The following is a 143,385-nucleotide window of genomic DNA, read 5'->3' on the forward strand; positions in this document are numbered from 1 at the left end:
TAATGAGGGAGTTCGATAGCCTGGTTAAAACCAGACCATTCTCAGTTGTAGCTGAGTTATGGTCTGGCAAAGCGTCATAGAAAAATCATTTCCAGAGGGGCGTCACCAAACGGACGTCGCGGATAGACCTACAACCAATCAAAGTGATGAAGGAGATGACGTATGCAGAGCAGTGGAAAAACATCTCCGAGTGTTGTTTCATTGCTCGGTTTTTAACAAAAAAGAAATGTTCAAAATGCTTAAAATAGACACGATAGCTGATTTGAACGAGTGATGTTCGATGGCGACATCCATTGTAATGTAGGCTACAAAATCTGCTTCAAAATCCCACCGCTGTCGTCATCATGTAAAGCCCGTCCCATCGTTTCTGATTGGTGCCTCGATTTCGACGGATTGGAAATGGGCTTGAATGAGCTCTTTGTCCGACTGAATTTCAGAGCAAAAGAAGTTGTATGGGTTTTCCCAGGCTAGGAGTTCGAGGCTGTTTCTTGATTACCTTTGAATGACTAATTAAAAAGAACAGATTCCTAACAGTCATTTGCTTGCGGCTAATTTCATTATCCCTAGGTTTCACAGAATCCTAGTCCCAGACTAAAATGCATGTTTGAGTGGTTTTAACTGAAAGCTTCTTGCACTGACATATTTTAAAATGTGCCATTGTTTTGTCTCAAGATGCACACCAGTTGTGTTTTTATTATTTCTATAGGCACATTTATAAAAGCTACTTGAATATCCTAATTGAATTTAGGCCTAATCCTGGCAAAAGTCATGTCTGTGAAACCAAGCCTATACTTTTTTATTTTTGTCGGATTATTAGAGCATAGATATTAAACAAATACATAATACTTAAGACAAAGAGACAAAGAGATCCTATATTATATATCTTTATCTTGAGTACCACTTTGCCCTTAAAAATGGTCAGTTGGTTTCATTTAATATGGAAGGGACCATAAAATGTTTGTATCTTTCTTTTCTTTTTTTTTTCTTATGGATACAAATACATTCTGTCATGTTGAAATGGATTTAAGTCTTAATCTTGTTTACGTTCAGCTATAGAGGCATGCTCCGGAAAGACTCTGGGAGGGATTTGAGACTTATTGAACAGTGGCATGAATCCCAAATAAACAATTAATAACAACAGATCAGGAGCAGAGCCATGAAGTTGAGCAGAATCTGCCAACTTAACTCCGAGTTAACTCTAGTCAGGAAACCAAAAATTACATTGTTGTGCGAGAAGAGATTAATGAGCCTTCATTTAGCAAATGCTCATTAGAGAGAAGGCAGTTCTGCCCCAGAAACTCTTGCAACCAAATTTGCAAGACTCCATCAGAAGATATCAGACATTTGGCACGCTCCGCTTTTGCATTCACGCGGTGTTCTGCGCTCGAATCCGCTTAAAGTCTGAACTATGACCAGTGTCAAGCATATTCTATTGTTTCTCACCAGCCGAGTGTATTCGGTCTATCTAAATCCCAGACTGGCTGCTGAGAGGAGACAGGCGATGTGCCCTTTCTATGATGAATTCTCTGCTTCAGTAGCTTTACCCTGAGCACATGTTGTGTCAGACTTCTTTTGAATTGATAAACAGCATTGTGTGCATGGACAACCATTTTTTAACCTGCGAAGACTTTGCTCACTACGGATCTGGAATATAAGATCCCCATAAACAATAGTTTGACTGTCAGGCTATGGGCATCTCACAGAACAGTTTGTCCCCATTATTGCCCCTTAATTACATTCAAACAGCAGTATGAGCATGCAAATCATTGCCCTGATGAGAACTCTATTTGTCTCTTTTCAAGGCTGACGGCCCAGAAGGCATAATGCATTTATGTGCCTTTTTGTTTGCAAGTCATTTCACCGGCACTAGAGTGCTCACATCCAAAGAGAGATAATCCAAAATCCCTTTTGTGAACATCTACATGTTCATACATTCTCTGCTGGAGTCTGTAGCTATATCAATCTCTTAAACACATAACACAGTATACTTCCAAGACAGCCAAATCTTAAAGGGGTCATATAATTGTACATGCAGCTGTCATACAAGTTGATTATACTGAAATGTGTGTTGGTAGTGCCTGTACGCAACCATCATATAATGATAAAAATCCATCCAGTGTTTTTTTTTTAATCTCTTTATATGATTTTCACTGTCTCAAATCAAGCCGTTCGACCATGTGACGTCACACGGTCAGACGCCCCTCCCACAATTGATTGACCGCAGCGTTTCAACACATCTCATTTTTGATACGCTGGAGCAGAATGCCGTCTAAGCGATTGTGGTGTTCTGTTCTTGGGATTTTAAAAGGCAATATTTCCCAAGATCAATGTCAATGCGTTCAAGTTTGCGCGAATCATTTCTCACCAGACTGCTTTATAAACGAGTGTCAATATAAAGCTGGTTTTGCTAAGAAGCTGCTTCTGGAAAAAAGAATTGGTAGCAACTATTTGTGTCCCTGCTGCACCTCCAGAAGAAGTAAGTGTAAAGTTTTATTTTTTTTAATTATAAAGTGTAACCTTTATATTAATCTTTGCAAATCGCAAAAGAAAAAGGTTTTAATGATCATTAGTTGTAACGTCAATCTGTCAATGAATTAACGTATCAGTAAACACATGGTGTTCATATCTCACTACTCTACTCTGCCAGTGCATAGAGTGCTTTGCTTAATAGAGTGCCGAAGTTATGACGTCACTTTGTAGGACAACTCGGAAGTTAGCAGTGCATGGGTTCCCTTGATTGAAAAGCTATGCATTTTCCCCATACACTTTTGGAAAATATCATATGTGTTCAAGACCTGTGTTCAAGAGTTAGGAGCCTTACCCCATTTTTTCTATCAAAATAATATTTACAAGTTAATCCAAAATGTATACATTTTCAAGATTATAAATCTCACTGCCATTCTTTCTCAAAATATACCCTCAACTGTTGTCAAGGCATGTGCGTTGTATCAAAAAACACGCGCAGAACAGAGGGGCGGAGTGAGCGAAACTCATTATGTATTTAAAGGCATATGCACTGAAACGGTGTGCTGAAAACAGAGCTGTTTGACCAGGTAAAATTGGTGTTTTCTTATAATACTACTTAGAATTTTTAATAAAAGTATGTTGCAAAGTTTTCATTTAGACCCTAAACATTCATATTAACTTGTACAAAAATGGTATTATAGGACCCCTTTAAAACAGTGTAACTCCTGAAGGAAGAAACGCCTGCGTGCAGTCTGCTTGTTTTAAGCTTCTGTATCCACCCTCACACCCATGTGAATCAACACGGTAAAGCACATTAAAAACGGTTTTAGAGCATCATTTAAACTTAAAGCCGTGTGCTTTTCTATGGCGAAAAGAAACTCTTTGAATGGGGCCAAGCTGAAGCTCTCATAACACCCACAATGTTCTAGTATTCTCTCTAATTCGTTTTTTGACGTGTTTTTAAATGCTCTCCATGCTTCTGGCACAGATGTAATAAGCAAACATTTTATCTGATGAGTCTGTCTGAATAATACTGTTAGCTGAGCTGTTGCTGAACGGAATTTGGCTTCTTGGATTGTCTCTCCTTTTCATCCTTTTTTGTCTTTCATGAACAGATTTTGGCTTCTGACAACATAAGCAAGCTGATGAGGATTGGAGCATCCGGTATGATCACAGTGTTTTTGAAGTTACAAACATCTCCATGTTTACTGTTACATCATTCCCTGTTTACTCTGTGCATTTCAAAGTGCTTTAATTAAAGCAGAAATATCAGAACTACGTCCTCTGATTTTACAGCTTTTTCCTGCTATATGGTCTGGATAACCTTGCTTTAAATCGTGCACTACCCTTTTATCAATGATCCCATGTTGAACAAATGATCATTGAAAAGGAACACAGTAATGAGGACGAGTCTAAAAACATCTGTGTGCCTGTAAGCACCAAAGGAGAGATGGAAGGAGGCTCTGAGTTTAATTTAATAATGAAATGTCTCTAGGCAAGACACTTTACCAAGTAATCGCTCTTTTCCTTTATTTTTATACTTTGATTTCTTTATGATTAGCCGCACTTCAAGCCATGCCTCTGGTTAGACTGTCACATCTTGGCTAATCATAACAACAGTTATTCTGTTAGAATGCCACAGTACAGTCTTTGTAATCTAAAAAAAAAAAAAAATGCAGTGTGACCCCCTGCAGCCAAAAAAAATAACTTCTTCCTCAAAAACTGTACAGCCTCTGTGTATATCAGCTCAGCTCATATCAAATTGGATGCGCTGATTTTAGATATATTCTATGTATAATTTATACAACTAAAGGCATTATATGTGCATTTTATCAACATGGTGATGTATTATATATATATATATATATATATATATATATATATATACTCACCTAAAGGATTCTGTTCAATTTCACATTAATGCAATTATCTAATCAACCAATCACATGGCAGTTGCTTCAATGCATTTAGGGGTGTGGTCCTGGTCAAGGCAATTTCCTGAACTCCAAACTGAATGTCAGAATGGGAAAGAAAGGTGATTTAAGCAATTTTGAGCGTGGCATGGTTGTTAGTGCCAAATGGGCTAATTACTGGGATTTTCACACACAACCATTTTTAGGGTTAACAAAGAATGGTGTGAAAAGGGCAAAACATTCAGTATGTGGCAGTCCTGTGGGCGAAAATGCCTTGTTGATGCTAGAGGTCAGAGGAGAATGGGCCGACTGATTCAAGCTGATAGAAGAGCAACTTTGACTGAAATAACCACTCGTTACAACCGAGGTATGCAGCAAAGCATTTGTGAAGCCACAACACGCACAACCTTGAGGTGGATGGGCTACAACAGCAGAAGACCCCACCGGGTACCACTCATCTCCACTACAAATAGGAAAAAGAGGCTACAATTTGCAAGAGCTCGCCAAAATTGTACAGTAGGAGACTGTAAAAATGTTGCCTGGTCTGATGAGTCTCGATTTCTGTTGAGACATTCAGGTGGTAAAGTCAGAATTTGGCGTAAACAGAATGAGAACATGGATCCATCATGCCTTGTTACCACTGTGCAGGCTGGTGGTGGTGGTGGTGTAATGGTGTGGGGGATGTTTTCTTGGCACACTTTAGGCCCCTTAGTGCCAATTGGGCATCGTTTACATGCCACGGTCTACCTGAGCATTGTTTCTGACCATGTCCATCCCTTTATGGCCACCATATAACCATCCTCTGATGGATACTTCCAGCAGGATAATGCACCATGTCAGAAAGCTGGAATCATTTCAAATTGGTTTCTTAAACATGACAATGAGTTCACTGTACTAAAATGGCCCCCACAAGATGCTGTCCTATCAATATGGGCCAGCATTTCTAAAGAATACTTTCAGCACCTTGTTGAACAAAGTATTAGTATGGTGTTCCTAATAATCCTTATATATATATCACATATTTATGTAGATGTAGATAAATCAATATTTATGTAGATAAAATCAATATTTTTTATTATTTTCCATTTTATTTCAAATATAAATTGTGTGTGTGTTTTAATAATTTATAGTTGTCGCCATGTTGAGAAACCAACATATTTGTTGATCCTGGAGCAACATTTCAATCATAAATTGTTGTTTTTTGTGACATTCTACTATATTTAGTTTACATTTGTCATGTTCTACTATCAGCATGAACCATGCGAATATGCTTTGCCCAGCATCCCAACATCCTCCTCTGTCAATGTCCCATTGCGTTTACGCGTCTCGTGGGCATTTCCTTCACATGTCACCGTATTTCCACACTAACTCATTAGCTATAGCCAGCTACTTGTTAGTGATCTTGCCTTCTCTCCATGCTATGAAAGGCAGGCCACTAATTGAAAGTGTGTTGTGTGGAAATGAGCACTGCGCGCTGTGCCGCAACTCTGTGACAGGGATAAACAAGAGTGGCTCCCCTATCCCACCTAGAGACAGCACCAATTAGAAGTGAATGAAAGTGTCTCTCTGATAGAAGCTTTCTTCACATTCCAGAGGACTGCTGTGTCATGCTAATGTTGCTGAATGTGGGGGAGGAAAGCACATGCTAGCTGTTTGTTAGCTTGTTGGGTTGCATGTATATCTTTTTGCCCTTGGGCAGACTTGAGTATTGCAATGAACATCAGATCAAACAAATGAACAATAGAAAGTATGGGCCTATCTCTGTCTGAGATGACCTTAGTGGGTACTGAGATAAACAGGTTTAGATACAGTAACAGAACAACTACACAGTGCCACCTAGTGTGAAGAGAAAACCCAAAATTCACAGTGCAGGGATAGTTCACCCAAAAATGAAAATTCTGTCATCATTTACTCACTCTTATGTTGCTCTAAATGTTGCTCGGTTTTGCAAAAACCCAGCGCTCCTGGATCATCGGGTGCAATCAGCGCAGGGGGGTGTGAGATCTGATTGTCAAAATAAAACTGTTTTATAGCCAAAAGTAATAGCCTAATATAAAATTCTGAAAGTAAATGTAAAAAAAATAAATAAATAAAAACACATTTTCTGGTTTGTTTTTGAAAATGCCTTTTTCCTAAGTATTTAAATTCTTGTTTGACTGACGGTTTAACTGTTGAAAGCTGTGCTAACTAAGCAAGACAAACAGATTACACATCATCATCATCAGCCACAGCGGTTCTTAATTTGTTAGAAACCTATTATCCTCCAATGACAGGATCTTTAATTAGATCCACTCTGTTTCGTAGAAACAACTGCCACCTACATGGACGGCACAACACAGCAGCCTAGAGTAACAGAGGTTTCCTAGCTACTCTGAAGCCAATCAGCACTTCACAAACGCCACCAGATGTTTAAATTTCCTGAGGCATAAATATTCTGGAGATTTAGTTCATTGTGCACTTGGCCTGTATGTTACCTAGCAACCCAACAACATGCAGTGTCCATAACCTGAGAGCTATCTTTTCTTCTTATAATCACATATGCAACACATCAGTGATGTCAATTGAGAACAACCAGTCCAGCAATTAACTTCTGTGTAAGCATGACATTTATTGCCTACTCATATAACACCACTTCTGTGAAGACCAGAGAGCATTGCATATTATGCATAACCCAAGGTCTGCAGACACAGGCACTGTGTATGTTTTATCCAGTCACGTGTTACGAGAACGCAGGCAGATTTTGATGGGGTTCTTGCAACGCCTATAGGCTAATTGTTGTAGGTCTAATTACAAGCAGTGCAACATGACAAGTCGTGATCCCAGCTTAATACACAAGTGGTATTGTTTCAATACTATTAGAGGTAATTAGTGACAATCGTACACCATAAGAGCCTCATTAAAGCAGTCGTTCTGATGAAGTGCAGCTTGGGCCACGGATGCATTTTCACTGACTTTGCAATCCTGCCATCTTGTGGTCAAGCTCTGTAATCAGTATTAGACATTTTGTAAGCAATTAGACTTATTAAAACATACATTAATAATTAAGACATAATAACAGGTCAAGTAAAAATAAAATGAATTTATATTACATTTATTTCATTAAGCACTATGCTTGTTTCTAATTTTTTTTTTTTTTTTTTTTTCAGACTCTCCGGTAAATGTAGGCAACTATAATGTCAGATCAGGTGACAAGGTCAAAACCTGATTTATTGGCATCTTTATGTGAAAACTATTACTGGGTAATTACCATAGACAGGTCTCTCATTGTTTGTCAGAGATAGCAACAGTAACTAAGGAGGGCAGGGCTTACCGATAGGTCAATTAAATATAAATTTCATATCCGAAAGAATGAGTCATTGTTATCACACACAATCAAAGACACAATCAATGTGTTTGTTTTCTGTGCTACGTACTGCAGGCAGGGGCGAAATTCAGGGGTAGGCTACATACTTGTTCGGACCTTATGTGCATTTTAAGGTGTTTGAAGACCAACAAATTTGGTAATAGCTTCAAAAGCATGTTAGTGGGCAACAGTATCATAGCGATTTGTCAAACAGATAACAGATTCTTTAACCATGAGAATGAAGATAATGTTGCAATCCATACAACAAAATGTTAATGTGTATTGTCAACATTCAAAACTATTTAAACTCCAAAAATTGTTAACTCACAAAAACACAAAAAGATTAGCCCACATATATAATGCAATAAAAAACAGAAATTCAAGGGGGTAAAACAAAACTCACACAGCGTGGCATGTAGAGAGGTTTGTCTACAGAAGCCAATAATGAATAAAAATAAGATTAAGATTATTGTTTTATTACTGCGTTGCAAATCATTTCTATTACCCTATAATAATATAATTTCTATTAAATACACTGACAAATAAAATAAATTGTTAAACTCAAACTTCAGATTTACTGGGGTACGTGCCCCAGTGAAAGGGGTCTAGCAACGCCCCAAGTGTGCTTTTTTGTGCAATAGTCAAGAGGAAGAGATGATTGGTTCACAATGCCTTCGTGGGTCAGACAAGCCATATGTTGATTACCAAAAAACAGGACACTCGGCCCGGCAAGCAGAAACTAAAATACTCAAAATTTACTCAAAGATGCCTTATTAATTTCAATACATTTAAAGTAGGCTATGCCTCCTATGGATAGAAATGTGTTGTAAGACACGAATTCAGATAGGCTTCCTCAACATGTTTTATTATGACAGGTTTCAAAAATAATAAATGAATTAATGATAGAAATAGAGTCTCTTCTGTATTAGAAAAATAAATATATAAATAATAAATAACTAAAATAAAAATTGAGAAAAAATATAGCTCTCACAAACTTACAAAAACGAACTAACAAAATATATTTATATTAGGGCTGAGAAACGATTCATCGCGATTAATCACATCCAAATAAAAAGTTTGTGTTTATACAATATATGTGTTTGAACTGTGTATAATTATTTTGTATATATAAATACACACACATACATGTACATATTTAAGAAAAAAGTATTATTTATATATAAAATATTTATGTATATTAAAAATTATATACAGCAATATATAAGCAAATATTTCTTAAATATATACATATACATATTATATAGAAAATGCATTTAAATACACACAAATAAAAATCTTATTTTTTGAATTTAGTACTGCCCTGAATAAGCTATTTCACCTAAAAGTATAAAAACGAATCGTATTTGCAAAGATATACTTTGAATCAAAAACCAATGAATCATTAAAACAATCTGTTTGCTGTTAACACAAATTCACATTCCTATTAGTCACTCATGGTCATGTGGCAATATTTTGTATATCTTTTTAAGTAATGAAAGATACTCACCAGGCAGGCAGTATTAAAAAATTGTTTTTAGTTTTTAGGCAGTATTTTTAAAGTTTTAAAAAGTGCAGATGGGTACAAAACAACATAAAAATTTTATTTTTTTTAATGCACTGTTATTATTTTAACCTTTTATGAGTTTGTATGCATGTTTGAAGTCATAGAACCTCTAATGAGGTACTGAATCAAATTAGATGGGTTAAATAGGAGATCAGTATTGTATGCAGTATTCTAAGTTCAGGTCCAAAATCATTCTAATCAGCCAGTGTATACTTGACATACATTGGCATTTTGCTTCAAAAAAATATTCAGTTAATGTTCTTTATATAATAGCATAAATATAAAGTCTATCTATTGGTAACTTTGGCACATGATGGTCATAACAAGTTACCTGCTGATTTGTTGAGATGATCTTTCATTTCTGTTCTTAAACTGTATTTCTCCTGTCATCTCCTCCTATTTTCATGTTGAAAAAAAAAGTTACACGTTGCACCTTCCAGAAATCCATGAACTTGATCCAGTTTGCAAATTTATTTTGCAATCCACAAACAAAAGCATTCAACTTCTGTCTGTGAAATTTAGAATTAAATGAATGTGCAAAGATTTGTACAAATATTCTCTTTTGTTTTAATGTATCACAATTTGTGGTTCAAATTCAATCAAATTCATTACAGACACAAGTTGAAATGCGTGTTTGTGGATAACAAAATACATTGCAAATATGATCAAATTCATTGATTTTTCTGCATGTGTTAATAATAAAATCTAAATCAACTCCATAACTTACTTTAAATGAGACGTTGCAGTCTTGTCAGCTTGGAAGGGCACAGAAAAAATTGATCTAAAACGTGAGAAAAAGTCTGAAACGTGAAATTCAAATGTTAGGCCACTGTAAAGCGTGTGTTTATTTAAATTTAAGATAAAGAGTCGACTTCTAAAATATGTATTTGGTGTATTGCAAAGATTGCCAAATTAAATAGGCTAGTACATTTATTAGTGCATTATTGTCAAAGTTTAAAATAATAAGTGGCGATTTAGAACTTGTTCCTAACTTACCACGACTTCTAAACATTTTACATGAATGCTAAAGTTGGGAGACAGCCTGATCGTGAAAAAATTAATAGCCATGCAGGGCTTTGCGATCTCTTACAAACGACTTCAATATATATACATATACTTATTACTTACATAAAACGATGACTTTCGCGGTGTAAATAAGCTGAAGAAAGAAGAAACACGTTGGCTGTGCGTAGGTCCGTAGTCTACATCTCGAACTCGCCGCCTTCACACTGGCAGTTGAAATCAGCTCCGATGCGGCTGCGAAACGACCGGAAGTCATTCATTTCCTATGGAGATTCGGTTCCTATCCGACAATTCCAGTGGAAGTTGACCGTTGCTATGGTAGCCTACTGATAAACAAACCTGAATTGTTAACTTTTAATAAAATAAATATTGATTTTATAACGATAAGTTGTGATGTCATTTTTTATTTTCATGACTTTCTAACGTTTATAAGGGCAGTTAATACAATTAAATTGAAGGTAGACATTGAACTATTGACCACTATATCACATTTTTTAGCCGACCTGACATGTCAACGTCCTGGGCAACTTTCCTCACGCAGCATAACCCTAATCAGAGAGATCATACAGAACTGACAGAATCAAACTTTAATCTCTCCGCCATTTTTGTTTTACCCGCGTCCGACGCTTTTCACTGTGTAGTACGACGTCCGTTGGGAACGTATTGCGTATTACGGAGCTGATTTCAACTGATGCTCAAAATGGCTCCTTCTTCTTCGTCAGTCTGTTCGTAGTTGGCGCGTGCTTCATTGCACATGCGTCAACTTCGTGGTCGTTACAATCGGTTACAATGCGCATGCTCCAACCTTTAACCCAACTTGTATGCTTGTTAAGATATTTACAAATCGAATTAACAATTAATACTAGGTTAGTCCAACGATTGTTGAACCAACTTCTTTTCACTGGTTAAGTCAACGTTTTTGCATTTAATTGTCCAGTTAACTAAAAGTTGTTCATTAGTTTAACGTTTTGTAAGGTGGATTTTTTTTACAGTGTGTGTGTATTTATATAGGCCTATACAAAATAATTATACACAGTTCACACACATGTATTATGTAAACACAAACTTTTATTTTGGATGTTTCACAGCCCTAATTTATATCTTTAGTTTTCTTCCTCTTTATCCTGTTTTTCCTCCTCATCCTCCTTGTTTGCCTATCTATATTTTGCTGTAGCTGATCTTTCCCAGCAGTTTTTTTTTTGTTTTTTGTTTTTTGTTTTTTTTTAAACCAGGACATTTTTCATTATTTTATAAAAAAAAAAAAAACAGCTAGGACGCCCACATGAAAACAAGACTGTTGGTCACCCTAAGTGATCTGTCATATCACATTAAATTGTGCCAATAAGACATTTATTGTTTGAATTCCACGTTAAGAATGACGTAATTTGAAAACTGATATTAGCTTAAGGTTTTAGTTTTGTCTCCACAAACGTCTCAAACTACCTCTCAAGATGATAGAGTGAGTTGCAAATTGTCACATATATCACTGTATGGCCACATTGATTCCCTTGTCATACCCTTTCACCAAAAGACATGGGCTAGATATGGGTTATTGACAAATAAAGCTTAAAAAGGGGGATTATATATTTTGATGACTGATGAAATGCATTTTTGTGAGTCATGAAGAATGTGTTTAAACAATTAAGTCTCAGTTGTTAAATAACATTTCTAAGTGTTTAAATATATATATATATATATATATATTTATTGTTTTTATGTCAGGTGGTACAACCAAATACTGTACATGGAATTTCAGGTATATATAAGCCTATATCTCTCGGTGAGTGGCTATGACAAGTGATTGAATAAAATTGTAAGACTGTTTGTATTGCCTGCAGCTGCAGGCATTATTCAGAGAGAGAAAATGTGAGTTAATAACTGTCGGTTGGGTGTAAAGACCATGGATTACTTTTAGTGTACTGAGTGCCTGCTGACAGAGTTTGCTTTAGGGTGTACCTGAACTCAGTGAAACAGACAGATTTGATTATGAATTCATTTGCATGTTTTCTAGGCCGACCCCTTCTTACATTTCAGTGGGGGGAAATATGGGGGACCACAAGGGAATCCGGCATTTCTCTGTGTCAGTGGACTATGAAAACCACAGGGCTACTTGTTCCAAAATGGAGATCCCATCTAACATTAGGCTGTGTGTCTGGGCAGTGTCCCATCCGAAATGAAGCATAGCGGCTGATGAATAAAGAAACGGGTCATGTTTATTTTATATATCAAGTATAACTGCAAAAATAAATAAAACAGAAAATAGGCCCGTTTTTACATCTGTTTTACATACAATTGAGCCTCAAGACTACAAAGCGAGTAACTCAGTGAAGATTCTTGGCCAACTGTTTTCGTTTCTTGCCACAGAGCTCATAAAGTATCTGATTTCTAATACAGTTTTTTTTTCTCTCCCCCAGTCATTTGTATATGTGAGTTTTCATACTGAATATATATCACCACCAGCTCCGAAGTCCATTCGCCACACCTCCTCTCTCTGTTTATTTAAATACGTTTTTATGAGAGCTCAGTCCTTCTGTGTCTCCCAAAGACCATGACCCTTTGACCTGCATCTGTGCATTGAACTGCCATTTTTAATATCCTGACTGCTGATCAGAGCTGAAGGCCGGCCTGCCCGTGTGACGTGTGCTGGTTCATGTCATAATTTATTACACGCTATTTTTCTTACACAGCCAAGTTTACTGCAGCTGCCAGAGTGGTAACTGGCAAAGCTTAAGAGTACTATCTAGAGGATTGTTTTGCATATATTACAGGGTTAAGTGCAAACCAATCTGGTTTATACAAACACAGCAATCCAAACAACGAATACATTGAGGCTGATGAGTACCACACCACTCAGGCTGTCTCCCTCTCTCGCAGATTGTTTGAGGCTGATTAGTTGTATAAAACACAGCGCTGACTTTGATTACATTACATATCGTTATGTGTGGACGATTCGTGCGCTGCAGATAGACGGAAAGTGTCCCGGGAAAATGCTTTGGGACACGAGGTCAATTCAACAATATGCATTTGATTGCATTTATCCTGAAAAAAAAAAAAAAAATGAGTGTGTACATTATACGTTTTTCCTTTTCGTTAGGTTCCTGTAATGAATATTCCCTATATGTGCAACAGAATAGTTAGTGTCCATCCTAACACCGGATAATGCAAGTTCTTCCATGTCACATGTTTGGAATTTGTTATGGGTAAAGTAGTTCAGAAGGGTTCAAAATACAATCTCAGAGGTCGGAATGAAATTGTCTTGGCATTTTAAATGGAACACCTCCGTATGTCACTGAACATAATCTTCCATGTGCTTCTATATCCTCCAGTGGACAATGAAAGGGGAAGTATTTGTGGTTAAAGGCCCGCTCAAAGTGATAGCCTTTCGATGCAGAGCTCCACGGTCTGCGCTGATTTCCCACAAACCCGTCAGCTAAAGTTACAGATGCAAAAGACAGAATCCACCTTATATCATGTGTGTTTTCACTCAGGTTCCACATTCGGCCGAAGTATCCGTTAATCCCACAAGCAATACACTCTCTTATTACTGACTGTTGTAGTGAAACATGTGCACTCGCTCCTTCAACAGGGTACAGCGGGGCTATAAGGCCCCTGGGGTAAAAGGCCTTTTACGTTTTTAAATTCGCACACAACTCTGAATAACAACAAACACCCAGTGCTGTGCTGGTCTTTGCTGTTAGTGTTAAGAAAATGAAATCTTAACCACTTTCGCCTTTTGGTATACTACACAATGCAAAATTGTTGTTAGAAAGTCCAGTTAGAAAAAAAATAAGTTGAGGTAAGTTTGTGAAATGTATTAATTTTTCAAATATTGTCAATTTGAGAATCTCTGAAATTATCCAACCCAATCTCATGAGAAAATGTAATTATTCCAGCAAATTCATACAGTTTGATTGTGACAAACAAGTAAAGAAGAGTCAAGAAGTTATTGTATGTTTTAAGACAACAAGCTTTTCTATTATCAGTTTTGATGAATGTAATTAAATCAACAGTTTTTGATAAAGGCCTGCACTTTAAAAAAAATTATATTGTTGGTTTAACTTAACTTAAAAATGCTGTAATTTGGTTGCCTTAAAATTTCATTGAAATTGAAAAATTGAGTTAATACAATGAAGGATATTGAATTATCATCAGAAACTCAAAATAGTATGTTACCTGAACTACATAAATTATTTAAATTGATTTGACAAAAGAAAAAAAAATGTTGTGATTGCAAATCATGAAAATATTTTTTTTTTACAGTGTGAAAACACTGCACAAAACACTGGGTTGTCAGAGGGTGTAAATACAGAACTTTATTAATTATATTCTTTCTAAGTTTTCCATTACCATTAGAGGAGATTATTTGTTAAGGATGTGCAAAATTGGGCTCATATACACAGCTTTAATCACAGCGAAGATTAATATGTGAAATAAACCTGTAATATAGGCTAACCGTTTAGCTCCAATATGTCGACTGTTAATTTACTAAAATCAGAATACAGGTTCTTATTTAGTGAAGATGTTATAAGTTCCTCAACTTGATTAAATTAGATTTTTTTTTTTTTTTACATTTTTAGTATACTGAAATGTTTGTTAAAAATATTTTTGTTTTTGGTCCATACTGTATATTTTACCATTTTTACTCGTTTTACACCAATTATATTGCTCCATCAATATTCAATAAAAACAGGCTATACATAGACTCAAAAAAAGTTTTTGATTTATTAAGTAAATTTCATGTATGGAATTAAGTAAACTTAACTAAGTTGAGTAAAATGAACAAAGAAAATAAGCCACTTTAATGGAATTAAGTAAACTTAACAAAGAAAATGAGTCTAACTTGGCCAGTAAAGGTTTGTGTAGGCTGGAAAATAGTGAAAAATCAACCATAGGCCCACTAATTATTCATGCCCCCAGTGCATGATGGGAACACCAGTAGGCCTGTCAGAAAAGCTGAGTAGGTTTTACTTAATTTTATAACATTGATAATTACAGCTTAATTTCAACAAGCTTGAATTCAGTAGGCTAAGCTACTTTTTTATTATTCTTGCCTGAACTAGCCTAATGTTCCATGTAGACAAGAAATTGTTGTTTTTGTTTTTTTCCTGTAGTATGTATATACTTCACCAGAGAATCATTTTATCATGACATTTTATAATTGACATTTGGTTGGCTATGTTTGGGACCAGAGAAAGCGCTGTTGTGCCTTGGGGGCCACCTAACAAACCCCACTATTCCTGACTCTACACGTGCTCCACTCAGACAGGAATGAAGACAAACTATTAATTTGTGTCGCGAGAAAAATACTGCACGCTGACATTGATTCCGTGACAACGGTCCACTTTTTGCCAGGGAACAGACGGGTCTCTCACGGCCGACATCTGCGCGGCTGGCCGCTTTGTCATGTTGGCGCGGCGCTGTCACTCTGAGAGAAACAGCGTGACCATGTTGATTAGAGTAACCTTTTGGGCAGAGAGTGGAAATATGCTGTCAGCTCATTAAAAAAATACATAAGCTCTCACATTCAATTACTCACTTAGCAACGGAAGATTAGTTTGCGGGAGCTGCCAACACCGTTGCCTTCGGGGTCACGAGAGTGAGACTGTAATCAGAGCAGTTTGAGAACCGCTGGTGTATCGCTTTCTTTTTCACTCCCTCTCTCTCTCTTATCCTCGGGTTCATCCCTTCAGCCCGCTTTCCTGACCCTCCCGCTCGAGTCAATCCATAAAACTGATAAATATTTACTATAGTGCAGTTCTTTTTCCCTCTGAGGTCTTAAGTGAATTTCATAGTTCATAAAACATAACACGGGTTCTTTAATGAGAGCTTCCCGCTTCTGCCCTCGCGAGCCTCAGATTATGTGTGTTAAATTCAGCGAAGAGAAGTGTAAAGCCATCCGCACCGAATCCCACCCACAGACTCGGTTAAACACCAAAAGTGAATGCGCGCACACATTCGGTTCTGCATAGCTTACTAAGTGGATAACCGCCTGCCTTTTATCTGTAGATTTGATATTTTTAATGTGTGCGTAATGCATAAATAATGTGTGTGTATTTGCAGCATAATGTTTATTGATGCTACAGAGAAAGAGAAAGAAATACAGCGAGCGCGCTTGTGCTTGTGGGTGTGAGAGTGAAATCACGCATAGGCCCTGGCGTGAGACGCCCGCCACCCGCCACCCGCCACCCACCACTCCTCGGCGGCTCCCAGGCCTCCTTTTTCGAATACGGATCAAATCTGTTAATGCCTGACATTGGCTGTAAACCAGCTGTCCATCAGCGGCCACGGGGCAGATTTGTTATGACTGAAGGGATTCTGGGTAAGGCTGCCAAGAGAGGTCTATCCTTCTCTCGTGGCGCTGGTGCTTTGATTGCATGTTTAACCTAAGATATGTTTTGTGGAAACTGGAAAGTAGGCTACGGTGCATGGTGGATATCGTCTGTCAGGGAATTAATTGGGGAAAATAGCACGTGGGGGAAGAGAGGGAGAGCGGACACTATCTCTGCCTCTTGGTGTTTTGTTTCATTGCAATCGTTCAATGTAATATCACTTTTTGTAATTGGCCTCAGATGATAATCATCACCGGGCTTCTTTAATCATAGCATAATTACGGTGCGCAGAATACCTGGGCAGTTTGTATTTCAAAAAACAAATGATTTTTTATTAGGTAAAGCTGCTGTTGTGCAGCTAACATATCACAGTTTGATTATAGGGGACTGAGAGCTGGGGCTTGGGAAGTGGGAACCCCCCAGACAGCCGCAAGGGGGTGTGTGGAAAATTTAAGAGAATTCATATTTAAGGTTGTCATAAGTTGACGTGTTAACTGTACAATATGTCAATTTAATGCAATAATTTTGAACACATTTAAAGTTTGTACTTTTTATTGTCTAATTCAGCTGGTTGGAAGTCATGACATTCATTTTAGTTATTTTATAACTTGGTATTATTAAATATGCCATGTATCTACATCCTTTGTGTCCACTAGAGGGCAGATTGGGACCCCTAATCATTTTAAATCTGAAAAGTCCAGTTTAAATGTGTTCATAATTATGCTAGGCCTTTGAGATGTGTTGACTGAATGTTTTGAATCGTACCCCACTGAACTTTAAATCAATGCTTTCTTTCCTTGAAATGGTGATACATGATCTGCAAAATTAGCTATTATTTTAATGACACATTTTATTTGTTTTGCAGATCTTGTGGAACTAATCTTCTGGGTTTAATACCGCATGCATAAGATAAGATAAATTGCTTTTGATAGATAACATATTGCTTTTCTTGGTTTTATTATAGGAGAGTGTCTGGGAAAAAGCACCGAAAAAGTTAGCATACGCTTACAGAGCAGTTCATTTGTCACGGTAATGTAAATCTGTCATTGTGATTTATTGATAATTCATTTGTTGTGAAAATGCTTTGCTTTAAGTCTTTGTTTGCGCTTCATCTATCAGAGTGTCGTACATCATTGTGCCTTTGGGTTTTCTGCTAAATTCATGTTTCCTCATGTTATTTCAAACAGTTCTTGATATACTTGTTTAAATTCCTTGCGGCTTGAAAACTATAAAGTTAGAAAATTATATATCCCTTGTATTCAAGGCGCATATTCTTATGTTTTATTATATACAGGAATTGTCCTCTGAAACATGCCATTCTTTTCAGATGTAAAATGATATGCGCTATGTAATTTTCTGTCCGGAAAGAACAACGCAAGGAAATCATTTCTTCAATCAATTGTCTTTTCAATATGTTTATACTGTACTATATAGGACATACCTCTTTAATAATATAATACCGCGAACATATTCACTTTTGCCTTATTCTTATTTTTTTTTTCACATCACTGAAAATTACATTTTAAACCTAAGCTTAGTTTTTCATTTTCATATGATCTATCATTCAGGATCCAAGCTGCCTGTGTTGTTGATACAAATAATTTTGATTTATCTCCCGTAAACGCCTGTGATTTCGCCTGCCACGGACGAGTAAAGCGCTTGAAACATTCCGCCATTAATCCCCACATTGTTTTATTTACTTTCAGCTCTCACCAAGTGGAAGGAAAAGGGCGCATTATGAGGTCACAAAACAACGACTTCCCTGTTGGGTCTCAGCAACAGCCTGTCATTTGTGGCATGCTTTTGAGGGAGTGAATTGCCCTGAAGGTTGCGGAATAACACACGCTCTAATCTGAGCGTCCTTGCGAGTACATTAAAGGTCTTAAACTATCTGGAGAGTGTCATAAGCCGTGTTCCCGGTGTGCTGCATGCGAACTTGCCCTGTGCCTGTTCCTGCGATTCCCCGGGGGCCGTTCTGAAAGCAGGGCCAAGCGTTTCACAGCGGGTCAAAAGTGTGCACTCCTCCTCCCGCTTACCCACAGGCGGGTGTCCTGCTCACCCCCACACCAGAGGCAAACCCTACTGGAGGGCTGAGGCTAGCCCACACCGCTAATCAGCACTGAAGCCAGGGCAGTGCCGTAAGATGGGCCCTTCCTGATTTCCCAGCACTTGTTCCACACCCTTATGAATGTACACACACTCATGCATGCATTCTCCATAGATACAGCTCATTCATATTGCTCGTGTTTGTTTGCTTTGGCAGGACGCTTGAGAGGGAAACGGTTATGCCTTCTCTAAAGAGCTGGACCTTGAGGGCCCAGAGAACATAAAGATGTGATCTGAGCCTTGTAAATGAAAGAAAAATTGGCTTTAGTATATGATTACCTGATTTACTTCGGAGAGATGTGTTTGCCGCTAGCTGGCGGTCCTGACCTGGGGTCCCACTTGCTTTTCAGCGGCCGTGGTTTTGGTGGGAGGGACGCTAACAGAAGGCAGTTGGTAGCTAGCGTGCTGGAATGAATGTGGTGACAAGCCTAGTAATTACACACAGAATGAAAGGCCACAATTGCTAAAACCTATAAAGGTGCTAAGCTCACTACATAACAATGTAAAAAGCGATTAGTTGACCTAACTTTCAAAAAAAAAAAAATGAGTAAACCCATTGCCTTAAAATTATTAGTAAATAAACGTCATGCTTATTATCAAGTTAAGTTTATTTACTTAATTGAAGGCAACGGGTAAACTACATTTTTTTTAAAGTATGTGAACTGAACACTTTTTACAGTATACTTGTTTCTTGAACTTATAATTTTAAAAACATGATGTCGCATTGTAGGGCATTCTAGGGTTTTGCAGAGTACCAAACCACATGCCATCCCACTGAAATACGGTAATGATATAGGAAAATGTTTATGGTGGTAAAAATATGTATTATTTGTCTTTCTTTCGTTCAGAGTCCGTCCTGCGCCATTTTATATGTTTCTCGAAACGCACCACAGAGGATGGCCAACACCCGTTACTATATTTAGATGGGGGAATCCACCCAAAAGCTGTCAATCATGTGGCCACATCTCTCAGAAGAAAAGGTAAATCAGAGCACACAATCTAATTCAATTAATACATGTTAGCAGTAATAGAAATTGAGAACATCTGCCATTTTCTCAATGAAAGCATCACCATTTATTAGACCAGCGTTATGATTTTAATTATGTAAGCGAGATGTAGAGAAAAAATGCAGCTTGTACACAACCGAGAATATGGAGCAAAATGCAGCATTTCTTTGAAAACAAGCACACGGCTAAAGATTTATCTGTTTCTGGACTTGACTTGCTGCTTAATTTTTCTTGGACTCCACCTATGTTTTTCCAAGTCTCGGGAACTATGCGTAAAAAGGTCAAAGAAATAATGGTTTGAAAAAAACTAAACAAAGTGTGTATTAAATTTTTGAAATACTGAATTACAGCTAGTGCTGGGGGGACTCGGTCCTGTGCTTTCAACAAAAAAGACTCAGTCCTGTGCTTTGTATATCTCACTGGCACTCAGTGAAGAAACACTTTATAAATCACACTAGACATGTGAAGGATTATTATTAGTGCAACATGCTTTGTTTCTTGGTTTGTGTTATTGCCAAATCTTTAAGTACCTGCATTTAATCTGTTTTTAAAAAGCCACCGAAGACGTTTAAGGTATTATTCTTTCGGTGTGGTTTTAGAATAGTGTGCTGTTTAAAAAAAAAAAAAAAAAAAAAAAAAGGAGACTGCAGGTATAGATTAGCAGACTGTCATTTAAATCACTCAACTAACTATTTACTGTGAAGGAATAACAAATTGTTAAGAAAGTACCAATGTCTTCGATTGCTGGAGTGTTTAGTAAAAACATCACACTTAATCAGCTTCATGTCTGGAAAAACATGCTGCCCTAAGTCAAAGACTGGGTATGGATGTTTATTTCTGATGATAAATAGCTCAAATGCATAAGCACATAAACACAAATAAATATTCGGCTCACACTGTTGCCCTTCAAAACTCAAGATCTGCGTTTCATCAGGAGAAAATTGTCAATGTAATTCAAAAAGAGTGTTCTTACAGGCAAGACTGGCATGTTGCCAGCGTCACAAATCATATTTAATTAGCTTATATACCTTCAAAACAGACTAAGCTGTAATTATTCTTTTAAATATGTAGGCAGTATCCCTGTCCATTCCTTACGCACACAGGCAAACACGCACATCTGTATTTGCAGTTTCCATATAATTTCTCTTGCACACCCTTGTGTGGATAGATGTTATGGTCCATTAGCAGGAGATAACACAGAAACTGAAATATCTGGGTTAATGTACTGTATTTGGACTAGGCTATTTCATGGAAATTGTTAGCTTGTTTTAGGGGCAGGCTAATTCATTTTAATAGTGTCAAATATAATATAAGGTTAGGGTTTAATTATTGTTATTATAAAAGTTACCAGGAATTTACAATGTCAAGTGTCATTGGACAGTGTGAGAGACGTTTAATAAACCATATGTAAAAATCTTTCATGTGCTAAAATGTAAAAAAGAATAATAATCTGTTCAGGCATAGGCAGACATTTTATGAGCTTGTTTAAGAAACACAACACCATTATCACACTGCCACAGTTCTAATTCCGGGTTAAAATGGTGACTTAAATTGATTTCGATTTGTTAAAGTTACTAGAGGGGAAAATATATCTAGGCCTATTGAGTGCAGTGTGAGCATAAAGTGACATCACAACATTGAATAAACGCATGCCAGCGTCAAAACACTAGAGGCGATATAATACTTTGAATGTTGTCGTTTGAGGTTCTTTTCACCGTTAGATTTTTTTTTCCGGCACAGCTTAGGCTATATTTAGGCCTATATGTAGCCGAGGGAAGTTCGCTTAAAATGAATAATAATAATCATCATCATCATCGTCATTAAACAGTATGATATGTGTTTTTGTTTGCTTTGCTGTTTGAATACATTCTGGCAAACTGGTTAATAAAAAGAACAGGTGGTTTTCGTGCTTTTTACACCATTCAATAGGCTACTTCATGTCATTCCTCTGAGATTATTAGGTCATCAGCGAGCTGGGAGATATATGACAATCCATTCAGGCCGTTTATCGGCTCTAATTATTTGACTTTTGGACTTATTAAAAGAGATACAAATGAGACATCCGACATTTTCATGTCAAGTTCTCTAATATATAAGCTTGTTCACAACCAGTGTGCTCAAATATATATATTTTCATTACCCCTAGGCATAAAGATAAGTTACAGTGATAGCCTATAATAAGGTCTCTCGAGCCTACACTTTATGAAAATGTTATTAGCTATAGCATAAAGATCTAAATTAGAAAAACCCTCGTTTAACAAATGCTGATAATCAACAAATCCGAAGAGGACTCGGTGAATTGAAATGCTTGAGAATATTTGCAACATTTTAAATAAATGAGAAAAGTCAAACTTCTTTTTTAGATATTACTTTAATAGTTGTTTATGTTCTTTTTTTGTTGTTGTTTTCAGGCGGTTAAACGCTGATTTAATCAATTTCAAACTTGATCGTCCTGCCATAGCTACATGTCAGTTACAGCCCATTCAAGAACATTTTATTTAGTTATCTACGACAAGAATTCAAAAACGATTTCAGTATATCAGGCAGGCAATATATGGCCACAATCCACGTTATTTTGTCTGTGTAAATTTAAATTAATATAAATAACAATATCATTGTTAAAGGTAACATTTACTATACATCTGTGCAACAGCATGACAACACATTTTACTCCTACTCACATGGTAGCCTACTTTACAATATGTACATAAAGTCCGAATCGTATTTTGTGCAAGATTTCCCGGTTTGATATTCTATTTATCAGCTGTCAGAATCCACGTCACTTTTGCCTTCCTCGATTTTCTCCGTGGTTGTTTTCGTGGATTTGTTCCATTTCTGTGAGTTTTCTGATTCCTCTGATGAAGACCTTTTCTGTCTTCTCCATTTTGCTCGTCTGTTTTTGAACCAAACCTAAGCGAAGAAAATGGATAAAATGCTTAAAAAGCGAAGAAAATGGGTAAAATTTCAAGAATATATATATATATATATATATATATATATATATATATATATATATATATATATATATATATATACACACATGTCATTTAAAATCTCGAGTTTGTTTATGCAGTGTGCGAATTAGGCTATTCACTGACTTGCAGGGGGTCGAGAAATTTCTGCCAGTACTTTTCATTGATAAAAAAAACAAATAGACTTTTGCGCCCATGACGCCGCGAACTAGAATAAATAGCCTAATCTTTCTTCAGTTATAGACAAAACACTAAACGGTTTTGTGACATGTTCATCTATAAAGCGATAAATGACAGTGGTTGAAACGCGAGCACTTCTTCTAAACGCATTCTGACTAAACTCAAATGTAGCCTAACTTTTGTGGTTCCTAAAAAACTTTGAGTTTTTTATGTTTTATATATTTATAGAACTTGTCACAATTTCACTGATTTCTACTACGTAGCCTATTAGTCTACGACACGTTTTTAAAAAGAAAGAAAGAACGAAATGGAATATCATTTTAGTGGATTAATGCGTTTTTAACTGTGCATTTGTCTTCCTAAAATCCTATTTGTATTAACTAGGCCTATTGTAAGGCTTTTTTTATGGAATGCTGTAGAAAATTACAGGCAGCTCCACAAAATAATTATACATTAAATAGGTTATACACACTCTCTTGTCAGTATAAGCACTGTGAAAAAAATATTTTTGGTTAACTTAATTTTTTTAGGTTTGACATTTAAATTTTAATTGATACAATGAAGGAGATTGTTTCGTTCAACAGAAACTCATAATACTAGGCCTACATAATCTGAACCACATACATTTTCTAAGATTGTTTGACCAAAAAAAAAAAAAAAAAAAAGATAAATCATGAACATTTTTTAACAGTGTTAGAACCTCGGCCATATTGTATATTTTGTAAATAGACTGCAAACCAACGTTAACTTTCATTTTAAATATTAACTATTTAAAATAATAAAAAATAATACATGTCACTCACCTCTACTTTCTCTTCACGTAGGTGCACTTTTCGTGCCAGTTGCTCTCGTGTGCCAACATCAGGGTATTTGGTTTCTTGAAAAAGGTTCTCCAGTGCCTCGAGCTGCTCGTCGGTGAATATGGTTCGGTGTCTTCTCTTGCGCCGACAGTGTAACTGGTTGAGTAGCTGTAGCTCGGTTCTGGACAAGGTGCCCACGTTCATGTACGACATCATCTGATGTGGGACTGGAGAAATAAGCACTGAACCGGCGCTATCGTAACCTGAAAATAAGATCAATTTTTTTTTTTTTTGGATTAAAAAGCATAAATACACAATTTCAAAGTCCTCTGACTTGTGTAAAACGTAAACAAATGGCTAAGTTCTGCAACAACAACAACAACAAAAAAAGTCCTTCTGATCAAGAAATATAATTTTCTGCGTTCCTTTTTTAGACTAAAAGTGTTTGATGTTACAATTAGGTTCGTGTTGGTTTGATGCTTTTGTAATAAAAAAAAGAACAAATCACACCGGACTATAAAACTTAACTTGGCTGTAATAGCAGCCATTTATTTAAAATGTGCTGCAAAAATGAAGAGGAGCAAAATCCACCATGCATTTTATTAAGAGAATTCTGATGCACTGAAATAAATATATAGGCTATATAAAAATACATATATGCTACAAACCGATAGAAAGCAATAAAAGTAACACTGCCTACCTGTGGGAATACACGGGCACTGTTGCGAGCCAAGGGTTGGTATTGCGCCGCAGCAAGCTGGCCCAGTCGGCCCCTGGACATGAAGTTGTCCATAGTAGTAGTTGTTGTAGCCTATCCTGGTTCCATTTATCGATTGTAAGTTAGGAGCTGGGGGTCCTGTGTGTGAATACAGTCCATTAAATTCGCTAGCTGCTGTGTACAAGGATTCCGTCAAGTTGGAGAACACAACCGGAGCATTCCGATGGAGCAGAACCGAGTCCTTGCAGCTGGGTCTCCCTGCCAAGATGCTGTCGATACTAAACATCCCAGCGGGCATCACAAGCGAAAAGTTGTTTGAGACTTGGTGCCAACCGTACTAAAATGTTCTCGTAGTCCTTTTAAAAATCACAGGTTTTCCTCATAGTAGCAAAAAGAGCGAATTCTTCGAGTTTTTTCCCTTTGGAAAGAGTGACCAAGCACAAGAGATTCAGTGACTCGTTTGTGGCTGAGCTCAACCTCCTGCTCAGTTTTATACCCCGCTGACGTCATTGAAGGATTTGTGAATGACTTCTCCAATAAGAGATTGGCTGGGTTTAAGGTTAGCACACAATGGCGTGAAAACCACCGATCTGTGTATTGAGAATTAATTCGATTAAAGTTATTTGCTGACTTTTGAAACAAATAATTTAGTTCCAGTCAGCATTTTTAAAGAGACAGTCAGATGGATTCTGTCAACACTTGTACTTAAAGTTGTAAATTGTTGTCTAGTTGTATTTCCTCCTTTTAAATTAAAATAAAAAAAATACAATATAGCTGTAAAGTTCTTTATGCGTAAAATGCATCTGTTTGTTCCTGTGTTGATGAGAAGAAGCGACTTCACTTCAGCAAACAGATTCTGAGTCCTATAGCAGGTGAGATTATTTTTTTATTTAGATTTTTTTTTAAAATGTATAACATCTCGCTCTCATATCAACAGACACTCCTTTCAAATAATTTATTTTTCAATTTCTAAAACCGGCAAGTGTTTTAACAGAGGTGGACAGAAGATGTTTTAAGTCGCTATAAAATATAAATGATTTGCAGGATTATTTTGACATAAGAGAGTAGCTATAATTTCATGTTTTATTAATTGATTTGCGATGTTAGGCTATGGCAGAAATCATATGAATCAGCAGGTTCTGGTAACATCCACCCAAATATAAAAAATATAAAAAATATAAAAATAAATGAAAGAGCAGACGTGGCTTGTAACATTACTTTCTATAATGGACCTGAAAATGCACAAAATAGCTATATCTGACAGAACTGTGAGACTTTCGGTTTTATGTATAGGCAATTTCTCGTTTACAATTTAATGTTTCCTGTTTAAATAAAAAATACAATATGATGGCATAAAATAATCTATTTGTTTACCACAATAAAATACACATTATCAAATTACATGTAGCCTATGTTTTAAACAGTGCTAAATCTGTATAGCCTAGCTACTTGACATCACTTTACACAGTTTAGGGAAACCGTTTCAAAACGAGTCTACATTTGTAGCAGGTATAGCTTATAACAGTAGGCTTTTATATCAAAGTTTTGAAACAAAATCACTGAGTTACGTTGAAAAAAAAAACGTTATAGCACTCCCGCTTCGTATACCAATCTTTTTATTTATTTCTCTTTGTTACCCCTGAACTGATGTCCACGGATTCCGCTGCATTACCAAGGACTATATCTTAAATTGCTTAATAGTACATGTTATTTGCAGAAGGCTCGGTCTGACACGACTGTCGCGCTCTGTCCACGGGAGATAATGCTGAGCAGATTAGCGTGTTTACTCCATCACGAGCGGATTCCCGGTAGGGAGGAAATCGCGCGTGTTAACTTATAACACCTCCAATAAGCACGCGCTCAATGAACATATGACCCTCGCTGTGATAAGATAACGACCATTAGCGGCTCTATTCTCCAGCTCTAAAACATACTTATTGCAATTACATTGCTTGATCAAATGGAATTTGCATGAGGGAAGATGCTGCTTGCTTACCTTGGCTATTCAATTTGTCTCCAATATCGCGCAATTGTAGCCTAATGTCTAAATGTTTATTGGAAAACCAGAGGAGATCCAGGAAGCTTATCCGTGGGCATGGCACGGTTGATTAGCCTAAACTAAATCTAAACTATGAATAACACATTCATATAGTGTTTATGGACTGTATTCACCGAGTATAAAATTGATTTAAATTTACGGAATCACACAAATCTACTAATTATGCACAGGCATAATAACTGCATAACAAAATGTCGCTAGATGCGGGAAAAAAAAAAAAACTCTCTCATGAACCTGCCACACGTTAATCAGTGGTTAGTCAGGGGGGACTCAGCACACTAACTTTTGACATCATTATTTAGTATTATATTAGCCTATTACAATTTTAATTTAGCCTATATATTAGCCTATTTAATTATGTAAGCGAAACACCAAAATCAAGATGTGCAACATTCAAACTGACATTTCTCATTTAACTCTCACCTCATTTGTCCCCTTTTAGTTAGTATTTAATATAGTTTTTTAAAAGAAATCACGGAATTAGTCTACTGACTGTTTTTCCGTAGCCTATAGCCTATAAAAACGTTTGTACAAGCAGATTCGTCAGTAGGCTACAGTAGAAGGACGAGGAGAAGTCCACATGAATAAGGCTTTGAATATTGTAATGGGGACCTGGGAGTCAAAAAGGCTGAAACCCACCGCATTAGACTGTTTAAAACGTAAGACACGCAAATGAAACAATGAGGGTCTATTAAAATATCGGCCAAACAATGGTCACAAGTTATCACAGGAATAAATGCAAAAGGCCATTTACGCGTGGAAGTTTGCCTTATACGAGCGGCAATTACTTTTCAATGGGTGCCTTTTGTTGTAATAATTGCATGTTTATCGCATGATTAAAAACGGGAACAAGGTGCTTAACTATGCGGAAATTATTTAACTCTTCACTGAAATTGACTTTGCGGTTCTAATATATATATATACCTACCCTATCTCAACCAAAGTCAATTTGGTATATGTGTGTGTTTACAAATTCACACACAATATATGTGAGCGGTTTTACTTTATTTGTAATACTAAAAAATACATTACACCACCATTTAACTTGATTTTGACACATTGATTAGCCCTTATGTAAACACTTTAGCCTATTATGACTGAATGAAAGGATACTTGCATTTTCAGCTCTGCTCTCTGTAATTCAAAAAGGCAACTATAGCATTATTATTTCCTCTTTTTGTACATGTATCTCAACTTTCAAGAGGCACTGAAAGGAGGTAGTAAAAAGGATTGAAAAAAAATGAGATGGCCATTTGAAATTAAAAGCCGCGAAAGAGGTGTGAAGCCACCACTTAGATGCTGAATAGCTGACATCAATCACAGAGAGTAAATGGTGGATCTGCAGACAGGCCTAGACAGGCCTGTACAATAGAGGGTCCGTACACCGGCATCTTCACGGCACAACATATATTTCAAAGCCTTGATCTGTAAAATCTATCGTAATGCAGCAAATCAAAGGGGACTTTGTAATATAACCACATTTTAACTAGCAAAAACAAACCTCGGAGTGAGACAGGCTGTCAGAGCCTCCTGATCGCCTGAAGTGCACAATTCTCCATTTCGTTTTTTTTTACATGTCATCATGTCTCAGAGAGAAAATATGTGCGTGGATGAATGAATGTCAGGATAGACAGATAGATAGATAGCCTACATTCCTCCTGTGTGTGTTGCATTTAGAGTGCTAGACAGAGGCAGAGCCATGAACAGTGCCAGACAGCAGTGTTTATTTCCTGTGTATTTCAGCAGGGACAGAAAGGGAACCTGGCACTGGATTAAAAGGGCTTCTTTGCATTTAATCTTTCATTCCATGCTGGTGCCGACGAGAAATCCATATTTATTGTTCATGTCATGGCTGTCATATGGCGGGTGCCTGTTTTACAGTATGTCTTTTGTAGGACCCCCTGAGCTGAATTCTACAGTGCTGAAACACGGGCATTCACTGGTGCAACAGTTCAACAGACGCCTTGAGAGCTTGAGACCAGAGCACATACAGTGACTTACAAAGATTAGAAAACATTCACTCGAAATATTTTGGAATGACTACTTATGCTGTTTTTTATATATATATATAATTAAATGTGAATATTTTGTGAGTGAAACAAGTGTTTAGTGTTATGTCTGAAGATAACAGCTCACTATTTCTACTTTTCATAGATTTTTGAAATTTCCAGTATGTTCACATAACAGAAACAACAGCAGTGCTTTCAAAAAGAGTTTTATAGGGCCGTCAAATCGATTCATCGTGATTAATCGCATCTAACATAAAAGTTTTTGTTTACACAATATATATATATATATATATATATATATATATATATATATATTATGTGTGTGTGTGTATAAATGTGTGTATAGCCTACAGTATACACACACATACATAGATATACTATATTATGTAAACAAAAACTTTGTTAAATGCGATTAATCGATTTGACAGCACTAGTTTTTATGAATTTTTACTTTAAACAAATACTAAAACCTCAAATCTCAATTGAATCAGTGTTTGTTAGTAAAATATAGTGTGTGTTTACCTTTTTAGGCCTGCATGGAATTTTTAATTAAATGAAATATATTTTCCATTGTGCATTATAAAAAAAATTCTATCTGTTGTTTTAATTTAGTGCTTTTAGTAATTAAATAGGTGGCAAACACAGACAACTAATTTTAAATAAATTAAAAAAAAAGTTATTTTTATACAACATGTAAAATCTATAACAAATTTGTTATCCATAGAAAACCTTTTTTTTTTTCATCAAAGAGAAAGATTTGAATAATCAGTAGCATGTGGCAAAGTCAAAATGTTTAATTTGTTTAATTCAGTTTTTGATACATTGCTACTGCCCATTCTGACCCTTCCCTGTTCATTTCTTACATTTGACACAATTTCCGAAAGAATTTACGCTGAGAACCTGTCATTGTGCATAAAAGAAGCTCTCTCTATATGAGGCCTTATATTAATCATTATTTCTAGTGTGAAACTATCAGCCAGTCTCAGTAATTACTGATTAAAAGCAGCTGGTCCTCTGGCTGTGCGGCTCTGAGACAGAAGCGTATGCAGTGGCTTGTTATCTAACCGAGCGTTAAGATGAGAATCAGAGACACATTTACACATCTTAGAATCAAACATCCCTCTCTGCACTCTCTCTCCTGTCAGAGAGCCTTTGTAAAGCGCTAATTTGCCCATGCAGGAATCACAAGAATTTCAAATGGGTGCTGAAGGACGTGACAGAATCATAATGGAACCTAGAATCAGTCCATCAAAACGTCAGAACAGCGCATGTCACAAATGAATTGAATGCAGAATATTAGTGCGTTAACTCAGGCTTCTTAATGTCCTGTGACACTTCAATTTCTTTTAATTTTTCCTTCTTTTCTTGACTCAAAGACACGTTAAGGCCTCTAAGTGGTATTTACGTTTGCGCTACAGGTTGGTACTCGCAGTTTGAGTTTGTTCTTTATATAAAGTATGACATTTGTTTTATAATTCCTAATAAGTGTTGTTGACATTAACATGACTAAAAGGCTGGACAATACCATGGACAGCAACAATGAGGCGTCTGTGACATGCTTACCATTAGAGGGCACAGGTGTGCAAAGAACACTGCAACCACAGATGCCTATCTTTATCTTAACCACAACATCATGCTACATTAACAAACTGAGATGATTGTCAGCTCATTTAAAAATATTACAAGGGAAAGGCGTTGCAAAATTGCTAAATTACAAATACACAGTCAAAGCAAATTAATTGCATAATTGGCTTTTTAAAGAAAAGCAAAAACTAATCATGGCGTTTTTTACTTCCGGATGATGCGGGAATAGAAGAAAGGCAGTAAAACAGAAACATATTGTCTGGATCTGGGAGGTATTACGGGAGAGCACCTGGACCGACGACGGCAACTTAAAGTAGAAACTCAATCTCTGAGCTTTACCTCAGCCTACTGCTACTGGTGGTGGTCTCCATTAATCCACCACAGGTGCCAAAGACCCTGGCCTGATACTATACCAGAGATTTGTTTGTCAGTCCTCCCTTTTGTCCCACTTAAATTTGAATTCTTTTTTTTTTTTTTTGTAAATCAAGTTTATATATCCAAATGACTTCTCCAAATCCTCTTTCCATTCGTCATTAGCCTTTGATTTGAGTATTGTCACAAAAAAGACATTTTTCTTTCTTTCAGAAATATCTTAATGTAAATCTATATCTCAACAGCCTTGTAAAATGTTAAGATAACGATAACCATTTGTGAGGCTATAGTGAATTACTCGAACACTGCATTGCACAAGAGTGGCTCTGTTTCACTTGGCTTTTCAAATTACACAGTGCTGCCATTGTGATTTACAAATACGTGAACGTGCCAGCTAATAATCTTTAATATCCACCGATGACAGAATGGAATTAGCCGCATATTTTCTCCCAAACATTCAATTTTCTTCCTCCTCGTTGTGTAAGCTAGGCCCTAATCCCGTCTTTATGCGGTGGGGTATTAACCCCATTGAGGCATCAGTGTGTTGGCCTCTGGACCCGGGGGCGCAAAGCGCGCGCTCACCGGGGCTCAACGCGCCTTTTGTTAGCGCGCGAGACGCACCGTGCCAGCGCGCGGGGTTATTCAGGAGCCTGAGAATCAAATACAGTATTACATTTAAGCTATGCAATAATTACCCTCATTAGCCGTAACTGGAGCGCGCAGCGAACGGATTTACCAATAAAGCTTCACTAATGCTATGTTGACTCAGGAAACATATCATAAACATAATTCAATAATCATTGGAAATACATATTAATGCGGCCCTCCGACCCTCAAACTGTCAGCGTTTTGCCCCGGAGGAACGTTGTTAAATTTATTTCCTCCTTCCTTGCTGCGGTCATTTCCCACATTTTCATTCAATGAATTGAATGTTTATTCTCTGTGCAGCTTCAGGGTAAGTTGCAATGCCTCAGTAACAACAAATAAAAAGTTTTGTTGCTCTGCCCGTTTGTTCAAAAGGTCGTAGGATTCGCCCAGTCACTGAAATAGAGATTTAAACCAGTCAGTATTCAATTGCATCGTGCGGGTTAAAAACACAGGCCAGTGTCGGGGACCTTTAAACAACCCCGATGCATCATATTACATTATGGGTTGCTTCAGAATGTTGTTACTGGCTCTGCGATGATTTTGATTTTATCGTGAGCTGATTCAATCAGAACAATATGTATTTGTGTTCTTTGTGGTAGACAGCAATGCTTTAAGCACTATTTGAGCCGATGCGGTCTAAGCATTTAGCATTGAATCAGACAATTGTGTAGCCATAGTTTTTTGGTTATCTAAATATTTAATCTACAAAAATATGAAATGTCATCAACCATTAAGAAAAAGTATTTGTATTTAATCTTTATTCAGAGAATCTGGAATATTTATCAGTGCTTTGGGTAGAAGTGTTTACCTGAATCGACCCTTCGAGAAGCCCCGCCTTAAAAAAAAACGTTATTGACCAATCAGTAACTGTTGTTTTTCCGAATCCCGGTTAATTGACACTAAATTAAAATATAATAGCTTGGGCAACCATTAATCGAGATTAATTGCACACAAAATAAAAGTTTGTGTAGGCTAGAGTGTAGCCTATAATCATTTTGTAGCCTATATATAAATACACACATCATGTATATATTTATGAAATATTTGCATGTATATACTGTATATATTTATACATAATTTATATTATATTATAAATATAAATATTTTATATAGAAAAACCCCATTTGTCTTTAATATATTTATATACAAAATAATTATACAAAGTACACACTTATGTAAACAAACTTATTTTGGATGCGATTAATTGTTGCTCAGCACTAAATTTTACATTTCAATTTACCTTCTGATTAAGGTAAGTGTTAACAGTAACAAACGTTTTCACACGATGAATGCATTTTAGAAAATGCAATTCTGCAAAGCTAATTGCCAGGCTATTTTTAAGCTGTTTGTATCAGTGTATTACTGCTAAGACAGTGTTACACTTTTGCACCTGCACATATGCTGGGTTCAGAAACCTCACCCAGTGCAGTGAAATGGGGATCAGGAAGGAATTTGTGTAGCGAATTGAGACGTACCTTGCCGAAGGGAGAATGGACATTGGCAGCCTTGAGCACAATGGTGGAGTTGAGATTTGAACTCCATTTGGTTTAATTTCCTCTCAAGTGAAAGGCAAGAAAGATTAATGTAATATCCCCAAATCCATCCTGTTTTATTTCTATTAAATCAACAGTGAAATGCAACCACTAGGCCTGTTTGTGGATGGAGAATTTGGATAGTGTTTCTCCATCTAGCTAAAGAGACCTCGTGTACTTTCAAGGCAATGAATGATGCTAGTTAAAAAAAAAAAATCAGTTGTTACTGAAGTCAGCCTCTCCGATTGCACGCCGTCCTTCAGAGAAGAAATGACTTGCAGTTATTAAATTTAGTATTAGTTACTGTCATGATACAAAATAATCAGTTATTTCACTTTTCCATGGATAACCTCAGGCTATACCTGCTATTCATTTACCCCATTATATCTTTTTTTTTGTTTTATCAGAGATATTTTGTTCTCCAACATCGAGTAGACAGCACTTAAACAAGTAAAACTAAAAACACACCAGAAGCACAATCACAAATCTCTTGCAGTGGGTGGGCGGTTGGAAAGAACAATACTTTTATGGTGATCTCCAGACTCACTGTCCTTTCAGAAATGTTGGTTTGCACAATAGGCCACTGTCCTGAATGAAACCCATCTGACCCCACTAATCCGCAGCTTTTCTAGTCATCCTTACAATAGAGCGATTGGGAAGACAAACATGTTAAACTGTTAAGCTAATTCGGACTCTTTTATTATTTTTTTCCTCTGCATTCTGCAGGATTACAAATGCAGAGCTCAGTTGTTAGCATGCAGACGTACTCACTCTGTCAGCATTGGTTTAAGTGCTTGCATAGGTGAGTCAACAGGGAGCCCTCACCTGTAGTCACACTTGCATATGCAGACGGTGGCCCGTACAAGCACAGCCTGTTTTACAAAAGTGTTTTCAATCTATAAACCGAAACCATTGCTTTTTAAAGCGTGTCTTTTAAGACACCATAAATCTTTCCTTCTCGCCGGCCGTTCCAAAAGCCTTTCTCTAGAGTGACAGTCAGCATACTCGAGTTTGACGATGATTGTTTTCAGTGCACCCTTCGCCCCCTCCTCATCCCCCCCTCATCCCCCAGCTCTGCACTCTATCATTTGGAACAATAATAAACAACCACCGACGCGGGCAAAAAAGCCTCCTGAAATCTATTACTGAGAATAGTGTGGTTATGCGGAGAGCGGAGGGGAATGCTTTCCTCCCCATGCAAACATCACTGTAATTTCCAATGCCAAACTGATTCGGGCCAGGCTTACCATGCTCTTATCTGATCCTTACGGGTGGTCTCCCCGACCCCTCCTTTTATTCCAGTTGCACAGATCTGGAAATCTTCTTCACACCACACTTGGGTTGTGGGTCTCCCCTGCCAAAGAGCGATTGGAATCATTTCAAGGGAAAAAAGGGAATACAAGTGGTTAGATTGGGGGATTAAGATCACTTACAATATGGGCCGGTTTATAACGTGCTCTCTGTAGTAACATTCTCCTTTTCATTTGGCTGTCACGACGCTTGCTGAGGCAAATTTCTTGGTTTTAGAGTAGCAATCAGATGTTCTTCAAGTCCTGGACCACTGAAGGCCCACCATGCAGATGCTGTCTTCAATTACAAAAGGGGTGAACTTGGTCTTGGACTTTGACAATAGTTTCATTTGACATAGAAATGACCTGATTACAGACCTAAATGTGTGTATATAATCAATTACACACTTAAATTAGTTTATCATTAATAAGAATATATATTTTTTTTTACTTGTTTACTTGAGCTTAAACGAACACACAAAATTATGTCAAAATAACTGTCTCGGGAAGTATTCTCTCGGTTATGTCCTAAGTGAAAAAGAAACCGTATGTGTCTCATTATATTCGGCCTGTGCATTCGGTCAGCAGCCTAATATTCCTGTCATTAATGTTAAAATAAAATACAAAATACAGATTGAACCTATATTTAAATTCTATATTGAACAAATAGTGTTAAAGTGAGGAGAGGAGTCAGGAAGAAAGTGATGAAGACTGCTTGTAGGAGAAGTGTGCCGCAAAAGGTGTGAGTACCAAGCAGCATCTCCAGCTCCCTTGAGATCCAGACCAAAAAAAGTTATGTACACTTATGTATGTGTACATAATTGTATTAAATAAATGTATATATTATATAATCTATAGTAATAATACTAATTTAATATATATAAATCATACATTTATATAATGATATATTATAAATATAAATCAAAATTATATTCCATAAAATAATAAATTATAAAATTTATAATAATGAATAGATCATTTTATATATAATATTACACAGTATAATACACATTATACACACTCTAACGTATATAAAACATTTATAAACAAATCATAACAATAAATTATTACATAATTTAGAGAGAGAGAATAAAGATTTTAGTATACAATCTAAAATATTTCTGGATTACAAGCACAAAACAAAATGGAGAGTTTAATGTAAAATTAATACAATTTGTCCCAGTCTGAAAAAGTACTACACACAATTCCCTAAAAAGACACAGTGTGTATCTAGTGGTTGCGAGTTGCACTAAGGGCTCAGCTCTCATCTCAGACAGGAAAGAATAGCCAGAGTAAGCCAAGTTTGTGTACCACAGTCCATTATAAACCGTATCATGGATAAAGTTACAAATCCATAGTCAGGTGAGGATCAAGGGTCTTAATATATAATATAATAATAGTAATCAGCACATTTCTCCCCTCATAGCAAACCCATAATACAGGGAGAAGAACCACATGAAACCCATCCATTCATCCATCCATCCATCCATCCATCATCTTTCGCTTAGCCGGGGCCGGGTCGCGGGGGCAGCAGTCTAAGCAGAAATGCCCAGACTTCCCTCTCCCTAGACACTTCCTCCAGCTCTTCTGGGGGGACACCAAGGCGTTCCCAGGCCAGCTTGGAGACATAGTCCCTACAGCATGTCCTGAGTCTTCCCCAGGGTCTCCTCCCAGTGGGATATGCCCAGAACACCTTCCCGGGAAGGCGTCTAGGAGCCACCTCAGCTGACCCCTCTCGATGTGGAGGAGCAGCGACTCTACACTGAGCTCCTTCCGCGTGACCGAGCTTCTCAAGAGATCTCTAAGGGATCACCCAGCCACCTTCCGGAGAAAGCTCATTTCGGCCACCTGTATCCGGGATCTTGTTCTTTCGGTCATGACACAAAGCTCATGACCATAGGTGAGAGTAGGAACGTAGATTGACCGTTAAATCGGACCCTTCTTCGCCACAACAGACCGGTACACCGACTGCATTACTGCAGAAGCTGCACAGATCCGTCTGTCAATCTCCCCTTCCATCCTTCCCTCACTCGTGAACAAAACCCCAAGATACTTAAACTCCTCCACTTGAGGCCTGATCTCTCCACCAACCTGAAGTGGGCAAGCCACCCTTTTCCATCTGAGGACCATGGCTTCGGATTTGGAGGTGCTGATTCTCATCCCAGCCGTTTCACACTCTGCTGCAAACCGTCCCAGTGCATGCTGAAGGTCCTAGTCTGAAGGGGCCAACACAACAACATCATCCGCAAAAAGCAGAGACGAAATCAAGTGGTCCCCAAACCTGACACCCTCCGGCCCCTGGCTGCGCCTAGAAATTCTGTCCATAAAAATTATGAACAGAACCGGTGAGAAAGGGCAGCCCTGCCGGAGTCCAACATGCACTGGGAAGAAGTCTGACTTACTGCCGGCTTACTGCCTTATGGCTTACTGCCTGACTTACTGCTGCCTTACTGCCAAGCTCCTGCTTCGGTCTTACAGGGGACAGACAGCCCTTGGCAAAGGCCCCCGGACCCCATACTCCCGGAGCACCATCCACAGGCCGCCGCGAGGGACACAGTCGAAAGCCTTCTCCAAATCTACATGTGGATTGGTTGGGCAAACTCCCATGAACCCTCCAGCACCCTGTAGAGGGTATAGAGCTGGTTCCAGTGTTCCACAACCTGGACGAAAACCACACAGTTCCTCCTGAATCCGAGGTTCCACTATCGGCCATATTCTCCTCTCCAGTACCCCTGGCAGACCGGGGTGGTGGTCCCTCTTTTTAAGAAGGGGGACCGGAGGGTGTGTTCCAACTTCAGGGGGGTCACACTTCTCAGCCTCTCTGTGAAAGTCTATACCACATGAAACTATGCAACTATATATTTTTTTCTAACAGAGTAGTGAAAGTTTACCTGGCTAATATGAGCTGTTATGCTGTAGGGCTGTGGCAGAGCTGGTTAAAGCGTAAAGTATTGTTTATAATTGACGCGGCCGCATGAGCGCAAAGGTCCGAGCGGCAAACATTAAGTCATTGTAACAGCGTTCAAGGCTCCACATCCCCTAGACACCATACAAATTAATAAATAATAATGAATAAAAATATTGGGTTTTTTTTTCTCTGGTTTTGAAAACCCTTTGCGATCAACTTAAAATGCTTCCAAGATTGACTTGTCGACCGCGATCGACGGTGACTCCGGTAACGTTACTGTTTTACGGTCAATAGTACTAATCAGTTGATTGTCAAAGCTGTAACACAGCAAAGGAGGGGAACTAAGTTACATGAAACAATCCAACTACATATTTTACACCACTGACAAGGGAAAAGTCACTACTCACGGTGTCTATAGCTTCTAGCTTTCTGTAGCGCTGTTTGTTCGCTGCCGGCTACGGTAGAAACCTAACGTCACAATATGCCGACCTTCATATAAGGGGGTGCCTGCGGTTATGTATAAATGTCTCATTCTGAAGTAATAAAAACATAATGGTTCATTGAGTAAGGTCTTTATACACCACTGAACTCATAATTATGGATCTTATATTGAATTTATGTCAATAGATCCTCAGAAATATTACACATTACACCTTTAATAAATAGGTTTCAATTAAAACCTTATTAATGAAGATTACACAGTATCCATCAACAGTGGCAGGCCATGCATTTGATGCTGAAACTGATTTGAACGTCTACACTCTGCAGCAATGCCACATATGTAATGGCACCATAAATACATTTTTACTCAGACACACAAAAAAAATGTCTGACAAGGAAATAGTCCGACAATATCACAACATTTTAGCACGTCCATATGTCAAGACTGGCAATATAACTTTTTTAAACACTACCCGATGTTTGCAGAGCTTTTATTTTCATCCCCTCCATGAAAATAAAAGCTAGGCTGAATGTCAGACACACATCATTTTTTAGAGTGCTCAGTGTAATGTTTTCTGCAGTATACACTCACAAAATGCATTTGAGCTCTGAACTTCTGGCTGCATCACAGAACAAACACACACACACACACACACACACACACACACTCTACTAGCATATATCTGTATTTGCTCAGACAATGTTGCGCCTTCATACGCACACACACACAGACACAACCTCCTTTTTCCACTTTCTTTTGGCTGAGTCACATTACAAACATAAGAATTTAATAGCTACTCTTCACTGATGAAGAAACCTTCTCTTAATGTTTCTTTTTCCTTTTTTTTTATTATTCGCTATACCTCGTAAACACAAATCTGTCCAAATATGCAATTTCTTGTCTTTGTGAATATTGTTCTTGGCTGGGCGCACCCCAGATTAGATTATATTGATATAGGGAAGATGTATTTAGAGATAGAAATTAAATGGAGTTCCTCATGCCATAACCCTTAATTTGTTTTAGGTTTTCATTACATATGTTCCTGATTACTTTATTTGCTGATTTGCTATGTCTGTTATTTCTCATTAGTACCGATTCAAGAACATCTGAAACTAAACATAAGCAGGTTTTCACTTGGAATTAATTTAGCCAAGTCTTCAGCGCTATATATGTATATAACAAATATACAAACAACAAAAAACAGGAAGGCGGCAATAAAAATTCTAAAATCATAATATAAGAAGAAATAAAATGTGTTCTAGTCTCAGACATCTACACCAACATGTATTTATTTACTTTATTTTTTTTACCAAAGACATTTTTTTTGTGTGAGGAAACATGAATTACTAAATACCTTGGGAAATTTGAGTAGCCAAAATGTTCATGCATAATACATGTGAAAGCAAAACTGGGTGTATCGAATATTACGTGGTCTGGACATGCACCTTTCAAAAAACATGAAGATTGGTTACACTAAAATTGCAGCAGCTTCGTAATTTCCTAGAAAGCACATACACATTTGTTTCATCAGTAGGTAACAAGAGGCCCCTTGACAGAATTCCATAAAGCCATACAGTAATATAATGATTTCATATGAGTTACCGTCTTCACGCACTCTGAAAGAGCATGTCAGACATTACAGTAAACCAAGCCTGAAATTTGGACCTGATTACATGGCTCTGCGCCCACAGTGCAAGTTGATGGTAGAATGAGAAATGCCCCTCTCCCCACTTTAGACGCTAAAGACATCACCCATGCTCTCAGTGGATTCTCCCTGCATGTAAACTCAAGTAGTAGGCTGAATAAGAAGCACCAGATGTATGTTAGTTCCCGATCCTCCACCTCTGCCCTTGTCTGAAATTTCCCGGGATGTTTCTGTCGAAGAGGACTCTTTCAGGGCAGACAGCTTTAGAATAAAGTTTCCATCCCACCTACCATGTGGTGCCCCGTCTGCATTTATCCCATTACCGAAATCTACCAGGATCCAATTCATCTTGGCAAACAGTTGGAAAATATGTGATTTGATGAGACCTAAAAAAGTTCAGATTGTGGTGCCCGTCTTGTCCCTGAATCTAATTCTCCATGATTTGAGCAGCCAAACATCCCAGCCGGGCTTAATACCTTATATCAAATCCCTCTAAAAGCGTATAATTTCCAGTGATTGCTCACACTTGTGGCCTACTTACAAACACACTGGCAACTGGGTGGTGGAAAGCCACCAGAGTACACATTCTCTGTCTCGTTGTGTTTTTGACCGCTGCCAACCTATTTATTTTTCACATTCTAAGTGATGGCTGAGAAGAGAGTCGAGGAACAAAGAGTCGTTCTGTAAGCTTGTGCAACAGCTCCATTTTCCACATTGCTGTTGAGTGGAGAAAAGTTGCATTTTCTACTTTTCAACATGCTCATATTCTGCTCCGATATAATAGCTATGTGGTACAACCGGCAACAATTTCACTGGACAGAGAGCTATACAGAAAGCAGGCTTTTCTTATCCAAAGAAACATGTAATATCTTAAATATAATGTTTATAATTGTGGGACTTTTCAACATGCTGCGTACACATACAGAACCCAAATGGTTGCAAACAATCCTCTCGGGCCAAATCATTCACTGGAAATAGATAATTGTGACTGAGCTAAAACCATAACCATAGCTCTCACCAAGGTATTACAGGCATAAGAAACCAAATAGTCAACCAGAGTTGTTTCATGTCTGAATTTCCAGAACAATATCCAATGACCTTCTTTAGAGGAATATCATAACTGAGTGATGGCCAAGCACAATCCAGCCCGTGAATCTGTCACCCTAATGCAGTTTGCACTGTCATTAAATTATTGTTAGTGCTGCAGTTAGTGTGCGGTTCGTCCCGCCAGTAATATTCTTGTTTTATTTCACGTCTTTTGCTGTTACATAATAACTTGGACCAACTGCGTTCATCCAAAAGGAGCAAATAATTACAGATCATGGCTTTAAATGTTATTTCACAGTCCACATTTTGGTCTGACTATGAAGTCTAATAGTTTACCCAAGTGCTGCTAAAGAAAAGGAATGTGTTTTTTTTTTTTCCCTACATTTTTCCTTCACCACAAAAAGGCCAACACATGGTCACCTCAGGACTTTATATTTAGATATTATGTGGAATATTTTCAAACACATCAGAGAAATGATTCCCGTCCCGAAGCCTAGCTGCGTTTTAAAAAAAAAAGACTTTTGAGTTACTGCTTTTACCAACTGGAAAATGCCTTGTCAAACAAAGCAAAGACCCATTGGGATGTCACATAATAAGTGAAAACCCAAGGAAAAACGGGTCATCGGAATTCCATAACCACACACAAGTCCCGCCTCTCAGGGGAGCCACCATGGAAAGCAAAGCGCTGCCGAGAGTCACTCCTGTTTTGGCTCTGAGGGATAATGATACATATATGATATATTCTGAGACTACTCAGCTTTTATCCAAAAATAGATGCAAAAGGTGTTGCTCAATAACAGTAACATTAGAAAACTATTAACTATATTATTTATTCCTGTGATAGCATTACTCCAGTCCTCAGTGTCACACAATCCTTCAGAAATCATTCTAATATGCTGATTTGGTGCATACATTTTTTTTTTTAATTCTTATTAGTAGTAATCTTGAAAACAGTTATGCTGCTGAACACATTTGTGGTAACCGTGCTACGTTTTTTTTTTCCCAGGATTTTTTTTTGATTGAAAGAAATTAAATACATTTAATGCATTTTTGTATTTTTTTATTAAAAATAATATTTATAGTGTACACAAAGTTCAGTCTAAACCAGTTCCTTGATGTTTAGAAGTTGTAGTGAGACTCTGCTTCGCTCACTGTAATTACATCATTGCTTTGCATTTCTGGTTGAGGCCAATGATGTCATTAAGTCTGAGCAGCTTCCAAAATTTCTGCAATGGGTTTATTGTATGACTAAATCTACTGTTTGTTTCACTAATTCCTAATATCATTAACCGGCTGGTTTGCATGCCCTTAAAATTCAATCAAGCCAAAGAGCTCTCTTTATTCTCTCTCTCTTTCTCTTGCGCGCTCTTAGCCACAGCTCATCATGCACTACTTTATTTGTTGAGTGCTTATTAGAGCTGCAATTAAAGGCACTGTTTTATTCTGTTTGCTCCGCGGGCCTTAATTAACAATGCAGGGCCATTTATTACATTACTGCTTGTAAAATTTAAGTACCTCCCCATATTGGATGCAGGATTTTCACTAGAAGAGCCTGGGGGAGAATTTGACACTTCGCCGAAGCCAACGCAAAGCTCCTTTTTTATTTCATCGACCCTAGAGATACATTGCGATGTCAGAAATATAGACGTTTGCTTTAAATTATTAGTACTTTTTTAAGTAAACACAAGAGTTTGGATACTCCGGGCAGCCTGGGGAGCTGTCTGTTAACAGACGAATTGGGTTTAAAGACCGCGACTTTGGATGCACGACTGATAAGACGCAGCGACTGTACGTGTTTATGGGATACACAGCAATAACGCAGGGGCCGGAAAAGCCCCTGATCCCTTCTCATAATAGCATTTTCCTAACTGCCTCTTTATCACAGGCAATTTCGAAAACTCTTCAGGGAATCCTTTTTTTCAGCCGTGGAATCACCATCTCTCAATAAATTCCACCTTTAAAAAAGTGTGGACCATGTGTTTTATGAAGTCCAAGTTCAGTCAGAGTGCAGGCTGAACCAGGGCCCCGTAGTCTCTGGGTTTCATCTGATTTGCGGTGGCAATAAAGGTGCAGGGGAGAGGGGGTGGTGGGAGAAATCCCTCCACATGCTGCCCGTTTCAGATGTGTTTTGGATTGAAAATAGGATTAATGTGCTAAAGTGTGATTAGAATGGTTAAACACGATTAATTGGAACGGACTCGCATCGCCAGGGGAGCGGGGCGGGCGGAGGTGGGGGGGTGTTCCTGGACGGCCTCCAGTTCACCAAGTGAACAAAGCACACCAACTGTCCAGGATTTTCCATGTCTCCACTGGTGCGCCTTTTCCTTTGCATTTTCTCATAGCCAGCTTGTCTGAAGGCAGATTAAATGCAGCTGAGAATGTTGGTGTAGGCCTGCAGCGTGGGACCCTCTGGGAATAGGCAGGAACCACGAGCTTGGACTTGGCCTGAGCTGCGCTGCTTGAAAACAGCCATGCACCCAGGGCAGAGGTCCAGGTGGATCGGCAAGGGAGAGGGGAGTAATTTGGGGTTATTTAAAATGATCTATTAAACCCCTGAACTTTAATCAGGGTTGCTACTATACTGACAGGCATGATTTACTTACAAATCAAGATGATGGGGATGGGAGGGGATGGATAAGGTCAGAATTTGCGTACTTGATTTTCGGCAGGCGATCACGGCGGAGTCCCGGCGGCGCTCTAACTATTCCCGGGCCGAGCGAGCTGACTCATTAGCACCTCGGAGACGGATCTGAGTGGCTGATGGAGCGGCGAGCTGCACTCGGGGGTGGGGTGGAGGGGGTGAGATCACGCAAGGAGCTGACACACTTGTTTGAGTTCTGTCTAAACACAGCAGGGCTCTGACAGACACCTAAAGTCAAACTGTTTTACCCCAGACTCACTAACTCACAGAGCAGAGCCCGCATTTCAAATGTGATTAGCCCTCATCATCGGAGGGTTGAAGAAGTTAACGCTCGCGTAAACACTGAGCCGGCGACGGCGGGAGAGGCGCAGCCACGGGGCAAAAGTCGCAGAGGACATGAAGAGTGACATCTGAAGATCAAGGGGTCTCGTTCTAAAACAAAAACAGTTTAAGCGCAAGGTTAGCAAACGTGATTTAACATGGTTACGCTTCAAGAAAACCTTTTGAAGTAATACAAATAGAAATCAAATATTGTAATTAAACTTCAGGATACTGAAACCTTATAAAAAAAAAAGCGCATTTGAAAACTTTAATCAAATTTTAAGCTTGCTCTTTACAAATAAATGCTTTTTGGTGTTTCTGTAGATATTCATTAAAAAATGTACTGAAAACATGTAAAAAAAAAACTTTTAAAATATATATTTTTTATATATATATCTATTTGGAATTTAATAATTAAATTCAAGTTGAAATAAAAAAATAAAATAAAATTGATTTTTTTTATTATTATAAATAGCCAGTCGCTGACAATCACTCTGCAAACCAACCACTCACAATTGTAAGATATCAAGCCTGGTAATTTTGTTTTGTAACTAATTATATAATATGCTAATTAAACAATAAATTGTAATTATTCACATGTATCAATATTAGCATCAAATAAATAAAAGTAATTCAAAGACATAATTATTATTAATTACATAATCAGAAGGGGAACAAAAACGAAAAAAAAAAAACGACAAAAAAAACGTGTCATGCAAGATGGCAGCGATTAATAAATACTCTCTAATCTCTCTATGTTCTTGTTGAACCGTAATGATTGACAGAGTGTTGACATGTAAGCCCCGCCCCCTCTGTGTTTTACCACATTCACTGCTCTTCTGCTCAGACCGCTATGCATTGGAAGATTCTGACAACTCATAAAAGTATACGGGTTCTGGCAGCTGCTGCCCATAAACAGCTGCTGAACCCTATAAAACCATTATGAGGTCCTGCTCGGGTTCAGCAGGAAACAGGCATATCAATGTGTAAAATGATTGGATAGATAAAACAACTATGATTTAAATGATGTGCAGCATGCTGTAGTTTTTTATATATATTTCTTTATTAAGTCTTGTGAACATCCGGACTGCCCTATCACATTCAAGTATGGGTTAACAAAATTCAGATGTGTCTTATTTTAAGGAAAATAAGATAAGTGATTATAGGAAAAAATGGGGCAAAAGAAGTACAATATGCCACGCAGCGGATCTGCTGGGCATGAACATGCTGTATTCATTTGTTTTGCAAATAGACAAGCCAACAAAAACTTGCAGTCATACCTGCTTTGAGTTCCAAATTCATCACCTTTCTTGCTTAAGCCACAGGGTTTTTTGTATGTGAAAAGGTCCGCAACATTACAGAACGCAGTGTTTCTCCAAATATGATCAAATGTCAAGACTTTGCTAGTTATAGGCTTTTGTGTTAAACCCTCTGGTTGGGTTGACCTGGCAGGACGTTAATATGCATTGTCAGAGGATTTGAGGTAGAGCTGACTTGGAGAGAGGCTTTCTGATGCCTATGTATAATTGTCGGGGTCAAGGCCGTAGCTTTGGCGCTGGCGACTATAGCAGGCATTATATATTATTATATGATGAGGGACTTCAGACTCTCGTAAAATAAAGTATCAAGGGCATTTCCCTTTACTTTTAGCTTTGGGGCCTGGATTTTGTAAGAATCAGGCACTGGTTCCTTAGTTAAATGTGTTTTGTTTGGCAGATTAGTTTCCAAAAATCTTATTTTAAATGAAAAGAAAACATAATAAAACAAAACAGGCCCAAAAAATGATAAAAACTCCAGGTCTGATCCAGAACTAAAGAGCATTTCCTCTTCAAATGCAAACATTATACTTTATATCTTCACTGCATCATTTACATTGTCAATGTCACACGATAAATACAGTTTTTTTTTCAGAGTCTCGATTTCTGTTGAGACATTCAGATGGTAGAGTCAGAATTAGGTGTAAACAGAATGAGAACATGGATCTATCATGCCTTGTTACCACTGTGCAGGCTGGTGGTGGTGTAATGGTGTTATGGTGTGGGGATGTTTTCTTGGCACACTTTAAGCCCCTTAATGCCAATTGGGCATTGTTTAAATGCCACGGCCTACCTGAGGATTGTTTCTGACCATGTCCATCCCTTTATGGCCACCATATACCCATCCTCTGATGGCTACTTCCAGCAGGATAATGCACCATGTCACAAAGCTGGAATCATTTCAAATTGGTTTCTTGAACATGACAATAAATTCATTGTACTAAAATGACCCCCACAGTCACCAGATCTCAACCCAAAAGAGCATCTTTGGGATGTGGTGGAACGGGAGCTTTGTACCCTGGATGTGAATCCCACAAATCTCCATCAACTGCAAGATGCTATCCTATCAATATGGGCCAACATTTCTAAAGAATGCTTTTAGCACCTTGTTGAATCAATGCCACGTAGAATTAAGGCGGTTCTGAAGGCGAAAGTAAAAATGCTAAATATCCACAATTATTTCCAAGATGAGACATTGACGCCACTGAATTAAACATTCAAACAATACAAAGAGGTCCTTTAACAAAAATTTAGCGTTCAAAACTAATTACGTGTTAGTATAGAATGGATACCATTTTACATTGGCAGTGTACATTATTTACTGCACTGTATTCAAGCAAGTATTCCATTCTGACCACAGACACTCAAAACAGTATTGAGGCAGATATCTCTGTGCTTTGCTGACCATTTAGTGATGTTAGAGATAGTGATGATAGACTTAGTGACAGCGACAACATTTCCTGCAGTTCCTTCCATTGAAACTAGTAAAAGTTTGATGTGCGCTAGTTAGAACTGGCAGAGAATCATCAAGGCAGCGCTTCTTTCTGATCGCGAGCGCTCATGCTGAGATGAATAGTAATGCACATGGGGGAAGTATTTCATTCACGTATGCCAAACATCAGCAGGAGCCGTAGGATGCACAGTGGACGTGTCCTTTCTGAGTGTCACTTTTATTACAGGCCCGGCTGGCTAAGAAAAACCGCCCGCACTCAGCCCGCTGCAAGTCATTTCTCTTCCATTTTCCACTACACACTGACATCTGATGGCCTAATGCTAGAGAGGTCTGAAAAAAAAAACAATTTACCTCCTTTTTTTTTTTATGGACTATTTTTCTTTCTCATCTGCCGCTTTCCATATCGAAGTTGCATGTAAGGACAAAAAAGAGCTGTGGTTCAGATCCTACCATGATTTAGAAAATATACTAGTGAATGTTAACATCCATAGGTCATGGCATGTACTATAAACGTCATGTTCTATAATGAAGACGCCTCTAAAAATCATTGATAGCAGATGGGTATCAGTCCGAGGGTGAATAAATATCCCACTATCTTTTTCATGTGGTCGAGAGAAACATATCCAGCAAGATGTTCTCAATGTGCTTGCCAGTACGCTGAAATGATGTATTAGAGAGCAAAGAGACAACACAGCTAATCTTGAAATAACTTTCTCATGTTGTCTTGCGCAATTTCACTGTTTCTATATATCAGATAACACGTGTTGTCAGGCCTCGGAGTGCACTACATCATCTGTGATTCAGATGTTCATGAATACTCTATGAACACACAGACCGTTTTGCTATTTGCACAAGGGCTATTTGTCTGCTACACTACGGGTTTTCTCTCAAATCCCCTGGAGGTAATTTTCCAGTGAATTTGTGATGTTTGTTCAAAATAGATCTTTGAAAACAAATTGAAGAAGTGTTTACCGAAAACTAATTCACTTTGGCCCTGTTCATTTTTCATTGAATTAGCTATACACACATAAAATGTTTTGACTGTTCCTTACAAGACCATAAGTGCACTAAATTCATAATCATTGCTGACAGACATAACACGTTTGAGCTGCAAAAGTGCAGCGAGGGAATTCAATTTACAATTTATCAGACAACAAAAATGGGTTCTCACATCCTTGTGGGTATCAAATATATTATTAGGCTTCTCTATAACAACACTGTTCCTTTGGCTAATATAAGAGGGATAAGAGGGACATATGAGAATCATCATAAAGAATTATGTTAATAATGTTTGGAATTCCTCAACAGCTCCTGTAATGATTTTTTGTGCTTTTTTTATGAAATGCATGTTTAGGAAAAAAAGAGAAGCAAAAATAGGAAAAAAATGTAGAGGCAAGTCTTTTTAGAGGCACCATAAAATGCACTGTAGCTTAAGCTTAAATTAAAACAATACTTTAAAGAAAAATACAAAAAAAAAACATATTTCATATATATGAAATATATATATATATATATATATATATATATATATATATATATGACAAAATGCAGTCTTTACATCTTTTTTGTTTTGTTTACTACACGTTGCCATAGGAACATAGTCGTAAGAGTCATTTGTTCATGAATCAAACTTCACTTGTCACACTGCTTGTTTGTGATTCACTAAAAAGAACCGGCTCAAAGTAATTAGTTTGAGAGTCCATGTTTTTGAATCACTAAACAGAAACGACGGCTGATTCAGGAATCGAACTACACGTTGTATGTTTTTGATTACCAAAAAACAAAAAAACAACAACAAAAAAAAAAAAACAGCTCATTAAAGTACATTTTTTTGGGGAAATGTACAACAGTGGTGGCTGTCAGAGTATTTTAGCGTGGTTTCCAGTTTTTCTATGCAGGAGAATGAATGTGCGAAAGCTGTTAATGAATGGCAGTTGGTGGTTCTTGTATATATTTTTTGGAAACATAACATTCTCTCTCTCACACACACAAACACACACTCACGTCAACTCTATAGCATGTATCTGCGTTTGCTCAGATGTTGCGCCTTCAGAAAGCCGACTGAATAGACCTGCAGCTCTTCAAGAACACTGCCCTTGACTTGACTCTCAATCCAATAATTAGGCAGAGGGCTCACTGGAGGGGACGTCTCCAGGCCCCACACCCCCCTGCGGTTCCGCTAGAAGACATTCCATAACCCAAGATTGAGAGATTAATTTAGATTATCAGCAGCATGAGCCAAACCCAATCTGATTACTCCACCTTTAGGCCTAATAGTTAAAACAAACAGTGATATCTCTGGATCTTATCTACGGACAATTGTATCTGATGAGAGCTGTTGATAAGGAAGGTACCACTCAGAGGAAACGGTACACCCGGGTCTTTTCCGTGGACCCGGCAGGAGGCTCCTGGGTAAAGCCTGAATAACAAATGAGTTTGCTGCGGATTTGGCTAATCATCCCATGCCTCAAAGCCCCCCGGACAATTCTCAACTTATCGCAAGAGTCAGAGCACTTGAACTGGAGACCCCTACCCCTAATTAACAACCCAGCACAAATGAAAACCAGCTGCTAATAATTACATAATTAAAGTGCCTATGGGCGGAAAAAAAGCATAATTTCTGCAGCCATCGCCATAAATCTTCTGCTGTCCGAGCCCATACTTTCAACGTGAACTTTTTCCCGAGCAGGTTAATGCATTACTCATACAAAAAACAGTATCCCTTTGTATTTTTATTGGACCTGCTTTATAACAAAGAGAAGTCTGAGTGGCCTAAGTGAATGTCTATGGCTTGCCGAGGGCACAGGCGCTTTGACGCTTCAGCATGTCACCATCTGCGAAGGCTTTTTTGCTCTCGAGTCCGATCACAGAGGGGGGTCATTACAGACAAACAAGCTGCCGCTTTACACCTACTTCTGTGACTAAACACACCCACAGAAATAGAAAGAGAGAAAATTAAATCTCTTAGCTTTATTATTGTAAAAAAAAAATTGTTGGGTGGGGTGGAAGAATGAAAATAGTCACTGATTTTGCGAACAAACTCCAGAAACAGCATTTGGTTTTACTTTTGATAATTCAAAGCCACACAACCCAGGAACCAGCAGCAATGTGGCAATTAGGCAATTAAAACTATTTCACAGAATAAGCCATAAACACCTCTAAGTGTATTGTAGCCGGGGTCACATGCTCAGACGGCCATAATGCGTGATCTTTCACCAACGTCTTTCCAGGATGATTAATAGTTTAATTTCTACGAATTATTCAGACACACAAAATATTTGATAGAACGACAGCTATTACCAAATCTAGTAATTGACATGTTGTCAGGATGAAAGGTGTAATTTGTTTTCAGAGCACTTAACAGGGTTAGAAAAGCCACCGGTCTTAGCATCATCAATCATCCGTCATTGAGCGGCGGGGCAATAGCGTGCGCGCGGGTGAAATGTGCTGAGCTGAATGAATACTGTCAGACAGCTCCCTTCCTCTCTTTGAATGTGCACACACTGTTTTTACTGTAAAGATCATTACAAGAAGTCCTCTGGTACATTATTTGTCCTATTGAAATAAGTGCTCTGGCAGAACTGATGTTTTTTTTCCCCCTCACGTTGAGGTGAGTCACAAACATATTCCAAAAAGAAAATTTGGTATTGAGCTACATACCTCTTGTTTAAGCATCACACTTAGCATAACAAAGCAACACGGACTCAACAAATATATATTTCAGGGGTGGGGCCATGTATTCAACACCCAATTGAAGGTCAGTGAAGAGTTTGGGAAACCTGTTTGAAAACAGTAGTTATTTTTGCATGACTTCACCTTAAAGGCCCCCTGGAATCAAAATCGAAGGTTTTTAGCTTTTAGTATGAATATGCTAGCTTTAAGGTTATGAATAGACCATTTCACAAGATGTAAACAACACTGGTCCAGAAGCACTTCCTGTTTCAGTTTTTTAACACTACATAAAAGCTGGGATAAAATACAACCAACAGAACATTTAAAACTGAATCAAAAAGTTAAACAACATATTTAAGATGTTTTCTTTACATGTGAAATAAAGAAAACAGTTAAAAACCGAAACAGGAAGTGCTTCTGGACCAGTGTTGTTTACATCTTGTGAAATGGTCTATAAGCAGCCCGTTCTCATCCTTTAGCGTCACATAAAACGCTATATGACAAAACGACGCTATACTACGCACATGGCACCCTTTATCGTTAATATAACACGCGAATCCAAGACGTCATAAATCCTTTAGCAATAATATGACACGCACAGTCGCACACCCTACCCCACACCTAAACTTAGCCCTCACAGCGCGTGTTATATTAACGATAACGGGTGCCATGTGCGTAGTATAGCGCCGTTTTGTCATATAGCGTTATATATGACGCTAAAGGATGATAATGCGTTGGAATAAGCAGGTGTGTTCCAAAAAAATGTAGCAATCAAAATTTACAATCTCTAATTTCCGCTAAAATGGGTCACGGATTTTTATGACATCCCTACAGACTTTAGCTTTTCATCACATCTTCTGTCTAATCAAATGCTTGTTGACACGTCAGGGAGCGTTATGGGCTGGAGATGTGTGTTCGGTTGCTCAAATGCTCGAGTTTTATTCCGTTTTCCAACTGTACGTTGGTTAAGAATGAAATTTCTAGAATTTATTGACACATCTACTATTCGGATTTTTGCTTCCATTGCGCTGTCAAGTACGACTTGCAGTCTGTGAGGTAAACTAAACGCTATTGACTATATAAAAAAGGGGAGGAGTCATTTAATATGTCCCACCTTAGCTTCCTGTTTCATTAGAAATTACATCAACTCATCGTACAAAGCTGTGCGTTCCAAGGCACTTCAGTGGGCCTTTAATATTCCTGTTTTTCACTCAGATAATTTGTGCTTTATTCCAAATCCAAATGGCATGTTAATATTGAAGCTGTTCTATACAGTATGTTTGTCATTTAAGTTTCCAATGCAATAATCTTCACTTTCTTCTTCGTCTTCATTCTCTTGGCAAAGCTAAGCTCATTCCCGCTGACACTCTTATGAGTTTACTTCAAAAGAGTGCGGCAGCAGATACAGAACGTACGGCATGTGGCGATGAGACTTTAAAGCCAATCACACTGGGAATGGGAAAATCTGAAGCAGATTTCTTGTATTTACATTATTCAGTTTTTGTGACTTTAAACAGCGTCAGCCAATTACGAGCTCAATTCGCACAAACCCGACCATGACTATCTGAGGCCTTTGTTTTCCTTCATGTGTACTGTAGGGGAGTTTTCTGTGCTCAAGGGAAGTTGTTTTTCTTAGCATGCATGTTGACACATCATTGTACCGCTACACAAGGCCATGATTGGGGCCGTGGGTTTTCCAGCACATTTCAACTTCTGACAGACTGAAGGTTAAGATGTTCTGAATTAGATTTGAATTACAACCACTAAATGCCCCTGTCAGAGTTAATTATGCCTGACACTGGCCATATACATACAGCTGACTGGCTCTTATAGGAAGGCTCATAGCTTAAACAAAGACAGACTCTAAAGGCATATCTCCTAAAATTGTCAAAAGATAATGAGCTAACAGAGGCACATATCTGGTAAAAAAATGCTAATCCATCTTTAGCCACGACTATTGCTCCACAAAAATGCCGTCAGGATATTCTCGCACAGCTGTGAAAGGGAAGAAATGGACGAATCAAGAGCCAAGAGCTGGCTTTAAGGTTTTGATTATAAGGATCACACAAAACGCATCAACACACAGCAATTTTCTAATGCATTTCACATCCAAGCATACCCTTAAACAGCCTGTTTTGAGTTTGCTAATATTTGCAATTGACTTTCTTGCACGTTTGAGGGATTGGGATTCAAAAGTGTCTTGTTTGATATTATCATAACGTCTAGCAGTGATGAAAATACATCAGGATTTTATTTCAGGGATTATAACAATTTGAAGGGCTTCGGGGAGGTGGATTCACACAAGCTGCAGTGAGAAGCGACACATACATTCAAAATGTAAAGCTCCCTGTTACTCCGCAGCAGTTGTTTAAGTCTTTTGACACAGTAATTGCTCAGGGCTGTGCACGGGGGAATGAGGTATCCTTAAACAACGGTCAAAGTCTTTGAAAAAGAATGAAAGAATGAAGAAATAAATTTAAATTCCTGTGTGAGATGCTGAAAATAAACAGTGTGCTGGGGTTGGCATCAACAATTTGGAGGACGGCCTCTGCTCTTTGTCAGGCTGAGTGCCTCCCAACACGACTGCAGCTCGGATCGCGCTTCTCGCCCAGCCAGGTGTGAAAGGCTCACCTTGTGGAAAAACTTTTAATCGTAAGTGATTTTTAAGAGTCCAAAGACACACATTTATAGGCAGTGACCTGGGTCCCAAAAGTAAGAAATTAATTTGTCTACCATTAATTTTAGAGATCCAAAAAGATATGTTCATACTCATTCAAATTCAGACACGGTAATGAAAAACAACGTTTCATTATAAGCCTGTTTCCACCTCTGAGTAAAAACAAAAAAACAAAAACAAAAAAAAAAACACTGTAAAAAAAATATCTTCAAGATTTATCATCACAGCATTTTTTTCTTTTGTCAAATCAACTTAAATAAGTTATTTAGTTCAGATAACTAATTATTTTGAGTTTCTGATGATTAAATCAATCTCCTTCATTGTATTAACTCACTTTTTCCAGTTCAAATTAAGGCAACCAGGTAACTTAATTTTTTTAAGTTAAATCAACAATATTTTTTACAGTGAAGTAATTGTGAGATAAAGATTATAATTCAAGAAATCAAGTGGTTCTGAGACATAAAAAAGATATACATTGCGAAATTTAAATTCACAATAGATACAGTACATTGCAATAATGAGAATAGTCGCAACTACAATTTTGAGACATTAAAGGGGCACTTGGCAACTCTAGTCACTTCTTCGCTGATTTCCACTTTTGTTGTCGCATGTGTTCTCATCAGCGCCCCCTACAGCTGTGCAGCGTATATTTCACAACACTGTCATGAAGAAACTCACTTGCAGCGCCCTCCTCACGATTTCTACCACTGCTCATGTGCTTCTGTTATTATCGGAGCCGGCCAACTCTATCGTGTGAAGCTATATCTACCGAGTGGGTAATGCATCATACACAGTATCATAGAATTATGTTGAATTGTCATAAAGCAGTTTGTGTTTCTCGCTCGTTCTCGCTTCTCACGAGACTTCTATTTCCAACTTCCCGGGACGTTAGTCCTAACGGTGCAAGGTTGGTTTTCCGCCTGGGAACGCTGGGGGGGAGCAGGTTGCCAACTGCCCCTTTAAGTCACAACTTTTAGATTTAAAGGGTTAGTTCACCTAAAAATTTTAATTCTGTCAGTAATTAATCACTCTCATGTTGTTCCAACCCCGTAAGACTTTCGTTCATCTTCGGAACACAAATTAAGATACATGTGTTTTTGATTAAATCTGAGAGCTGGATCACTCCTCCATAGGCTTCTTAAGGGATCGAAACTGGCCGGCCCAAAAGTTATGAAAGACATTGTTAAAATAGTCAGACTGACTACTGACTACAGTGGCTCAATCTTAAGTTTATCAAGCGACGAGAATACTTTTTGTGCGCAAAAAACAAACAAAAATAACGACTTTAATCAACTACTCATTTCCTTCTCTGTGGGCCGTGAAATTTCACTCAGTGAAACTACGCAAAGCTTCTGTTTTAGACGTCACACGCAGGCTCACTATTATTTTATATTATTTTATATTATATATATTGGTCATGTGTGTGATACATTTGACGTATAACCTAGAAGCTTTGCGTAGTTTCACTAGTTTTCAGTTTTTTTTGCGCCCAAAAAGTATTCTTATCGCTTGATAAACTTAAGAAGCCTATGGAGGAGTGATGAAGCTCTCAGATTTAATAAAAAATATCTTAATTTGTGCTCCGAAGATGAACGAAGTCTTACGGGGTTGGAACAACATGAGGGTGAGTCATTACTGACAGAATTTTCATTTTGGGGTGAACTATCCCTTTAAGCTGCAATTACGAGACAAAAAAAGTTGCAATTGTGAAATATGAAATCTTAATTGTGATTTGCGTAATTTCAACTGTGAGAGACTTTATTTCAATTACAAAAAAACAAAATCAGCTTACGTTTACATTTAAGACAGTCACCTTTATTCATTTCTTTTACTCTGAGGTTTCATACTAATAATACACGTTTGCATTTGGCATACATCACATCTTAGTGGTGTAATATAAACTGAGAACCTGGTCCAGAAACACCTCATTAAAAACTCACAAGTACCCTCTCAGGTGTGCCTAAATGGATGCCCACTTCATGACGCTCAAAAAAAAAAAAAGTTACTCAGCGAGCTATACACATCACTGGGGAACCTCTGAGTTGACCCAGAGAATCAGCTCCCCTGCTATTTATAGGTATACATTACACTCCAAGTGAAAATTAGGTTACCCAGTAGTGTACACAGAGCAGTGGCCCACTGGTCCTAGCAGACCCTATGAAGCATGTTTAACAAAACAGTCACTGAGCTTAATATACTCCGCTTATTATCAAGGGTAGGATTAGGGTAGGATTTGGCAAGCCATAAATATATCATAGCTTCATTAAATCTGGACACTGCGGTAACATACACCAGAAAATAGATGATTCAACCTCACAACACTCAGCAAACCTTAAATGCTCTTGTGCAGCGCTATGGGAAAAAAAGAGGCCTAGTCTGAAAGGACCTTACATATGAAACCACTTAATTAGGGCTCCCAAAACTATGCCCCACTGTTCCAACAGGCATTAAGCAGTTGACATGGTGAGTTTGTTGTGGTGGAGCCTTACAGGGTTGTTTGTGTATCATCATCAGCTGTTGCGGTCTTAACTCAAATGTTATCTGAGAGGCAAGAGCCGTTTAAATCAGCTTTGATGGCTTTTAGGATAATTGTATAAACAACCAATTGCTAGTTTAGAGGGATTACTTTGTCTGAATCAGCGCTCCAGTTTATTCAGAAAAAAACGCCAGTTAGTAAATTACTCCTGATGGCCAAGTAGATTTTAAGAAATATTTAAGTTAAGTTTAATTTCAGCATTTATGTTGATTAACACAAAAATGATTTTGAAGCAAAAAGGAAGGTTACAGTTGAGTACTTACAATGAAAGAGAATGGGGACCAACTTTGGATGATTACAAGCTGAAAAGTTCAGTTTAAAATTTTATTAAAGCATTTATATTAATAGCTATGTTAAAACAAGTTATTTGAGCTGTATATTAACTAAGTTGTTTGTGTGGTCATTTTAGTATTTACATCTATTGAAACAGTGATTTTAACATTAATGGATTGGCCCAATTCCCTTCCATTGTAAGTGCTTCACAGTCACCCAGATTTGTTTTCTTTCTTTTTTAAAAGAAAACGAAGGACAAGTGGTAATTTTTTTTTTCTGTAATCAACATTATGCCATAAGTGCTGTTCACTGAGCGTAAAGGTCGACGACATTGAAGTGAATCCGAATGCTGATGATAAGTTGGATTCAAAAGTAGATGTGTAAATAAATTCTTGCCATTTCATTCTTAACCAACGTACAGCTGGAAAACGGAATAAAACTCGAGCATTTGAGCAACCAAACACACATATCCAGCCCATATCCCTCCCTGACGTGTGACTTTGGCCAGGTGGTATTTATAGCATAGGGAGCAGGACGCTTTAGATTCTAGCTTTTGATTGGACAGAAGATGTGATAAGAAGCTGAAGCCTGTGGTGATGTCATAATCTGTGATCCATTTTTAGCGGAAATGAGAGACTATACATTTTGAATGCTTATATCTCTTAATGCTAAATTTGCCATTGTTTTGGAACACACCCGCTTATTCATTACCTTAAGTCTAACATATACATACTAAAAGCTAAAAAAAACGTACATTTTAATTCCAGGGGGCCTTTACCTTGTACTAAAACCAAAATTGCTTTAAAACCATTTTGACGTTTATGCACAGTGAAAGACATTACATTTAGCAAAATACATTTAAGCATAAAAATTCTGACATGCATGTCACAGTTCTTCTGATTCCATCATCCGCAAAGCACATCGATTATATTCGCCCCATGACAGATCTGGCTAATTGTCGGCCTGTTGGTTTATTTAAGCTACATACCAGCCTAACATTCTCATGCATTGCAACCATATAAAATCAATTCAAGCCTGTCCTCTGACATGCCTGCATGGAGCACTTTACATACAGTAAGAAAATATGTGCTCTAATAATACTGTAATTTTATATATTGGCTTATTTTTCTTTTCCTAAATAATACATGTGTTGTGTTAAGTTCACCCGGCAGGAATTTCACTTCATATGTGTGCCTAGACAGAAAATAGACAGTCCAAATCTATCCCAGGTTGCCTCTTGGTGAAAATCTGGCCTTCTTAAAAGGAAAAATATATAGATGAAGGGCTTGGATATCAGATTATCATCAAGTAGCACAAGTTCCCCCTTATTTTGTAGCAGATTTTAGTATCAAGTCTCTACTTCAAAGAAGCTCATTACACTAAGTCCTGATTTCATGGTCACAGCTGCATTGTATTAGCAATCACAGCATCTATACATACTGAGCTGTGGTTTCTTTTTTAGGGAATGGGCGGAATATTGCGGCTTATCTTACAGATATCGATGTCACTTCAGGCGTGCATGATTGAAACACTCCTTTTGAGGCTCCATCAATGATGAATTGGCATGTGCAAAATCAAGTTTGGCAATGAAAACAAGCCTAAATGGGTTTTTTGTCCATTAATAATTTGATTGCCACAAAAAAAGAAAAAAAAAAAACCCACCAGGCTGATGGTACTAGAAAAAGAGAGGAATTTTTACCTTTTCCGCTGGAGTGCAGATAACACGCAAGCGTTTCCAATGGAAGTCATTTTCCCAGTATTTCCCTCCTGGCACGCCAGTCATCGGTCTCCTCACGCTCTCGTCAGTCTTGTGGCGTAAACATGATACGCCAAACAAAATATGTGACGTTATCAATTCCTAATTCAAATGGACACATAAATTGCAGTGGTTTAATTTTTCAAGCATACAACAATTATTTGAATTCATCCCATTTAATAATACATGCCTGATGGCTGTGTGTTCACAGGGCTTTCGGCACAATCAAGATCCCGGATTTGTATCGAGTTACTCATGGCTAAGAGAAAAAAAGAGAACTGAATAACTAGTGTTTGAAGACTAGACCGTCTAATCACACTATGTGGGCTCACATGAAATCCTGGGCGGGATTGAGATTTGTACATCAGTTCTTATTTCTAACACATTTCTTGTTTGTTTTTTTTTGCCTTGTACTACAGAAACAATTTCACAATATCTTTGAAAAATTCAGTGATACAGTACAGTATATACATAATCTGATTCAGTCCCCATTCTATGATTCTTTTTGTAAGTGTATACACACACACATACACACACACAGTAAATGAATGGTTAGCAGTCAGTATCATGGTATATCTTTCCTATCAGCAACACAAATCAGCGGAACTAAACTGATACGGACATAGGCTTATACAGTATTGTTATGGAGGGGGCCATTCAACATCTACTCGGACAATCTTCTGACGCAGCATAACGGTCTAATGATCCAAGTTCAGACAACTACAGTGATAACTAAGCAAATATTTAATTATTACAATACTAATTTATCACAAGAAATTTTGTGAACAACTTATTTTATACACTCCTGTGCATTTCTGGGCGGCATTTTGGACGGATGTTACGTCATTTGAATTTCTGACCTGTCAGTTTGCAGTCAGTCAGCCTCATCTGTCAATAATAATAATAAAAACTCACCTGGGCTACCGTGTTTTTAAAATTATATTAGTGTTATATTAATATTATATTAATATTTATATTGTTTGTTTGTTGTCTTATGTTATACATGTTTGAAATAAAAAAAGAAAAAATGGAAAAAAAAATATAGCATCTACTTTACTTAATTTTATATGTTGGTATTCAGTGTTTGTAATGCTAATACTAAAGGTCTTGTGGGGAAAAAGTAGAAGACTTGCCTAAGTCTAAGTCTGTGAAATAAACTGTTAAAAGGGATTTGATAATCACTAATGATTGTATGTGGATTTGATCTTTAATGTACTTTTTTTTAATAAACCAAGCACTGATGTTGCCATAGCAACAGCAATAAGCTAGTGGATAGCGATAGGAAGTCCTGCTCTTTTCAAAGAATCGGCGAACTCGTTTATGAACGACATCACTAGTAGACTGCCGAGACGCTTTCACCCCAAAATGGCGGAAGTGTAGGGCTGCTGTTGTGTTACAATGGAACGTTCTATTGGCTTTCACTTCTTGTCAATATACATTCTTTGGTTGACAGTTGATGCTGGAAGGCCTGCCAAGAGAGCATTATAGTCCAGTTTGGATAAAACAAGAGCTTGGACAAGGAGTTGTGTGACCGGGCAGTTCTAGCAATGTGGTCTATGAAGTTTATCGTTTATCCGAAGTTTATCACAACTCCTGTCCTGAGTTATGGTTGATGAACCCAGCTGCATGGAGAACTTCTGATGAAGTGCAAGGTTGGTCGAGACCCCAAGCAGCTCGGTCTCTGAAGGTGGTTGTCTTTCATCCAGCGAGAAATGTCTTTCAGGCAAGCCGAGATGCAAGCATCTACCGTCGGATCGTCTGGTTGGAAAGAGACGTAGAAATGTGTGTCATCAGCATAGCAGTGATAGGAAAATCATTGTTTCTGAATGTAAGATCCTAGTGATGACATGTAGATGGAGAAGAGAAGTGGACCAAGCACCGAGCCTTGAGGCACCCCAGTAGCTAAACATAGCGAAGTAGACTCCTCCTCATCCATCCGTGGATTCGATTTGTGGGACTTCCTCTCTGCAGACCTGAATTTAGAGCGATGCTCGCGGAGAACATCAGAGAGCCAGGGGGCAGAAGGTGTGGCCCAGGCTGGCCTGGATGCAAGGGGGCAGAAGTTGTCTAAAAAAGTGTCAGTTTCACTATTAGTATCTGATGAGAGCTGATTAGGGGGAGGAAGTGTAGATGGGACCAAAGAGAATAGGCAGGAGGGTGAGAGTGAGCATTGGTTATGCCGAAAGGTGACTTGTGGAGGAGCGTCCTGAGCCATGCTGAGGTTAGCAATGAGGAGTAAGTGATCCACGGTGTGCAGTGGAGTGACAAGCCTATGGTCAGTGGAGACGGTATCATCACTGCAGTGTAAAGGAGAAAATACTCAGCAATGGTGTTGACTTATGAATTTGCTTAAAGCATATTAAAACGCCACATGGACATATAAACAGCATTAAATACTTTAAATGTGGTTGTCAATCCTGTGTGTATATGTGGCCTGGGTCATTCCTGGCATTCAGTAATATTTAAGTCCCCCAGACTTTTTAAAGTGGTGGTTCACCAAAATAAAATGTTAAAAGCTTTTTTTTATCATAAAATAATGTCTTTTGTGAGGAACTTCTCTGAATTTGTACTTAGAAAATATTTAACAAAATGTGCACTGTCACTGTATCTATAATTTTTTTGCATATATTGTATTAATTTGTCGCTTTATAGTGAAAAATACATTTATTTTTAAAAACAAGGTAATACATGTATATCATGTCTGTACAGAAAATAATTTTTAATACCCAGCCTATCCGTGACATCAGTTGCTCTCTTGGACAGGAAGGATCAAACAGTCTTATGTTCAACAAAAACAAATCTTCTACTCTGGTCTTCTCACCTCCCACCATCTGGAATAAATAACCAGCTCTCCCTAGAACAATAACACCGAGCATAGTTGTTACTTTATATTTTTACAGCAATCTTAAATGTGTCAGAGCCACTTCTCTCCATTATCTTATCCACTAATATTAAAAAAGGGCTATATTATTTAATTAGAAACCTCCACTTTCTAGTGAAACAATCTGTAAGCATTTGCCCAGAAATAATGTGGGTGGGAGAAACTCAGAAAAGGCCGAGTCCAAAGCACTCCTGGGAGAAAAGCGAAAGGTGTCGCTCGACTGGGTGTACTTGTCCATGTATTTAGGGCCTCGTGTGAAGACATGACTGCTTAGTATCACATCTCAACAAAAACTGCATTTGTGGAGGTTCAGCTTATAAGGGTAATTACCTTCAGATGAAATGGAACACGGCTGACCACAAACCCACAGAAAAGTTAGGCATTAAAGGCTGAACCACTTCACTGAACACAACCTGTGCGCTGTGAAAAAGAAAATACTATAATCTGTATCCATAACAACAGATATGAAGCGGTTAAAAATTCAGATGGTTCAAGTCGCGAATAACAGGTGTTGACCACAGACATCAGGCCAAGATTTTTTATAGATTTTTGTCGTTCTCAATAACCACATAGCTTAAGGTGCTCATCATTTATTATGTTTTTATTTAATATTTTGAGGAAATTTTATGGTAAGATGCATTAATATATATGATACCATATATATCCATTTGTTTCCAGTTTTTACAATACAATTAATCTATACAATTTGTAAAATCCCTTCATTGCTGAGTGCTTATATATATATATATATATATATATATATATATAATTTCCTATTGTGTGTGTGTGTGTGTGTGTGTGTGTGTTTTCATAGTGCCACAAAACTCACTACGTGTCATACAAGTTCTGAAGTCAAATACAAATCAAAACATAAAATTATGACCGAAGTGACACCAGAGGGATAAAACATTGAAGCTTACCGTCACGTAAATGAATTGCTAATAATTTGTTGTTGTTGATTTTACGATAATGCAATTTAGCCAGGCTAAAATGTGTCAGGAAAGTCAATTCCGCACTTTCCCGTATTCCTTCAATCATTGCTTTTTGGACTGGCACATGCCATTCTGACGGACCCCTTATTGCTTTTCAGACGGATGACATTTCTCATTCAAGCTAAACGAGGGAAACATGACCGTTAGACTAAACTCTCATTACTCTCCTCTGCAAACAGTGGGGGCAATTTACAGACACCACTCAAGACTAAAACACTGTTATTGCAAATGGAAATAGGCCCTGGGACCCAAATGATTCGGTTAATTATTTCTGCATCTCGCCAGCCCGAGATGTCATGCTGTTCCCAAAGCCCCATGCTCAGACTTCATTTCAATATTCCCCAGATTGCTTTTGTGGTTCATGAGAGGAGAAAATGGGTGCGTGGCCAGGAGTGAGAAGAGAAGGGAGGCAGGCTTGTCTGAGCTGACGACAGGTGATGATGACAAATCAAACATACCCAGTGGCTCATCAGAGGAGCTGTGTCAAGTAATTACCATCTGATCATGGCTTTCATCCTGCTCTCATTACTGCTAACTGTGGACATTACAACCTGGGCTCTTTGGGGATTTGCTTTCAGAAATATTCATATTCCATTTCTGTTCAGCATTTAAGAATCGTAAAATGAGAGATTACATGTATGCCTGCCTGCATTGTTGTTCTAATGTGTTTGCAAAATACGTCCTTGCTGCAGATTAATGGGGAATTCTATAATGGCTAAATTATGTTCAAGCTGATGAAGAAATAGAGCTGTATCAAAGCATTTCCCTCCTTATTTTGGCTGCAGGTACACATACACTGCAGGGTCCAAAAACCTGAGACCATATTGAGAATCTGGAATTTTCACCTGGAAATAAAGAGAAAGTTTTATAAAAAAAAAAAAATATTACATTTATGATTATTGATCAATAAACTCCAAAATTTAATTGAATGAAAAAATTGATCATGTAACTTAACATCCACCAAGCATTATTGAAATTTGTAATTCAAATGTGGTTGGCTTCCGGATTCATTCAAAATAGTCGTCAAAATTTGACGTTGCAAACTGGTATTTGTTATCAAACTATTTTTTATCATATTATTAAGTTGTCCTTTTATGTGATGTAGTTACACGTTACTACATATTTACTGCAAAATGAGTAACTAAGTAACTAACCTTAACTCTGTAGTAAGTATTTGGAGTTAATATTACTCAGTGTACAAAGTACAATGTAACAACAATCACCTTAAAATAAAGAGTAACCTTTTAATTTATTATTGTAATCTTTGTTATTCTTCTTGTTTACCTATAGCATCTAATAAATCAGAAGTCTTGTACATTCACAGAAAACAACCTAATTCTTTGTTGACAAAAAAAATAAGGATAGATGGCCAGATGTTTTGCATCCATCTTAAATCATGCTGATGAGCATGATCATCAGGTTTCAGTTGATCCAGCTGTTAATAAAGCTGGGTAAACTAAACATACAAGCAATTAATAGCCGTGTAAATGCATATCTTCTTGTTTTACATCCATGATGTTTCCAAACAAAATACACAGTGTTAACAGAATGCTGGGGACGCTCCTATTCTAAACCACAGTTACAAAGCTCTCCATGCATAATGAGATGAAGCAATTAGCACGAGCCAATTCATCCTAAATAGGGGGACAATGGTTCTGGCGTATTAGCCTGCTAACAACTGACTTCCTAATTGTAATTGTTCCTAAGTGAAAAGATAGTGGGGATTTGAGTGTTTATTCTGACACTCCATTAACACCTGAGCCCCAGAGAGTAAATCCCCCATGAGACAGACCTTTCAGATGCACCACACACACATACATATGCTGGTAAAGGGGCCCAGGCACCCCGCTGTTTACTCCGCTAATAAGCTACATTAAGAGGGAGGAGAATGCATTAGAGCAATTATTTTGTATGCATCAAAACAATTTGCATTACCAGTCAAAATATTGGAGACAATGACTTTGTTTCTGCTGATCTCATTTTTTTTATTTGAATATTAAGGCACATGCTTTAATGCCTCAGTATTGTTGGAAAAAAATAACTTTTTATTTATTTATATATATATATTTTTTTTACAAATTTATAATAAAATATTTGATATTTTCACAGTTTGACTAGGATCTAGTAAGATCTATGTGCAGGCGGTATATTGTTAAATCAGTTTTCAACTGAAAAATGAAAAAGTTCTTAAGTATTTTGAACGTTTATTTACATGACAACGGCATTTTGGGGACCAAAAAATACAAACTTTGAAAATGGGTTTTAAGGTGCAAGTTTCTGAATACGATAAATTTATCATCTCTGTGTAAACTAGAGATGTAAAAACTTGTATGTGTTTAGCGCATCAGTGTGTATTAAATTTACACTAAGTGAAGAAAAAAACACTCTGGAACACAGGAGCACGAGGAAAATCACTGGAGAGCAACAAAACCAAACTTAGTTTGACGAGAACACACAAAGAACTGAAACAAACTAGCTGTATAGACCTTATGTAGCCCCGCCCCTTTTCAGCACTGCGCTCGTTGTCTTTTGACTTCCGGTCTGTATTTTCACAGCGATCTTGCATAGGTATGAATGAACTGCTCAAAAAAAATTTCCCAGTCAACATTTGTTAAGACATCTGCTTTACAATGCTTATGATAACTTTTGTTAACTCTACAATAAGTAAATCCAATTCACCAGCTAATTACTCCTCGACAGCGATGCCATAGAAATATACAGAACCGGAAGTTCAAAGACAATATTCTAAAGATGACGGCGCCCACGTTTCTCTGGTGCATAAGGTCTATAAATACACAGGATAAGTGAGGGAGAAAACAAGGAACAGGTGGGACTAATCAATGAACAATTAGGTAACTATGGCAACAAAACAGTTAAGGAAAAAATGGATTTTTAACATCATTACTGCTCAAGAATCATTATAATCAACGTTGAAAACAGTTGTGCAAAACCATTATACATTATCTTTAGTGAATAAGAAAGAATTTATCTAAAATACAGTAGGCGATACTATACTATAGAATAAAGTAGGCTATAATTTCTTTAAAGTTGGCCTCAAACTTTTGAACAGCACTGTATCCAGAGTAAAGTTCACTTACATTTCTGTACTACCTCATTCTATGTCATTTTCTCACTTCTTACATTACGATAAATCATTTTCGTTCTAGTATACTCCTTATTTACAAGTCCCTTCGGATAAAGGCATCTGCAAAACTAATAAATGTAGTCTGCAAATTGATGATGCAAAGCAACTCTATTGACCACAGCGCCCACCTAGCAATTCTTAGAAAGACTACTCTGTCACCAAAGGAGACGGAAAGAACCGCAAACCAATGGAGAAAAAGAGATTTGACTGATAGAGTGATGCTAAATGTGATTGCTGATTTGGGGCCGTACATGTGGAAGCGCGTGCGATCCTTATCTCTCCTGATGCCGGGGTTATTCCTCGGCCTGCCCTTATGACAGGGTGCATGGAGCTGGATCCAATTACACGTGAGGAAGCGCAGACCCGCTCCTGAAGCTGAAGGGCCATCAGTAAACCGCCGCATTAATAACCTGTTGGAGTCCTGACCTGCGGATTGCAAGGGCCCGACTGCAACACACTGTAATCCTCAAGTGAAGGGGAATCGAAAGAGACTTTACAAAAGAGGGAAACAAATGGCCGTACGAGGATGAAGAGGGCGCGCTGCACGGAATGCATGCTATGCTCGATTACTATTGTCGCCTGCTCCTGGAGCTTGAAAGAGAGAAAAACAAGATGCTGAGGTCGAAAGGGCGACTTGTGTAAGCGCGTGTGCGCTGAGTGACAGACGGTTTAGCGCTGGTTTGGGACCTGCGCTCGAAAGGTCAGTAAAAGTTTTGGCAACCGAGCAAGCGGAAAACAATGAGCCCCCTCTGCATATTTATTCGTCATCTCTTTGTTTTTATAGCGCAGAGAATAAATGGCTCAAATGACACGGCACAAGCCTGCACATTGTCAACACAGGTAATAAGTCACCATTAGCCTCTCATTCCCACACTCAGCAAATCAGCCCCGCCTGATCCCAGCCCAGAACACTGGCCGTCATTTGCATTCCACCTACGTGTAACCCATAGAAGCATATGTACGTCTTTTCAACAGCTACAGATATTTCTTTTCCTCCTTTATCTACATTATTTGATGAACAAAGCCATATTCAACTTCTCCCTCCTGGATCATCTCAGCAGACATGCTACAGTTGCCTACTTCATCAAAAGTGCTGTACTTTGGTCAAATCTGGTTTAGACTTTTTTTTTGTACTTTAAAATGACGCAAAGCAGTTTAATCAACTCTGCTTGTCAGAGTTGGAGGTAAGAACAAAGCCTTAATAAAACCAAGAACCAGGAAATAAATGTTAAAAGTGAAGCAACCAGTGCCACCAAACAAAATTGGAAAATAATTAATGCAATAATAATGCCATCTACCATTGTTTGGATCAGGGGGTCAAGGTTTGGCTGGTTAGCGTGACCCTGTTAGCCCCTGTTGGTAGATGTTGTAACTACACCACTGGGCTGCAATAAATGTATTTCTTTATTAGGGATGAAAAAGGAATTTGATGAGTTCACTAATTTAGTTGCCAACAGGGATTATTTCAATAACACATGTAAAACAAAGAAAAAACTATTCATATTTTAGGACTTTTCAAACATGCACTATGAGGTTCAGGAATAATTTCTAACCCAATGCCACAAGACTGTTCAAGATGTATTGATATTCAATAAAAATACTGGATACTTGATAATGTCAACAATAATGTCACTTTTGTCTTATTGTCAAGTAATTTGCAATTTACTGTAATATCTGTATTTTGTGTGTGTGAGCATCGTACACATAAAGGACTGATGGAAAATGAGTCATTAACTACACTTATAAACTCATTGAAAATCATTCAGTTCTGATATTTTTTGTTTTCTAAATGAAACCGGAACACAAACCCTATCTAAAGTACAATTTCTATGCACATTAAAAAAAAAAAAAATATACGGTTACATTTTAGCTTAGGGTCCAACTATAAACAATGACTTTTGCCACAATAATTTATAATAACTGCTTATTAATAGTAAGGTAGTTGTTAAGTTTAGGTATTGTATATGATTCATGCAGAATAAGGAATTCAAATGTGATTTATAAGTACTAATAAAATGCATGCTAATAAGCACCTGGTTAATAGTGAGAACTGGACTAAAGTGTTACCAAATATTTATACTGTGTGTGTATGTGTATGTTTTAAATATGGAACAGAACTAAATGTTTTCTCAGTTTATTTCACATCTACCACAGCTAGAAATATAGAATATTGTATATATTATTTGATAGCATTATAGAGTATTTTGTCTAATACAAAAACAAAACACTTGTGTATATGAAGAGTTCAGATGCAAAAGCCTCTAAATGCCATTTGAAATTTTCTTCTTTAATGATGATTTTTATCAAGCTTGTATATTTAAGTTCAGTAATTTCACTTAAATGGCAATGATAATTACCTATTAATTGTTATTTAAGTGAAATTACTGAACTTAAATTTACAAGTTTGATAAAAATCATCATTAAAGAAGAAAATTTCAAATGGCATTTAGAGGCTTTTGCATCTGAACTCTTCATATACACACTTTTTTACATTGTACTAATACTTAAAAAAATACATGAATGTAATTACATTACATTTCTGTTATACATGAATAATTACAAAGTAGAACCTTCCTTTATCACTCCCCATACCAATATGTATGCATTTATGTATAGAAGTTAAAAACACGTAATATAAAGTATGAACTAATATTTCCCATTTAAATGTATAAATGTATTTGTTTCAGTTTCATATTTTCAATACGATCTCAAACGTCTGGACCCCACAGTAGGAACACTCAGAGCATCATGCTGGGATTATTAGTCTCAAACAGTCCCACCAAATCAGCAAATATCACACTAATAATCATAATTCATGGCATACTGCTGAACTAATGTGGTTTTGGATCCAACATTTAATTAGAAAGTGTAATACTGCAGCAAAACTCTCAGAACATATGCTCCAATGCTTGCACAGCTGATGTGAGATCATTTCTCACCTACCAAGAGTGAGCGCTCCAACTCTATTTTTTACTTCTTGGCAAACATTGATGCAGCAATACAAACTGTGCAAGTGGCGAAATGAATACACAAGACCATAAAAGGGCCCGCCGAGAGTGAAAAAGTATACTCGCAAACACAATTCATACCTACTTCATCTATTGCATAAGGCTCCTTGCAAATGTGATTAAAACATCGGTCATGGTTGCCGAGTCCATCTAAACGCGAACGTCCTCCTAGCACTCGTAAACGGGAGGCAAGAGCACTCCTTGGGTTAGGAAAATACTGAGGTCATCAGCATATGCTTGCACTGCGAAGCCCACACTTGCACTGTGGCGCGCGTCCGGCTTTTACAGCCGTGCAGCTCATAAAACAATCTAATACATAATTTCTCCTTTCAGGATCTGGAAATGCATATAGATTACAGCGCAAGCAACGAAAGGAACACACATAACACCACAAATGAACGACCATACCATAACTTTATTGTAGATATACTCAGCTACAATTACTTTAAAAAAAAGGGGACAGAATTTTTAAAGGTTTTTGTGATCCATAAGGTGCAGAATGCAAACCACTGCAGCACTGATACAGTATGAGTGAGAAATAGACATTTAAATACAGATATTGCGCTGCAGTTCGTGACCCATAATTCCCCATTTTAAATCCCCGTACTGTTAGTGCTCTACGGTGCTCAACATTCCCATAAGCACCTTCAAGAGGAGCTCGCCACACATTCCAGTCCTGCTATGTTGTCTTTGAACACCTTGCTGCTGCTAAGAGTGCATTTGACTTGTAAATCAGGATATATTTTTTCCTTAAAAAAAAAGAAAAAAAGTATGACACTTTTTTTTATGAAATAATGCCCTTTTAAATAAAATGTAGGGCTGATTTAATGAGACCTATATAATGTATTTAGCCCAAAAAGGAAGTACAGGTGGATGGGGAAGGAGTTTTCAATGACATGCACTAATACATCTGAATTCATATAATCTAATATGGCGAGGGGGCGATGGATGTGGGACAGTTCCGTCCCAACATATTAAAATCATGCCAGTCGAAAGACTTGACGGGTTACATTACAATTCCATATTCAAAGTATTACATTAAGGCAGGACATTAATGTACACATAGGACACATATTTAGCCCCAGATTGTAGAGATTTGAAACTACTTTTCTACAGTGTATTTTCTCTGATTACATCCTGCAGGCACATTGTATCTCTCTGATCACTTTTAAATACATTGGTAAAATACCAGCGATGCAAACAGCAGCAAGGCCAAAATCACAAGTTATTTCTTTAAACGTTACGGCATCATATATACATGTTTTGTAATTTTTTTTTTTTTTATCGTTCTGACATGAGGTAAAGTATGGCGCCCGAGTGCAATGCTTATTTGTGCTACATGTTTAAAAAAAAGAAAAAAACAAAACAAAAATTATTCTCCACCATGTAGGAAAATACAATCTGCAGCATATGATACGATGGAGGACCACTTATAGAAAACACTCCCACAGATGATATTTATTTATTTTTTTTTTACTGTGATATCTGTTCTGTGGGAATAGCTCTGGCATGATGATCGATTATTGGTTGTGAAAATATGTGAAAATAAAATTGGTTCTCAGGAAAAAAAAAAAAAAAAATCTCCATATCTATGCAGTGGCACCATACGTGTGATTTCACATTCTCTGAAAGGTAAAAATACAACAGTGAGAATTAAGCTTAAACAAAAAGTGAAGGGGGAAAAAAAAAGTGTGCGCCTTTCAGAGGCTTGGGGGGGTGGAAGAACGTAACAAGCTGGGGGGAAAAAAAATGAAGAAACAAACAAATACACACACACAAATCATAAATTTGCAATAGTCTGAGGGTTAAGGGTTACAGAATCAGTGTCATATCGCAGGGCCGGCACACACTGACCCTGATGCACAAACTCGCGCCATTTGTTGAGGGAATATGGAAACCCATTGATTTCCAATGACTTTCAATACTCAACTTTGGGGTAGCGACTGAGCTTGTGTAAAGAGGGTCACTCAACTCTTGCAAAAACAGAATCAGATTGCACTCACTTTCAAGAAGGGGAGTACTTCGGTTGGAGCCTCAAATGTTTGTGAAATCTTGACTTTAATCGGGTTACAAGACAGTTTGTAACCGACAAATCAATTTAAAATAGCCTATGAGATATAGAAGCGGGAAAACAAAAACTGGAAGGCAATTTTCCAAGTATGAAGCATGGCACCAAAAGTCATTCACCTTATGGAAACCATAACGCTACAGTAGCAAAAGATGAGACAGTTTAGATGTTACAGGTTTGAAAGGCACCACTTTAGAGCATACTCCAATAAAAGAAGCAAATTCAATGTCAGTGGGAATGTATTCTAGTGCAAATAGTGGTGAGTATATATATATATATATATATGTGTATCCCCTTATAAGGTGCTGATGAGTGTATACTATGCCTGAATGCCATTCAGATTTGTAAAAAGGCATATCCACAAATATATTAATCAACATTTTATGATGAGGCCAAACTATTCGCAAGGGTCTTCTGAGGTAGCAATGCCTGGGATTATGTAACTTCAGGAATAGTTTGTCCGTAACATAATAACAGAAGTATAGACAGAACAAGGAAGAGAAAAGTTAGGTAGCCTTTAAGATTAAAAAAATGTTCAAATTTGCACCCTTATTTCTTGGAGTAGCAATGATAGACAAGGGTGTCTTGTTTTCTCACTATTAATACATTAACAAAACAAAACGTAATTGGTAAGACTGCGAGAGAGAAAAGCGAAGAAGGCGAAACGCATGGCTTATAAGAACTTTAAGTGCAATCTATCGATTTTCTCAAGTGTTAAGTAACCCTTCTGACCGATGCACGACTGTTTTCATGTGAAGCAAAAACCTCAGAGAGGCATCAAGCTTATGTACGGAGAACCTTTGTCTTCTCAGCATTTCCCCTTCAAGCATAAAAACCAAAGGAAAAAACAAACGGGGAAACAATTTCCACAGCCTGACGAGCACACAGAACAGAAAAAAAAACAACCCAACAGATTTCAAAAAGGTAAAATTAAAGAGGTAATACAGTTACAGTGCAAAAAGATGAGAAATTCAAGCTTAAACATAGCACCAAAAAAAAAAAAAAAAAAACATGCATGCAATTAACTGAGGTATTCAAGTGAAGAATGCCTATTAATAATGAAAACATTTAGTCTAGACAAGAGGCTACAACACATTTACGCTAAAAAAAAAAGGCTGGTTACCACATCTCCAAACATGTGAATGTTGAGGGATTGATTTAACAGGTGCAACCTCACAACGCTGCATCAGTATCGACTTTGGTAAGCGATGCACGTGAAGTCTAGCGAAAAATCGGTTTGTCCAAAAGACGGTATGTAAAGGTGCTTTGTGTCTTACAGAATTATCCGATTCTATTCCTCTTTTTAATATAAAATCTGCAGCATATTTTCCCAGGTGATATGTCCTCCTGTTTATCGTTCGTGTCGTTATATCAAAACTAAGTCAGTCAAGTCAGTCTACGGAGACATCTAATGTTCATAAAGACTGTCAACTAAATATCATCAATATCAGTATCAAAAGACATTACTGAAACCCAAGTATCAACGCATATTTCGTAATAAACATTTAATATTTACTTTATATAACGTAGTTATGACGTCTACACAACCCACAACCCGGTTGGCTACACGAACACGCATCCTCAAGTGCCGTTTACAACTGCTGATTACAGTTATCGGGAATGTCAAATTCCTATCCGTCTTAAGGATGCGAGGGCCTTTCTCTCTCGATACAAGTGATCTAAACAATTTTGCTGGCAAAAAAAAACACGTTCATGACTCTCGTCAAAATAAAAGCGGACACTAGTGAAGTGCAATTATGATTGAGAATATATCATTTCAAGATAGAGAAAAACATTTCCAACAACACCAACACTCGTTCTTTCCACGTGCCCTTCCTGCCGAACGGCAGCAAAATGGCACTAGTGCACAGATTGAGGAATTTTGTGTTTCTATGTTGTTGTATTTCTCTTATATAGTTGATACCTTGGAGTTTAACTATGTACACTGTAATACTACCTAGAAGCTTTAGCTTTTTTTTTTTAACCACTACCACAAAGCAGAGCATATATCTTTTGTAATGTTAATAAAAATAGGGAAAGGGGGACCTGACCTTTTTCTTAACACTTGCAATACATAAAAAAAGCACTCGTGTTCAAACAAAGCTGGGGAGAAATAAAGATTGTGTTTGCGCACGTAAAGAATAAAATGAAATATGAACCCTATGTGAATTACTCTGAAATCTTTTGACTCGATTCATTTAAGTTAGACAACCCCAATGAGAACGCAGTCAGCGACAATTCTTCACTCGGTCGTAAACTGGAGCCGAGAGGGGTTCTGCTGTGTTTTTGACTGGTGTGTCGGGGTGTCTGCGGTCTGAAGCTCAGTTGGTTTGGACCTGAGGTTGATTGGCTTTGAGACTGCGCAGGGCTCGGCGGGCGGCCGCTGACTTGGCTATCCGGTAGCTGCGTCCCACGCCTTTGAACTTGCCTTTGCCCACCACTTCCACTGTCACCCGTACTTTTCCATCGTAGGTTCTCTCCGCAGGGCTGTTGGAGGCAGAAAAGGAAAAACATTGATATGGCTATGACTATTGAAAATTTTCATGAATAAAAAAAGCAAGTAACCTGTTGAAAACTGGTTGAAAATAATAATTAAAAATGTATTTTAATTATAAAATTATATTTTTTTTTAAACTACAGCATCCATCAGTAGCTATGTTTCGACTGACCTATTTTTATGCGCTTTTTGGAATAATCTGATTAAACAAAAAAAAACAAAAAAAAAAACACGCTGGACGGAAGCAAAAAATGCGCACAAAAAAAAAAAAAAAACTTCTGCACTGGATAAACTTTTTAAGGTTTTTCCATCACAGCTTACGCTTATTTTCTTCCTGAATAAACTTTTTCTCCAGGAAGAAAATAAGCGTAAGCTACGATGGAAAAACCTTTACCGAATAAACTATTTGATGCACGAAAAAGACATGTGACTTTGCAATGGGACGGCATAACTGGACTAACTAGCGGACCGATCCTAACACAAAAGAGAACGCAGTGCTGGAGATTGTCTATGAATCTGCTGTCTGCGTGAAACACGCGACTTGTGCGCACAGAAAGCTGATTGAGCAGACAAAAACACAAAATTATGCTAAAATGCCTATTTTATCAAGTATCGTCATAACTACAGTCTTAAATGAGTTAAATTTACTCACATTTCACATTTCTCACAAAGTTGCCAACCGTACTCACATTTCAGATTCCAATTTCTTATAAGCAGGTTGTAGTTAATCGGAAATTGTCAGGATTCAAAATGTTTAAAATGACTCATATTTGCTCTGAACCACACACTGATAGAGTAACTTTTACAGAGCATCAAGTTTCGCACATTCAAATGATCGCTACTATGCGTGTATTGTGCAGATGAATATGTGAGGGGTTGCTTGTGTATAAGGGAAAGACATTCCCACCTGAACTTAGCAGTCTCCGGTTCCATCTCCAGGAGTTCACGCACTGGGGATCGAGGGACATTAGCGGAGAATTTTTCTAGAAAATAGGGCGAAAACAAAAGCAGAGCATTTCAATCTGCCATTCCATCATGCATAAAAATGGCACGATGTTTGAAAATGACTGAACTTATGGTCTTCGCCACATGAGCCGGCAGACAATCAGACGAAACAGAAATGCAGAACTGATTTACTCATCCGTATGTCTTTGCCCCTTACCTATGAGCGGCCTCATCATTGGATAATACACTTGCCAAACTGTCTCAAGTGACATCCCGCTATCCATGTAAATTGCACCAGCTAGCGATTCAAAGATGTCTCCCATTGCTTTGGGGACCTCAATGTCTTCCTCCTTCTCCTCATCTTCTTCCGATCGGCGAAGCTATGAGAGAGTAAAAACAAATCTGGTTCCTTTTTTTCTTTCTTTCCCATACACTGAAAATACGCATTTCCTCTCAGGACAGAAAACTGTGCTTATCCATGTCAAATTCACATCCCCAAACTAATAACACACAACAACAAAAAACGGAAAATGATTTGTGGAAAAAAAATATATAACTGTGGTCATAACTTAAATGTGAACTGACAGCTATGCTGCACTGTAATGGTATTTCCTCTCAAAATGAACTGCGATCAATTACTCCTAAGTATTACACTTAAAATACCTGAATGTCCAATATTGGGGACAACATTACCCAGCTAGGTAATTAAGGGGAACATTACTTATTTTATTCAATTTGTCTTTCCTCTTTCAGTATCCAGTGTTGTCCCTTAGGCATAAAATGCTTTCCAGTCAAACAAGACTAGATTCAGTGCCAAGATAACCATTTCAAAATAAATTAAATCCAACTGCATTTTTACAATCCAAAAGCGAAAACAAATACAAACACAGACCAGATTCCCGATGACTGCCAGTGATAGGATGTCACGGTACTAAACCTTCATGAAACATTATACATCTACGCTGACAATGGCATGTAAATGAAATGATCATTTCCAAGGCCTAATAACTTAAACAGATAACAGCGGGATGATGGCTCACCTCCGAATCCATTCCTTGCATTTCATTCTTCTCCAGCTGAAATTGCACAAAATCATCGATCACGTGGAACAGTTCGGGTGAGACAGCTTTGAAGTACTTGTGGTAATCGTACTTGACAGCCAGGGAAGCAAATATGGTGTTGTTGACAAGTGCAGAGCGCAGGTCGGTCAGCACGCCTGGAGAGTGCTGCCGGGTATCTTCATAAAGGTGCTTTGTTATGAGGTAGTCTAAAATTGCATCACCAAGAAACTCCAATCGCTGATAACAATCTGTCGAAGTTCAGAGTGGTACAAATGAAACCATTAATATCACATTTTATTAATATATCAGCGTCACACCATAGGAAATAGAAATATTAAGTTATTGTGATAAACACAAGTGAAAATACAGTATATTTTTCTGTAGTTGTTCTCGCCTGGCGCACACAGCAAACAAACGGTGTGATGAGCCTATGCCAATTTACAAAGAAATGATTGTTTTATAATAAAAATGTTTCTTAATGATAAATCAGAAAAAAATAGTTAAAGAGTTATTGGTTAAAATTAAATCGAAACTGCATAAGTTGGGAGTTTTGTTGTTAAAAAGAAGAAGAAAAAAACACTTTAAGCAAAAAAAGTTATGCAAAACTGAAAATTGTTAAGTAATGCAAAATAAGAATACTTAATCTCAAACTTGGAGTTGCGTGACATAGCAGTAGATTTTTTTTTTTTAATTTCGGTACATGACATGAATGATATTTAATGTATTTAATATATAAATAAATACAATACATTTATTTTATATAAGTCACCCAAATCAACTGAGGAACCAAACAGTTACACTAAATGAATGGGTAACTACAGTAATTTAATAATGAAAAAAATACATTTGATTATTATTATACAATTTAATATAATAGTAAGAATTATTATCACTATATTAATTCATAATAAACTACGTTATAATTAAAATAACCTTTTGTTTGAAGCACCAGAGATTATCCAAAAAATGGGTAGCAATAATAATAACAATAAATAATAATAATAATAAATAAAAAAAATAATATTTGTTAGTGGTAATTTAAACAATTTAAAGTACATTAAATTGTACAATTCATTTATTTATAAATGTATTAAAAAGTATCATTGTTATTATTAAAACGTTAATCTACATAATTTATTTAAAAAATTATTATTATTATGGAAATATAAATAAAAAGGTAGGATAAAAATTTAGCCTAAACAGTACTGTTTTAGTTAAGTGAGATCCTAAAAGAATCAGTGATGGAATCAGAACTAAACCACGGACCTGTTATTGTGTTGTAATGATACGAGGCGTGCGTGAAGGCCTGTAGAAGATATGCCTTGTTTTGAAACGTGTAGTTTATCTTCTTCTCAAAGTTCTCGAAGCCCGAAATGAGGTGGTTGAGGGTCCGCTCGGCATCCGGGTGGTCGAACATGCAGCGCGGAGGGATCTTCAGCCAGCCGTACTGCAGCTCGGCCGATCCCCCTGAACTCTGCTTCTCCGGCGGGAGCACCTTCAAGCCGAGGGAGCACAGAAACAGCTGGGCTGCCCTCTCCCCACAGCTGGTGAGGTAGCACCCCAGCAGGGCCTCCACACAGTCAGCTATGCTCTTATCAGCGATGCATTGCTCGGTGTGGAGGTCGTAGGAGATGGACTGTTTCCCAATATCCGTGCCACAGTTTTCCTCGGAAGGGTTCCAGAAGCCCACCACGAAGTCATCCTCCTCGCCAGCTTTGCTGGGGTCCAGGTAGCACATGGCATCCCAGGAACTGTAGTCGAACTCGTCAGCGCCACTGTCTGGGGAAAAGTGGGAGTTGTGAGGTTTTTTGGGTGCTTTCCATTCGTGGCCAGGCTCAGCCGGCTGGAGGGAGATCTTCTTCCCGAAGGCGCCGGAGCCAATCAGCATGTTATCGATGAATCTGATGTGCTCGTAGTAGTACTCCAAATCATCTTCCACATTGACCTCTTCTTTAGACTGCTCGACCTCCACATCCTCTGCTTCTTCTTCATCGTCGTCGTCATCCTCCTCCTCATCATCACTGGCTTTTCCGTTCGCCAAATCTTTATTCTGAGAAACAAAAACAGATTTCCCAATGTTTTAAAGCTCAACAAACCAAACAACATCATGAAAGGAACGCTCACAGTCCAAGAGCCCTGTGAAGCCAAGGCTCACTATCTACAACAGATTTGCAAAGATTACAATTTAAAAGTGTTTTAGTTCAACCACAGTATTATGTTTGCTCAGGAGAGCTCTAACAGAGCCGAGGCTCACAGTCCAAGTCAGTGACTCATCCAATCGAATGTGATTCAAAAGCTGAAACGTACTCTTTTTTTTTATATCATTAATATGCCAGAACTTTGACCATATGAGCAAATGTCTACTGCATATGCATTCAAATGTTAATATCCATGACACCTAATACTGTAATAATACATGGAAGTGACACTTAAAATTACAGCAACCGAGGCAAATTAAGTACACTCCTACCATACATATACACCTCGAACCACACAGAGCGACCCAAACATACAGACAGTCTCCTTCGAAACCATGGAGAGAGCTGGTAGAAACCAGAAGCAGAGTTCTTTCCATTTTTCTTACTTAGTTGTGTTAACAGTTCACGTGTCCTAATACATCGCATATAATCAAACACAGATGGAAAACTGTGGTTTACATTTAATAAAAGACGGTACATTTCTTAAGTAATTGTAGCACTTCTTTCTGACCTGATATATTTCTTTGAATCGTGTCTTGGCTTAAGAGCAGCAGATTTCTTGAATTTCATGATATATCCGAATAAGCTTATAGTGAAGGTTGCGATATGGTAAGGTTGAATATCCAAACAACAGATCAAGAATTTTTATATATATATATATATATATATATATATATATATATATATATATATATATATATATATATATAAAATGTTAAAAACATTAGGGGTTCTGTAAGATTTTGTAATCTTTTTGAAACAAGTCTCTTATTCTCACCAAAGCTGTATTTATTTGATTAAAAATACAACAGTAATATTATCATCACAATGTAAAATAACTTTTATATATTTTTAAAATGTATTTTATACAGGTGATGGCAAAGCTGAATTTTCAGCATCATTAATCCAGTCTTCAGTGTCACGTGATGCTTCAGAAATCATTCTAACATGCTGATTTGCTCCTCAAGAATAGAAAGTTCTGTACCATTATTTATGTCTCTACTGTAACTTTTAATCAATTTAATGCTAAATAATAATTTTCTTTTCTAAAAATAAATAAATAAAAAAGAATCTTACTGACCAAAAACTTTCGTTTCTAAATTTTTTTTCAATGTTCTGCATAAAATATCATACATTTAAAAAACATTACCGTATTTTATCATTGCATTATTATTATTAATTTATTTGCATATCGCACTTGCCCTCCATATTATGCTTTTTACCCAAAAATCAAATCCAATTTGTATAAGGGTAATTTGCTAACTCATTTCATTAGGTTGCCATTATTACATTTAATCTATGAGTTAGGCTACTACCTTTTTACTTATTCATCCATTTCTTGTATTTAGAAGCTTGGAAGTAATTACCCCAGAGACAACAAGTGAACTGTGGAAAATTTGTTAGCATTAGCTTAAAATCAAATCAAAGGTGTGTCATGCTGAACTAAAAATGTCTAAGATTTTTCATGTAAAATAAATAAATAAACAAATCATGCCCTCTATTCTGAAACCCAGCTTCAGGCAGAAAGGATGAACCTGCCCCCTAGTGGCAGAGACAGGAAACAGCTACAGCTCAACGATGCCAAGATGTTCCTCAGCTCAAGGCACAGAGCCATGTAAACAGACTTGTAATTGTGCATGAAGATGCATGTTGATATTGGGTTAAGCTTGACATGAGTTATCGGGTAAACAAATGTAGATGCTCTCTGACTCATACCTCATCTGAGTCCCACTTGTCCATGCTGCTTTTGTCCTGATTCACAACGTAGCCCGGAGGAAGCCAGTTTACCGGCGGATCAAAGATGGATACCACCATTCTACTAGGAAGGCCCTTTTTCTTCCCCAAGCGGTAAAGGTTACAGTTGCTGACCTGGAAAAAACAAAGGCAAAACATTTGTTTTAGGTTTAACAAATCAAGTAAAAATGAATCAATATTTAAAAAGAGGCATAGCAACTGCCAAATGGTATTAGTAAATTAAACTAGCACCCTCTGACATCAGTAATTGCAAGGCGGTGTGTGACGAAAACCAGTAATAATTCAGTATGCAAATATTATAAATGAATCATTTAAACTTTAAAAGGTAGTATTTTTTTTTGCCCATTTAAAAGTTGTTGCCACAACGCTAGAATACTGTGAGCAGCTCCCAATGCATTGCAATGTGGTTACTGGTGTGTGTTTAGTGTTTTTTGCTTTGCAGTTGCTTTTTTAACCTTACCTTCTTGCTTCTCATGTATGACAGCCTGCCCTCATGGGCATCAGGATACGTGCAGAACAAGTAGGTGGTGATGGCGTGTTTCAGGAAAGAGTCACCCAGCATCTCCAACCTCTCTAGATTGAAGCCATCACTGGCATTGGAGAGGGTCAGGGCCTGCAAGATGAGGCCGGGGTTGGGGCCCAAGTTTTTCGGAGAATCCCAGGCTGGACCTGCGCAGGATGTTACAGATGTCACGTCAGAGACCTCTGATGACACTTCTAAAGGTGCTGTGGTGCTCGTTGCCATCTCTGGTTTGGGGCAACAGTTTGAGGTAGGTTTTTTCACATGTCTGTCACAGAGATCTGAGTTACTGCCTGGGGCACATTCATCGCTGGGCTGAGGCTGTGGCTCGCCGGCTAGAGAACGCCGCACAGGAACTGAGGTAGTGGTTTGAGTTGATAGGTCACTCTCCAGAGAGCCCAGCTGAGAGCATTGGCAAATGTCATGTCTGTGTGGGAGGTCGTCGCTGTCACACCGAGAGCTGTTAGGGAGGTTTCGGGAACAGACACAGTTGTTCTTGTCTTTGTTCAGCGTCTGGAGATCAGTCACAGGGAGCATGTGGGTTTCTAGCTTTTTATCTGGTGTGTTGCAGTTCTCACAGGGGAGAGCGCCCTCTGGAGGCTGGGAGGCCTCCGTATTGCAGCTCTCCTCGGCAGTGTGGTCTGAATCTGAGCTTGTGTCTTGTTTACAGTCATCGTCCTCTTCCATACATGCACTGGGGCAGGAAATGAAAGATTTGCTGTCGATGGATTTCTTCCATCCGAAATCCAAATTAGGATACCTGGGGTCAATATTCAGTGAGATTAGGACTCGCATTAAAATCAATTGCTTTCTAAGGTAGCATCCTAACCAAGATGTTACCTCACAAATTGCTGTATTGGAAAACTCTATAAAACAGTAACTCTCTGTGCAACACTAAAGACTCAACTGAATCCAATAGAGTTTGATGTTAACATGTTGCAAAGCTATTTATACAACCCTAATGTGAATAAACGAACATTGCACGTGCCAAATTTAGGATAAACAGCCATTTAGAAATTGAAATTAATGGTTGCCAAGTGTGATTTTTATTTGATGGCCGTTGGCAATATCAGAGCAATGAAAGATTTGTTTCAATACATATTTGTTGAGGAAAGTCAGTGTTAGGCTTTATGAGAAAGTGTTATAGCAGTAGCCTTAGGTAGTCTATTACTAGCTAACACACTTTAATACTTTATCATATATATATATTTTCTATAACATTTCAGTCAACTAATTTATTTGACAATTGTTAAACAAAGACAATAAATTTTCATTTAAATAAGTCAGAGAATGGTAGCCTCTGTACATCTGTGCTGTCAAAATACAAGTCCCGCATTCTGAGTACGGTCAAAATAAAAGTCCCAATTCTGACACTTAAATCAAAGTAGAAGACGCAGCAAAATGCTGCCTACATTTTAGAATAGCCTTTCTTGTTTTGAGTGTGGTGACAACGGCTTGAAATGCCACCTATTAAGGGAGCTCGCTAGGTTTTGTAAAAGAACAAAAGAAGTGTAATGCGTCTGATTTGTGGATTTTCAAATGACCTGAAATCAGGAGGCAGGGTCTTAGACCCGACGCCAGCGTCAATGGCTGTCTGAGACCGCAGTTCTTCGGCCGTCAGAAGGCAGTGAAGTCTGTAGAGAATGCTGGGAAGGCAGACAGCTTTCCTCCACAAAGAAGCTGGGATGGGGTGAATGGCACAGAGCTCCGGAACTAAAATCTAAGCAGATGGAATAGAAATACAACCAAAGACTGTTATCTGATGCTAGTCAAACCTCTGTATGACCGTTACCGCTCTCACTGGAAGGAAATACTCGCGCACACACAGTATGATTAGACTTAATTCAAGTATGATGGCTTTTAATTATCACCACAAATTCTTTGTCAGTTAATACCTGTTTGTTTTGTAGGCTTTCCCACTTGGCCTTTCTCTTCTCCGCACTGCTGAGAGGAAGGGCTTTCCCCTTTTGATTAAGGTGCCGAGGAGTTAAAAGATTCAATCTACAGGAAAAGACCACCATGGATATATAATGAATTTCTCGGGGAGAAAATAAAAAGAAGCACATACCAGAATTTTTTATTATTATTTTTTTTTTACTTCCTACCTTGAAGATGTGTGGTCCACATCCAGTAGAGGCTGGTTAACATTAGACAGGTCCAGGTTGTACTTGGTTTTGTAGTACTCGGCGAAAGTCTCATACTCTGGAGAGGGGAATTTACTGAGCGGGGTGAGGTCTGTGTAAACGTCAGCCACATAGAACCGATGTGGCTGGTCAAAATTACGATACCTGAGAGGGAGGAATGAGACAGAAGAGTGGAGTTCAACTACAGTGAAAACAGAAACACAGTATAAGTCATCAATGAGAGCTTAATTACAAGGGTAATAAGACTCAGAGATCACAAGTAACTTTTGTACCTCGGAATGATGACAGCATCCTGGTAGTCCTCCAATCTGAAAATGAATGGGTTTTGCTTGGTGTACTGAGTATTTGGAATGCCAATGCGTGCTTCAGACTTTTCAATATCCTCCATGAACTTGAAATCCAAGTCCAAGGTATTGGAATCCTCAACTGAACAGAGCACAATATCTTAGAGAGCAGGAGGTGGCCAATGGCTGATATATATATATAAATTAAATTAAATAGTGTGGAATCACACACACACACACACACATATATATATATATATATATATATATATATATATATATGTGTGTGTGTGTGTGTGTGATTCCACACTATTTAATTTAATTTAATAACATTTACTACATTAGAAATTAATTATTTTTTAGAAATATGAATAATTTGAAAATTAAATGATATGAAAAAGATTATTTAAACTTGATAAAAACAATAGCATAAACATCACAGTAAAGTATAAACAGATTTATACTTTAGATAGCAACTTCTTAATTCTGTAATTGTATTATATTATTATAATACTGTATATTTTCAGTTAAAAACACGAATAAAAGGAAGTAAACAGTGCACCGAGTAATATGGTATGTCTTCACTTGGAATCATATTTTCTAAAATACAGACTAGGTAACACTAATTGTACATTCAGTACATAATGAATATGACAGCCAACTGGATATTGTTCAGAATAGTTCTAAATTAAGGATTTTCTTCAACTCGTTTGTGTCTATTAACAGAAAAACTTTCCAGTAAACATCCTATTTTGACAAATGGACAATCACTCAGTACATTCATATTTAGAAATGTCACATATATTTGTAAATGTTTGCAAATTTTGTCAAATTTAATGTGTACAGAATGCCAATGGTAAATCAGAAAGTTACAGCGTTTACCTTATTACTAATAACAAAAAGGCTATAATACATGTTCCATTGACTTTTTTATTTCAAAGTTCTCTAATTTATGAGTGAACTGTTCAGTTTAGTCAACTGCTCAGGAGCCGAGACTCACAGTGATGTCAAAATAAAAGTCCCAGAGCTATTTAAACAAAAGTCCTGTTTCCATCACTTACCGGCCATATAGAAAAAAATGTATTTAGTACTATTGATAATTTAAAAAATGCAAAAATTAGCCTTGGCAATATATAAGTCAACCACTAGCGGTAACAAATAGGTAGATGATAAAGAATTCCATGATTAGCCGGGTCTGTGCACTTTGGAGTGGAGAATGTTGCAATGATAATAATCAAAAAAATTATTTACAGTACTAGATAAGACTATATTATACATTGACAATTAGAGGAAGGACTAACTGTAATCTTAAAGACAAACAAGACGACATCTGCAGTACTCACCAATGTTGAGGGGTAGAACGCAGTAGGCAGAATCTGCCTCGACAGGCTTAAACTCTAGTGCTGGCTTTTCCAGACGGAGGATGTGGGAGAAGATGTACTGGTGGAGACGCGTGATCAGCTCCAGCTGCGCTGCGCTCAGAGCGAAGCCCGACTTCTGCAGCTCAATCGAGATGGTCACCTCACCAGAACGTGTGTACACAGGGAAGTGGGGGATCTGATGACACACAATTGGATATTAAATAAATAACACATTTGACCGTTTTCTAGATAATTATCAAAGTAAGTGTTAAACTTTTCACAAGTTCTTCTCCAAGGATTTCCAGATTCAGAAAGATAAAATACATTTAAGGGTGATTACCCGAGGTATTGGTTTGGCTGTTAGAATGCCAAAACATCGGGTAGTGTCCTCTGGCGGATACAGCTTCCTCCGCCGGAAGTTAAGCTCATCAGGAAGAGGGGTGGTGAGGACCATCCCTATGACGTAAAGGTAACAAGGCTGCTCTGGCACTGGGTAACACCCCCGCAGACACTCTGGTATCTACAAGACATTACACACCAAACATGGTTATAGTTTCTAGGTTATATAGTCTTGTCTACACATTGTTTTAAATTGTCAAAAGAAAATAATCCTTTTATTTTAGCAGGGTTGTATTAAATTGAACAAAAGATGACTGTAAAGAGAGTAAAATAACGTTAGAAAATTAATTTTCTTAATTTCGTTAATTTCTGTTACAATTTTCTTTTGAACTATTCATCAAAGAAAAAGTATCACAGTTTCTACAAAAATATTAAGCAGCACAAATGTTTTCAACATTAATAATATAATGAATGTTTATTGAGCACCAAATCAGCATTTAAGAATGATTTCTGAAGGATCATGTGACACTGAAGACTGAAGTAATGATGCTGAAAATTCTGCTTTGCAATCACAGGGAATATCAAAATAGAAAACAGTTATTTTAAACTACTAATACTTAAAAATATTACAGTATTTTTGATCAAATAAATGCCTTGGTGGGCATTAGACTTCTTTCAAAAACATTACATTAAAAAAAAAAAAAAATCATACCAACCCCAATCCTTTGAACAGTAGTTTATGTAAATGTATTGTATATCACTATTATGTTGGTACCAACAAAAGCATGAATCCTGACAGTCTTTTAATCTTCATTCTTTTTACATCACCTGACCCTTCATGCTGTCAAAAAGGCACACACTCACGGCTTTTGGGTAACACTGTCTCCGTTTGGTGGAGCCTGGTCTTCCTGGAACGCTTGTCTCTTCCTCATCATGCAAGTCAAGCTCCTCCTCATATTTTACAGTTTCCTTTCCCACCGGCATCAAATGATCATCCAGTTCACCTAGACACGAACATTGCGTATCAATCAGCGGCTCTCAGAATGCATCAAATATTGTATATTTACACTTTTTCATGCTCACCAATTTTGTGCAGTTTTTCACAACAGAGAAGAGCGACAGCTTTCTCTGCAAGTCTTGCACAATTCATTGTTGGCCCCTAATGGGAAGAAGAACATGTTTAGAAGTATTCTTTTTACTTTCAATCAGGAATTTATAGAAAAATTATATACCTTTCTGCACATTTTTCTATTTAAATTGGATAGTTCACCCAAAAATACATGGCTTTCTGTATGAATTTATTAGGGATGCACCGAATGTTTGGCAACTGAAATTATTCGGCAGAAAATGGCAAAAAAAAAGCACTTTTGGTGTTCAGCCCAATAAATAAAAAGACAGAATAAATTTTACAGAGCAATGGATGACGCGATCAAATAGTAACCAACGTAGCGTGAGAGGCGCATGCTTTATAAATGCAGCAAACATGCCCCCTTTGAGCAGATAGCAAAAGAGTTAAACTCATCTGATGCATCTGTGGCGAACGTTATACTCTTACTTGCAGCACTAAAGCGTCTTTTAGCCCTCTGGGGTCGACAAACGCACAAGCGAATGTTTCTGGATTTTTTCCCACATAGCAGCAAAATAGACTTAATCCGTAATTTATGGTAACACAGAAATATGAAAAAATAAACTGTTAAATGTCTAAAAAAAAATGAGGGTGTGCTTTCTGCCTCTCCGATTCCTCTCCGTCAACTTTTTTTTTCTGGAGCACGTCTCTTCACTTAAAGGGTTAGTTCACCCAAAAATGAAAATTAAGTCATTAATTACTCACCCCCATGCTGTCCCAACCCCGTAAGACCTTCGTTCGTCTTCGGAACACAAATGAAGATATTTTTGATTAAATTTGAGAGCTGTATAACTACCACATTGGCTGCCTAAGGGACTGCCTCTTGACAGCCCAAAAAGTCAATGAAGAAAATGTTTAAATATTCCAAGTGACTACCGTGGCTCAACTATATGTTTATCAAGCGACGCGAATACTTTTGTGCGAAAAAACAAACAAAAATAACGAGTTTATTCGACTATTTCTTTTCTTCCTTGTAGGCCAGAAACGAGACTTCCTTAGATTTCCACGACGCATGCGCGAGAATTGCGATCTGAAGTAGTGTAAGCTGGTGTAAGCAGATCGCAATTCTCGTGCATGCGTCGTGGAAATCTAAGGACATCTCGTTTCTGGCCTACAAGGAAGAAAAGAAATAGTCGAATAAACTCGTTATTTTTGTTTGTTTTTTCGCACAAAAAGTATTCGCGTCGCTTGATAAACATATAGTTGAGCCACGGTAGTCACTTGGGATATTTAAACATTTCTTCATTGACTTTTTGGGCCGTCAAGAGGCAGTCCCTTAGGAGCCAATGTGGTAGTTCTACAGCTCTCAAATTTGATCAAAAATATCTTCATTTGTGTTCCGAAGACGAACGAAGGTCTTACGGGGTTGGGACAGCATGGGGGTGAGTAATTAATGACTTAATTTTCATTTTTGGGTGAACTAACCCTTTAAACAAAACTCAGCGAATACTAGACACACAGGCAAAACTAATACATATATTTATAATCATTTAAATTTATACTTTTAAATGATCTAATTCAAAACAAAAACAAATATTTTCTGTTTATGTAATCTGTATGAAAAGAGAGATGTCAGTTGTTCTCATGGCAACTCATTATCTGCTAATCGCAATGGAGAGTGCACTCTTCAAACGCAAATGATCTGAGGCAATCCATGAAAATCTGTCAACAACACACAAATCATCTCAATAAAACTAAATGTAAACATCTGAGTGTTTTTTTAGCTTTGCAAATTCTGTGTGAATGGCTCCTACGTGATACATTTATGATACATCATCTCTCCTTTATCCAAAATTCTAAAACCACAGATGTTTGTTTTGGCCAAGTCCTTATCCTGCCCTGAAATCATCTTCTCCATTTCTGTACTTTCTTTATTGTCGAAATGGTAAACTCTCTCTGTTCTGACGGCAAATTTAGGCATGCAACATTTAGAATCGTGCTTTCCTGAATTGATTTTTGATTAATCAAACAGTCCTACTTTTAACTCCTAGCAAAGCTGACAAAATGTGAATTGTTTTAGAAAAATGTGATCAATATATTGTGGCCAGTACTCACAGTGACAGGAACTCTGAGTGGTGAGTTGATGGGTAGAAAGAGTGTGGATCGATATCCTCCAGTCTTCAACTCCACAGTTTTACACTTCGGAGCAAGATGAGTGAATGGATCACTGGGCAAACGAGCACAATATCTGCACAAAACACAAATACATTAAAGAATGAATGCAACAAAATACAGAAATCTTACGATTTAGGAAAGGGTACTGACCTGTTGATGTGCCCAATGGCTGTGTTAATCGTGACGCGGGGGCCTCCGTCCTCTGAGCGCAGGACGTAAGGTGGGAGAACGTTGTCATCATCGGTCACCTGCTCCAGTTCAAAATCATTGCATTCCGCTGATTTCGAGCACTTATTTCGGAGGATCTGAAAGATGTACAACTCTTAACATTACATGTTTTAATGCACAAAAACCCTTCAGTAGAAATAGTTCTCATTAAACCTGCCGACCTTTTCTATGGCCTTGTAGGTCTTGAGGTCTTCTTCAAACGTTTTTGTCCGTTCGTTGTCAGCTAACATGATGTAATTGGAGACGGGAGCACGGGCACGACCTTTGGATTGCACGTACGACCGGTACTCTGTCGGCAGGTCAAACCGAACCACCAAATTGCACTTTGGAATATCAACACCTTCTTCCACAATGCTGGTTGCAATGAGCAAGTTGGTTTCATGGGCTCTGAATTTTCTCAGGACCTGTACAGTAGTGTGAATCAACAATGACAATTATGATCAGCAAAAGCTAAGGATGCGACACAGGAGGCTTTTTTGGACTGCCGAATTCACTCACCTCCTCTTGTTTTCTGAACTCCACCTCCATTTGTTTGTTGCGAGGCTGGTTCTTGCCGATGCTGTGACCTGTGATGAAGTTGCTACTAATGTAAGCCAGCTCTGGGTCCTGCTTCCCTGCTTCCTTAATAAGTCTGATACAAATAATACAAAGTGCAAAAAGTTGCTTTAGATAATTCAATTTTTTTTTTTTAAATAAATTAATACTGTTCAACAAGGACACATTAAATAAATCGAATGACAGTGAAGACATTTATAATTAGGGTTGAGTATAGTTTGAATATTAGCGATTCCGATTCTGCTTATCGATTCCTAGTTTTGATTTCCAATATGGTAAAAAAAAGACCACCATTTAGATAAACATATGTATTCCTTTTGGCAAAAGATTATGTTTCTGCTTAATACCATGAACAACCTATAGAACTACCGTACTAACTATTTAACGACTACTGAAAAACATGTCAAACATTGTTCAGTTGTACATAAATAAATCACATTTGAAAATATATTAAAATAGAAAGCAGTTAATTTGAATTGTATTAAAAAATATATATATTATAGTTTTTACTTTTTTCAAATAAAAACTACCTTGGTGAGCATAAGACACTTCTATCAAAAACATTAGAAAATCTAACTGACTGAAATATTTCATTAATTTTATAATATTTGGTGATTTCATAAGTGTCAAATAACAAGAAAAATTATTAGACTAAAGATCTAACCCATAAAAGTGATCAACTCATCTAAAAATTGTGTATTTGTAAAATCAATAATATAAAAGTCTGAATCTAAATACAGACACTGCACACATTAGGAATTCATGATATATTAATCATAACGGTTATGGTAAATATTACACATTTTATCTGTAAATGTAAAAGAAAATTGTATATATTGTAGCCTTTTTATATAAGATTACCTTTGCCGTCATCTAGAGCTCAGTTGCTATTTAAAATAGTAATATACTACTTTCATACTATCGATTATAATGTTATAATACCTAAATTCACTTGCAGTTTTAGAGCACTTATAATTTGCATAGTATTTTCTGAGAAAGATAGTGGAGCACTGCAAACAAACCTGTTTAAAACAACCGCTGTATATCGCCTTTCCACAAAGATGATTCCACAGAGGATGTTGGTGAAAGGCGAAGGAAAATTTGCTTCGGGCTTCTCCTTTGCCTCCGCCTCTTCATCCTCGTCTTCATCCTCAGAATCGCTCCAAGAAACGTAATTGTCCTGATTGCGATTGTTGTACCACTCCACACTCTCAAACTGCTGCCGTTCAAAAGGTTTGTACTCGTGAAGAATCTCCAGAAGTCTGATGACTTTGGGAGTGACAAACTTCATGTCTAGGGAACCTGGAGAGAAATGCTCCTCACATAAGGCGTGGATTTTTCTCAGAATGGTGTCCGTGAACAACAGGAACTTGCGGTTCAGGTCTTCCTGTTCATGTTTGATATATTTCTGCAGCTCCCGGACCATGATTCCCGCAGCTTTATCTGCGCACCAAGGGCCCAGCACAGTCAACACGGCACGACAGTCATTCAGCACCTTGAAATAAAAAAAAAATAAAACGATCAAAACAAATCATACAACTACAGGCAGTTTCTGTCAGAGTCTTGTATGTAGAGGTCGACCGATTCATCATGTTGCATCTATTTCCATTAGTTTATATCCAGCTGGTCACTTTTACGTATATTGTATATCGCATAATGCAAGCTCATGAAAGCTATATTACATCCTTGTTAACAAATGGGACTTGGAAAGTGCTACCTATGAAATTTACAAATGATTTTATAGGTTATAGCTAAAAAAACAAAAACAAATTTGGCCTGTAATATTTTTAGTGTTTAAATTATTTTCTGTTCATTCTGTAGAAGTTCTCTAATTTAGCACATTTCAGTTCAGCACTGTTTTACTTGGAGTGTTATGTTTGTTTTTAATCCAGTATCCATAAAAAAAAAAATATCGGTTGAATAATCGGTTATCGGCATTCTATTGGTCGACCTCTACTTGTCTGTAACATCTTAATTTTGGTCTAGGGTTAGAGGAGGTAACATTGAGATTGTGACCATCATGTGCTTAATGATGGTGGCAAGAGACAAAATAAGATCCTAAGGGGAGCACCTGTTTGGAGATGAAGGTGGGGTCTCTATCTTCTCGATGAGTGAATAAGTTGCAGTCATTAAGAAAATGAAGGGCTTCATCCAGCTCGCTCAAAAGCCTCTTAGAGAGCCCACTCTGATCCTGGTACAGCCCACAGTCCAGCACCACCTCACGAGGCTGGGACGCATACCTGGATGCAAATTGACAGGTAAGAAACTTCAAGCAATATTTGTAATAGATGGCACTCAAAAGGGGTCATATATGATGCGTCATGTCATGGAGATGCTGTGTGTTAAGATGTGAAAGCAAAACCAATTTGTTTTACATTCCGAAAACAGAAATATGGAATAGGGGGTTAAGATTTAATTTTAAAGGGTCCGTGTATCTTTTGGTCATTTGATTTTCAGTTTGGAATGGAATGACGAGAAATGAAAACCAGTTTGTTTGTTGTTGTTTTTTAGTTAAAATAACCAAAAATTGGAGTTTGGCTCCACATGGTTTACAAATCGGTTTATGGGTTCGATATTTAATTTGCACATGTCAGAAACCACCACTCACTGTTAAATATGCACAATATTTGAAGCAGAAATATGTTGCTGGTGACGTAACAAGTGCTGCTACGACTTGCAAGTGGCCCCATTAATGTGAGCCACAGTAGGCCTACATATGACAGATTATTTTAGCTTGATGTATTTCCCATTGATAAATATAGTGCAAATAGTTCTGTCTCTTTGGATAAAAGGGAAGTGGAAATAAAAATTAACTGAACTGTACCATGTAAAATATGTCCGTAACATTAGATGTCCATAGATGACCTTCCCATAACAGTTACATTATAGTTGGGGGATAGCAGTTTGTACAGTATAAAAATCATTGTGTCAAAATCAAGTTCCCATAAAACATGAAAACCCAACAACCCAATGGGAATATATCCTTGTTGTTGTTGTGTAAAACATCTGTTCATAATCTGTGCTTACACAATTCCAATATTGTTGTCTGGAGTAACTGTGCAATGATCAATCCACATTTTTAAGCCTGCTAATTTTACATTAGGCTAATATTCAGAATGTCCTTCACATAAAAAAAAACAACAACGACGGCACAAATTCAGTGGGCCTACTGAAAAGATCGTACTGAAGGCGGAGCGGTTTGACCAATCAGATGAAAGGGGGCGTTTCAGCACCACCCACATGTGCAAATAAAATATCAAACCCATAAACCGATGTGTAAACCACAAACGAAAAATCGAGCCAAAATCCAATTTTTCATTTTTTAAAGTAAACAAAAAAACTAACAAACAAACTGGTTTTCATTTCTCGTTATTCCATTCTAAACAGGAAATCAACTGACCAAAAGATACAGACCATAAAGCTGTTCCTGAGCAGTACAACCCAAAACCTAGCTAGAGGACAACACATTTTACAGAGGACAGCTTCCTGAACCTGGGAAAAACTATTTACCACTGTGAAACGTTGGTTCTGATTGATTAGATTGATCATCAGCAAATTCAGATTCCAACTCAGGCTTGAACTGATATGGGAAAGCCAACAACATTATTAACTGTGTGTTTACAATTGCTTAAAGAAGCTGAAGCCTGTGATTTTGGTAAGAGGCATTACTTTAACAGACACTTGTAGAAATCACTGCATTTCAGAGGGATTGGGAATTGAGGAGCTGCAATAATGTAATAAAATTATGAGTTTTTCTTTTTTTTCTACATTAAAGAATGTTATCCTATTTCGTTACACCCAATAATCAAAATGATGAACCTTTAAAATGGCATCATCTGACGGAAATGTTTACAAGGAAACACTACCTATCAAGCACCACAAGATCGGTGGCAGTTTCTGCATTGCTCTGCAAAATCTTCTCCAGGTTCTGAATCTTCTCCTCCAGATCACAAGGATCACATTTGCCATTTAAAATGGAAGCAGTCAGACCCAAAATGCGAGGACAGCCTGGGGAACCCTCACAAATCTGCAAAGATGATTTTACACCATTTAGAAAAGCATTATAATGAGGGATGGATACCACCAACTTACAATATTATATCTGGATTATAGTTTATCCTGGATTATAGTTAGGCAAAAATATTCAGTTGACAACTGTGATTAATGATGAAAACATAATTGTGTAAACTAATTTATATCCCCAGCAAATGTTTTAATATCAGGAAAACATTATATTTCAATACATTATTATATTAGCACAACTCTAATTATAGCTAATGTATTCTACAGCAATACTCTGAAGTCAACTTAAAAGTTGATGTTTTGCATTTCATAAATTAAGTGATGGCTGATATCTCACATTAGTTCAAATTAAAAATGCATTCTGCCAATCTTTAAAGTCAAAAGGATAATTCTCTGAAAAATGAAATCGGTCATAATTTCCTCATCCATAAGTCATGCAAAACTTCCTTTCCTCTGCAGAGGACAAAGATATTTTGAAGAACACTGGTAACCAAACAATGTTTGAGACATCTACCAAATTGAGACACATCTCAAAATATCTTCTTTTGTGTTCCACAGAAGAAAATCATACAGGTTTGGAACAATGGTGAGGGCAAGTAAATGATGAAAGAATTTCACAATGAAATCAAAATGGACAATTATTGTTTTTTTTTTTTATTATTAAATTGCGAAGTTTATTATAAATGATTTATCCATGCACACCCTATGTTTTTAAATTAAAGTGTCCTCATAATCTTTAAATAAATGAACTTCCACTGCCTCTTGCAGCGACATCTCTTCTCTGATGACGTGTTTACTGGCATGAGTGACAACCAGTCACTCACATGAGATCATAGCAATAGCAAACCACAACGATTCAATTAATTCCAGATGGACAAAATCAAGTCCCGCCCTAAAATTCTTTCTCATTCTAGAAGCTTTTTCACTTGAATGTGTCACGATAGGAAAGAGAAGATGATCACAACTTCCATTTCATGTCGACTTCAACTCTGATGTTTTGTCATTTGGCCAACTGGCATTAAAATATCTTCTCAGGGTGCCTTTGTTCAACCTTCAGGACTAAATACATGCCAATTAATATACCAATGGATAGACATCTTTTTAGCATTACATGGAGTGACAGTTAGATGAGACTTCTATCATCCCTCTCTCTACACTGACAGATGTGATTTCATAGCCTCTGTTCAATGCCGTAACAGACTGCAATTTCACCTTCATTATTTCCTGATAAGGATGGTCCGTGATTGCAAGGTGGCATTCGTCAAAAACCAGCAGGTTGATTTTTGATAGTGGCAAGACTCCATTCTTTAACACATGCAGGAAGATGTGGCACGTCATCACCAGCACCTGAAAGATCAGACATTATGGAAAAGAGAGGGATGAGGAGGACAGGAAAATATCACAGATTGAACAATGACACCTCATCAAGATGTTCAACAGTTATATGAATGAATTCATCGAACATGTTTAAATCACACCTGATTCCCCGTAATCTTCCTGTTCCACATCTCCTCAGGCCATGATGTCATTTCCTCTGACATGTAGTCGGCTACCTGGAGATCCGAGTGGGTTCTTACAGTAGATGCTTGCTGAACCACAGATGATGCTTTAATTCGGGGAAAGCGAACAACACCGAATGTAGATTAATAGGCAAGGAAAGTTTTGATCATGCTTTAATGGGGTACATTTGTGACATGGCAGACTAGACAGTTACTCACCCGCATTCACAAGGAAAACTGTTCTCTTTTCATCCTCTCCGCGGATTTGGTGGGAGAGTTCTTTGATTAGGAGCACTGCGATAAAGGTCTTCCCTGAGCCAGTATTTAAGCAGACTATAGTATTGTGTTCAAGAGCTGCTTCAAGAAGTTCAACCTGAAAATGCAATTGGGTGAAATTATTCAGCAAAATGCAATGTACCATGTACAATAACATTAAACTTTTTTAATTCAGCGAGGATGCATTAATTGATCAAAAGTGACTAATGTTATTTATAAAATATACAATTTATAACATTGTTTCATAAGAAATGCTACTCTTTTGAACTTTTTATTCATTAAAGAATCTTGAAAATACTCTATCACAAACAATATTTTTGCAATCCTTCAAAGAAATGTGTGCAAACTGGCAAAGAAGAGCCAGTCGGTCTTTTGACTTGCTGCATCTGACCTATTATTGTATAGAATTACTAGTACATGAAGATATGAGGCATTATGATTTAAACATGAACCAAGTTACTGTACTAAATATTTACTGTAATACAAGAACAGTGCCTTTTCAGTACAATGTAGCAATGTATATGTACATAGCAAACAGTACTCTATTTGTTATAGGCATGCTTTTGAAATTACAAAACACTTCTTTGGTAAACACCAGTGTAAACTGTACAGTAAGTGTAAACATGCAGGAGGGTGATGGGCAACATTTGTCTTTGTTAAAACCAAACCATCTCCAGGCTAAAGAAGGTGACCCACGTCTCGCTGTTAGCTCTTCTGGCACTGGTTCCAAAGATGACTGTGTATTTCCGCTTTCTTCGCTCATGTGTGTGTTGTTGCACTCAAGCTAGATTAAGTGATTGATGAGTAACATACGCACGGCACACTGTAATGACGTAAGACGTCAGGGGCACTGAGGCATTATGGGCAGTTGATACATTAATAAAAAATGTTTTAGTTTGTACTAAAAAAAGTTTATTCAAGAAGTTAAAAGAATTTTGCCTTTTCTAGCAGCTATATTATTAATCGTACATCGGCTTTACTCTTTACGTCTTTCAATCTAAGAAACGTCATAACACACAGGTAAGAACTCTGTAGTTGTTTTGCAAATTAGTAGCTGCAGCTTACTCCAGTGCAATTGAGGAACGCCCATGATTTTGTTAGATAAAATACAGTCAAACAAGAAGGAAGGTTATAGTGTGCGTTATTTTTTTTTTCTTTAACCTCCTTCAGCTCATTTCATGTTTGGGGGGGGGGTCGGCTTATGCAAATTATGAAATATTCGATATCCCAACTTTGCATATCGTCTAGACAACTATTAGAATAGTATCGTCTAAACAATATATCGCCCACATCTTCAATAGAGTAAATCTCCCAACCCAAGAACCATTTCAAAAGGCTTGCCTGATATTTTCTTGGTGTGTATATGTTGTCATGGATCGCTTCCTGTTGCCACGGGAGGCCGAAGAAGGGCCCCATGGGTGAGGAGGCAGGGGTCACCAGCTGTAGGCCAGCCATGCTTATAGACTGTTAAGCAGGGGACCTCCAGTCATCCAGTGTTTATCTCATTGCATCGTGGACTTCTAATGCTCACTGCAAGAGACAGACCATGTTACATCAGATCAGTAGGTCACCAACAATAGTGCTGAATTCAACTATGCCACAGTGCTGTTACGTTCTGTGGTATTTTGAGCGACATGTTATTCAGTGCTGGTTAGGGTGGATTCTTCTGGGTTACTGATTACAGATGAGTGTGTTTACTCACAGCATGTACGTTCCCCACTCTGCTGTGTGACCAGGCCGCACTTATTCTGGGCATCATTATCAGAGCTCTTAAAATCAGCTCATTCTCGTTCCCCTCAAGTTACCCTGCTTGGAAAAACAGACACACACTTCGAACCTGCACAACTCTAAAGCAAAAACAAATGTGTTTTACATATTGAGCAAACACGACCTGACATTATAAAGTATTTTTCAATTTCTTTACTTATGGAATCAAGCAAGCACATTACTACAATGTAGTGATGTGAAACAAACCAATATGATAATGCTAAAATTTTACACACTATTTAAGCAAAACAATTTTACACACAATATGAAGTCTAAATTAAATCAATAATATTTAAAAGCATGACATTTATTGCCTTATTTATTGACAAAGCTATTGTAAAGCAAGTCAAATTTGTAGTTTTTCATATGTCTCATTAGAACTACAGAAACGGGACCCGATCTGGCAATCTAACATAGCGTGGTTATAGCAGATATAGGACCGAAAAGCGAATCCAGAATTGCCTTTTACCCTGTTTAGACTTATTGAACCACTGGAAACATTATTTTAAGGTAAAAATCTTACTTAGTGTTGCTTTAAAAACATGATGTGACTATTTCAGCAGATAGGAATGATCACAGTACCTTAATGCTGCAGATGGGGGAGGGGCCCTGAGATAATATTCTTTCAATACTGTGAAAAAGAAGAGAGAAAACATAGCTTGTGATAATGGACATATCTCTGGCAAGGAGAGGACAGCTGAATTTGGATGACAACTGGCTTGTCAACACATTTTTGCCACTAAGGATCGAGCGCACACTTTCCTCCTGACAACCGCTGTTCGACACAGCTGCAACAAATCACCACAAGTCATTTCAGCTCAAGTAACACAAGGCTTCATTTTCAGTGAGTGAACACATTTGCTCTTGGTTAAAAATCTGCTCTAAGACTTCATGTTCGGGTTCATGAATCTCTAATGCAACCACATAGGTTATTTACCTTCAGATTTTGAAAACGCTGACACACATCTGTTTCGGTGAACGAAACATTCGATGTTAAACGCTTGGCCGCAAAACAGCTGGTCAGGTCACGGCTGCCCGATTCGACTATGCACAAGCAGATTTCCAGTGTTGAAAATCAAGGCTTGGGACAACTTGTTACTGGTACTTTATCTTAAATAGTCAGATCAAGACCATCATAGTTACTACAGTAATTATAGTATCATAAAACCATTTTTTTTTTAAATAGATGAGATTTCCTTTAAACAGGATTTGAGAAATCTCTGTCTTTTTGCATAACAACTAATAAAATAAGATAAAATAATATGAAATATAAAACAGTTACCAAAAAAATTACATTATTGCTTGTGGATGAATAGTCAACAGAATGCATGAATAGGCAACGTTGCAACAAGGGGAAAAAGTGTATACAATTAAAGTATTAAATATTCAACAGCTTTATATTACATTTTTTGCACATAATAAAAACAATTTATGATGCAGACAACCAATTCAACCATTTTTAGGCCAAGGACCCATTGGTGGATGACAAAGAGGTGATGAATGGGAACTAGGGATAGGCATTTTTTTTTTAAATACTGCATTCGAATATTCGGCTCATAAAAAACTAATATTCGTCTATTCATAAAAAAAAAACGAATTTTCGTTTATTTAAATGACGTTTAATGAAAAATAAGCTATTTTTTTTTTTAATGTATAAATTTTAAGTTAATTTTTTATATATGTTAAAGTTCCCTTTTAGTTGACATTAACATTAAACAGCAGGCCTATGTGTATGTATGTATATATATTTAAACAAAAGCTTTAAAGGGATAGTTCACTTTGAAATTATTTTTTGATGTTTTAGCTTACCTCAAGGGCATCCAAGATGTAGCCTAGGTGTCTTTGTTTCCACAGTATTTCCAATTTTGACATTTTTCGGTCTAACCGTTCGTGTCTATCAGTCATATAATGCAGGTATAGGGGGTCCATGTCAAAGAGCATGCACAGAGAAGTCAAAATTAAACATGATTTAATGACTCGTAATTGTAAGTACACATTGATGGCCTAAGACACGAAACGAGCGGTTTGTGTAAGAAAACAGTATTTATATCGTTTTGACTGAAAAATGTCAAAATTAAAATACTGCGGAAACAAAGACACCTACATCTTGGATGCCCTTGAGGTAAGCTGAAACATATAAAAAAAAATATTTCAAAGTGAACTATCCCTTTAATAAAAGCATGCTCTCAAGCAGCACAAAGGGGGAAAAACGCCTAATAAAGCAGATTTTACAACACCCAAATACAAGGGTTAATTTTTGTAAAGCTAGTATTCTTATATCTATAATCAAGAGAGAAGATAATTGACCATTTGATTAGGTTTATTTTCAACAAAACAGATGAAGTGAAGTGCTCTTATTTTAACTGAGCAGACCTACATCCACTTGAACAAACCAGCATGGATGTCTAGACTTCCTGTTAACCTCTAGCACCAAAGGCAAAACGGCTGGCTGCATACCGCAGACCCAGTCGAGTTTCAGAACAAAGAACATGACCTACATTACCATGTGAATGACTCTCTGGATATAGTGGCAGCTAGGATTCTGTGAGGACAGATTGTTTACAAGTAAGCTTCAATCCAAGATTAAACAGCTAAAACCTCTCAAAAAAGTGCCCACTACAGCAGAAACACGTGGCCAAGAAAATAGAACTTGCGCTGTGGAAAAAAAACAGTAGAGAAACCAGCTGTCCTTAAATTGGTTTAAACATGGACTGAAAAAAAAAATCAATCCATTGAATAATACATTTAGGAGAACAATGAGTTCCATTACGACTCTAATCATTTACATCCCCAATAAGATATTCATATACAAACAAGACAAAAACTGGCTTCAAAGTAATTCCACATGCAGGAGTTCCAACGTAAACGTGCCCAACACCTGATTTCAGGCCTCCCAACTCACACTTGTCACATGAAAGGGCCCCTCAGGCCAACCCATCCAGCGGGTCACCTGATCTGACCCTGAAAATAAAGGGCAAGTTTCCATAACCCCGTCTCATGCACTCATAAATTTTCATCAATAATTCATTCTGCTTACATTACTGTCACTTTATTTTGAAGAATGCAACTAGTTGATTCAGCGGCTGCATTTGGCATTTGCAGCGCACGTGACATTTTCTAAAGAGATGCAGCAGCAAATCTATAAACTTAGTCAAGTACACAACTTTACAGTGTTATTCTTCTGTGCTGTCTGTATTTCTAGAGCTCATTGTAACCCTGAGCTTCAGACTAAAATCAGTTATTAAAAATGGTTTCCAGATATAACAATTCATGAAATAAGCACATATATCAACTTGCATCACACTTACTTTTGAATTTGAAGCCTTTAATATGGACCCGATGGATCTGTCCAGATGCTTTATAATAATTCATTACATTTACATAATGCTTTTTCTCAGCACTCAACTCGATTTACATCTCCTCAACCACCACCAGAATAGTATGCTTTAGTAAGTTGCTTATTATATTAATAAGATGCCAAATTTATGGCATATCTTGTTAGTCCAATAAAAAAATGACAACATAAGCTTTTGTGAATGACATAGCATTATTAAAGCAATACCTGGCTTCACATCACAATCAATCAATTAAAATAATTATTATTTTACCTCCAAAGCATTAATATCAAAACACCAAATGTCAACAGACTGCATAACAAAATGAGTGTTCATTATTTGGATTATATTCATAAACTATGGTTAAAATCAAAGTACAATAGTGGGTACCACCTGATACCATAACTGTACCATAGTACTGCCATTCAAGTTTTTTTTTTTTTTTTTTGGTTTTTGTTTTAAGATATATAGCATACATCATGGTAATAATTCTACCACAGCACTTTTTTTGTAAGAGACATCATAAACAAATCAGATGCTTGTGGTATTACCAAAGTGCATGTCTGAATGGCATGGTATTATCAAGGTACCACAAACAACCTGACAGATCCTATTAATTTTTTATTGTATTTTTTTAAATAAATAATCTCAATGCAACGCCAAATTTACTTTATTCTAAAATGAAAAGAAAAGACAAGACACTTTAAATCATCCTTGATGGCACACAAGCAGCTTCGCCCACATTTCTAACACAAACAGAAGCCAAGCAGATGAAATCCAAAGCCCTCCAGCAACATATTTACCGCACTATACACTATAATCACAAATGCATCTAAACAACTAAATATGATTATTTATGCATATCAGTTAGGCCTCATTGCGACCTTGGCCTTGAAGCCAGCACACCCCAACCCCAACCCCCCACACACACACACAAATCGTGAATCTGTCAGTTTGCCAGCTACAAACGTGACTCTTGTACTATGCTCATAATTGATTACATGTGAAGAACATCACCGAATATGTCCTAATAATAAATACGTCTGCCATGTGAATCAGACAGCTAACAGACGCGTGTAGCTAAAAAAGCACCGTCATGCAAGAAAAAAAACACAACATGCATTGATTTGCTGCACTTCACTTAAAACGTCTTATAATAAACCATGTGTTGCATTTAAACAGGCAGGGGCTGAAACCATAAACAGTTTTTAACTAATTGTGAGACAGGTCTGATTTTAATGGTGGTACGTTAGTGGTTAGCACGCGAGCTCGTGTTAGCTTCGGTTGTTTTTATTTATTATTTCAGGATCACGAGAGGAAAAACATAACAGTTAAGTTATCGGACCGCGATGTGTTTGTAGATTGAGGTGCGTGCTCACCGATAGTGAATTGTTTTATTGGTCGTGTTGTGTTCAAGAATGTCTTGTTAAACGTTGCGGCGCCCCTCTCTCCCCATTCCCTCCTGCTGCTGCTGTTGTCAAGGCTTCTGCACGCGAGTGAAGGCTGCCACTACGAGAAAAAGCGGGAAGTGTGAGCACAGCCACTATGAACACAACTATTCCAAAGCCATGAGGATTTTTTAAAATAAAAGTCTCCACCTTTCTCTGACAGAAACTGGTAGGCCTGCCCAGCCTGACTGGTATCTTACTACCATCTGCTGATGATTTTAGGAACTACTGGGCCAATAGTCTTTAAACGAAACGCCTGAATTTTGACCGCGTTTAAACACGCACTGTTTGTCCGCGTTAACGCGGCAAATTTTTACGTGTTACTTTTTTACTCATAGACTTTTGATATAGATTGTACAAAACAGACTTACATTTAGATGTCTACATATGGTAGGCTATTGCTTTACTGAATACTATGCTAGAGTAAAGTAATGTTACAATGTAGCATATATTAAGTGCTAATTATCCATATTATACAATTATTATACTTTATCTATGTGGGTTATTATTTGTTTTTGTTTTAAGTTATAATTTCCAAAACTATTATAGGCTAACCTATACAGCACATATTTATAACTAAATACACACACACTCACACACGTACCTGCATAAGTTTATTCACGTTCACATAATAATGTTTTGCTATTTGGTGTTTAGTTGGTTGTATAGTTTGTGCTGTTGTCTGTATTGTTTCCAGGAACATCTGTTTGCATATGTGTACCACTACGACATCCTTCATGAATAAACATGACTTCTGATGTTTGTATACGTATACCGTTCAGAGACATACCTACCATTGCATCTCATATGCAAAATTAGTGCAAATATACGTTTGTGACGTATATTTGAATCTGATATTCTGATATTATATCTTGATCACAGTGAGAGGTGCTGTACTGGGGCTCATTGAACGAAAAGGCTATGAAAACTAGAAATATTTGTATTACTTACAATTTGTTTGAATGTATATGATGCCCCCTGGCAAGGCTAATATGAAGTTGTAATACTGTTGTTTACATTTGAGCCATAAAAAAACGGTGCTGTACTGATCACGGTTTCTGTTTTATTGTAACGTTTGAGAGAGCCGAACAAGTGGGAATGGTTTTTAGATCATAAAAAAAATACCGTAAAACACTGACAAAAGAGGAAAGACACCATAGTTCCTATTTTCTGCACTGTATCAACTAACAGTGTATAAACTGTATAAGTGAAAATTATTATTACTTTAGTGTTTAGCTGATTAGTCTTATTTGTACAGATACTTCTCATCATCCAGCACTATTCGAAAATGCGACACTTTCCCGAGATGCATCGCTACAGCTCGCTTCCTTTAGACCAATCAGAAGAATGGTCAGAAAATCCTTTTCTCTGATTGGCTCAAAGCTGCAGATGCGCAATTTTCAAAGTCAGCTAACTTGCAGAGCTTGAGACTCGTAGTCAGAGCGGACAGCAAAGTGTTTTCAGATATCCTTCGCTATTGAAAGCATTTAAACGGCTTTATCATTTTACGTGTTCTGCTTTTGGAATATATCCGTTAAACGGTATGTGAATTTTCTAATTTTGTTCTCATTAGCTTGTTGTTTGTGTGTAATTTTTTTCGCTTAGGCGTAATTTAGGCTAACGTTAGACCATGCTAACATAATCATGGATCTGATGTTTGTGTTGTGTGTGTAGGCTATATATTTGTGTATTCATGTGTTTAAGTGGCGCATATATATATATATATATAGTTATGTGACCTTTTAATGTAACTTATTTTTGCTAATTGACTCTTTGGTTTAAAGGTTAACTTGCATTTAAAGGGCATTTTCTGACTTGCAGCCCAGAAGACGCCCCGTTAACATGGCATCATCACAGATACCAGCAGCCAAAAAAGATGAGAAAGGAAGAAATATTCAAGTGGTTGTACGATGCAGGTGAATGTTTATGTTAAATAAAGGCTATTTATTCAAGCATGCCACACTCACGTGTTTTCTTCTGGCAGTGATTGTGTATATTGGTTTTTATGGCTACTCCTGGTACAAAACTCCCCCCCCCCCCCCTAAACCCATTTGATTTGTTTTTTTTATTATTTAAATACTATGCTAATTGTGATAACCGTTTGGTGATCCGTGATATTTATTTGTATTTCTCTTCTCTGAGACAATTCTCTTCAAATGTAGAGCTGTCACTTTTTAAATCAATTAATTTACTCATTACAGTGTTTGTTGGCCAAAATTATGTTTTGTTCATTTGTGTTATGTTTCATAATTGCTGAAATTTGCTGAGAAGCATAATATTTATTTTTAACTGTGATTTTTAACTATCTTTTCTTTATTTTTTTTCTTTATTTTTTTTATACATTTTAATATCTAAATAAAATATGTGTGTTTATGAGATGAAAATTAATGTCTCAGTCAATATCATTGTCATGTCTGATGTGCAATTCACAGGCCCTTCAACACAGTGGAGCGTAAATCTGCCTCTCATACTGTTGTTGAATGTGACCAGAACAAAAAAGAGTTGACGGTCCGTACTGGGGGTGCCACGGACAAATCCTCAAGAAAAACATACACTTTTGACATGGTTCGTTTCGAGTCTTCGAGTCTTACTAATGTCCAAATCTTTTCCTGTGCAGTAATGCTCATTAAATCTCTGCTTTAGGTTTTTGGTCCTTCTGCCAAACAAATTGACGTTTATAGAAGTGTGGTTTGCCCCATATTAGATGAAGTTATTATGGGCTACAATTGTACTATATTTGCGTGAGTATCTCTCTTTAAATATAATCTCATTCAGCTTTACCTGTTATGTTTCTAAATTTGTCTGAAGTGTTTGGTTTTTTTTATCAAATGTTTTTAGCTGGCATGGTATTAATAACACACTATTTTGTATTTATATTGTTTAATTTCTGTTTGCTAAAAGATATGGACAAACTGGAACAGGGAAAACCTTCACAATGGAGGGTGACAGATCGCCCAATGAGGAGTTTACTTGGGAAGAGGTAACATTTGAGTTACATTTTGGCAGATGGCTGTTTGGAATAATACGTTCATTTAGTGTTCGATTTCTTTCCTAAAGGCCACTAATGTTAATAAAGGTTTCTTGCAACTATTTAAATTTACTTTATTGGAACCATTTCTAGTCCTGTTCTGACACTTTATTTTTGCTACTGTACCTTTATGACTTAGAAGTAGATGATCTTTACACATTAACTAAATAATAATGCTTTCTCATTGAGATTTTGCTGTTGGGCCAGCGTATCATGACCAATACTTATTTCCTTGAGTATCTGCTCAGGTTAGGTTTTTTTTGTTTGTTTGTTTGTTTTTTCCCTCTTCCTTTACTTTCACCTTTTTTCTCACAGGACCCTCTGGCTGGAATTATTCCCAGAACTCTTCATCAGATCTTTGAGAAACTGTCCAATAACGGCACAGAATTCTCAGTGAAGGTATCTCTGCTGGAAATCTATAATGAAGAACTGTTTGACTTGCTCAGCCCTGCCCCTGATGTTACAGAGAGACTACAACTGTTTGATGATCCCAGAAATAAAGTATGCTTCTAATGTATTACATCTCCCTATAATTTCCATATACTGTATATAAAACATATGAAAATATTCACTAAAATCTGACATTCTGTGTTTCTGTCAGAGGGGTGTGACCATTAAAGGTCTGGAGGAGGTCACTGTGCACAATAAGAATGAGGTGTATCAGATCCTGGAGAGAGGAGCGGCCAAGAGGAAGACGGCCTCCACACTCATGAATGCTTACTCAAGGTAATACCTAGATTCTTGCATCTCAATTTAAGAGACAAGACAAGAAAAATTGTACGCCAGCGCTAAGTTGTTCATTGTATATAATGCCCCTCTTCGACTTTTATTCCACCAGTCGATCGCACTCCGTGTTCTCCGTGACTATTCACATGAAAGAGATCACACTGGACGGAGAGGAGCTGGTTAAGATCGGAAAACTGAACTTAGTGAGTCTACTTCTCTGGTTCAATAGTGGGAGTTCACCAGTGTTAAAGTATTTTTAATCTGACAATTCGTCTGTCACACTGTTCAGGTGGATCTTGCGGGCAGTGAGAACATCGGGCGCTCTGGTGCTGTTGATAAACGTGCCCGTGAAGCCGGCAACATAAACCAGTCTCTGCTGACTCTGGGTCGTGTAATCAAGGCTCTAGTGGAGAGAGGGCCTCATGTGCCTTACAGGGAGTCAAAACTCACCCGCATACTGCAGGACTCGCTGGGTGGGCGCACCAAAACCTCCATTATCGCCACTGTGTCTCCTGCCTCCATCAATCTGGAGGTATGTCGTGTGATTGTTGGCTTTGTACTGTTTCTTTGTTTTTTTTCTGCATTATCGGAAATGTTGACTTATATGTTGATTTTTGTTATTTTAGGAAACTCTGAGCACTCTGGACTATGCTAACAGGGCCAAGAGTATCATGAATAAGCCAGAGGTCAACCAGAAACTCACCAAGAGAACTCTGATAAAGGCAAGTTTCTTTACTAATGCAAATTTGAAGACTTGGCAATTTTTTCATGCGCATCAGCATTGACAAATTTGTTTCTAAAATAAATGTTGCAGGAATACACAGAGGAGATTGAGCGACTGAAAAGAGATCTGGCTGCCACCCGTGACAAACATGGAGTATATCTCTCTCTTGATAACTATGAGTAAGTTCTGTGTACTTGCTACTACCTTTCTAAAGTTTGCAGTCAGTTAGATTAAGGCCCCGTCCACACTACTGCGTTTTCGTTTAAAAACGGAGAATTAAAACGAATACGATCTCCGTCCACACCAGCGTTTTATCTGCGTATTAGAAACGATCTCCGTCCACATTAAAACGACTGAAAACGCAGATTACGTGACCATTCACCAACACTGGGCATGCGCGTGCCGGTGTAAACAGTGAATGACGAATCAGGGAAGGATGCGTCATGACTGATAACACCCAATCATAGAGCCAAGCGTCAGCCTCTGCGTCAGCGTTTCTAAAGTTCTCCGTTTTGTATGGTTTTGTCTCGTCCACACTAAAACGCACTCCGGAGATTCAAAACGCAGCTGCAGCGTTTCTAAACTTCTCCGTTTTAGGTCTTCGTTTTTCCCGTTTTAGTGTGGACGGGAGGTGCAAACGTAGCAAAAGGTCTCCGTTTTTAAACGAAAACGCAGTAGTGTGGACGGGGCCTAAGAAATTAAGTTTATACAGAGCTAGGATGTATTAAATTGTCAAAGTGATTACAAAATTGTTTATAAAAATTTTCATCAAAGAATCCTGAAACGTTATCACTGCTCAGACTGATCTCATAAAATGGCGTATGTATGACACGCCAATTCGTATTTCCATTTTTGGCATGCTATCAATGCGCATAATCGCTTTTCAGCGCGTTTATAAACGTTGTTGACTTAACGTTACATTACTGTATATAAATATATGACCTACCCCATCCCTATGATAGCCTATAGGATTCATGAGTCTTCCCCTACCATCCTAGGGGAAAAAAAATCGTTCCCAGATGTAGATCTACATTTTGCTTCGTTTCGCTCGGACATTTAACGACATGTACATACACACGGAATCACTCGGACATTTAATGGCGTAGAGACATACACGTGGATAGCTCAAAATGCATTTAGATAACACACCAATTGACTTGAACTACTTTTACAAAATGTTTGCTGCACAGCTGTTGTCAATAAGAGATGATTCTTGAGGACAAAGTCTAGATATCAGAATGATTTATATTAGTTGTACTGTATTTATCAAGTAAATGCAGCCTTGGTAAATATTCGACTTCTTTTAGAAGAATGAATACTTACCAGCCCCAAACTTTTTAATGGGTAGTTTTTTTTGATCATTGGCCCTTGGGTAATGCGGCTTATACTAAGTACTACACTTTGGCTAGTGACTTGCATACGTATATACTATGCATGTATATGTTGTATAACTATGTTTCAGGAATTAAGACTTATTTTGGAATCAAGACTTATTGGTTGAAGGAGATAATTAAGAAGCAGACTATATTTAATCCTTTACTTGCCCTTTTGCAGGAATATAAACAGTAAGCTGTTGTCTCAGGAAGAGCAAATTACAGAGTACAATGATCGGATCGCTGCTATGGAGGAGGAGCTCAAGAAGGTGAGCGTCTTTCAAATCCAGTCTACTTCTGCTTTTCTATATACCAGACCTACCCAACTTCCACTTTTGAGTGTGAGTGATGTATCTGACGAATTTTGTCTTGGCAGATTGTAGACTTGTTTACAGACAGTAAGCAAAAACTGGACCAGTGCGCTGAGGACCTGCAGGAAAAGAGCCAGAAACTGGAAGAGACTCAAAAGGACCTAACAGAGACCAGGCACCGCCTCACTCAGGAGGAGTTCATTGCTTTACAGCTCCAGAGTAATGAGAGTCAACTATACAGCACTGCTGACCAGGTCTGTGATGGTAGTAAAATCTTTATTTGTCCCTTTACAGGGCAATTTAAGTAGCTTCAACCTCACAAAACAGCAAAACATCACAGACATTACACACACAAATAAACAAACAAAAAAAAAACACACACACAAAACCCCGGGCATTTATAAATCTTCGTCTAGCTACTATTAAAATTAAAAAATTCATTCACGGTGCCTTTTCTTTGTTTCAAATAAGTATTACACTCATCACTGCGTTTGAAACTAAAGACCTAGAGGCTTTAGTGGTCCTCCACTTGGGCACTCTATATCGCTTTCCTGAGGGAAGCAACTCAAATTCTAGAAATGGTGATGGTGTGTGTGTGTCATTTGATGATGCACTGATAATAAATGCATACATGCACACTCCTAACTAAGTGTCTCTCTCTCTCTCTCATCCAGCTGTTGAGCACTGCTGAGGCCAGCACGCATGACGTTAGCGGTCTCCATGCTAAGCTGCAGAGGAAGAAGGAGGTGGAGCATCATAACGGGGAGGTCCAGGAGAGCTTCGCCCAACGCATGGAGAACTGTTACAACAGCATGCAGACCTCGCTGCAGGAGCAGAGCCACAAACATGCTGCGATGATTGATTTTTACCGCTCTTCTGTGGGTAAGATACATCACATGGATGCACTCTTCATTTAATAACCCTGTTTTTGGGTGTTTCAAATCTCTCTTCCAGGAAACTGATCTAATGAATGCCTGTTTAAATGTCTCTGTGTAGGTGAGCTGCTGAATACAAACTGCAAAGTGTTTAAGGAGACATTAGGTGCTGTCTCTGAGTCTTACGGCAGTATTAAAGAAACTGTTGGAGAAGTTGTAGAGCAGTGCAAGGAACGAGTGTTGCGTCAGGAGAAGCTCTCTCAGGAGGCTCAGAACAGCATGCTGGAAATATTGGTAAGAACTCTATCAATCCAAATGTATAGGATTCTACTTTTCCAGGCCTACGCTGTAAGTCACTTTTAAAGTTGTTGCCTTCATATCTAGGTTTTCCAAGACTTTTGGGATTATGATCAAAAATTAAACATGTTAATTGTGCACGCCAATTTATCCCTTTGCCATCATCACAATTTTACTCTATTAAATCTATCTAATGCAGATCCTCTGAATGCACTTTTTTTTTTTTTTTTTTTCAGGATGAACACAAACAGCATCTAGAGAAGGTTCTGCTCGCCCAAGCGGTGCCAGGAATCAGGTCTGTCATTGCCACGACTGACAGTCTGAAGCAAACCTTTCACAGATACCACACTCTAAATGAGCAGGTATGTGTGAGAATGATGATTTGACCTGTTGTTATGCCAGTTTATTTGAGATTTGTAATAAGTCATGGTAAAAATGTCTCCTACAGATGCGGGGTCTGAAAGCAGAGATGATGTCAGTTTTTGACTCTTACACCGAATCGTTTGCCAGTATGCGAGAGTGCGCTATGCAGGGCTTCAGCACTCTGCGTGCCGAACATGACAAGCTCAAGCAACAGATTAGCCAAGCTGAAAACAGCCATCAGGCGGTAGGTCTATAACCCCTGGACAGTTTCTTGAAGAGGAGGATTGACTTTAATCCAAGCAATCACATTTCTTTTAAATTGATTGGCTCAGATGGTCACAAGTTGTGTGGGTATGAATGGAACCAATTAAAAGATGTTCTTCTGTAAAGTTATGTGACAGAATTGGTTCTTAAACTGCTTAAATTGTTTTGTTTTATTTTACAGCATGTGGCCGAGCTGGTTCAGTGTTTGCAGAACCAATTGAATCTATTGGCGATGAACACTCAGACTGACTTTAAGGGTGTTTCACAGGCAGCATCTGCACCGATTGTTTCACTAGAAACACTAGAGAGCTCCATACAGAGGTGAGAGTATATTCACAACATATAACTTCAAGTTTCCTGTAACAAAACCCTAATAAATCGTTTTTATTATAGTAAATGTACTGCAACTGAGGAGCAACATGTGTCTGCCCGTGCTCGACTGGGGTCTTCTGTGGACGGAGTGATGACAGAGATGAATGGAGTGACGGAAGAGGGAGAGAGAACGCTGGAGGAGTGTGTCGGATACTGCGGACTGCTACAGACGTCGCTTGACTCGCTGGCTGAGTCAGGACTCGCGTGGTGTCACGAAGCCTCAAACGCAACCGAGAATAAAGCCCAAGAACAGCTTACACTCATTAGGGAGACAGACACGGCTCTGCAAGACTTACGAAAGGTTAGTTTGTCTTTAGCACTTGCCCTTTTGTATACTTCCATGATGCATTTCTAGTGTTTGAGACTCTCTTATACTGTGCATGCAGTCTGTCGAGGAAAAGGGGAAGAAAGCCGTTCAGGACTGTGAAGCCCGTTTGACTCCCATGCAGCTGGAAGTGGAAGTACTTCTGAGTCGTGTGGAATTGCAGACCGGTAAAGATGATGCTACCATGCAGGAGCACAAAGAGACCCTCTCCTCCATCAGCACTCTGGCTCTGGACACTGTACACAACTTCATCAGCTCAGAGCTACGGCAAGATTTACCAACAGGTATGAGAGAAGCTGTGATCTAGCATTTTGGGTTATAGCCACTGCTCAAGTGCAAGTAGTCGGTCCATGTGTACGGGTCCGTAATGTGACGTGTGTGTATCTTTACAGGAACGACCCCTCAGCGTAGGGAATACACATACCCACGTGTGCTGAACAAGCCGAGGAGTCGAGAGGAGCTGGCAGAGGAGTTCAGAGCTCAGCAGGAAGAGCTTCAGTGTTTGCTGAGCCAGTGTGAAACTGTCATAGAGGGAGAAGAGAAACCTCTTGACCAGGTAGTCCATCCATGTTCTTTATATTACAGGAGGAGTTTGAATCAGTGGAAATGCTATCAGTGTTTGCTATTTGAAATCTATTAAGATTTATTTTAAGGTGCTGTAGATACTTTTTTTTTTTTTTTTTGGACTGGTGTAACCAATTTTGTTTTTAGGATTCTCTGGAGGATGAAGTCAGTGTTTCTAGTGATGGAAACATCACTGAACAGTCCTGCTCTGATGAGAACCTGACATGTTTTGAGAATGGAAGGGTTCCCTTCTTCAAGGTGAGACATTTTGCAGCTATTTAATGTTGTGGTTAAGGTGTGGTTAAGTGTTATGTATGAAGTACTGCTCACACAAGTTAACTTCAAACCAAGCTTTCTGTTGATCAATGCATTGAATTTGTGAAAAACTTTAAATCTGTGTGGTAAATTGCCTGAAGTTCTATTGAAATGAGTAGATTTTGCCGTGAAAATTTTTCAAACAATGTTAAAATGTGACCATACCTTGACTGTTGGCAAATACTCATTGGTTGTAGATGTAGATTGACAATATTTTGTTCTTTTTGTCTAACTAGAAGAAAAACAAGAAGGAAAACAGCAATAAGTCCTTGAACCGTTCAAAAGTGGAGAATGAGTCTATGAATACGCCACCACGTTCGAAACTACCACTCAGGTGTCAGAATTAAATTTTTGCAGTTTTTACTCTCCTTAGATGTCTTAAAGTACATCATTTTAAACTTCTGTGTAAGTCTTTTTAAACATGTTTTGTCTGTGTACTTGCTTTTTCATGTCTGTTTCCTCAGTCACAGTTTAATATTAAAAGTTATACCTTCTGGGTGATTTCTTACTGTTAATTTTCCTGTTAGTTTCACTAGAGTTTAGAGCTTACTTTTTTGTGGTTTGTTTTTGTTGAATATTTGTATGTTTAATTAAAAGCTAAAATAATGCTCACTCCATATTTGAACCAATAAAACATATTTTAAAATATGGTTCTATTTTGAAATGTCTGTATAAAGTTCATTCTTTCTATTAAAATTGTTTGAATGTAATATTGGTTGGCTTTGGTGATTTGGTTTTCCACAAAGCAATTTAAGGTTCTTATTACAATAATGAAAATGTTTGCAGGAGGTTTGAATTCATGTAATTAATAAAGAAATTTAATTGTAAGAATTGCTCAAACCTTAGTTAATGAAACTTTCCATATTGAGAACGATGCACAAATCTTTCAAATAATTGAAAATAGGGTGCTAAGGGGATAGATGGATAGATAGATAGATTTGTATTAATGGTTACAATTTTGTGCATGGTTCTAATTATCTCAATTCAAGTGGACAAATGAGCGTTTCATATTTGGTTTATTTCCTTATACCTGATAAAATAGTCTAGTTCGGTAATAACATTGATCATCTTTTATAAAAAAAAAAGTGCTGCAGCCTCTACGCCAAAAAGCCTCTTCACCCATGTTTTCCTCGAGATTTGTCCGTGGGTTTTTCAATTTAGGAGTAAAATAACGTGTGTGGGGTAGAATTCAGTTGACGATACTTTAGTCGTTTTGTTCAACAACGTAAATTACACGCCCATATCGAGAAAACGTATTTAGAAACAGTTATGTCCTAATGTTTACTAATAAAAAACGTAACTAGATATGAACTCTTATTTAAGTTGGAGCACAAAACGTCAGAGTATTGTCAATTTACCAGAGCCCGCCTTTTTTTTCTCCTAAATTAAAAAACCCATATAACATTCTTGACAACCACTGGCGAATCAGTCTTCCGTGTTTTGACAACACGGCTAGACGTTTGTCTGTTAAAATTTAACTTAAAAAATAACGTGGAAGCTCCGTTTCTATTTCAGTTTTCACTAGTCCAATCAGAACCGTTGTCTAAAGCACGTGTTTTTATGCCAGAGTCTCGTGCAATCAGAATCACTCTATGTACCACGTGGTTTCATTCCACGTCTGCGAGGGGAAGCCAGATTACAGCGGAGCATCTGAAACCTCAGTTGTTATCAGATCCATTATTGAAAATGTAAAAATATACTCGATGGCATGCTGTCGGATGTTTTGACCCTGGGATGGATTTAGAGGAGGCTTTCCAGGTGGTTGGAGAATTCGGTAGACACCAGAAGCGGATGATCACCATCCTGGTTTTCCTACAGGTAAGTTAACATGAAACATGCAAATCAGTAAACACTGGACTAACATGTTTGTTTAGGTATATTTTTATATTTCTGGTAACACAAGCCAGTAATTATGCAAAACCTATATTTGAGGGTTCAAACCTTTAAAGCCTTGTCATATTTGCATTATCTTCTTGCAGTGGGGGATGTATTTGATAGATAAGTCAGGCATATGGTTATCGTTATATGTCAGTATTGAGGTTTCAATTAAAGGCCATGGAGCCATTACTGGGCAACAAAACATAAAATGTTAATGTCAAGTAATGCTTTGAATTAATATTCAGAATATCCTGCTTCCAAATGTATGTTTTTCCTACCTATTGCTCAATAGGAGTCAGATAGGCTTTAAAAAATGTAGCATTCATTTTAATGAAGATTGCAGGATGTTTATTAATGGAACCTAAATATAAAAAAAATGTCCCATAAAATTTTAGTCATGAAGCTGGCATATCATGTTTGTCACAGTACATATAAGCACAATTATTTAAAGATTATTAATTACATGAGCTTAGAGAATGTGTTTGCAGAAAATGACAACTGGTCAAAATAACAAAACAAAAAAAAAGTGCCATGTTTTCAGATCTTGAATAATGTAAAGAAAACAAGCTTCATTTCATGAGCAACCTTAAGCTTCTATTCATTAAAAAAAAAAAAAACTTAGGAAGAGTTTAGAAATCAATATTTGGTGGAGTAACCCTGATTTCCAAATACTGCTTTCATGCATCTTGGCAATGGCTTGCTCTCCACCACCAGACTTTCACATTGCTGTTGGATGACTATTGACTACAGTATATTACTCTCCTGGCAAAAAATTCAAGCAGCTCAGCTTTGTTTGATGGCTTGTGATTTTACATCTTCCTCTTGAGCACATTCCAGAGGTTTTCATTGGGGTTCAGGTCTGGATATTGTGATGGATGGTCATCATGACAGAGTCTTGATCTGGTGGTCCTTCGTCCTCAATCTTGATTGGCCTTGCTGTGTGGCATGGAGCATTTTCCTGTTGGAAAAGCCAATCCTTCGATTTGGGGAATTCGATTTTTTTCTAACCTTGTTCGTGGCTTGTGTCACGCGTCCTTCACAAAGACAGATCTATCTGATTCTGATCTTCTCTGATAAAACCAGTTTTCAGCTTTGCCCAACACCTGGTCCTATTATGTTTAGACAGAGAACTAAAGAGGCCTACAACCCACAGTCTCTCAAATTACACCCATTGTGTAATTGGAGGATTAGTGATGATCTGGTGGTTCTTCAGGAAAGCCAGAATCGGGGGAAGATACGTCTTGCATCCATAACTCAAGCCACGTATAAGATTATCCTGAAAGAAAAATTGCTTTTTTCTGAACATACTAGTGATGATCACTTGCATATCAGAGTTTATAAATATTGTTCATTTACTGGAAGGAACTGGGCCTAGATCAATGAAAGTTAAGTAACCTGAAATATTTGTCTTTTTTTAACAGATTTACATGGCATGTCAGTCCATGCTCATAATTTTAGTGGGTGCTGTGCCAGAATATCATGTAGAACCTTTTACTGAAGGTGTGGATAGTGATGTAACTCAACACAGTGTGAAGTTCACTGAAGATGTCAGCTCAATCGTGACTGAGGTAAGAGACTGGCATCAGTGTTGTGCATCAAACAAACTTGGCTTAAGCTTGCTCAGTCTTTCCAATACAAATCTATATTTCTATCAAATTATTACTGTGTTTATATTATGTCTGGATAGGACCGCAGATGAATGAATGCATATGCAAACTTTTTGATATTTCTTTTGATCTTCTCTTGCAGTGGTACCTAATTAAACATCAAGCCTACAAAGTGAACTTGGCTGGGTCCCTGTTCTTTGCTGGTGTGCTGATCGGAAATGTCCTGTTTGGACCACTCTCTGATAAGATTGGAAGGAAGCCGGTTTTTCTAACTGGTAGGATTTAGATTAAAGGGATACTCCACCTCTGGAAAGATGTGTTTTTAAAATGGGTCATTTATGTAGAAGAAATGTGAAATTATTTTTGAATTTGGAGCTTTCTTGACTGAGAAAAGCGATAAAATGTATTTTTGGCTTATTTGGAGAAAAGACAACAACTCCCTCTCTCAACAGTGGCGTGGTTACCGATTACCGAATTTTCTTAGCAATATTAAAACGCATATCAATCAATCACTTGTTTAGCGTTCATGTAAACACTATACCCCTACTTACTCCCCTTTCTCCTAATAAGTTACTCCGCTTTCTCCACCGAACAAGAGTCTGTTAGTTTAGCTTCCAAAAAAAAAAAAAGATGTCTGACACTGTGTACATTCTGTGAGTGAGATCCCACCCTCTATGGTTGGGTTGAAAACATGTGGGACAGCTCCGACTCCTCACTGTAGTCTTTAGCCTCTGGCCAAAAAATCCTCAGATGACGCAAAATGACGATTTTTGCGTCATCTGAGGATATTTTTCAGACAAAAAAAATACATAAATCTAACGTTTCAGGGGGGATATGAGGGTGGAAAGCATGGTCATTTGAAAATACAACAGGTTTTCTACTAATACAAAGCTTAATGCTAAATCCTGAAGTATCCCTTTTACTGGTTTCTGTTCTTTACTAAACTATAATTACAGTTTCATATTATTACAGTGCTCTCAAGGCCTCAAATATATAGGTTTTCTAACCTTTAAGCTCTGTTTAAACTTTTTTTGTAGATAATGTCAGCCTTAAAGGGATAGTTCACTCAAAAATGAAAATTAGCCCATGATTTACTCACCCTGAAGCCATCCTAGAACACGCCAAAAGAGTAACACTTGACTTGACGATGTATGACATGATATAGGAGTGGTGTGTAAGCTTTGACTCATCTCTCGGTTTTTTTAGGAATACAATTTGAAATGTTTTTAATTGATGATGGAATGTTTTGTGTGCTTAATTTAATCATCTGGGATTACATCATTGTAGTATTTGCATTCTCAATTGTGATTAGCCATTTCTTTTTCCATCTATTTGACCATCTATAGCTGCTTTACAAAGAAGTTATGTTTTGTTTCTGATGCACAACCGACTGAAAGCCAAGAGCAAAGAAACAAACATAAAACCTAATCTTTCTTTAAACAGTTTAATGTGTTGTTATTATTGTGATTTGTTATTAACAATATTCTCTCCCTCAGGTCTGTTTTTCGAGGTCTTGTTTGGGTATGGCACGGCGTTAGCGCCCAGCTATGAGTTGTTTGCCGTGTCTCGTCTGCTAGTGGGGTTGATGAATGGAGGAATGGCATTGGTCTGCTTTGTTCTCACTCAGGAATATGTGGGAAAGTCCTACTGGGCTATGACAGGTGCATATTAATTAATGATAAAATCACTTTTGTTGTTTACTTTCACAGTAGTCTTATAAAGCGAATGTTATTGTCTTTGATACAGGGACCTTGACTAATATGACCTTTGCAGTGGGCATCGCTCTGTTTGGCGCCTTAGGTTATTATGTTCGGCCGTGGCGAAACCTAGCAACTGTGGCCAACTGTCCAGGACTTTTGCTCTTCCTGCTCTGTGTGTAAGTAAGCGGTTTAGTCGGATCATTACTTCCTGTTAAACTACAGCACTGTGATTTCATTAAAAGCCACCAGGATGATATTGTCACAAGGAATTTGTTTACAGTGAAAAGGGGCTTTGTAAAGCTGCTTTTCCTCTGTAAAGATGTACTCTAGACAAAAAAAGTTATTTGTGTTCTCTTAAAGTACCTCTTTATCAATAATTCGATCACTTAAAATTCATCTTTAATCAACAAAATGACGTGTTAAAAACAAATTACCTTACAATAGCTTGAATGTAACTCTCTACACCCTTGCCTCATTTAGTATATGCAGTTCTATGAATATGCAAATTAACCCCGCCTTCACTTACTCACACCAGCTCAGAGGTCCACTCATTGATGATCACACGTTGACGTGATTGGTTACAAGGTAGTTTATGATGTCAGAAACGGCAGCGATTTCAAACCTTGTTTTTGAGCATTTATTTGAAATATAATTTTGGTTTACTTCGTATGTCTTTACTTACTGAAAAAGTATTTATATCTCTCTCTCAAAAAAAAAAAAAAATCTTACTGACCCCAAACTTTTGAATGATATTTTGAAATTTGTTTGTTAATTTTATGTTTGTATATATATATATATATATATTACTAATTAACAACAACAAAACTACATTTAAAATTACATTTTTAAATATCATATTTTTATGTAATTTCCTGTCCTTTCACTGATATTGCATGTCAATAAATGTGGCAAAAGAGCAAAAAACTAGCTCAACCACATGGATATGTCTTAATCCTGTATTATAATTGAAACACTTGAAAAATTCACCACTCAAAATATAATCTAAAATGTCATATCTCTTAAACATGCTTTCTTGAATGTAAAATGTGAATGTCTACCTCATTTCTGTGATTCTGTTTCCCTGACTATGGCAGGAATTTGCCAGAATCTCCACGCTGGCTTTATTCTCGGGGCCGCACAAAGCAGGCCGAGGACATCCTGCAGTATTTTGCTGTGAGGAACGGGAAAGGCAGAATTCTAGTGAAGCTCCGCCGGACCGCCAACCCCAGCACTCCGGACGCAGCCAGCCCTGGGGTTTTCCAGCTGTTCACACATCCCATACTGCGCTGGAGGACTGTGGTGCTCATGTATGTGTGGTGAGTATTTGTATTGAACTATTTGAACACTTTTGCATTTGTATGTACTCAATCTTTGTGTGTATGCATATTTCGCAGGTATGCCTGTAGCCTTGTGTATTACGGATTGACCCTCAGTGCCAGTGAAGAGAAAGGTAATCGTTACCTTAGTGTTGCCATGTATGGGCTGGTGGAACTCCCTGCTTACCCTCTCTGCATGTACTTCATTAACAAACAGTGGTAAATACACTCGCACAATCACATCCACACGCTGCTGGATCAGACTCTCTCTCCGATTATTATCTGAGCGTATTTGTTTTCTTTCAGGGCAGGCAGGAGGAAGTCAATGGCCAATTTTCTCGCCTTTGCAGGTGTATCCTGTTTGCTCTCAACGTTTTTACCTGTATCAGGTGATCATCTTTCCGAATAAATTAGAATTTCAATAGAATCAAATTTCCCATTTTGCAGAGTATATCTGTCATCATACAGTAGGTTTATTTTTTAACATGATTATATATAAGAAAAGTTTTAGGTTTGCAGTTATTTTATTATGCAATTATTTTTAAATTGTGCTTTAAAATGTACACATTTTTTAGTATGTAGTATATACAGATTTCTATATATTTAGCAGCAAATTTCCCTTTTCCCAGCAAATGTTTGGGAAATTATTTTTCAATATTTGTACGAACATAAAAAGATTCTCCTTAATTATACATCATGTTAAGCCTGTTGTTTGCTTTTTTTAGGGTCCTTAATAAGTGCCACATCATTGGCTTTAGTTGGAAAACTGCTGGTCAGTGCTGCATTTAATATTGCGTATGTGTATACATCAGAGCTCTACCCAACTGTCATCAGGTACTTTACTTGCATGTTTTGACGTAATGTTTTTTTAGGTCTTATATAAGTAGAAATGTGTAATAAAATGTATGTCCTTACAGAATAAGAATATATTCTTGAGTAAACTGCGCCCTCTAGTGTAGGTAATGTCAGTCATTTATGTCAGTACCACAGTAGACTTTCTCATCGTCCATCATTTTGACGTACAGGGTCATACAAATTCCGTTATAATATTAATAATATTACCTTTTCAATTTAATTTAAATTTTAATAATAATAAGAGCTTTTGTTTTCATTCCCATTTTTATTTTGAATCGTGAACTTACAGGATGAGGATATACAGTAGGCTAGATCAGGGGTCCGTGAAAGGGCCCCCTATGATTTCTGCATATGAACGCGTATGGAATCGCTGAATCATGTCATATGTAATCATAATATCATGTGTGGTTTAACTTGAAGAAATTATAACAGAAATTTAGCACTACAGTAGAATGTACTTCTCACTGCAGTAAGTAATAATAATAATGAAAATAATAAAAGTATTAACTTTTATTTTTTAAGGAATTGTACATTTTCTTCCATGTTTTAATTTTAACAGTAAACCTGCAGCATTTTGTTTGCTAAAAAATAAAGGAGTGGTCACATTTTTCATTAATAATTACATTTTAAAATATTTGATTTCATTAAAAAAAATTGCAAACATAAAAAAAAATGATCAGACATGCTTCTTGATTATTAAAATCGATTTCAACTATTAAATTGGATAAAAATAAAACAGATTTCATATTGCCTTAAAAAATAGTTAATCTTTGAATGAATTGTTGATAAATTCTATGTTTGTTTTTTTTTTTTTCATCACAAGAGTAGCAAGCCTATGCTTAACCACTCTTAATGAAAAAATCTCGTCTGTGAGGGGTAGAATAAATGTATTTATTTATGAATTAACTGTGACTGTGCACCACTTTTCATGTTCAACACCACACTTAATGCGACCTCTGGTCAGTACAAAACAAAAGTACCCCACTGCTGGATTCATTCTAATGTAAGTGTGTTTGTGTGTGTTAGGAATGCAGGGTTGGGTGTGTGTTCTATGTCCTGTAGAGTTGGGGGAATTCTGGCACCGTTTGTGCCGAGTTTGGTACGTAGCTATTGTAAAATGAAGAAATGCCAATTTTATCATGTTACAAAAAATTCTCGAAGTTTTCTTGTGTAATTAATAATTAGTAATTTATGAATATTATACATATAACAAAAATATATAATACAATAAATGTGTATTATCATTATTATATTAATTGATTACGTACTGATTTTTTTTTTTTTTCAGAAACCCTTGCACGCCTCCTTGCCTTTTATGGTGTTCTGTTTGAGTGGGATTTCGGCGGGCTGCCTGGGGCTCCTCCTACCGGAGACACTCAATAAACCTTCTGCCGAAACTCTTGATGAACTGTCCAGCCCCACCTACCAGCGAATCTTAGAGCCGCAGGTAAACATGGACAGAAATGTCATTTCATAAGACTATTAAACTGCTTAATTAATTAATTTTCTTGAGTACTTATTTCTGGTTGGTTGATCTCAGTATTTTGCATCCAAATATTATGTGTAGTCTCCTTATGTTTACATCCCTTTATGCATTTGGCAGACGCTTTTATCTATAGTGACTTGTATTAGATTTATTTATATTACATTTATTATTAATGTATAAGAATCAGACCTTTTCTTTATAATGGATTGCCGTGTGTGTTTTTTACAGGTCCACCTTTTGGAAGACAAGCATTTAATTGACCACAATGGAGCTGATAGTGACTGAGAGAAGGACTTTGGAAACATTTGATCAGTTCCTAAGCACAGTTGACCAGTGTCAGAATGTTGTCCCATACAGATAGACTAAGGGCGCTTTTCCACTTCTCGGTACCGTAAGGCACGTTCGGTGTGGCACGCCTTAGCGCTTTTCCACTTTTCCATTATGTCATTTATATTACTGCCACTGTTTTTGTTCCAAACTTGTATTCTGGCATTTTATCTGTGGAACATCATGCAATTGTAGGGATTTAAGTTCCCTCAGGTGAGGACATTTTTAAATTGGACCATGAGATTTGAAATTCCATGGGGAATAATCATAAAATTGATTTATGGAGGGTTTTTTTTCCCACTGAAAAAATGAATTTACATTTTTGGGTGAACTATACTTAAGAGACTAGTTATTTTTTTTCCAAAAGGAGAATTGAAGTGTTACATATGTATAGTTGTGTATATTTCAGTACATTGCTGAAAATGCGTTTGTTTTAATCTTCACATTCAAGGGAAAAGCTTTGAAATAAATGCCTGTAAAATAATGAGCTTGAACGTACATGTCCGTCTGTCACCAGTAGATGGCACTGTGTTGAAGGCCACTTCCCCTGAACTGAGGTAACCGCCGTTGACCTGTTCCAGGCCTCATGGTGATGATGTCAGCTTTGACGCAGGTGAACAGTGCTCAGGTGAACCACAAGATTCAGGAGTAGGGAGTATTAAAGAAGCCGACACACAACTTTCAACCGCAAACGTCTTTTTTTTTATTCTTTTTTCCCGTCTTCTCTTTCCTTGCTGTAATCGCAGCCTGTGGCGCTCCATGTAGCTGACGGAACAGGTTGAGAGAGAGCAGGCATTAACTATAATAACTGTTTTAATTCCTCCTCCAAGGCCTGACGGGCATTGTATTACTGCGCAGGGAGATACACAGCGGGGTGGCGTCGTCAGTGCATTCTCTTGTGTTCAACTTATAATAATAAAAATATATGTGTTTTTATTATGTCTCTTTCATACATAAACCTACTTTTGTTGGTTTAAATATAATATTGTGTTTGTATGTAAATCTTAACTATCACTTTTTTTTATCAATTTAACACATACTTGCTGAATAAAATAATTTCTTTAATAAAAAAAAGCCTGACCCCCAAATTCTGAATGGTATATATTGTTGAACACATTTTTATTTTAAATGCTTGCTTTTTTTTTTTTTTTTTTTTACTTTCTAATCATCAAAGAATCCTGAAAAAGTAAGTTAAGCAACACAACTGTTTACAACATAAATCAGCATATTAGCTTGATTTCTCAAGGAAGATTTTTCCAAACTTGATGCTTATGGCATGATTAAACAGTCATAATTAAACTAATTTCAATTTTTTTAAAAGCAAAAAACAGGAAATTAAACAACATTTTTAAAAAGCCCTCATTATTTTAGTCACCTCTCAAATCACTTCCCTTTGAATATCCTATTTTATTCAATCACGTCTATGAGCAACACAAATGCTGTTTCCAGATTCCAGAAAGACTAATTTCCCACAAATCATAATGGACAGTATAAACTTAAATAGTACTTTTTTTATTTATGTAATGGAAGCAATTAAGCCTGGAATGATGTCACTTTCTTACTTTCAGCACATAATCACATTCAGAAAGCACAACTACTGGAACACACCGGGTACAGAAAAAGTACCTCAGGTTCAATATCAGGTCAGTATCATTGACTGTGTTCGTATGTGGGTGTGGAAATAAAGTGTTTGAAAGGTGATTCATCAGCACAGGTATGAAGCCTTAGGAGGAAGCCCGATTTTTTGGAAAATCATAGAACAATATGATCTGAGACTGAACTTGCAGGATTGTTGCTTCAGGCCATACTGTACTGGTTTTGTCTGTATAAAGAAGCAAAAGAACCTGTGACAATAATGCCTTCAGAATAAAGAATAAGAAAAAAATATATTTTAATAGAAGCAATCAAAAAAAAATATATACCGTTAAAAGGCTATAGTTCATGACCATGACAAAACAGTTTATAAAGTGAAGTAAATATAAATTAAGTTACAACAATATCAAAAAATGATCAAAATTATTTAGGTTGCTTTGGCATGCAGGGTGAGGCCTAGAGCCATTGAGAAGCTCCGGAAAGACAAGAGGAGTGACGACAGTGCAAGACAAAAGAGGAACAGGCCTGGGACAATTATTTTGATGTTTTTGCAATCCATTTTAATATGCCCTTTCCTCGCTAACTTCCCTCTGTCTTTTTCACTCAGATGTACGTCAGTGCTGCTTATGTTGCACGAGTTTCCACTACTGGCGGAACCCTTACAATGGGTTTAAATGGACCACTCTAAGCCCCTTTATCACTTTTGAGTAAGGTAAGTGTGAGCACTGCAAGTTGTTGTTGTGATGTCACATTGTCATCATCTATGGATCTGCCTGAAGTTTATATCGGTGCTTGTCATTTCTTATTTGTGCATCCTCGTTTCCTTTCCTCACGTCTAAGCTTCACCTCCTTAGGATGCGAGGGAAGATACAAACAAAGGACAATAATGGACAAACAAAGATTGGAGACAAGCATGCCGCACATGTCCCGAAAAGTGAAGCCAAAACGTCTCGATCACCCCCCTTGTGGCCGGTCCTAGTATAGGTCATAAACCCCGCCTCCCCATGTTATTCAACGGCATGTGAGACCAACTAAACAATTAAATTACACTTAAAATATTGTTTTTCCAACTATGTTTTCTGTCATTTACGGTCGTTTTTATCACGCTGGTGTAATTTCAAGTCTTTGTTTTTAAAGTAAGTTTGCTTTTAGTTAGTTATTTGATGAGGTGGTGTGAGGTCATGATTGACAGGTGTGATTGACAGGTTCTCTGAGCGAAATAGTCACTGAAGCTACGATTTTGCTAAATCGTACATATTTTACGAATTGGCCAATTCGTATGAATTCGTACGAATGACCTACCCCTGACCCCGCAACCTAATGGTAATAAAATGTGTGGTAAATGCCATCCCGATCTCACGGGAATTTGTACGAATTTTACGAGGTGGCTAATTCGTAACAATTCATACGACCTAACTCGTACAAATTAGTACGATTTTGCAATCATACAATTCGTATGAATTCGTACGAATGACCTACCCCTGACCCCGCAACCTAAACCTAACCATCACGTGGGTTTAGACAAATCGTATGAATTCGTACGAGTGAGGTTGTACGAATTAGTACGAATTAGCCACTTTTTAATCACTCGTACGAATTCGTACAAATTGGTCGTGAGATAGGGTAGTAAATGCCGTTTCATGCTGACTTTAAATGCCTATTAAAGCAACTTGCTTTGAATGGAATTGACACTGGAAGATATTGAATGAAACTTAAGGAATTGAAGTAAAAGCCTTCAGCAGGCCAAGCTTGTCTGAACAACTAAATGACTTTCAAAAAGTTTCTTTATTAATCAGTTGTGAGTGACAGTATCACTGGTGACCATCGCAAATTGAGATTCCATTGTACTGTATTTCTAATCCCATTTGATTTTAGCACTAAAAAGAGCATTTACCCATGAAACTCCACCAAGTCCTCCCTAAAGAGTTGTAGACACCAAGTCGAGCTGAACCCATTCATTCATAAGCATTTTTGCAGCATCAAAAGCTTATGCACATGTGCTGACAGTGGGTGTAGCATTATCACTGAGCTGATTCTTCTTTATTAAAGCATGTCAGTCACCCTGTTATTGAACCCTGGAACCCCACCCAACTTCAGTATCTGTGTCTGATGAATGGCTTCAAAATATGCAGCACTGCCGTTTGCTGGGATTCACCCAAGGCTTTGAGGAGAATTTCTGTATAACTCAAATTCAGTCAACTTAGGTCAACAGCAAGTCCCATCAAAGTCAGCTGGATATTTCACCTCATATTTTCCTCGTGAACGAATATCCCCCTTAAGGAAGTACAGTAACGTGCATCCAAGGTGAGGAGGATTATGTTTCAAAACAACAAAAGGAAATAACATGATCTGCCATTATCTATCTATCTATCTATCTATCTATCTATCTATCTATCTATCTATCTATCTATCTATCTATCTATCTATCTATCTATCTATCTATCTATCTATCTATCTATCTATCTATCTATCTATCTATTTGTCTCATACAGAAGATCTGATGTGATAGCAATTTGCCTATATAAATATTGTGTGTACTGTCCTTTGCCCTTGTTTTGTGAACTCTGTCTACAGAGTGGTAGCGTAGTACATGTAGGTATGGTGTGTGTTTGGGTCAGGAAGCATAGGGTAATTACAGTGTAGACACCAGCTGCTGTTTCTGCATTCCAACACATACTGATGCTGCCAAAAGAGGTCATGACACATCACATAAACAGATTCCACCATGACAGATCCCCTCACAAACACTTCAGATGTTACCTGTTGCGGCCGATGCTTCATGCCTGAAAGGATTTATGAATCTTAAAGATACTTCGGAATATGGATTTTGACATCTAAACTCTTTATTAGGATGGCTGATTGTAACCTTACCAGTCTATCTCACTGTTTAAGTCATTTTGGCAGTTACATTTTGGCAGATGATTGAAGGTGTGACATTATACACACATACACAAGAAGTAATCCGGTTCAGAAGTTCAGCTGAACCAACATCCTGCCTCAAGGGCATGATGGAACACTAATGAAAGAAATAGGATGACACCACATGGATTTCAATACATATTAGACCAAAAAAAAAAAAGAAGAAGAAGATGTCTGTTAACACTGACTTCAGCAGAGCAGAAACAAATGTTATTATAAATATCATTATTCACACACTCTAAAAAATGCTGGGTTGTTTTAACCCAACTTTGGGTCAAATATGGACTAACCCAGCCGTTGGGTTAAATTTTTACATTACATTTTTAGCCCAACATTTGGGGTTTGTCCATATTTGACCCAAAATTGGGTTAAAACAACCCAGCATTTTTTAGAGTGCACTATATCACAAATGTTTATTGCGTAATGTATATAATGTATTATACATGTTATAATGAAGTAATTGTAATTACTTTTTTTTTTTTTTTAAGAAAATGTAGCTTTTTAATGGGATTAGCGCAAGTGTAATTTTACTTTCACAGAAAATGATAAAAATTTCTTGAACAGTCTAAAAAATCTGGTGACCGTTACAGCATTTACCAGCTGGGGTTGACTGAGCCGAACCTTTGCTTGGACTATTGATTCATCCGAAACCTGATTTTCATTTTCACTCTCTTGAGTAGGTACTTACCATATTTTGAATAAGTAATTACACTTCCCGACCATTTAAAAAGTATGGTATGAATGTAATCCGGACGTACTACATTCGCCTTGTTGTTATTATTACATGACTTGCCAGCAACAGTTACATCGCTTTACCGGCATTCACAAATCCTCTTCTGTTTCCTCAAGGGATAATGAAGTGTTCATCGTATGTAAACTTCAGAATCTTTCCGGAAGTATAGGTCATCCGGGAACTTTTTGCCTGTAGGGAAGTATGCGATTTCAGATGCAGCCTACAACCTTTTTCTCCTCCATTTTTAAGGTCAAAAGTCAAGATCACAGCAGAGTCACAAAGCTTGCACAATTTTGTGTTTATTTGCTCATCATCAGTTTTTTTTTCCATCTTTATTTCTCATTCTGGTCTATTTTGCCTTCAATGAAAAAAATCTTGTAATTTTTATACTAATTTGGAACCAGTTCTAAAGGGCACTAAGAATCTACAATTCTAAAAAATAGACTGAAATGTTCAGCACTGTCTCATTAGACTCCATTTGGGTTCTTATTTGATTCCATTTGAACTGATTCCAAATGATTGAAGAAATTTCAGTCTCCCACGATAGTCACTTCACTTTGTTTCTCCCTACACTTTCTAAATTCTAGCTGTCCCTGTCTACCACTCCCCATTCCTCCACCTCATGTCCCATCCTTACCAATAACTCTCTCACCCTTGACACTCACTGAGACACACAGTATATTCTCCATCTGGTATGCCTGTGTACCCTTCGGCTGCTAGTCTTAGAGGTGGACAGTAACAAAGTACATTTACTTGAGTACTGTACTTAAGTACACTTTTTGAGAATCTGTACTTTACTTGAGCATTATTTGTTCTAGAAACGTTTTACTTTAATTTCACAACATTTGAAAGACAAATATCGTACTTTTTAATGTACTACATTTCTGTCAAGGTCCTTGAGTAGAAAGCAGTAACATCAGTTATTGGATGATTTTGTCTGTCCGGCGTTGGATTTTGGTTGGAAATGAAAGTCGGTTTGACGTCAGATTGAAGTCAACATCCAACGTCAAAAGATGTTGGATTTGGTTCTGACGTCAACCCGATTTTTATTTTCAACCTCAATACAATTTGATTTGACGTCAGTCCGACGTTGGAGTCTGACATCAACCTGATTTTCATTTTCAACATTGGGTTTGGTCTTTTAAATGCGAATTTTGGCATTGTTTTTGGAGCACACTAGCTTATAGATAACAGTAGGCTAACACATTCATACTAAAAACCAAAAAAAAAAAAAAAAAACGTTTCATAGAGACTTTAAATAGAGGACTATTTAAGGTAACAGCCATTTGGGTGTCCGAAACCATTGTGGACATTATTGAGTGCACTTATTCAATCTTGCGTTCAATCCCCCTACTGAATTTGTGTTCTAGAAATAAATGTGATATATTGATATGGGGGCGATTTCAGACACAACCAATATCTGATTAATGTGAATATTATTACTGTTAGTCTATATTAGTCTATGGTGAGTTTTATGTCCATACTCGTTTGTAAGCTGCTATCAAATAGATTGTCAAGTCAAGTCAAGTCACATTTATTTATATAGCGCTTTTCACAATACAGATTGTATCAAAGCAGCTTCACAGTGATAACATGAAAGTAGCACAACACAGATCAACAACATTGCTAAACACTAAATAACCCCAACTGAGCAAGCTCAAAGCAAGCCAAAAGCAAGGCGACAGTGGCAAGGAACCAAACTCCATCAGATTGGATGGAGAAAAAACCTTGGGAGAACCCAGGCTCAGTCGGGGGCCAGTTCTCCTCTGGCTTACATTCATATTGTTTAAATATAAATATTAAGTATAAATATTGTTTATGAATCAAACGGCGCCATAACATATCGCAGGCGTTGAGTCGTCTCTTCACAGGCGTTGAGTCGTCTCATCACAGGCGTTGGGGCATCCGAAATCCCCGTGAGAGGCTGGACACAAAACTGGACCTGACGAACGCCATTTTTCTCGGGACAAGCGTCCCGAGATAACAGCAGAAAGGCAGATGGGAAATAATTAGCATAGCTGATGTTCATAATGATTTCCGTTATAACTCACAAACTCTCCGTAACCTGAACTCTCCGCAACCCAACCATACGCGCCGACCATACGCGCCGACCCGTTTGTCTAAAAGGCTGTCGAGCCCCACTGGTGCGTTAAGCAGTTTCAGTGGCAAACGGTTCCGTATGGCATAACAGAGGACTAGAAGGTAAGCATTATGTGAATGCTTGACTAAAGAGAAGCGTCTTTAATCTAGTTTTAAACTGTGTCAGCGAGTCAGAGGCTCGGACCGTATCGGGAAGGCCATTCCAGAGTTTTGGAGCTAAATGCGAGAACGCCCTCCCTCCTTTACTGGACTTCGATATCCTAGGAATGACCAGAAGCCTTGAATTTAGTGATCTTAAGGAACGCGGTGGATTGTAGGGCGAAAGAAGGTCCGTTAAGTACATAGGTGCTAAACCATTTAGGGCTTTATAGGTCAGTAGTAGTATTTTAGTTGATGCGGAACTTAATAGGTAACCAGTGTAGAGATGATAAAATCGGTGTTAATTGATCATATTTTCTTGACCTAGTAAGAACTCTAGCAGCTGCATTTTGTACTAACTGTAGCTTGTTTATTGAGGATGCAGGACAACCGGCTAATAAAGCATTACAGTAATCTAGTCTCGAGGTCATGAATGCGTGAACTAATTTTTCTGCATCAGAAATAGATAGCATGTTACGCAGCTTAGCAATGTTTCTAAGGTGGAAAAAGGCTGTTCTTGTAACATATGAAATATGATTTTCGAAAGACAAGTTGCGGTCTAGTATAACACCCAGGTCTTTTACTGTTGTGGATAAAGTAACAGGACATCCGTCTATATTAAAGTTGTATTGTGAGAGGTTTTGTGAGTAGTTTTTTGGACCAATAAGTAATACCTCCGTTTTATCTGAATTTAATAGCAGGAAATTACGCGTCATCCAGCATTTTATATCTTTAAGACACTCTGTCATTTTAGATGAGTTAGTGTTTTCATCTGGTCGTGATGAAATATATAATTGAGTGTCGTCAGCGTAACAGTGGAAATTAATTCCATGTTTTCTTATAATATTACCAAGTGGCAGCATATATATTGAGAATAGCAGAGGGCCTAAAACCGATCCTTGCGGTACTCCATAGTCTACTGACGTTATCTTTGATTTTTTCCCATTTAAACAGACAAAATGAGAACGGTCCGATAAGTACGATCTAAACCAGCTTAATGCCTGTCCCTGGACACCGGTGAAGTTTTGTAGTCGATCCAAGAGTATTATATGATCTATAGTGTCGAACGCAGCGCTAAGATCAAGTAGGACTAGTATTGAGATACAGCCTTGGTCAGAAGCTAAAAGTAAATCATTTGTAATTTTAACTAGCGCAGTTTCTGTACTATGATGAAACTGTGATGAAAATGAAAAAATGATGAAGATTGTATTGATAAGAGAGGTATTGACTCAGAGGCTTCAGTCTTATCCTTCATGTTAGAGTTTAGTGTTTAACGTAACATCCTAATGCTTGTCTAGATGAGATAAGTCAGATGATGAGACCTTCACTGCAGAAATTGCAATAACCTAGAAATTTTAGTATTTATGTAATTGCAAAGAGGAATTTTCAGCATAATTACTCCAGTTTTCAGTGTCACGTGACCTCATGAGGATTTGTTTCTAGAGAAACGTTGCTTATTATTATCAATGTTGAAACCTTTGTGCTGCTTAATATTTTTGTGGAAACCCTAATACATTTTTTTTCAGTATTATTTGATGAACAGAAAGTTCAAAAGAACACTGTTTATTTGAAATAGAAATCTTTTGTTACATTATAAATGTCTTCACTGTCACTTGAAGTTCTGTTAGCTAAATGTATCTGTTCACTGTTCAATTAAATGTATCCTTTGTAAATATATTAATTTATTTCAAAAAAATCTCACACCAATTTTTTGCTTCAATTATTGTATTATAATGTTTATTAATTTGTGTATGTTTTTTTTTAAATAGCACTGACCCCCCAAAATAATGTTCATGCTGAACAAAGTCCAAATAAACACATTAAATCTCTTTATTGAAGAGAAACATCTTTAACAACATAGAAGAGCTCCAAATGCACATTTCAAAATAGATATCATAAAAGATATAAAATTAACGAGCACTACCGAACAAGACAAACACTAGCACAGGAACTACAAATTACACACAAGTACCGACACGACAAGAATACACATATACTCCTAATTTGGAGAAAAAGTGCTGCTTGTTTTCTCCTTCCCTGTATTTAAACTGAAACTCCAGTTCACAGCGCAAAGATCATTTTTCACAGCTTACATTCATGATAATCACAAATAACTATGCATTACTTGCCTATTTATGTACTTTAAAGCATTCTGTAAGTATTAGAATACAGAGTCGCAACAATGACAGTATGTACTGTACAGATAACTACACTCTAAAAAATGCTGGGTTGTTTTAACCCAATTTTTGGTCAAATATGGACAAACCCGAAATGTTGGGTTAAAAATGTAATGTAAAAATTTAACCCAACGGCTGGGTTAGTCCATATTTGACCCAAAGTTGGGTTAAAACAACCCAGCATTTTTTAGAGTGTAGTCTTTTAGAAATTAGAAAGTGGCATAATATTATTTCTTTTTAGTGAGCTATCCCTATTCACTTGAAAAATACATATATAATTAGAGCTTATTTGTTACTACTTCATTTCATAAAAACAGGTTTTGTTTATATACCGCATACAACGCTGAGATGAATTTTAATGCATTTCTATTCTTTTTTTCCTCCTAACAAGATGTGTAGGATCGATGTCCTCATGCAAATCAAAATGGGTTTTTGTATGTATTTTACACACCTTTTTCATGCATTCTAGTGGATAATTTACCCCTTTTCATAAGTTTACTAACAAACCAGAGTTCAAGACTTTGCATTATCTAATGACTGTGTCAAGTCTCCATCAGATTTCCAGATGTTTTGCTTTGCGTAAACATCAGGAAGGAAACTGCTTATGACTGCAAATGATTCCCAAAGGCAGTTTGACGTTTATGCGTATGTGGTACAGTGTCTAATTGATGTTTTTTATTTATTTATTTATTTATATATGCGTGGACTCCCTCCGGTTTCTCTCGATCCCGTGGGTTCTGTAGTTAAAAAACACGTGCAGTCCGTTGACTGGATGCACGATTGGCACCGTCTGCATCCTGGGATACGTTTCTGTCGCCAGAGTGCAGTCTGCCGTGGCGAGCAACTCCACTGCGAGAGTTTTCAGCACAATCAAAGCAAGCTCCCGCCCAATGCATCTTCTCACACCGCCTCCGAAAGGCACGTAACTGAAGCGCTCGGTTTTGGTATTGTCTCTATCTGCACAGAATCGGTCCGGGTCGAAGAGCTCCGGGTTCTGATACGCTTCTGCAGTCTCGTGCGTGTCACGAATGCTGTACATGACGCTCCAGCCCTTCGGGATCTGATAACCCTGCAGATGCACAATATAGAAATGATCAGTGTTGGGGATAACTCATTACAAGTAACTTGAGTTATGTAATCAGATTACTTTTTCAAGTAACTAGTAAAGTAACGCATTAATTTTTCAATTTACAACAAAATATCTAAATTACTTTTTCATAGTAGTAATGCTAGTTACTTTTCACATTTATTGACTGACAGCTCTCCTGTCCTCATGTTGAGCGAAATAAACTGAGGGGGTTTTGTTTGTGTTGTGTAAACATGATTGTTATTTTAGTTATAGACTAAATGTAAACATGAATTAACTCATCTCACATGCACGAACACATTCAGTATTCCTCAAAATGAATAAAAACTGTGAAATGCAATCTCAGAATTTTACGCGAAACTTTTATACTTTATGTATTTACTCTCACTTTATTAACCAATTTCTTTGCTGCTGACCTTCAATGATCTAATTCAGCCATTCTAATGAGCAAAAATTACTTTAGATTAGATTTAGAAATAAGAGTGTTGAACTTTCTTCTCCTGTATTGTATATTTCTTTAATCTAGAATGGCCACACAGCTGAAAGGTTTGTTTGAGCTGCGCCCTCTACTGTACAGGAGTACATATGCATTTAATTCAGCCTGAGGCTTATTCATTTAACATTTGCCAAAAACTTTTGTTGTTGTTGTAAGCAAGCCCAGCCCAGGTGAGAAAAGTAACACAAAAGTAATATAACACATTATTTGGGAGTAACGTAATATTGTTATGCATTACTTTTAATAGCAACTTTCCAACACTGGAAATGATCACGTTCGACAGAGTGCATTGCCTTCTAGCCCCAAATCAGTTTATGATTCAACTTTTCGTACATCATTTTAAAGTTTGATGCACATGTTTTTTCATCAGCGGCATATGGTTATTATTGTAAATGCAGTAACTTTAAATAATGTTGGAAAAAAAAATAGTGTTAAGAAACACTCACGTTCAGTTCAAATGTTTGCAGAACTGTCCTGTATCCCCCAGACACTGGTGGAAGGAACCGAAGCACCTCTTTGACCACACAATCCAGGTAGGAAAGTTGACTCAGCTTCTCCAAACTTAGGTAAGGGACATGGGTCCGAGAACGACAACCTTCTTCCTTTTCTCCTTCTTCAAAACACATACTTTTATTCGTCTTCGATCTATACTCGCTGGTACTCTTTTCGGCAGCATCGCTTTCCTCACTGATGATGTTTCCATAGCAACGAGAGCGGCAGGATCCGTGCGCGTCGCTGATCAAGCCCTCGCTCTCTAACTCTGCTCCTGCACGTCTGCACACATCTGGATGACGCAGAAGCTGCAGGATGAGGGATGTTGATGCGCTGGCGGTAGTGGAGTGAGCGGCGAAGATTAACTCTACCGCCGTTTCCTGAAATACATTTTAATAGATTCATTTACCAAAAAAAGCCTGGAATAATTTTTATTTTTTTAAATTCTCCCATAAAACGGTTTAAAGTATAACTTTTTTGGACACTTAATTACATATTAATTGCAGTTAAATTAAAATATATTATATTTAAGTAAAAGTGATTTTTTTAGGACTTTTAATTTAATAATTACTTATTTTGTCATTGAAATGTGATTAAAGTGTACTGTGGAGCGTACTGGTAAATAAAATATACTATCATGTCATTTCTATGTTTAAATATATTTGTAATTACACATTTGTAATGATAAAGATGCATTTAGTACATTTAGGCCCGGATTCACAGACAGGGCTCAGATTAAGCCAGGATTAGGCCTTAGTTCAATTAGGATATTTAAGTAGCTATTAACATGCCTTAGAAAAAAACAACAAGAACAAAAAACATTACTTTTGAAAGTACATATCTATGTCAGTGCAAGTTCTTTTCAGTTGAAACAGCTCACACATAAACCCTTGGATTCACAGACTAGGTTTAAACCTAATCCCAGACTAAAATCCATGTTTGATCTGTTTTAACTGAATGCAACTCTGATATATCTTAAAATTGCCATTGTTTTGTCTCAAGACGCAAATATAATACTATTTTTTCTAACGCTAATAAAAGCTACTTGAATGTCTTAAATGAACTAAGGTCTAATCCTGTCTTAATCTAAGCCCTATGTAATTATGATTAACTATGATTAAGCCCTGGCTTAATCTAACACCAAATGTAACAAAGTAAAACTTTTACTTTGACATTAAAACAAAGTGTACTTAAGAGTGTTAAAACAATTAATTAATGTTTACTGTAAGTACACTTAAATGGCCTTTTATTTCAAGTACAGTATTTTTAAATATACTATTCATATTTGAAGTACACTACAGGTGCACATTCAACACACTTCTTTTTCACAAGGGTGGATATAATCCAAGACAGCACACAATATTTTTGGATTTGGCCTATAGGTTTTACCTTAAGTTCTTGCATTGTAAGGTCATAGTCATTTTCCTTCGCACTACTCAGCATATAGTCAAAGGCGTCGCAGTAATCGCTGGCTTGCTGCTTTTTCAGTTTTTCCTCTATGATCCTCTCCATGGCAGAGTGCAGAATCTCACGAGCCTTGATTCCCTGCAACCCGCATTCATAAAAGATTTTGAAAGTAGCCAAGATTTGGACATTCATCAAGCTGTGAGATAAAGTGGGATTTGGCCTGAGGAAGGAAGGTCATTCTCACCTTACGCATGCCGCTTATGGGGGTGTCAATGGGAAGCGAAAAGAGGTTGTTCATGAGCTGTTCAAAGGTTTTAGAGAGAGACGCGATTTGCTGCTCATCCAGGTGCAGGCCGAGCAGGACTTGCACAGCGATGCGGAAGGTGAGTGACTTGGCTGCGGCGTAAACATCCACAGACCCGGTCTCGGTGCACCACTTTCCAATTTCAGACTTGACCACGTCTTGAAGTCGTGTCAGATAGGCCTCCAGCGCCCCACGGCTAAACACTTTTGCAAGGATCTAGGAAGCAAATAGAGAGCTGCAGTGATGTATTTTCATAGGCCAACCCAGAAGTTAGCATAACACTGGTTCCCTCGACAAATCCCAAAAGGTTTTTAACATAAAAGTTCATGTTACTTGAACATTTTGTCAATCAAGATCATTTTCACAAATTAACACAAATTTTATGAATTCTGAAGCCTACATACACTATCTTCAACATCACCATCCCCAAACTTCTGACAACTCTTTCAGCCTTTATTTATTTTTTTAATCTTAAAAAACACTTTATTTTAAGGTGACGTAGTTACACTTTACCTACTCAAATAAGTACTAATTAATATAAATTAACTACATATACTTGTACTATAGAGTTAGCGTTAGGTTTGAAGTTAGTTACTTGTAATTATGATGATGCACACTGTAAACCCCTTGATTAGTGAAGTGGGGTGTGTAACTTGATCAGTAATGGCTAGAAATGAAATGTCATTTTTTGTGAGCTCAAAAAATGTATTCAAGAGGTAAAAAGTTCATACGGCGATATTTATAGGAGAAGTATAACAACTAATGTGTTAAACTTAAGCATAAAATACTTTTCGATTTGATGCCTTTTTTATTGAGGACATGCATTTCAGACATTCAGCTTACTTTTCTTTTCCTCTTGTGCAGGTCACCAACTGAGTTTACTAGAGTGTTGGGCCCCAGGATGATGCGTGTGCTCTGGGGCCACTGTGTGCACACCACCGTGTGTTCGCCCAGCAGAATCTTTCGGATGTTTTCTGCACCGGTCACTCGGATGAGGGGTTTTCCCAAAAGGTGAGTTTTGAAAACATTTCCATGTTTCTCTCGTCTAGAAATGTGAAAGCTGGATCCCTGTTAAAATATAATGAACAACTTTTAGAGGGTTGGAACATGTTGGGGTTCCGGACGGGATGTCAACGAAACAAATTAATGAAAATGAGCTTGTAAATGCATATCTAAATTTGCGACTATGGTATCTTTTTAGAAGAAAAAAACTGCAGAAAAAGAAAGCTGCAGCCAATGAGCAGCCGGCAGGGCTGGCTGTAATCTCCACCGACAGTTTTTAATGTTTTATCAGACATTAACTACTCAAGATTTTGCTTTCAGTAAGGTGCCGGATTCGGTATTCGGGACAACAGCTTAGATTTCGGGACGTCTTTGTCACCCTATAGCGCTGAGTGACATCATCAAAATCATTAATCCATATTGGCAGAAGTGAGAGACGTTTTGAATGCTTATATCTTCTAAATGCAAAATGTGTCATTGTTTTGGAGCACACTAGTTTATATATATATCAGCACAGCTAACATATTCATTGTAAACGTAAAAATAACCCGTCAATTTTGATTTCATGGGGGCTTTGAGGCCAATTCACGTTAACAAACCAGTTGACCATTGGGTTTAGAATTTTATGAAAAAAAAAAAAAAACTGTCACGTCCACACTCCCCCAACAGACAAATGCTGATTGAACATGTGATTAACATGTGTTTGTTGGCGGACCTTTAGACTTTTACAGTTGTTTGTGACTATAAGGATTTTACTGTTGAGTGTAACTACAAACATCTATTATACTGATATGAAATGTCCATGTTATTTTTATTCATTTTCATGACTCGATTCCAGGACTACATATAGCCTACGATTTTTTTAAAATCCTAATAATTTCAAGGTTTTCCATGACCATCCATCTTCTGGAATTTATTTAGCCTATCTGTTCTGCCCCTGTGTATTAAATCAAGGTAAAAATGTTGAAAAAAAAAACACCATGAAGGTTGCCAGGTCGGTGGCTCTGTGCAACCCAATGGCCAGTCAAAATTCGCCTAAAAATAGCCCAATGCGATTTTCTCCTTCGGACGAATTGCTCAGTGAAGGTTTTTTTTTTTTTTTAAATAACCAACAACTTAAAAGTCCGCGGGAAAACTTCGGCATTGGCAACACTGAACCATCAAGTTCACACATGCCCCGGAATAATTCCCCATGTGTATTTGTATATTAGCCCAGCAGAGGAGCTCATCTGCATCATATTCCTAAATAACAAATCATTACACTTTGCTTGACAAATGTAGGCTAATGCAATAACATTAGCAAAATAACACAACACTCCAACAGGCCTACATTTATGATGGAAGAAATAAAATAACTAGGCCTAACTTTTAAAATAAATTCTAAATGAGGTTTGCATTCAAATCGACCCTTTCAGTAGATCTTTTTGCCGTTTAATATTTTTTTTTACATACCAACATAATCAGTGTGTAAATTACGTTTCTGTTTATACGTTTCAAAAGCACGTTTTGTGTTTAAGATTTTTAAAGATCAGTAGCCTACCCACAAACGTTTAGGCTAGCCTAGATGAGTCGGAGTGGACAAATGTTTAAGAAATCGGCTTTACTTGAGCAGGTAACCATAGCAACATTTGGTTTTCCAAAAAATGAACCTCAAAAGAAAATTAAAAATAGGCTATTTTTTTTTTTAAATAACATTACAATAGTTCTATAATAGCCTAGCCTACATCACATGCGACTTTCTAATTAACAGACAATAGAATGAAATGCATAATTCTATTCGCCAGATCATAAAACTCATACAGAATCCAATGTCTGAGAGGAATTGTATTTATATATTCAAGTCTTACCTGGAAAAGCCAGTGGAAAGTTTCTCCGACCAGCGGCCAGCCCATGGAGCCCTGCGGAAGTGGGAGTTTACACGCCCGATCCCGGGTGATGCTCCACCTGAACTCCCACAGCAGCCGTGAGACCACCAGCAACAGCAGCACCGGTAACACGGCACAGGCAGCCGCCAGCAACGAGGAGACGAGGCAGATATCGTGCCCGAACATCTCCAGCGATGAGCAAAGCCAACAAGTAAAAAGAAAGAAAAAATTCAAGTGCGCCCGTGCGTGCTGTTGATGCTCTCTACTTGATGGAGCGCCTCCAAAAGTTGTGTGACGCGCAAGAATAAGGTCCCTTTACGCGCTCATCGGATATCTATGGAATAAAAATATGAGGTTACATTAGGCTGAATTTAACATGGGCTGCATGGAGAGAGGAGATCTACCTTTGCTTTCAGTCGCTCCAGCTTCACAGAGGACAAGAAACTGACAACTATTCCAAACAGTTTTACAAGTTGCATGCGCTGGCATGTCTTTCATCCGCGTTTATCCACCTTTTCTTGGGGTGCAACCCCTGGGACAGCCCTGCTCTCACCCACTCTGACTGCAAATCCGACTCCTCCAACTGAATTTGAGATTATGAGAAGTTTGGAAACGAGCACAAATTTGTGCCTAATAAAGAAAATCTCAAACACTTTCGAGTAAGTAAAACTCATACACTCTCAAAAAAGCGTAATATATATAGGCTATAGTAAGCTATTAGTGTGCATATTCAACCTCAATCAACTTTTAGGCTATTCTTTGTTTTTTGTTTTTTGTTTGTGTTTAATATCCGAAGAATTAGTGAAAATGATCTTAATAAGATGGTTATTAGGCTACTAACATAACCTAATATTCACTGAATAAACCTTATTTTTAAGGGTGTAACAAAACAAAACAAAAAAATCACTCAGATATGTGGCTAAAACATGCAATCAGTAGACACATAATCTTAATCACAAAACTCAGGGTGACCTAGGTGAAACAGAGACAGACCGTAGCCTACTCACCTCAGCACTAGTGTAAAATCATATCGAAGATATCCAGTGAAACTTCCAGAATCTGTCTTTTTTTGGGAAGCTATGTGACTTCAGTGTATCTCGCGCGCTCGAGCTTTATAGGTATTGGCACAAGTTATGATCCACCTTCACCAGTGACGTGTGAGCATTTTTTTTTCTCTGATAGTTGAAGAGGTCGTGGATAGATCACAGGGAAAGCCTGGGAATTGGGGAACGTTTGAGATTGTAGGTTCCACAGAGGGAATCATAAAGAAAGAAAGAAAAAAAAAGAGAGAGAGAGAGAGAGAGAGAGAGAGAGAGAGAGAGAGAGAGAGAGAGAGAGAGAGAGAGAGAGAGAGAGAGAGGGCACTGATTGATAAAGCAAGCATTGTGGTAGAGTTTATATATATATATATATATTTGTTTAAAATAATATTTTGTATATAAAAAAAAGTTATTCACTAATTTATAAAAATATTTACTGAAATAATTTGGTTATATTTAATATAAAGTAAATTATAATTATATATAATAATAATAATATATAGGCTAATATATAATATAATTAATATAAAGTATATAAATATATCAGTAGGCTATATTTTCTGAACTCATCGTTTAAAATTCGTCTTGCGCAATTTAGATGTCGTCCGATACACGCATCAGAGAGTTACCTGCTCACGCAAAGGCAATTTCTGTTCGAGAGCGTTGAGGCTATTTAGCGCAATGTGACGTAAACTTATGTGGTTTATTTTTTTTCCCGTCAATGTAGCCTACATGTACGACATGTTACATGTACACAAATAATTTCTACAATTGTTTGCGTTTTAAAATTATGCCAGTATGTTTATTCGCTCATGCTGGCAGGGGGGAAAAAAAAGATAGGCTAAATAGTAGGCTATCCATGACTATAAAAGCAAAGCTGCTATGTAATTGTTATTATCCCATTAATACAATAACAATACTGGTCGATTTATTTATTTATTTATTTATTTATTTATTATTGTTTTGCATTTCAATAAATTACAAAACAATATAAATGGTCAATAACACAGACAAAAAACAATGAATGTAGAATGCAAAAGTGTACATTCAAATTTTAATATTATTAGCACATTTCCATTTGCAATAATATTAAAAACAGAGAAAAGCCGTGTAATTTAGTGTAAAAAAGAATCCATTTCTCTCTGATCACAGTGATTTTTGCAGACCCGCTAAGAGCTGCTTATGTAGTTTTTATTGTTTAATGCTGCATGTTTAAATTAGGTCAGAAGATGCAGAAGATGGCTAGTGTTCATTTTTCTTTCTTGAATCATTTCTGATGATTAAACTATGTAAAACTAAAGGTCAGAGTGAGAAAGGGCAGGATAAGGAGAAGACATTCCCTGTCTCGGGTGGTTGAACAAATCCCGTTATTAATTTTAACAACAGAGACTCACTAAAGCTCAAAGTCAAGTTAAAGACATGCAGAGGCTTGCCACATAGTCACACACTCATGGCCAGGTCTTCTCTCACATATATCTGCAATACACACAAACAAATTGAAACATTTGGAGGCTCTATTATAAAATATCAGTATTTTTCTCCTAAATGCGCAGATTTAAATGTTCATATTCAAGATGCAAGCATCACTCATATTTACTGTTTTTAAATTACGCAGAAATCCATATTTGTATCTGTGAAGATAAGTGCAGAAACAATGAAAGTTGTGAAAATACAACATTCTCACTCCAGCTGTGTCAAATACAAGCCATTTTTTATATTAATTTCATAGTAGCCTAATTTTGATCACAATTGAAATTTTACTTAATCATTTGATATATTTGTCACATCAACCTTACTAAATTGCTAGTATACACTAAATATTTCCATTACATTTCACTCATCACCTGTCAGATCCCAAAGCATGACATCATCAAACAAGTCATTTAAACCACATCACAACACCAGATAAATAATAACGGAATTTTACCATGTGTCTATGTGAAATTCATCATAATTACCATGAAACATGAAGCTGTTGATGTTGACTAAGGCAATGACGTAATTTTTGTTGATTTCCCCCCTAGCTAAAACAGACACGTTTCAGTGCATTTAATGACAATGCAGATCTTTGATATCAAAATCTTCTTTGATCAACTTTATGTAATGACACACATTTGGAGGATCATTTTGCTGTTTAGGTGATGTGCTGAAAATGTCCCTTTTTATGTTAAAAAGCAAGTGTCTTTTTTTAAAAAAGAGACCAAACTTAAGTCTGTGCTGCAACGCATTTAAGATTTATCACAGTTGGAAATTTAAAGGTGCAATAGGTGATCAATGAAATGCTAACTTTAGCCTGCTAGCATCGAAACCATACAATCCCGCCTTCTGCCAATCATTGTCCAAAGCCACGCCTCCTCCAAAACACATGACCGAGACTAGAGAAAACGTTATTGGATTACATCGTGTAACAGTATTACAAAAACAAATGTAAAAAAAAAAAAAAGTGTTTGCACGGCGTACGTGAAATGCACCGATGATGTGTGAACAGGCAGCGCAGTGGTATATGCTAACACACGTTGACTGACTGGAACACATACTTTCATTTCATTCCGACCGAATACAATGATTGAACAATTATTTTGTGGTCCTACACCTTCCACAGACGATATATATTTAAAAGAAATACATTTAGACCGCTTAATATAGTGAGCGCTTTCAGGATATGAGGAGACTTTCAACCAGCATAACAAAAAAATCCTGTAGAAATCACCTATTGCACCTTTAATTTTCAGGAAATGGCCCAAAAAGTGCATATATTGACTGTAACTACTGCATAAATATAATTTAGTAACACAAAATCCCCTAAAAACAGTATCAAACTAAAATATAGTCATTTGTGACCGACATGAGAATAGTACCAAAGGGTTAATTATATTAACCATATAATATATAATTTATATTATGATTATTAATGAATGCCTATATGAATAATATTATCTTTGGAGGACATCCCTCAGTTTATGGATATTTTTCAGAAATTTAAAGGAAACAAAAGTAAAGCGAGATCAGAAACACAAAGCACATATGGAGTTCAAGCTAAACTGTTCAAACATACAACTCCATTGATGTGGAATCTTTGGGGAAAACCATATTGTGTTTCAGTGGAATCTAGAAGCGCACACAAAAATTCTCACCAACCCCAGAGATACACAGAAGGAGACACACAAAACAGCGTTTTAAGTGGTCACCTTATCCCTCGCTCTCTAATGCTGCTCAATCATCAGCTCCAGGCCACAGCTCCTGGACTCAGTGGAAGAGGTCAGGGGGAGAGAAAGTGTCTCGGCCGATGATCAGAGGTACAGCTTTGTCTGTCAACGGTACAAAAAACCCTTCCTGTTGGACACAGAGACACCCCTCAGTGCACACAGAACCCATCAGACGCTAATAAAGGAGTATGACAACTGAGAAGAAATGCAGGGAGGGAATTATAAGGACTATAAAAAGAACATTTTATTAAGGATAAAGAGCACTGAAAAGGACAGAGGTGGAAAAGACTTGCATCTATCTTTCATCAAGGTAGTCCCCAACCACCCTTGTGTCTCACACACACACACACACACAAAGAGAGAGATGCACACTCGTCTCCTGGATGTCCTGCTTTGATTCTTAAGGGTTTTTCCCCTCCTCTCAGACGCTGTCTGTCATCACTGTGTGTGTGTGTGTGTGTGTGTGTGTGTGCACGAGTGGAGAGAGAAAGAGGAGGTATAACAAGAGGACCTAGTTAGATATATTGTGGGTTTCAAAGGTCAAGTCTGTATTATCATTTCTTTTTCTCAATATAAATGATTATCCATTCAATAACAATACGCCTTATTCATGGTAGCGCCATCTTTGTTTTTTAATGAGAATGAAAGCGAGGCTGTGAGGGATAGACATGCATCTCTTCAATACTGTTGTACTGTGTTTTCGGACTGTTGTGCTCATGAAACACTGGAAAAACATATTTCCAAGAAATTTCACTTGACAAAAAACTCCAGACAATGTAAGTTGTGGAAAATTGTAAGTAATCTAGGAGCTTTATTCAGCTTTTTACAGCGGATGCCATTGGAAACACGGTAAGTCTATCCCTCACAGCCTCACTTTCATATCTGTCATGGGGTGCTGCTCTGAATAAGGTCTATAATTACATCAATAATCATCATAATTTAAGTGCGATTCTGAACTGAAAAATTAACATGAATTTCCAAATGTCTTTTTGCTAGTATTAGGTATCTATTTGGTTCATTCCTCCAGCAGCACTCGAGTTTCATTAACTCACAAGTTTGTGTAAAAAAGTTTGTGTTGATCATTTTCTCCAGCATCATTTGAGACGATTCAAAGATCATCTGACTGACACAGAAATAGAGCAGGATCTGAAATGTATTTATTTAATGTCATAATGTTTTGAATTTCTCATAATCCTAAAACTTTTATATTTTTCTGGTTTAAAGATTTTGAATCCCATGTGGGCTCAGACCTTTAAATCTCACTGTATGCGTACAAATGTGCAAGTGTGAAATGAGGGAAGTGCATTGAGCCCCTGAGGCCATAACGGAGTTTTTTTTTTTTTAGATGTGTAACAACTTCTGACCACCCGACTGACTTCCTTATCTGTCAGAGGGGTGTGACGCTGAGCGGGTATCGGGTTCTGTTCTGGGTGTTGTCCCGTGACCTCACACGCTGACCCCTGAGGCCTACACTTCCTCCCGCCGCTATAGTGACATGGCAAAAACACAATAGCGCAATTCATCTTGTTTTCTAGAATATCGATTAGTTAAAAGTTCAATGATTCCAGTAAAATAAACATAGACTTGGTGATCATGTCTTACTCTGAAATAGTTGTTGTTAAAATAATGACCAGTTGAGTGTTAAAGGACAAGTTTTGTATTTTATAATTAAAGCCCTGTTTTTTAAGGGGATTTAAGTGCAACCACAGAAACCGAAAATTCTCGGGCCAGCAGCATGTGTCCAAAATCCAATTTTCAATCTTAAATGTTCAATTTCATCAGAAACGATCTTAAAATAGGGCTTTAAGTGTAAAATACCAAACTTTTCCATTAATCTGCTTATTAGGCAGCTTATTAATAAATGAAGATGAAATACGAATTCGATGAGAGAAATACGAATTCCATATATATTCCATTAAGAGAAACAAAAGGAGTTTATAGAGATTTTAAAATCAGGAAAACGTGTCTCTTTTGTCGAGGTCATAATGACATGGGCTCTGTGCTTCAGGATAGGATCTCCCTCTCTTCTCACACTCTACAATGGCAATTTGAAGAGGCACCCTGTTTACACTCTTAGACACCGACCATCTATATAAGTGTGAGCGAGAGGGAAAAAATCCATTAGCCATGTGGAGCTTACCTCAGGCAGTGATTAAGAGGTCAAATGCACCTCAGTACAAAAAGGATAGACAGACAGAGGGATAGAGGAGAGGAAAGAGGAGGACAAAGACCTCAAATGGTTTTTTAAATCTTGCTTTCAAAAGGTGTTTCAGTCAAAAAGCCTGAATCCATTAAAGCTATCTGTTCTCCGTCTACTCACCTGCTCTTACTGTGTCTTCAGGCATAAGGGGTTAAAAAGGCCATCAGAACAACAGTTTCAGGCTGTGTATAGTGTGTCAGAAAATTGTTTTTCAACTGGCTTTGCTTAAGGATTGCATTCAGTGCCCAAGTTATCATATACCTAATTTGTCTGAATGAATTTGCACCAAAATACCATAGAGTTTGATGTTAACAACAATAGAAACATATTTTCTTCTCCCTTTTAAAAATTCAAAAGATCCTTTTTTTTCCCAACGATCATTTTATTATTTGCATACCTGTGACCCAGTTGAGTGCCACTATTTTAGTATGCTTGTATCTCTCAGAAAGAAAGGACTTGATTTATAATTCTAAGCAGATCACATATCATAAACGGATGATGCTACGTCGGCTGATAACGAATGGGGTTTCGCTTAGAAAGCTTATCAACTTTGAGTATTACAAAATGAGTAATACTCAAGTGATGGCAGCCACCACTGCTGGTGGTAGGGTACTCAAGTCTGCCTCATCCCGCCATCTTTGGAACCTCTATGTGTGGCTCCTGAATGGGACGAGGCAGACTTGAGTACCCTATACCACCAACAGTGGTGGCTGCCATCACTTCCGCTAGAGCGTCGTCCACGAGACACGCCTACACGTTGAAGTGGAACCTCTTCATCAACTGGTGCTCTTAGGGTGCCCAGTCGCTGAGAAAGAAGGTCCTTACTCAGAGGAATTGGCCTGGGAGGTGCTGTCGCGAGGAGTACGAGTTCGGAGAACCAGATCCGAGTGGGCCAGTGTGACACAGTGCAGTGACCTGCTCCTCGTCCTCCCTGGCCTTACGCAGGGTCTGGGGGAAACACATATTTTCACTTCTTGCTGCCCAGCTGAGGGATCAGACTCGGCGAATGACTGCACACCCAAAGGCGGCAGCGCTACCGAGTCATCACTCGATGAATCCTACCCACCTTGTGATGCAGTGAAAGACATTGCAACCTCCTCTGCAGCGCCAAAGGAAACCCGCGGGACATCCAAAGATGGATCCGGGGAAATCCCCTGAGCAGTAAAGACACCGTCACTGGAGGGAGAGTTGCGGGGCATGTACAAATAGTCGGCTCCTTGTTCCACACCGTCACCCTAAGGTCACCCTGGGCATTAGCCGAAGTACTAGCTCTAGGTCTAGAGGAAGTAAATCGGGTGTGGATGAGGGGACTCTCACTCTTGAGAGCTTATTGAGTCTTGACCATAGTGACGAGATGGTCATGTTCCCACAGACAGAACATGAGTCACCCACGATCGCTACTTTAGCGTGATCAATTCCCTAACACACTAGACAGCGCTCGTCCCCATCAGAGTCAGACACAAGTCTGCCGTAACCAGAAGTGCAAGGGCGAGGCATCTTTAAAAAGACGTACAGCATACAGGCTCTTTTAAGAGTGGAAAACTCAGTGTTGAAGTGCCCAGGGAGAAACACACTCACTGGCAAACCACTGCACTGATAAGCAGAAAGTGTGCACTCGCTGGGAGATCGGCGTCACACCAACACAGGAGAATCTCACCAGTCTTGTAAAGCTGACAGTTCAGAGATGGCTTGTGGAGAGAAGAATAAACTTGGCTCCGAAGCGAAAACATATCTGCATATGGCCGGCTTGCTCCTTTTATACCTACGAATGGGGCGGAGTTGCGCCATGCAAATTCCGCAGACCCATGGCATTTCTTTGCTATTGGCTCGTTTTATAATACTCAAAGTTGATAGGCTTTTTAAGTGAAACCCCATTCATCGTCATCCGACGTAACTCAGAGTGACAACGAAAGGGAACACACACATACACACACATTTATCATATATAAAAGGAGGAAGTATATTGTCGGAATGTCTAATGTTCCAGCTGTCTGAACGTTCAACCTTAGCTACAGTAGGAGGTACCCAAGAATATATCACAAGCCTCTGCACAGACACACAGTCTGGAATGTGTTTCTGACGGGTGTGAATTTGATGTCTGTCCAACCCCCCCCCCCCCCAACCTTCATGCCAGCCTACTTTACTAATGCACCTCTCTCTCTCTCTCTCTCTCTCTCTCTCTCTCTCTCGCTCTCTCTGTCTGTCTTTGTATAGATAGATTTATTGAAAGTTAAATCCAAACATGCAGCCCATGGCACAAAGCTGCTACTGAAATCATATACAGCACATAAATGTCAAATAAGTTCTTCTGTTTTTGCTTTATCACATCAAGAATGTTGAATTAATAGACAACAACCTAGAAAACAAGCTCTGTGAGTGGTGTTTACAGGGGCAAAATAGGCCACATACAACATCTCAAGTAACTCAATGTAAGTCTAGGGACATTAAGAGAAATTCAAGAGAAAATCATAGAAGGGTTTTTTTATTATTATTTATTTTAACTAAAGTGGGTAGATGTTAAAGAGGATATTAGAAAGGCAGGTTATTTGGACCCAGACATTTTAATGTTCTTCCTCCGACTAGAGGATGTTGTCTGGATGGCTAAAGCGTCAATCACTCAACATCCCGCCTCCCTACTGACAGGAGTTTCCTGTGGTGAATGACAGGGCTGGACTGCAATAAAGAACTAACCCTCCTAATCATTTGAAAGACACAACTTAAGTCAAATTGTAGAATATGTTAAGAAGTATAAAGGCCTCTGGTTTTTATTCAACTTGGTAATTGTATTAATTGCATGGGTGGAAATAATTGAAGATCTTTTGAACTTTAACAGAACCAATTTTAGGGCTTTCTTTTAGTGGTTTGATCTACAGTAAGTATCTATTGAATTGAACACACCTGAGATGCTCTTTTTAACATGACATCAGACTATAGCCTACAACAGATTTAACCTTGTGAATCAACAGGCATGTTTAGTCAAACTTGCTAATGTTTATAGATTGGCTGTGCACTACCATTTATTTCATCATCATATGCGTTTTTAATTAATGGGAAAAAACTCAAGCTGTTTTAAAGTGGACTGATTAAGGTTATATTGGTCAGGGAAGGAAAACTTTGTATTGCTTTGTCAAAGTCAGGAAGAAAGGCGCGTGCACACACACACACACACACACACACACACACGAAACCCCCACCTCGGTCACCTTTAAGCCCTCTCCATGACCATCAATATGAAAGAGAAAAGGAAGGAAGTTTTTAAGAGGAAAGCAGTGGGAGGGAGGACCACAGATCATTTTAAATCAGAGTCCTGGGCTGGCCTGACTTAATGAATATGTCGTTGTACTCTAATGGATTGAGTTAAAGGGATCTGTGTGGTTTTACCCCCCTTTCTCTGTCACCTCTCCAACTGATCCCATTCATTCTAGCCTAGTGTAATCTAATCACAGCTAACTGGATTTATCTGCTGTCCTTTCACATTCAAACTCACATTACACACATGTGGCCCCCTGTTACAGAGACAGATGACTGAATGAATGAACCTCTACGGAATTATAGTCAATCGAAGGTAGATCAGCATACAGTTTCTGAGGATGAAGGGCTGTTCCACATGGAGCTAATCCATCAACCACATTTGGATGCTCTTTAACATACTTTGACCGATCCAATATATTCACTTTGGCATAGAGATTGAACACACAGGAAAGACAGTCACTTAGTTTCACTGATTCATGGACTGATCAACTTTGGGT

At 37.6% G+C, this 143,385-nt stretch overlaps 5 protein-coding genes and 2 long non-coding RNA genes across 10 annotated transcripts; 3 read left to right on the forward strand and 4 right to left on the reverse strand.

Moving 5' to 3' along the window:
* The first annotated feature begins 16,252 nt into the window (after window positions 1-16,252).
* Window positions 16,253-19,392, forward strand: LOC148973552 (uncharacterized). The gene is made up of 3 exons (XR_016146600.1): window positions 16,253-16,628; window positions 17,603-17,667; window positions 18,345-19,392. It is a non-coding gene; the product is annotated as an uncharacterized LOC148973552 (long non-coding RNA).
* Window positions 19,393-22,020: 2,628 nt separating this feature from the next.
* Window positions 22,021-34,319, reverse strand: gsc (goosecoid). The gene is made up of 4 exons (XM_039670930.2): window positions 33,873-34,319; window positions 24,404-25,011; window positions 23,707-23,966; window positions 22,021-22,661 (listed from the first exon to the last, which is right to left on the reverse strand). The coding sequence occupies exons 2-4, from the start codon at window positions 24,717-24,719 to the stop codon at window positions 22,512-22,514; spliced, it is 726 nt and encodes a 241-aa protein (XP_039526864.2). The 5' UTR covers window positions 24,720-25,011; window positions 33,873-34,319; the 3' UTR covers window positions 22,021-22,511.
* A 6,680-nt stretch (window positions 34,320-40,999) lies between these two features.
* On the reverse strand, window positions 41,000-56,698 carry LOC148973553 (uncharacterized). The gene is made up of 2 exons (XR_016146601.1): window positions 56,545-56,698; window positions 41,000-43,029 (listed from the first exon to the last, which is right to left on the reverse strand). It is a non-coding gene; the product is annotated as an uncharacterized LOC148973553 (long non-coding RNA).
* An 11,386-nt stretch (window positions 56,699-68,084) lies between these two features.
* On the reverse strand, window positions 68,085-98,239 carry dicer1 (dicer 1, ribonuclease III). Its single transcript, XM_039670917.2, has 29 exons — window positions 98,103-98,239; window positions 93,971-94,019; window positions 93,324-93,427; window positions 92,963-93,151; window positions 91,565-91,718; window positions 91,325-91,452; window positions 91,059-91,193; window positions 89,690-89,850; window positions 87,895-88,063; window positions 86,846-87,318; window positions 85,767-85,899; window positions 85,430-85,672; window positions 85,191-85,345; window positions 84,981-85,113; window positions 82,883-82,958; window positions 82,664-82,803; window positions 81,801-81,980; window positions 81,443-81,656; window positions 80,088-80,241; window positions 79,777-79,959; window positions 79,567-79,672; window positions 79,216-79,391; window positions 77,612-78,431; window positions 77,113-77,265; window positions 74,465-75,248; window positions 73,178-73,446; window positions 72,355-72,517; window positions 72,100-72,175; window positions 68,085-71,182 (listed from the first exon to the last, which is right to left on the reverse strand). The coding sequence occupies exons 4-29, from the start codon at window positions 93,074-93,076 to the stop codon at window positions 71,017-71,019; spliced, it is 5,658 nt and encodes a 1,885-aa protein (XP_039526851.2). The 5' UTR covers window positions 93,077-93,151; window positions 93,324-93,427; window positions 93,971-94,019; window positions 98,103-98,239; the 3' UTR covers window positions 68,085-71,016.
* A 1,311-nt stretch (window positions 98,240-99,550) lies between these two features.
* On the forward strand, window positions 99,551-108,358 carry kif11 (kinesin family member 11). Of its 3 annotated transcripts, none has more exons than XM_039670888.2 (23): window positions 99,551-99,712; window positions 99,956-100,087; window positions 100,604-100,736; window positions 100,815-100,912; window positions 101,073-101,151; window positions 101,515-101,700; window positions 101,801-101,925; window positions 102,038-102,128; window positions 102,215-102,457; window positions 102,552-102,647; window positions 102,740-102,828; window positions 104,204-104,291; window positions 104,399-104,587; window positions 105,008-105,215; window positions 105,330-105,502; window positions 105,742-105,867; window positions 105,954-106,112; window positions 106,314-106,453; window positions 106,526-106,805; window positions 106,891-107,113; window positions 107,222-107,385; window positions 107,541-107,651; window positions 107,945-108,358. In XM_039670888.2, the coding sequence occupies exons 2-23, from the start codon at window positions 100,014-100,016 to the stop codon at window positions 108,053-108,055; spliced, it is 3,186 nt and encodes a 1,061-aa protein (XP_039526822.2). In that variant the 5' UTR covers window positions 99,551-99,712; window positions 99,956-100,013; the 3' UTR covers window positions 108,056-108,358. The 3 variants fall into 3 exon arrangements, with proteins under 3 accessions (XP_039526822.2, XP_039526830.2, XP_039526839.2); XM_039670896.2 differs by having other exon boundaries at window positions 99,575-99,712; window positions 99,974-100,087; XM_039670905.2 differs by having other exon boundaries at window positions 99,575-99,712; window positions 99,993-100,087.
* A 951-nt stretch (window positions 108,359-109,309) lies between these two features.
* Window positions 109,310-117,965, forward strand: slc22a15 (solute carrier family 22 member 15). The gene is made up of 12 exons (XM_039670879.2): window positions 109,310-109,526; window positions 111,008-111,154; window positions 111,336-111,468; window positions 112,690-112,854; window positions 112,940-113,069; window positions 113,988-114,209; window positions 114,288-114,428; window positions 114,516-114,598; window positions 114,935-115,043; window positions 116,091-116,163; window positions 116,353-116,511; window positions 116,779-117,965. The coding sequence occupies exons 1-12, from the start codon at window positions 109,443-109,445 to the stop codon at window positions 116,833-116,835; spliced, it is 1,503 nt and encodes a 500-aa protein (XP_039526813.2). The 5' UTR covers window positions 109,310-109,442; the 3' UTR covers window positions 116,836-117,965.
* Window positions 117,966-126,166: 8,201 nt separating this feature from the next.
* cyp26c1 (cytochrome P450 family 26 subfamily C member 1) lies at window positions 126,167-134,343 on the reverse strand. Of its 2 annotated transcripts, none has more exons than XM_039670852.2 (7): window positions 134,198-134,343; window positions 133,173-133,524; window positions 131,167-131,391; window positions 130,264-130,539; window positions 130,002-130,157; window positions 128,567-128,992; window positions 126,167-127,606 (listed from the first exon to the last, which is right to left on the reverse strand). In XM_039670852.2, exons 2-7 carry the CDS (start codon window positions 133,374-133,376, stop codon window positions 127,229-127,231), a joined length of 1,665 nt encoding a protein of 554 aa, XP_039526786.2. In that variant the 5' UTR covers window positions 133,377-133,524; window positions 134,198-134,343; the 3' UTR covers window positions 126,167-127,228. The 2 variants fall into 2 exon arrangements, with proteins under 2 accessions (XP_039526786.2, XP_039526792.2); XM_039670858.2 differs by lacking the exon at window positions 134,198-134,343 and adding an exon at window positions 133,595-133,903.
* Between the last annotated feature and the right edge of the window lie 9,042 nt (window positions 134,344-143,385).

The sequence above is a fragment of the Pimephales promelas genome, chromosome 15, assembly GCF_988280905.1.
Source record: "Pimephales promelas chromosome 15, fPimPro1.hap1.1, whole genome shotgun sequence".
NCBI lineage: Eukaryota > Metazoa > Chordata > Actinopteri > Cypriniformes > Leuciscidae > Pimephales > Pimephales promelas.

Coding starts and splice junctions, on each gene's coding strand:
- dicer1 (XM_039670917.2), bottom strand. CDS start 93,076: ATGGCTGGCCTACAGCTGGTGACCCCTGCCTCCTCACCCATGGGGCCC. Junction 88,064..89,689: donor GATCTTGTGGTGCTTGATAG/GTAGTGTTTCCT, acceptor ATTTGCATCCAG/GTATGCGTCCCAGCCTCGTG. Junction 80,242..81,442: donor CGTTCTACCCCTCAACATTG/GTGAGTACTGCA, acceptor TGCTCTGTTCAG/TTGAGGATTCCAATACCTTG.
- gsc (XM_039670930.2), bottom strand. CDS start 24,719: ATGCCCGCTGGGATGTTTAGTATCGACAGCATCTTGGCAGGGAGACCC. Junction 23,967..24,403: donor GTGCCCGTGTATTCCCACAG/GTAGGCAGTGTT, acceptor TCTTATTTTCAG/GTTACGATAGCGCCGGTTCA. Junction 22,662..23,706: donor TACGTGAAGAGAAAGTAGAG/GTGAGTGACATG, acceptor TTCTTCGCTTAG/GTTTGGTTCAAAAACAGACG.
- cyp26c1 (XM_039670852.2), bottom strand. CDS start 133,376: ATGTTCGGGCACGATATCTGCCTCGTCTCCTCGTTGCTGGCGGCTGCC. Junction 130,540..131,166: donor TGCACAAGAGGAAAAGAAAA/GTAAGCTGAATG, acceptor TTTGCTTCCTAG/ATCCTTGCAAAAGTGTTTAG. Junction 128,993..130,001: donor TTACAATGCAAGAACTTAAG/GTAAAACCTATA, acceptor AATGTATTTCAG/GAAACGGCGGTAGAGTTAAT.
- slc22a15 (XM_039670879.2), top strand. CDS start 109,443: ATGGATTTAGAGGAGGCTTTCCAGGTGGTTGGAGAATTCGGTAGACAC. Junction 109,527..111,007: donor CCATCCTGGTTTTCCTACAG/GTAAGTTAACAT, acceptor TTTTTTTAACAG/ATTTACATGGCATGTCAGTC. Junction 111,469..112,689: donor GAAGCCGGTTTTTCTAACTG/GTAGGATTTAGA, acceptor TCTCTCCCTCAG/GTCTGTTTTTCGAGGTCTTG.
- kif11 (XM_039670888.2), top strand. CDS start 100,014: ATGGCATCATCACAGATACCAGCAGCCAAAAAAGATGAGAAAGGAAGA. Junction 100,088..100,603: donor CAAGTGGTTGTACGATGCAG/GTGAATGTTTAT, acceptor TGCAATTCACAG/GCCCTTCAACACAGTGGAGC. Junction 102,648..102,739: donor CCAAGAGAACTCTGATAAAG/GCAAGTTTCTTT, acceptor TAAATGTTGCAG/GAATACACAGAGGAGATTGA.